Source organism: Manacus vitellinus, unplaced genomic scaffold (genome assembly GCF_001715985.3).
Source record: "Manacus vitellinus isolate BGI_N305 unplaced genomic scaffold, ASM171598v3 scaffold_3_pilon, whole genome shotgun sequence".
Classification (NCBI taxonomy): domain Eukaryota; kingdom Metazoa; phylum Chordata; class Aves; order Passeriformes; family Pipridae; genus Manacus; species Manacus vitellinus.
The window spans coordinates 20,530,389-20,645,738 of record NW_021940535.1 but is presented as its reverse complement, the minus strand read 5'-3'; the positions used below and the strand labels follow the sequence as shown (position 1 = coordinate 20,645,738).

Here is a 115,350-nt window from a genome sequence, read left to right as displayed (position 1 = left end):
GGCGCCCCGCGCCCTCCCCGGATCGTGGGTTGGGGTTTGGGGTTGTTTCGGGTGCGCCGGGTCACGCTCGAGCAGAGAACTTCCCCGTCCTACACACACCCCCGTGGAACTTCTGTTGAGGCGAGCCGGGGTTTCGGGGGAATCCCGGAGCTGGGATTCGGATGAAAATGCTTGGGGGGAAAAAAAAAAAGAGGAAAATAAAAAAGGGGGCTATCCTGCTAGCTCTAGGCCCAGATTTTAATTTTTTGGGTGTTCCCGTGCCAAGGAAGGCTTGACTTCCATGGCAGAGCGGCAGCAGCCGTGTGTGGGCAGGCTGTGCTCGGCGGAGGTGAAAGGTGGTGGGGTCAGGAGCACCGCAGAGGCGGAGAGGATCTGGTGCCACCCGTGTTCTGTGGAATGTCCACCGCCAGGATGTTCACATGGAATCGGGAGAGGCAGAGTCATGTGACTTGGGGTCGTGGATGGGAGTCTTGCCCAGTGCAAAGCTCTATTGGAACAGTTTGGAAACTTGGTGGTCAGAGAAAAGCAACCACGACCACCCTGCGCTGCCAGGTGCGAGTGTTGCTCCGTAGTGTGTGTACGTGGGTTGCCGCCTTCCTTCGGTTTTTCTCCAGAGAGGCTGGAACAGCTGCACCTCTTTGGTTTGCTGGGAAAGTGTAGGAAATCAAAATTAAACAAAGAGAAAGCTGAAGCACAAGCGAGTGTTGAATTAATGTGGCAGGGGGATGGGAAAGAGTAGTGTGAGAGCCTGGATTTATTTGTGTGCTGGAAGATTGCTGAGACTTTTTCCATTTAGGCAGTAGGTGTTCTGGATGGAGAATCAAAATTTGTCAGGTCTCAGTGGATAGACATGGATTTTTGTTGTTAATTATTTGGGAATGCTCTTGATTTATGAAGTCTGTGGCAGTAGGAGCAGCCATACTTGGCTTTTTCATTTCAATTGCAAAACGCTGGCAGTGATACTAGTCTATACTATACTAGACATACTAAAAATGTCTATGGTTCAGTTGATCTCAAGTTTTATGTGTTTTTCTTTGCATTGCTGAGATACTGGGGTGTATTTGTAAGCCTTACAATTGCTTTCTTGCCATGAGATTTGGAGAATGTGTGTCTGTGGGAAGCAGTGCATGTTGCAGTAACTGACTGGCATTTGACGTTTTAGTATTAGTGCCCGAGTGTTCATGTGGTTGGCTCAGCTGGATTTGTCTTCTGTTTTGATGGTAAAATGAAGACTTAAGAAATATTAAGTTTCCATCAAAATTAAATTTGTTTTTGTTAGCCACAGTGATAAGAGCTTCCAACCGAATGACCCTTCATGAAGGGTCACTTTGCAAACCTCAGTTGTATGTGAATGCAGACAGAGGGAAGCTCTTTTCCTTGGATATGTGAGATTTGCACTGTCCTAAAACTAGAAGAGGTTTTGTTCTCAACAGAGAGAAAAATCTGTGGTGGAGGATTGAGGCATCTTTCTGACTTCTCGTTAAAACTTGACTCTGCTAGCAAGTGTGGTGGTCAAGGTCTCTCTATGCCTTTTCTTAGGTTGTAGAAGGTCTATGGTATGTTTGAGAACAATAAATTTGCTGTTCTGCAAGTGAACTGTGCCTACATATGCTTTCTTTTGGCGTAAAATGAAGACTTCCTGCCCTGAAGCCATCGTATTATAAACTTATGCAGAGATTAAAAAAAAATAACCGTCATTCTGGAATGTGGTTGTTTATCGTAGCAATAGCAAAGGGCTGTAGAGTGAGAGACAGGAAAGCCTCCTTTCAGGGATTAAGGGAAGTAAGAAGGTTCAACAGGTCATCCAGAACAGTATTTCTGCCAGTATTCTGCCCCCAATGTGCTTTTCCTGTTGCTCAAGGTTGACTAATCTGGTGCTGCATAGTGTGAATGATGCACACAAAAAGCAAGGAAAGTGTGTGCCATCTCTGTGTCACTGTATGCCTGTGCTACTAACACAATGCTGATGTAAACATGAACAGCAGGTACTTTTCTCCTCAGAATGAGGAACACACTTCAGAGTCGGAGAAGAGATAGGACGTTCACCAAAGAACAAACTTTGAACTGTACAAAAGGAGAACTGCTTTTCCTTGTTGCTGTGAGAGAGGAGCTGATGGCAGTCTGTTGGTAATTGAGTCTTTTCTGGGAATTTTGGTTTTGTAATGTCTTATGTCATCACCATCATGAGAGGTCAAGTCCACATCAACCTGTTTCCCCCCAGCTCTTGGGCCGGGAGCTAGATCTGTTTTGCAAATTACATGGTTTTTGACAGCAAGAACATTTCAGAAGTAGGAAACAAGTTTGGTTTTCTGTGGGCAAAGGGCAAAGAAAGCACAGCGTGATTGCCAGCAACTGAAAGACAGATTAGTTTGCCTTACTGCTTAAAGAAGTTATCTTGTTTGTAATAAATGCACTTGTTTGCTTTATATAGATTAGGATAAATTAAATCATTATTACTTGGTTGCCACTAGGAGATAAGGTTTTTCCTCCGGTGTTGATTCTGCACTCACATTGTACTTTCTATATGCAGGGTTTCCAGTGCTGCCTCAGATATAAATGCACACAGGTCTAGCCTATGAAAATGCATTGGGAGATTGTAATAAATGTGTCCTGTGATTGCTCTTGTCTATGCTTCACCCACTAAATTGGTTTAAAACCTGAAGGGAGTAGGGAACTTTGGAAGCAGAATTATCATTGTCATACAAAGGGTGACAGCACTTTTTCTCTTGGGCAAATATATAATACATCTGCAGACTTCAGATTATTAATCCTTAAAATCCCGAGCTGGGTGAGTTAAGTCATACAGGTGTGTAATTTGGTCTCAGCTGAGCCTACAGTCAAAGTGTGTAACATGATTTTTAAAAATTCCTGGATTTCATCCTTTGCCTATTGTCTCTATCTGTTAGCATTGTTCGGTGAAGTTTGTGGCGGCTGGGGATGGACTTATCGCTTGGGTGTATAACTGTTGTTTCAGTACTACTTATTGTAGGAAGCAGTTGGGGTGATAAACGTGTCACCCTCTGCCTTCTCTATTGCTCCTCGGTCTGTTTTACTACTGCTGCCTGTAGTCTTGGCTGAGCATAAAGCATTCTGGTGCGGACAGCATCAAAGCCAGATCCTTGCTGCAGTGTTGTAGCGTGGCTGGTCTCAAACTGCTTGCAGGATAGAGAAAGGAGAGAGCGGAGCTGAATTGCCCATGTAGGCTGTTCTTTGCTGTTTGAACTCTCCAACTGAACTCAAATCTGCAATTCATGCTCTTTGTTAAGCATACCTTCTTATTCATAAAATAAATTGATTTAGTCTTTGGAGATTGCCTTGTAAAAGTCATCTAATGAGTAAGCTATTGCTGGGAAGCAGAGCATGGAGTTGGGGAATACGTCCCTTCAGTGGTATTTGAGAGCTTGGCACTTTCAAGTTGATTTTTTTTCTTTCTGCTGAAATTCAGTTTAGTTTACATATTCAGTGTAGGCACACACCTTACCTGGGATTGCTGGCCACAGGCAGGATTGCTACTAACTCTGGAGAAGGTGATAGGTATCAGCTCTTGGCTTGGATATCAAAGACAGCTTCGTCATTAGAAAGAAAAATGATGACTACTTCCACTGGCTTGCCTGGTATTTGTTACATGCTCCACAAAATGCCTTTGATTGCTTTTCCTTACAAAGCTAAGCTTTTCCCGATATTTAAATATTCACTTCCTTATTTGTGCTGAGTAACTCTAACCCTAATTTGTCTTCCTCAAGGCATGATACACTCGCATTCATGCCATCACCAGTGATGCTGCATCACACCACATACTGTAGTTAGCTCTCCCCATCTTCCTGTATGTAATCATCCCCTCTCAGTTTATTGTTGTGCTTTGAATTCTTTTCAGTTTATCCCAAGATGCCAAGAGCCAGCACCAAGCAGTAAATTTCAGCTTTCACATGAAACTTTGAACTACTCTTGTCTCTAATGATTCAGAATTCCTTAATAAACTTGGGGGAAGGGTTCAAGAAAATGTGAAAAAGCGTTAGTTCTTCTGTCTTTAATCAGGATGCACATGATATTGCTTAAAGTGAGTCTTTGTTTTGGGAGTTTAACAAATCTGGCCTTTTAGGATGGGGGACACAGACACTTCAGTTGATAGCAAGCTCTGGAAATAAGGTCCTCTGTTTCCAGAGATGGAGGAAGTAATCAAAAACTTCACACTTAGATAAACATTTGGTTCTAAAAAGTTTTTTATTATTTCCCCTTCATTTTAGCCTCTGGTTGTAGTCCAAGTCCTGATTGTATAAAATTAGAAGTCTGGCTTTTATGGAGGTGGACCTAGACAGCTGAGCTTTCTGTTGCCTTTAGGGCAATAGTCTGCCTTCTATTACTGGCTCTAGCTGCTTTCAGAGACCAAGTGTTGGTTTGGGTGGATGCCTGAGTCTCACCCGGTTCTGGCTACACTTTTCACACAGAATGCATCAGTTAATTCTCTTTGGACTTTTCTTAATTGTGTTTTTGTGGTTTGACCTTCTTTCTCATGGCTTTCTTCCTTTCCCCCTGTTTTTCCTCATGCAGCAATCTTGCTGTTGTCCAGCCTATTTGGAATTGAGTAATGTACTTGCAGTAGAAAAGTTTGATGAGGCTGCAGGAATAGAAATCGGTGTTCCCTCTCTCCTCTGTAAGTGTTAGAGCAGTGCTGCAGAGCCTACATGGTGCAGCGTTCCCTGGTGCAGGTATGCTGCAGTACCAGTGCCTCTGCATTCAGTCCTTCTGCACTGAAGTGAGTAAGTGATCACGGGGAACGGCTGGGTAGGACAGAAGCAAAAGGTGTGGTAGACTGATGTTGAAGAGATATTGCCATGTGGTATCTGTATGTGCTTACATAAATACACTGTGTTGGCTCAGTCTGGCTTGATAAGCACCCCAGGGGTCAGAGACAGGAGCAGTTGTTTGCTGGGGCTGGGAAGTATAGAGAGAGGAGAAAAAGTCCTGGGAGCTTTGTATGACTTAAATTAGTGCATCTGAGCAGTGACCAGCATTACTGAACTTTTGCCTCCATCACTCACCACAATCTCCTCTCTGCCCTTCATCCTTTCACTGAGTCCCCTTCAAAAATGCCTCATGACTGGTACATTGTGCCCTCTGTACCTTGGCCAGTCACTGGCATAAAATTGTTTGCAAAGAAACCCAGTTGCCCTGTGGTGGCAGGATGATTTTTGAATGCTGCTAGCATTGCCCTAACACTTGTGATGGAAGCAAAGGTAGACTTTACGGAACTCCTATGAGAAAAATCATTTGGGAGAAGGTCATTGTGTTACAGCTGGTTTCAGCTGTTGCTTCATTCACTTGAACCTCTAATGTTCCTCAAACAAGTGCTTTTAAAAGTGACACTATTGTTAAAGTGCTAAGTCTGTTAACTTCATTACCTTTATGGGCTTTTGGTATTGATTCCTGCTGTTAATATGCACGTAATCAGAGTAAAATTGCAATATTTTATTTGCAATAAATAAATATTTTATTTAGCTGCTTTCTAGGTGAGAGGATAATAGAGAATAGGCGTGGATTGTCACACGCTCCTATCTGCCTTTGTGGTGTCCCTTATGGATACAGATGGGATTTTTATGGCGTTAAATTGTTTTGTTGTTGAATTAAGGCTGCAAAAATGTGTTCCAGCACCTGGGAAAATACTGTGTAGCCTTAGGAGGCTGTATAGAAAAAGTAGGCAGCAGTTCTGGGTGCAGATTGCTTGTGTCAAGATAACCAACTGTATTACTTCTGTTTCTTGAATCCAAATAAAGGTGAAAAGTTTCAAGTTAGAACTCTGTGATATACTTTTTTGCTAAACGCCTTTCATGACTAAAAACCTTGTGGTGACTGCCAGCATGAAATGTGTGGCCACATGAACTAAACTTAGGCAATCAACTGTCACAAACTGGATTGTAAGATTTGGTGTGGGTGCCCAGTAGTCAAGATTGCAAGCATGCTGAGATCTTGAAAACAAGTGTTTCATCCATTTGTGATATGGAGATTTCCATAGCCTTAATTCCCCTGGGAAATCCCCGCCTGTTGGATGTTAGCACATTAAGACCAGAAGTGGTCCTTCCGGGTTTCTTGTGAGACACCGGCACTGTCTTGGTCCTATTAGAGCTGTTTTCAGCAGCTCCCATCCAGCTGTCATTGGCTGACACAGTGCTGTGCAGAAGCTGCGATCCTTCTGTCCTTGGGCACTGGGAGATAAAGCAGTAGGTGGTGGTACGATGAACACATGGCACAGTTTACGTTTTCTCGGGGTGGGGTGAAACGACAGGTATTGCCTGCTCTTGCTGTGTGATGTCTCTGACCATCAGGGCACCTGCTCCAGTACTCTTGTGACCCTGCAGAGAAAAACAGGGATCCACCCCGCTCTGCCATTGGCAGCTAAGTCTTGGATCTTGCCCGTGATATTAGCAGTAGGAATGTGATGAGGGCTTTAGCTCCTCCTATTAGATGGATGATGTTGTAACGTGTAAAGTTCATAATTATCTCCTATCCAACTTAAAGTCTGAATTAGGATCAAAGAAATCCAAGGACTATCTATTGCTGAGTTTTTATATAAACCTATGCTGACACTCAAGAAATTAATAAACATAAAGTGTTACATAATTCTAGTGGAAAGAAAGCAATAATAAAAACCTGAGTGTCTGGCCTTTATGCCTTTAGAAATGCAACTGGAACTGGCGTGTCTTAATTGCAGCTTGTTTTCCAGGTCATCAGTTTGACTTCTTGAGTATGTAATTATCCCAGATGGTTTGGCTTTGTGGATGTCTGACATGATCTGCATGTCTTCAAATGTTGGGTTTTTTTCCTTCAGGCTTGGCACTTTGGAAGAAATGCTGTCTGGAGTCTGAGTTGTGTAACATTAAAGTTTGAATTATGTCCAAATTTCAACTGTGTTATCAAGAAATGTCAAGTTTGCTCAGTGATAGCTATATCCAGACTTCCTGAAGTGTAATGGTGGAAGTAGGCAGATCTTTTAGTCTGTGGAAACTTCTGGAGAAATAGTGAATCTTTAGCATGCACAGACTGTTTAAGTATCTGTTTTTGTAGTGAACAGTATCAGATCTTCCAGGTACCACAGGCAGTAACTGTAAGTTTCACACGGGAGTGCGAGATGTGCCTTAATCAGCGTCTGTAAAGTTGTCTGGGGTCTCTTCCCTCTCTTCTATGGCTGAGATCTTAAGCTACTAATCACTTTTATTGTGCATTGCATTTTATTGTCTTTTTTTACACATACCTTTCCTCATCAAAGTCAATTTTTACTGTTAATGGCACTGATCCCCTAAAACGAGCTGTGGGAAGTATGAGCTGTATTTTTTCCTGCCTGTGCACCACCAGTATAAGTGGCCTTAGTAGACTCTTCTTCAAAGTTGTATTAGTGCTGGCACCTGTAAGACCTTTAAAGGTTCAGCTTTACCTTTCTGTATGAGGTGGAGTCTGAATGCACAGTTCCAAAAATTGCAATATTCCTATGACAGTTTATGGGGACAAAATAACAGTGAATAAACCCAAGACTTGTGTTTGTGGAAGGTGTCTTTTTTCTGCTTTGTTTTTTTTATGAGGGTTTTTTCCTCTGCTCCTTGCTTGTCTGCAAAGGTGAAGCTCTTGTAATTAGAGATTGTATCCCTGTTGCAGTGCCCATGATTTGTCAACCACGTGCTATTTTTAGCTAGTTGTTTAGGATAAACTTCCCATGGCTGCTGACTTAGTGTCAGTGAGTACCAGGTGGTTAGTGCATCTTCTGACAGAACCTTGCTGTGATTCTTTTTTTTAAATTCACTTCCTTTTATGAAAATGTATTTTTGTTAGTGTAACAATTCTGTTCTGAAAATATATGCTGTCCTAGGTAACAATTATCTGTCATAGTCTTTTTTTAATACATATCTAATAATTAAAGAATAGTTGGATTCTGCAAAAGACAGGCAGTTGCTGTGTCCCCCTCAACAAAACAAAACAAGAAAGAAAAAACCCAACCAAATGAAAACCTCAATAAAATATATTGACTCATAACATATTTTTAACCAGGCTCCAAAGCGATGGAGGCAGAGTGCTTTGTATGTTGGCTAATTGATTGCACAGCCTTTGATTGATGGGATGCAATTTGTTTGAGCATCAGCTGCAATTGTAAACTGTAGGACCATGGCTGAAATGATTCATGCGCAGCAGCAGGATCTTCAGACTGAATTAGAGGCTTGTATTGACTGTGGCGCTGTGCATTATTTAAAGAATTGGTTCTGTGCCATTGAGTGTCTGAAGCAATTAACTGCTTCTCTCTGCTGAACAATCACTTCCTTTTTTTGTGAGTTCCTACATATCAATGGTGACTTTTAGGATGGTTTCTTTATTTTGGAGGCAAGACAAATAAAAATCAGTCCTTTTTTTTAATTCGCATTCTTGTGATTTTTTTTCCTCTTCATATAAAGTAAAAGAGCATTGAGAATACACTGGCTTTTTAATGTCTTTATATTCTTCTAGGAAATAATGGAAGAGCTCTGGAAGGGTGTGAAAAAAATACTTACGTTTAACTTATTTTCCAACCACTCCATAAGGTTCAGCAATCTACAGGCCAGCTCGGCCTGGATGCAGTGGTATTGCTTGCTTAAAAAAAAAAAAAACAAACCCAAACCCTACTCTTACTGAGCTGAGGGCTTTAGGGTTTTCTGACCCTGAGGCTTTAGGGCTTTCTGACCTTAAGCTGAGTTGTGGTTGGTTTCAGCAACAGCCCAAAGGAATCAGTCTCTAGCTGGTAGGGAGCTGTCATTCCTCCAGTGTGGTATCAGTCCAAGCCCAGCCTGGACTCCTGCGGTGCTGTGCTGGTTGGCAGAGCCCTGGTGCAGGGGACAGCAGAGATGATGCCCCTCTGCAAAAACACCTAGGAGCCACATGACCCACAAGGTCTTGTCCAAATGTTTTTCCCAGAGATGGTTTGCTGGCACAGTGTGGGAGCTTCAGAATCTCGCTCCGTTGGTCCAGACCAGGGAAGCTTGTTGCACCCCAGTAATGAAAGCTGCTTTCCTCCAGTGACATTGCTGCCTCATTTCTTCTAAAGTTAATGAGCTCGTAGTTTTAATTAGACATAAATGGCATCTGTCATATCTGGTTTGTTTTTTAACTTTTTGTACTGCTGTAGTACTTCCAAAAATAGAGAACCAAAAGGGTAATTTACTTCTGAAGCTGGGCAGCGGGGTGGGCAAAAGTGTACCCACAACTAGTGATGTGGGTCTATCCTTGTGTTTTGGTTTTTCTCTGGAAAGGTATCCAGAAGTCCAAGTCAGTAATTCAAGACTACTTTTTATGTGGGGAGCATGAGAGTTTCAAGAGCTGTTGAAAACTGCTTCATTGAAAGATGGTGTTCAGAAATCAACACATCCGCCTCTGTTCCCTCCTTCTGTTGATTTTTAGGAGTTTCTTACCCGTTATTTTTTCAAGATAACTTGGCTAGCCCTTTCTGCAAGGGAAGATGACTTGGGAGGCAAGACAGCTGGGGTGGCTTTTGTGAAAAGTGAAGAGGTGGGTTGAGGAGTGATAGAAGGAATTGAGGGGTGAACTTGGAAGAGAGAATGAGTCAGTAATGCCATGTTACCAAAACTACTGAAAATGACATATGGCATCTCAGACACATACAGCCATGGTCCAGCTGCCTGCAGAAGGGACATGCAGGTGCCAGGAAGCAGGGGTACAAGATCCAGGCCTGTCCACAAGTCTTGCTACCACAAAGGGGTTAATTTTCCAGGGGGACTGAGAATCTTTTGGGCCTTATTTGCAGTGTATCCTGAGTGAGAGAGGTGGTGGAGTTGCAGGGAAAGAACTGAGAAATGTAGTTTTGTTTTTCAGGCTGGCAGCCTCGATGGTTTCTCCTCTGTGGTGGCATCCTGTCCTATTATGACTCTCAGGAAGATGCCTGGAAGGGTTGTAAGGGAAGCATCCAAATGGCCGTTTGTGAAATTCAAGGTAACTAATATACAGTAACACTCAGCTGCATGAAATTTGTCTAATAATGTTGCATTCAAGATGAGATTTCAGGTGACAAGAGCTATTGGGCAGCTTGATTTCTCCGGTATATATTTGTGGGAACTCAGTAACTTGACCTATATGCCAGTTTTTATTCCATAGTATTTTGAAAATGTTGAGAGAGCTGCAAGCCCCAAATATCATGGATATTCTACATGCAGGTGGGTCACTGTTTTTCTTGAGCTGCGGTGGAACATCGCACAGCTTCAAATAACTCCTCATAAGCACAAAGCTGAAGCTAGAAATGTGAATAATAAACTTCAGTACTAGGTCTGCTCATTCATATTGGATTATTTCCCACATCTTTGAGGTTCAGTTACAGGCTGGAAGCCTGAAAGAGAGGCTTGACAGAAGAGGATGCCCTTTCCATAAAAACTTCCAGATGATACTGATCACAAAACTACCTTTCATAGCCTTTTGTCACACAGCTGTACACGTGTGTCCTGTCCATTCCCTTACTCTGAAGAGAAGTCATACAATGGTAGCAGGAGAAGTTGGAGCTGTAGGTTCCTCTCACTACTGTTTGACCTGCCACCTAACATATCTGTTGAGATATTTCATTGGGCTGGGAAGGGCCAAGGGTCTGAAATCTATGTTGCTTTCAGTTCATCCTGCAGATAACACACGAATGGACCTGATTATCCCAGGGGAACAATACTTCTATCTGAAGGCAAGAAATGCAGTTGAAAGGCAAAAGTGGCTGGTTGCACTAGGAACTGCCAAAGCCTGTCTGACTGACAGCAGGACACAGAAGGAAAAAGGCAAGAACACCCTTTTGCTGGCACATGCTGTTTGCTTTATATTTCCTCATCCTTGCCCTAGTGTATGTACACAGAAATGTACTAATGGGAACATTAGCTAAAAATCTCAGGTGTTAACTCCCAGGACAGGAATTTGCAAACTTTGGCTTTTTCTTAAAATGTACTATGTATAAATCATGTGAAAACTGTGTGCTGGTGGATTCTGTAAGTACAATGAGTAAGTAGCTTCTGACTGTGGATCACTGGATGCAAAGTGTACAAGAATGTAAAACCCCCACCTTCTTCAGCTGTCTGAATATAATGACCCAGCCTCTCATACCAGTGTCTCTTGAGCTTTGAAGTTCCTCAGACCCTTTCCTTCCACATTCTAACTGGGCTGTCTTATGCACTTCAAGAACCCCTTGGCAATTAGGAAAAAGTTTGCACTTGGTTCCAAATGTGCGTACTTGTATTCAGAAACTTAAATCTGACCATGGTGAGACTGTGAAAATTAATTCACCTATCTCTTTGCTTTCACCAACAATCTCACTTTCACCCCAGTGAAAACCCCTGTTGCTTACAAGCATGGCGTTATGGTGGGTGTGAGACCTCATACCTTAACCTTGTGTAACCTCAGCACAATGACTATGCAGAAGATGGGAAAACAGCAAATTATTGTTAATGTCCTGGGCAAATGCAGGGGGTGGTGAGCACTTCATTCCCTTGAGGTGAGGAACTGCTTCTCCTCTTGGCCTTATGTGCGTCTTCACCAGGCTTTGCATCTGCTGGTTCAAACTGAATCAGAACTGAGTAAAAGATGCTACTGTAGGGTCCTACACAAAGTGGGGATCTGATGCACAGTGCCTAGAAGCATTAAAAAGTTGTATCCATAAGCTGACATACAGTAGCACATGGTATAAAGCTACTGATGTATTTGCATAGCTAAACCACGTTAATCTTATTAACAGACAATTTATTTTGTAGTTCTGGGACTCTGATGTCAAAAAAAAAAACCTTCTGAAAAATCTCAGATTGACCATTAGTCTTATCTGGATTAGTCTGCTCAGTTCTGCGTTCTCCAGTGCAGGAAACATATGGGTATACTGGAGTGAGTCCAGCAAAGGGCCACTAAGATGATTAAAGGCATATCTGGATGGGAGAGGATGAAAAAGATGGAGCCAGTCTCTTCTCAGTGAATGAACAAGAGCATAGATTTTAATACAAGCGACTCCATTGAGACATAAGCAAAAATGCTTATATTATGAGGATGAGGGAGCACTGAATGGTTACACAGAGAGGTTGTGGAATCTCCATCCTTGGCAGTGTTCTAAACCTGACTAGGCATGGCCCTGAGTAACTTGCTCTGGCTGACTGCTTCGAACAGGGGAGAAGGACTAGCTGGTCTCCAGAGGTCTCTTCCAGCTTCATCCATTCTATGATTCAAGTGTGCGTGTATATATCTATATTAAAGTAATCCTTTTGTGTTGGACAGGATGCATCTTTTACATCCAATGTTTTCTACCTACAACCCTATCTAAACAGTGCTATTGCTTGGACCTTAAACTACTTTGTGAAAACAAAAGTTATATGTAGGGAGTTTATGCTGTTTAAAAGACCCACTACAGTCAAATGTTGTGTACTTGCTTGGCATCAAATACAGTAAATTTAACTCTTCTTTTGTTTCACTTTTAGAGTTCACTGAAAACACAGAAGCCTTGAAGACTAAAATGTCTGAACTTAGACTGTACTGTAACCTCCTTGTTCAGCAAGTGCATAAAACGAAGGAAGCTAGCATTTCTGGTGTGTCAGAACCAGAGGTACAGCTCTTTTTTTGGTGCAGACCACATCTGTAAAGTCTTGAGCATTGTGAACTTTTCTGGTTAGCCAGTGTAGTATTCACTCACAGTTACTTAATGCTGCAACCTCTTTCTGCAGAGATCCTGTGGGAAATAATGTGCTCACACAACAGTTCTTGTTTAAATAGAGTAATACTCCATTGTTGCAAATAACTTGCCTAGAGTTGGGCTAGCGAGTAGTGAGATGAGATCTGGTATCTATTATGTAGACAATAACATCTCAGTAGGTGATCATGTGTATAATGGATCAAAAAAAAAGATCTTTTATAAAAAGATAACTTGCAAGAAGCGCACATTTTTCTGTCCCTGAGTCTAATATCCTGCTCAGCAAAACACAACCAAAACTATTAGAAGGTCAAGAGATGATGCAGACCTCAAAAGAAACAAAATTGGTGTAAAGAACTACCTAGTTACCCTCACTTAAGTTAAAGTTTCAAACCTTTCAAATCTTCCTGACCAAAGAAACCTCATTTAAGAAGGATCTTCTAGTGACAGCAATCTGCCCCTTGCTTTGAGAGAGAAATGTGTGAAGAGGAATGCACTTCACTTGCTAGAGAAGTTGGTGTGGAGTTCCAGGATGCCTCTCACTGGACAGATGGGTCCTCGGGTGCAGAACAGGCAAGGAAAACACCTGAAAGTTAATCATTTGTATGTCCAAACAATCTCTGCAAAGATACTTGATAAACTGTTTCTGGTGAATTAAAAGACAGTACAGAAGCATGATGTAGTTTACAAATGACTAAGAGGCACTGTTAGAACTTGCAGCTCACAGGTGTTGACCTGTAATGTAGTGTTTATCCAGCTTGTATTTCATGCATCTGGGGGAAAACCGTCTTTCCTACTGACATTTAACTGGAAAGATTTATTGCTAAAAGCCTTTCAGCATCAATAACTGCACTTCACAGAGATGAAGAGTATTGTGGTGATGTGATATTTCATTCTACCCTTTTTTCAATTGCCATAAATTTTTGTTCTTGGGATTTTTGAAATTATTATCTGCAGATCATCCTGTATCTATTTAATTTGTTTAGTTTTCATTTCTCCTGTCAGTGGTGTTTTTTGGAATGCTGTTTTTGAATGCATACAGGCTTAGTATTTCGTACACTTCTAACACCAACAAGATAAGTAACTAATAGGCATTGCTTTTAAAACACAAACATACTGAGCTTGTTGTACGAGAGGCTGACAAGTGGTAGTGCTGCGAGGGGACATAGCCCCAGTAATATGTGATGCCAGTTCTCTAAGCAGCTGACATATTGAATTTTAATTCATGTTAACTAGAAATCGTGACTGTGGCAGCTGTGGGCTTTGTAGACATTAGTTGCTCCAAACTGATCTTATGTGGTAAGTCCATTTCTTCCAATTGATTTCTTCCCACAGAATGAGATTGATATGGGAGCTCTGTTAAAATCAACCTGTGACACCTTCCTGAAGACTCTTGAAGAATGTATGCAGATTGCAAATACTGCCTTCACTTCTGAGTTACTGCATCAGACCCCACCTGGATCCCCAAATTTAGCAGTTCTCAGAACAAGCAAGGTAACGGCCAGTATCTTCTTCCCTCAGCCTTGACAGGGATGCTAAGGCATCCTTTTCTAAAGTAGCATTTCTAGAAGTAGGGACTGTGTTAGGGAATGTGATAGCTAGTAGTCTTACACTGGACATACTCTGCCATTTCTTATGGTTTTCAAGCAACGTAGGGCCATTTTTAATAAGCAGTGACTGATCTCTTAACCTTTAACGTACGTGAAAGTTATTAAACATTAACTTTCAGGGCCCGCAGTTCCAGGTGCAGGCAGTGATGTTTCAAAGTACCTTGGCTTATGGCAAGTTCATGCATTGTGGAAGCTCACAGCAATTATAACTCTGCTAAGCTACGGCAGCATCAGATCTGTGGTAATACGCCAGTGGGAGCTGATGAGCTTATCTCTTTAATGACAAGGGCACTTCCTTGAATCCTGGATCCATAAGTACAGGCACAAAACTGGAGCATCTCTGGCAAACTGGAGGTTAAGGTGTATGTAGGAAGGTAGATGCTTGACTGCATCTGAGAAATGATTACCATATCTGGTGTCTTGGCCTCATGTTTTTCTGGTTTCTCATAATTTTTTTTTTTTAAGTAAGGAAAACATTGCAAAGGAAACTCACTGCTTTGTTTCCTTTCCATGTGCTGAATGGTGTCTCACTTGACACTTCCTAGCTAGGTTCTGAAAGAAATCTTTTGATTTTCTTTCTTTTCCTTTTTCTTTTTTTCTTTGCAATATTGCAATGGTATAATAATATAGCACCTTTTTCACTCTTGTCTGTATACAGTCTCCAGGTCAGAGAATTAGTGAGGGGTTTTTTTCTGACTCCAGCTTGTGTTTGATAAAATGTGAAGTTTGAGATGCATGATACAGTCTTCTTTCTGTAAAGAATATTCTTCCTCCTCCATATCTTTCAGGTAAAGCACTCTGTCTTGTCCAGTCACACCTCAACAGAAAGGTATAATAAAAGTCTTTACTGTCAGTCTCTTTCTAATCTGTTTTTGGTAGTGTCCTTTCCTTTTTTTGCTCTGCTGTTACTAGTACTGGACGCAGGCAGAACTGTATCATTCTGAAATGCATACTTGGAAGCAGATGCAACAAAAGGGATTTGGCTCACCCACTTCATGTCTCTTCCATATCAGCCCTTTCCCTTTTATTTTTCTCAGCAATCCACTTGGTTGACTCACAGGTCAATCCCTGTCCAGCTCTCTCCCGCTTCAGTGCTCATTCCTGCATTTTAGGTTCCACTTCATAAGTTCATAAAATCCTTGATGGTGAGCAGACTATGATTTGTGGAGTAGATGGCAAGGATATATATCTTTAATTACTAATGAGGAGATATTCTATTAGTTACAGTACCTGCCTGTGATTTTCATTTTTGTAATTGTATTTTTTTGATTATGTATCTTTTTAATAAAGATCACTGTAAATATATTTGAACTCTGCAAGCTGAGACTGAGTTGCTGCAAAGAGCTGTGTGGTTCTTTTTATTATTTTAGACAAGTCCTTTTGCTCACAGCAGCCTGTGACAGCCTATAATTTCTGTCAGCTATTTTTCTCTTACTGTTATTTGCTTGTATTTACAGGAAGAAGCTTACCAAGCAATGCTTTATACACTAACTGTTATTCTTTCCCTTTCTTCAGGCAGATGGAATTGAACCCCTGTGAAAATGGCTGTGTGAAAGCAGAAATTAACCATCAAGAGCAAACGCTTATTAAAAGTCTGGAGTGTTTAAACTTGGAAACAAGTGAGGGGAGCAGTGATGTTTCTGTTGAAGATCACATAGCAGAGGATTTGGCAGGTAATTATATGCACTGTCTCTTATCCAGGATCATTACTCTGTAAGTGTGAATGAAGGGACGTGTAGGCTGCCTGTGAGAATACCAATCCCTTGCTTCCCCAGAGAGGGAATATCAGTCTGTTTCAATCTGGTATCTGCCCTCTGTGAGTCTTCTGAGCATAACTCCTGCTGCCCTTTTTGATGGTTTACTTGAGACTGAATGGGGAAGGAAATTAAAAATTCTTTTTTGGACAGGCTGAGGCCCTCCAGATGCTGATTGACCTATGAAACAATACAGCCTGGCAGAGATTGGGCTCTTCTTGCATTGTGGACAGACACATTATACCCAGAGGCTCTCCTCTGGGAATCCTGGCACCTCTGCTAGTATGTAGAGCTGTAGTGTCAGAAGGAGGACATTGAAACTTTGTGTGCCTGTCTGGGAGGGCTTGAACTTGTAGTCACTCTCGATTGCTCTGACAAATCTTTACAGGAAATTAACCCTTTTTCTGCAACTGAAAATGTACTAGGAAGCATCTTATTTTTTCCATTACCTTAGCAATAGCATGAAACTTGAATTTGTGCATGACTTCAGTAAAATACTGTTGAACTAAATCAGTAATCTGGAAAAGTCTATTTAAGTAATATGATTTCTGCTCAACCTGTTGAATGGACTGTACCATTCTTGAGCAGTAGCTTTCTCTGCCTGGCTGTTATTCCAAAACATATATATGCAGTCAGTGAATCAGCTGAAGTTTTTAAGCCCAAGTTAATGATCATACTGATTTTGCTCTTACATGAGTTCTCTTTGGAGCTTTTTCCATTTCCATGGCTGGTATCATGTAGTGTGGCAGGTCCTTGCAGAATAACATACGTGTGTTACCATTTAGCATAATACCTCAAGAAAACAGCACTAAAGCAAGGAGATCAAACTAATTCAAGTCAGATTGTTGGTGTCATTTTAGCTACTGTGATTCCTGTGCAGAAAAGAGAAAAAACTACCTCCTCTTGCGTACACACATGTGAGTTGCAGGGGTTTGCTGGCAATACAGGGTGGAGTTAGGGTGTGCAGTGCCATCTGTATGGGGTGAGCTTACCCAGCGAGCCCAAGGGCTTTTTCTCCACAGTGTCTGTATCTTGGTGCTCCTGGGCTCACCAACTCTGCTCTGTCTCAGATGCTTTTCCCTCTCTCTCCCTTTTATTAAGAGCAGTCAGTCTTTAAAAATACTCAAGCACTTAAGTCCTGTAATGAGTTTCTGTATGTCATTTAGGGCTTACAGTGTTTGAGTTTGAAATTTTGGAGGATGCCAGGCTTTTTGCATAGCACTCCTGTGGACTCACTGTGGACTTGGGCTGTTTCTCTACTCACCAGCCTGTGTGTCTTGGTGAAGGACACATCAGTGTCATCATTCAGATTCTAGTTCCTTAGGAGAGACACTTGGATTGTTAATGTCAGTGACATCTGAGGCCACTTTTATTCTGCCCTGAGGAGAATGGCTCAAGTTTCATTGCTGCTACTGGTGTGAGTGGTTCTTTTTTCATGCAGCACCAGGCTTATTCAGTGGTTCTGCAAGTGTGCTTTCAGATGTCACTTGAAGGAAGAGAGTTCCTTGCAGCTTGATCCCTTCAACCAGAAGCTCAATTCTGCTTCAGGTTTCTCTCTAAACCTCACTGACATTTGAAAATATTTCTTTCCTGGAGAGACACATTCCCTGTGAAATCTTGGATCCTAGTTGACAGTCTTCCAGCAAGATGTGCTGTAGCCATAGCTTGTATGCTGCAGATGCTGTGAATGTATTGTTTTTGCTTCTTGAATTGTTCTAGAAGTTCTCCATGAGGTCAGAAGGTCTTACCACCTATGGGATGTATAAGGAAGATTTTGTCTTCCTTCAGAAGTGCTTGTGTAGTGCTGTATGTATTTGAAACAGATGTACTTGACCCCAAAGAAGAAATAAAATAGATCACAGCAGGGAAGAGGCACATGGATCTTTTTCTGGGAAACTTTAAAGATATTCGTGGAAATGGGGGAGAACATAGCAGTCTTTGATATCATACCAGTGTCTGTCTAAGCAGCCAGTTTGCTAACTTATCAGAAGGAGCAAGCAAGTCACTGTTATTTTTTTTGCTTTTGAAAATGCACTGTACACTTTAACAATACTGGGAAAGTTACAGCCACATGAGAAGTAATCTTCCTTTCAAGGAGAGGAGTCTGCTCCCTGCTGCACCCAATCGCTTCTTCAAAGCTCTTCTCTCATAAGGCTGTCCTTGCTGAGGATATGTGGGCTCACTTGCATTGGTGCCTGGTGCTTGGTCTGTCTGATTAAAAGAAATGAGGAGGGAAATGTTTGAAATGTTGACTGAGCACCCAATAGACCTGTAGTGAGAGTCATGGTGCTGGCAGGGAAGCTTTTGAACTGAATGATGCAGATATTCAAGTGCCTTCCTTCAAATAGGAGGGCATCTTGAAGAACAGGAATAACAATATGGGTATGTAACTGGGTTTTTTGTCTGTTTTTCTTCTGTTTCCTGTAAATGTTAGGCATTAAAGAAGATGGAGAGGACAAGCTGCAAGCTGTAGAAAGCTATGCTGCCCACAAGTTGTTGCAGTCGGAAACAAATTCTTTAAGTAGATTGACTCCGTGTGAGGAAGACAGAAATGAAAATGATTCTCCAACCTTCTTCAGTGTCATGAGCAATAGGTAGAACAGATTTCGATTAAAAGGATTATTGAAACTTTAAGTCTTTAATTTACTTATTTTTAAGACTTTTCTGTCTGTAAAGATGTATTTACTGAGATTATTTAACAAGACTGCTTACAGCACAGTAATTAGAAGATGATACCTTTTGTAAAATTAACTGTACAGGATGAAGTGGGAGGTTTTTCCTTGTTTCTAATTGCAGGTCTTGCATGCACACCACAAAATGTGTATTTTCTGCGGTCAGTTACTTTAACATAGTGAAACAAAAGCTGTGTTGGTGGTTTCATGTCTGTAAATTTTACCTCTATGCAAATGACATGGACAGGAAATGTAATTTTGGCATTAGAAGTTATACAAAAGGAATTGTGAAGGTGACAATCTTTTCTGCTTGTCCTTGGCACCAGATTCAGTGATATTGAACTTCGGGAGGAGGAGGGCATACCCACAGAGGAGTTTCTGGAATCATGTTATGCAATTGTGCCTGTTCTGGGTAAGCAGCTTCTCTTCTCCTTTTGACTGCTGCCAGCTGCGAGAAAAGGTGGAGCTGTTAGTTTAGAAAATTTGTTTCTTCACTAAAGTGATATAGTAGAAACAGTATCAGCAGAGTCAATTTGATTGGTACCAGAACATGTTTCTTACTCCTTGGCTTTAAAGAGAATCCACTCTCATTCAGGTGGGACCCATGTATAAACAGCTTGGAAACCCGTGGTCTGTCTGGAACAGCAATTTCTTCCCCTCAAAAGAGCAGCATAGATACCTCACACATCCAGTACAGCTGCCAGCACACCATCAGCTGTAATCTGTTTGATTTTTCCAACAACTTCTGTCACCAGCTAGTGCAGACCCCTGCCTGCATCTAACAGTGGATGTGAGGTCCCTGTGAGCATGCACCCTTTTGAAGACTTCCAGATTGTAGGTCAGAGTGTTTTAATGCTGGTACTGACTGAGGTGGACTGGTTGTACACCAAAGAAAAATTGCGTTTGCATCATTCATTTACTATTCTCCCGCCATTTAAAGCATTGTTAAGACAGTAAATTAAATTAATTGTTTCCTAAAACATGAGGACTGGAAAAAGACACAATTTTAAAATATGGCCTTTTTTTTTCCCTAGACAAGCTGGGACCAACTGTTTTTGCTCCTGTTAAAATGGATTTTGTAGGCAACATCAAGGTAACAGCTTGTTTCTAGCACTGGTTTTTGGTTTTTAAGCAAAATATCTATTTTAGGCACTAAAGCTCAAAAATATGTGGTAGGAGTCAATAGTGGTAGGCTATTTAATATTTGATAATGTTACCATCTGTCAGATCAGAGCACTGAAATGCCCCTAATTCTGTTCTTACAGTACATGCTGTATTTAATAAATCCAGTTGTGTCCAAACTTATAAAAATACTTGATTGACTGCCAAGTAAAACATCTGTTACACCTAATGAATATGACTTTGATTCTGAGCTGAACAGGTTTGTGATGTTAGCAATACTGACTTTAAGCTGTAAAACAAATGGAGGGGAAAAAAAACCCCTTCGCTAAGCCAAGCAGGAGGAAGTTAATGCATTAAGAAGCAGTTTCTCATCAGATTGGGGCAGACCCTGCAGTCTTGGTTCTTGTTCTGGAAGTTCTTCCAGCTTCAAGAACCTTCTGCAAAGGTTTGAAATACTGGTTATGAGACAAAATGCATTCATAGTGAGACTTTTCATAGCTTTTCTTTCAAGTAAAAAAAAAAAAGAAAAAGAAAAAGATATCTTCTGAGTGTGTGATCAGGAACATTATATATAATCAGATTTGTTTAGCATCAAGTAAGAAAGGTATTTGGTTATCTTCGAGAAGGTAGCCACTGAAAGACTGAAAATAGAAGAGAGAAGAATCATATTTAAAAACTAAACATTGAATATTTATTGTGAACTGATAGACAGCTGCTCCTTTAATGTAGAAGACAAGTCTGTTTATCTGCCCCTTATATAATGTTTCTTTTGTTTTTGTGAGGAATTGTGTATAAAAACTTAGAAATAAATTGAAAACATGAGCATGCCATTGACTGCTAAGTGTAATTGAAAATTTGCAGCTTAGCAGTTGTCAGAAGGTAATCTTGCTGGTAGTTGAAGTTCAGGACAAATGGGACTTTGCTTGGAGAGCATATTGAGTTAACTCCTTTCCACCAGTGTGGAGGATGTCATGTGAACCTGAAGGATTTTGTTGGACAGAAATGGTGGGTGCCATGTAAATTTTTGACCGAGGTGCTTTATTTTGCTTGTGTTAGCCAGATGGCTGACCAGATGTGTCTGGAGTGGTGCCCTGGCCTGGCGTGCCCACCTTGGCAGCGCAGCCATGCCATGGGGAGTATGTGACATGCTTGTGAATCTGTAGTATCTCTTAGCAGGAAGGAGTCCTGGTTAATGGGTGGTATTTATAGGACAGGTCCCTGTTTGGTCTTAAAAGCCTGAAGCTTTATCCGTTGTATTTTCTCCAGAAAATAAACCAGAAATTTATTACCAACAAAGAAGAGTTTGATACCCTTCAGAAGATCGTGCTCCATGAAGTGAATGCAGGTGTAGCACAAGTTAGAAACTCTGCTACAGAGGCTCTCCTGTGGCTGAAAAGGTAATGACCTCATATCTGCATACATTATGAACTGCTAGGATGCAATGAGAGGTCTTTCATCACTGCAAGCTTGTGTACATGGAGCAAACTGATTACTTTCCACAGGCTTCATCAATCCAAACTGGCCAGGTTCAAGATTAATGTGTTGTCTGTGGTTGTATCACTGCAACTTTGCCAAAAGGCCTGAAAAAGCAATTCCAGAACACTGGGGTTTTTTCCCCATGCAAGTGAAGTTACAGTGAATGACTAATCCTTCTGGGCCTGAGCATCAGGCAGATGATTTCAAGATGCAGCAGAAATGTTTAGCAAAGTTTTTTTCCCTTGGGCTGGGAAAGAAGCTGGAGGAGGTGGCTGCATTTTTTTGTTCAGAATGAAAATGACTCCTTAATTCTGAGTTTTATTGCTCTTCTGAGTTGTATTGCAACTTTGGGGGCTTTGTTAGACTTTGGGTTACTTTGTTATAAACGTGGTTTCTTTTTATTTCATGGGTTCATCCTGACAGAGGCCTAAAGTTCTTGAAAGGGTTTTTGACAGAAGTGAAGAATGGGGAAAAGAATATCCAAACAGCTCTGAGTAAGTGCCAGTTGCTTTATTCTTCATGTACTTCTGAATTTACATACTTGGCTACTTTCCTCCTCATTTAGAACCTGTATTTTCTTTTCGTCAGTGACAAGTGATGCAAGTAGTCTCTAAGACCTAACATTTTTGAAAGCACAGGTTTTTTAAATGGTTGCCTTGGGATGGGTTACTAGATAAGTGGTCAATGTTGATTTATTAGCAGATAAAGATTCCTGTAACTGGCATACTTTTGACAGAGGAGACAGTCATGTCTTAGGGAACCAAGAGCTTTGTCTCATTCCACTTTCTCTACTAGTTTGCAGCAAGAGTGCTCCCAAATTTGTAATTACTGTTTTGTTAGTTTGTTAGTTCCATGTGAGATTGACCATCACTCTTTGAAATCACCTCTTTGCCAGTATGGCTGTGAATTACCTGCATCCATTAGAAGGGAGTTTGTAACAGAGAAGAAGGATTTTTTTCAAGTGCAGAACTTCTGACACTTACCAAGGCAGGCTAGTGCAAAGGCACAGCAAGTATAAAACAAAATATAAACCCCTCTTAGACTTGATTTGGTTATTCCTGAGTAAGGCCCTCTCTGTATGCATGAAACCTAATGTTATAATAATCCTTTAAAACAGCTTTGAAACAGCTTTTTTTAGAGCTTTTTATTTTACCTTCTTTTAAACAGCTAAGCAGTCACCCTATAGGATTAATAAAATGAACTACTGCACTGAAGTATGTAGCAGCTCTAGGAAGTGGGATTGTAAATACACTGCTACCATATGTGGGTGTTAAACACTATGGAAAGTCAAGGCATTTATTTGACCTTCTGAGTCTGAAGGCTTCGGCACTGAATTACTCCTTGAATGGCTCAGTGCCTGCAGCAGAGCCATGCTGCTGGTTTTTTCCCACTTTTTCATTCCCTTAAATATTCATTTCTAATCTCTGAGATCTCTTTGTGATGAAGACTTAAAACTGCCATACATCTATGTCTTGATTTATAATTTTTTTTCTTTAAGACAATGCTTATGGAAAGACATTACGGCAGCACCATGGTTGGGTTGTCCGGGGGGTCTTTGCGGTAAGTATTTACCCTGGTCGCTGATAGAGCTGGGGGTCTTATTCATGTGATCATATGTTGTGTAATTAATAAACTGTATTAAAATTATTAGATTCCTTTGCCAGAACCTTATTTTCAAGGTGAGGATTGTGGTTATCACTGTTTGGTCTTAGGCTTTAAGGATGGAACCTGCTTTCTGGAGATGAAACAGGCAGATCGCACTTGCATGCACACTTTTTTATTATGTGTTTTTAAGCACAGTCTTGCAGGGCTATTAAAGAAAGAAATGAAGATTTGAAGTTTCTTTTTTTAAGATTGATCTGTCTTTGAATATGAGCATTCAAGAAGGGTTAGTGCAGAATGTGTGGAGAGTTGAAGTAGAATATATTGGCTAGAGAAAATTTTTCATCCAGTCTGGCAGCTCCCCCTTGTGTTTGTCCCTGGGAAAATTATCACTGAAATTACAAAAGGAAAAAGGAAAACCTCGTCCAGGCAATAGTGACTTTGACTGGGAGAAAAAGAAATGCTGGGGAAAACTTTCTAAAAACCATTTTGAGAACTCAGTGCTGAAGTGTGTGATGCTGGATTGGGACCTTCCTTAACAAACTGTACTTTATTTAGGGTTTGCACTTAATAAATTTTTAATGTATGCTATTTATTTGTACAAAATATGATACACAGACACTTCATAAAAATCAGGCCTCTCTGAAGATGTCTTAAACTGGGGATCTACACAAAAATAATAACAAATAAAAATGAAATAGCTTCCCTCATAGTTAAAATTCTTAACATATGCACGTACACATAATTAAATTAAAGCTATGCAGTCTGAGTGCAAGGAGGGAGGTCTTAGAAGTTTTTTGTGGCTTTAGTTGTGTTTCTTTTCCTGTTCTATTTTGCAAATATAAAAGCTTTGGTTCCTCTCCCAGTTGGCTTTAAGGGCAGCTCCAACGTATGAAGATTTTGTGGCAGCTCTGTCTGTAGAGGAGTGTGATCCTCAGGAAGAAACATTTTACAAAGGAATGCAGAGGGACCTCAACATTTACTTACCAGCCATGGAAAAGCAGCTAAATATCTTGGACACTCTCTATGAAGTACATGGTTTGGAATCAGATGAGGTGGTATGACTACAGCAAGACCACATCTTAAAAATTCAGGGACTGTGTCTGTTAACAAAGATTTCTTCCATTTTGGTTTTTTTCGGACATCATTTCTGTTCATTGTATCTTTTCAGGTGGGAAGGGTGTTGTGATTGTTTTGGGGGAAGATTGTGTGATTTTTATTTTTTTTGTTATGCTTGTTTTGCATTTAGATGCAGAGGTACTGTTTCTCTTTGGGTCATAACTCTGTCTGTGATGAATGTTTCTGACTGTTTCTCTTCTACCTGTGCACTTCCTCTTCTCTTCACCTCATAAAAGTAACAGAGCAGAATTTGGCCTTTGCTCCTGTACCTTAGGAGAGACCTGCATGTGCAGCAGAGCTGTTGTGTGTTGTCAGCACAGCACCCAGGCAGGCACTGCTGGTTCTTCCTCTCCCACTCCCTGTGCCCGCTCCCTGCCATGGTGTAGGAGGGCAGGGGTAGTGAGCGTTATTGTTACCGTGGTAGCAGAAGAGAAGAGCAGCTGAACACCAGCTTCCAATGCAGTGAGTTTGTCCCTTAATTTGGGTTGAGGCTTTTTAATGCAAATACTTAAATATTTGCATTAAATAAATATTTATTAAAGTAAATAAATATTTTAATCCAAATGTTACAGACATCTTCACCACAGATGTGTGTGACTGGTTGTCTGAGCAGCCCCAGAAACCAACCTTTGAAACAAGGTGTTGTGTTCCTTGACCAGCTCCCAGTGTGTGCCATGGTTTCCCTGTCAGCTCCTGCCAGTGGACCACAAGAAATTTGCTGCCACAGACTGACAGAGCCCAGCTAATTTCAGCAGTGCTTTACATAAGCATTTGAAAATCATGTCCATCATCCTGGCTTATTAAGGTTTTGGTGGGATTTTCTGTTTTGGGTTTTAGGGGTTTTCTTAAATCAAAATCACACAAAACCAGAATATTTGCTTTTAAATTGAATACAGCTAGCAGTTCAAAAAGCAGATATCATTAGAATCCTACCTAGGCTGCCAGTATGGGCAGAAACTTCATGAAAGTGGATGTGAAATGAAGAAAGTGTAGGGAAGCTAGAATTTGTGATGGAGCTACTATTACACATTGGACCAATTACAAATCTTGACTTTTGAAATTATTTAGAAGTGACTGAAAATTAAGAAAGTAAGGTTTTCCCTTTTTCCCATTTTGCCGATATTGATAAAAATGTGCTCCTTAGCATTGCTGCTATTAAGAATAATAAAGAAGTCCTTTTAGCTAGTGATTTGGTTAAGGACTGTGGTAATGAGGTACTTAGAATTAGTAAGTCTTTGTAAATACAGAAGTCAGTGTTGCCATACTCACAGAAGTAATACTGGCTTTTGCTATGCTAAAAACCATGTTGTCAGTAAAATGAATGTATGGCAGACCTGCTGCCCTGCATTGCTCTGTGACAGGAGCCTCTCTCCACACTGAATACTTGATCTTTTCTAAAGAGCCTAGCATTGTGAGCTTTAAGAAAAGCATATGATACTTGAAGAAAAGGCCAACATCACACTTGTATAAAGAAAGATACCAAGACTCTAATTAGGCATCTTATAGAATCATACAATATGCTGAGTTGGAAGGGACCCATCAGGATCATCAAGTCCAACTCCTGGCCCTGCACAGGACACCCCAAGAATCACACCATGTGCCTGAGAGGGTTGTCCAAATGCTTCTTGAACTCAGACAGGCTTGGTGCTGTGACCACTTCCCTGGGGAGCCTGTTCCAGTGCCCAACCACCCTTTGGGTGAAAAACTTTTTCGTGATATCTAACCTAAACCTCCCCCAACTCAACTTCATGCCATTTCTTTGGGTCCTGTCACTGGTCACAAAAGTAAAGAGATCGGTGCCTGCCCCTCCACTTACCCTCGTGAGGATGCTGAAGTTCACGAAGAGGTCTCCCCCCAGTCTCCTCCAGGCTGAACACACCACGTGACCTCAGCCACTCCTCATACAGCTTCCCCTTCAGACCCTTCACCATCCTCATTGCCCTCCTTAGGACACACTCTAATAGCTCAATATCTTTCTTATATTGTGGTGCCCAAAACTGCACACTATGTTCAAGGTGAGGCTGCCCCAGTGCAGAGCAGAGTGGGACAGTCCCCTCCCTGGACCGACTGGTGATGCTGTGCCTGATGCCCCCCAGGACACAGCTGGCCCTCCTGGCTGCCAGGGCACTGCTGACTGATAGTCAACTTGCCATAGACCAGGACCCCCAGTTCCCTTTCCTCAGTGCTTCCATTCAGCCTCTCATTGCCTAGTCTGTACACACACCAGGGTTGCCCCATCCCAGGTGCATAATCCGGCATTTGCCCTTGCTAAACTTCATAGAGTTGTCATTGCCCATCTTTCTAATTTGTCAAGGTCTCTCTGCCGGTTCTCTCTGCCCTCAAGGGAATTGACAGCTCCTCCTAATTTAGTGTTGTTGGCAAACCTAGTATACCTTTGAGTCCTGTGTCCACATCATTAATGAAGATATGGAAAAGAAGTGGGCTGAGGATGGAGCCCTGTGGAGCCCCACTAGTGACCAGATGCCAGTCTGATGTTACCCCATTCACTATTACCCTCTGTGCTGGACCCATGAGCGAGTTGCTCACCCATCACGTTTACATGGTTATTTAGTTATGTGCTGGGCATTTTGTCCAGAAGGATACTGTGAGTGAGTATCAAAAGCTTTGCTAGAGTCCAAAAAGATTACATCTCCTGGCTTTCCTAGATCAGCTAGGTGGGTTACCCTGTCATAGAAGGAAGTCAGGTTCAACAAGCGGGATTTTTGCCTCATGAAATCATGCTGGCTGTGACCAATGACTGCGTTGTCCTCCAAATGTTTTTCAATACCTCCCAGAATAATCTTTTCCATAATTTTACCAGGCATTGAAGTGATGCTGACAAACCTCTAGTTTCCGGGGTCTTCCTTCTTCCCCTTCTTGAAAATCAGGAAAATGTTTGCCAGCTTCCAGTCAGCTGGGACCTTTCTGGATTTCCAAGACAGCTCAAAAATCATCAAGACTATTTAAAGAGTGTGGCTTCCTTGTTCTGTCATTTTCTCTGAGTTGTGCCTATGTGTAGTCCCTACATAATCCAAGAGGGATCAGCAGGAATCAGGTTTTAGTTTTTTGAATTCTTTTAAATTAGGTAGTACATGTTTTGAGTACAAAGTCAAAACTTTTGACCAAAGCTCTATTCAATTATTTCACTACGCCCAGTGCTAAAAATGAAGCAGAGGGCTTTTGGTATTCAGCTGTCTGCTTCTTCTAAGAATGAATACAAAGAAACCACCACTGCAGTAAAACAACCAACTCTACCCTCTGTGGTTTCCTCAAGGTTTTCAGCTGTCTGTGGGAAACTTTGCCCTAACAGTTTTTAACTTAATGCTCTGGAAAGGTAATGGAGACCACATTTCCACAAAATATCAGCTGGGTTAAGGGGAGACCAGGAAGAGATCCCTCTTCTCTAGAAATTAACTGTCAGATCATGATGAAAATTGACTTCCCTTTTTGCTCTTAAATTTTTCCAGTAGCAGGAAAGTGTATTCAGCACTTAAAATATTTGGAGGTATTTTTGAGTTTTTTGTTGGTTTGTTTTGGTTTGGTTCTTAACTATGAGGAGAACCACTAGTTTTTTAAGTGTGCTTCAGACCTGTTGTTTGTTGCAAAAAATCATGAGGCTATATTTCATAGGTAAAGAACTTAACCGCTAGCTTCAGCAATTACTAATTTCTTACTCTCTTCCATCTTCTAAGAGAGAGCTTTCTACACTGCGTATCTTCTAATCAGCGTGGCATCCTGCCTCAGAGCAGGCTTTCCCGTCTTGCCCTTCTGTGTAAAATTGGTCTTTCTGAACTCTGGAGTTGGTGCTTAAGAAAATTCTTAGGAGACCGTGGCTTCAGGAAACCCCTGTGTACTTGTTGTTAAATGGGGGACTTTCAGAGAAGGAATTGAGCAAGGTCTCCTTGCCTTCAAAACTTGCACTTCACCATGCACTGCTCTTGCAGGGCGTTAAGCACTTCAAGACTTACGAATGCTATCTTTGCAGTCAGACAACCACTGAGAAAGAAACCCATGCAGTGTGTTGCAGAGCTGAACTCCAGGTTGTACCTTCTAAGGATGCAATAGATCAGATGGCCAAGTGGAAGCAAATGCACTGCTAGACAATGCACCTTCTTTTCCTGTGGTGTCAGTTTGGCAAGCAGAGTGGATGGCTTTGGATTTTAATAATTGTAGAGAACAAGCAACTAGTTTTTGGCCTTCAGATTTAGAATTGGAGAGAAGGTCGGTGTTTCCTGTTTGATTTGTTTGGTTTGTTCATTAGTTAGAGTTGTTTTCTTTGTTGTGTTTGTTTTGGTTTTTTTTAAAGGCTGACATTTATGAACAACTGACTTGCATACTGGTAAAGATCCATATGACTTAGATAACAGCACCCTTGCTCTGTATACTTTACATGAACTGCTTTGGTTTCTTAAATTACGCTAAAGTTTTGCATCCCTTTCCTTTAGAAATGCTTTTGGCTGTTTCCTGCAATGTCTAACAGTTGCATATTCTCAGGGATTTTACTTATCCGTGGTGAAATAAGAGTAATCACAGCCTTACCATAGGGGGAGTAAGGCTGCTTTTTGTGAAGTTAGTGTAGCTGAGTGTAGAACTCTGATACAGCATATGACATGGGCAGTGTCTGTCCAGTGCACATCCTTGCTGAGACATGGTAAATCCCAAAGCAATCTGATAAAAGTGCTATCTAGTACTGAATAATGACAGCATATTTGAATAGAGGTTATGAACCCATCTTTGTTACATAGCATCATTGGCATTAGAGCAGAGCTCTCAAGTAGTTCCAAGTTCTGTTAGCAATGGGATGCTTTTATTTATTTTATTTATTTTATTGTTAATTTTTTAAAACAAACTGTGTTTTGGAGCCCCCTCTGCTATTTTAAGACACCATACTCACTTTCCTTTTGAAGTTCTGTGATGTTATAATTCTAGAATATGAACTGCATACTCAAGTGCTTTGGTGTAAACTTAAGCACATCTTGACACTGTTATACCGTGGGTCTCCCTTTAACAGATGCACTGAAAGTTAAGGGCCATATACCTTCACTTACAAGCTTTTTGTAAAGCATCATCAGGATATAGGCTACAGCTGTTTGCTTTTAAAATGTTTCATGGTTTGAAAAGGGTCACTTGGTTGACTGGATGTATAAAAAGTATGCCCAAAATATGCTCCAGTTGTTTGCAGCGTGCTTTGGCAAAGGGGTGTGAACCATTATAGAAAACAGTGTTGCATATGTCTCTATGCTGAACCTTCTAACCCTTTCCTTTCGTTATCACTTCAGCTTTTGTGAAAAGCTTTAAAGAACCTTTCAGACACCTGGAAAGATCATTAGCATGTTCCTACCCAGCTGCCTTTTCCTCAGCCTAGTATTTTCTTTCCATGCACTGTCCTCTGCCTTACTATCAGAGCTGTTGCTGTCGAAGCATCTCTCTATAAGAATGCAAAGCAGGAAGTTTTGTGAGGGATACAAATATAAACATGGAAACTCAGAGCTGAATTCTTTGGCAGGCAATGAGGCATACAGATGGAGAATGTGCTGCTTTTCTCTGAAGTTTCACCCTGAGTTGACATATTTTACCGGGAAAACCACACTACTTTAAATTTGATTTCATTAATGAAATTTAAATTGGGGCACTTCAGATTTGGAAGTTCTGCCTCATAGAAGTGAAAGCACAGGGGTTTTGGTTTTGCTGTTTTATTTTTTTTATTATTTAATTATTTTTTTTTCCTCTGGCCTGCATAGTGCAGATAACATAACAAAAAATAAACAGGGTGGGGGTGGGGATAACAGAATTCAAGCCTTGCTTGCACCTTCTGTAGCCCCTGGGTGAATGAAACCTGCAAACTACTGAATGCTCTAGGCAATATAAAATCACCCTTGTGCATAAGAGGTATCATAGCATATTTTGGCTCTGAGTAAACCCAGGCTGTAGCTGATGCTGCTCACAGCTTACATGAGGATTTAAGTACTTGCTTTGAAGTTACATGTCCATAGTATGCTTCACTTAAACACACGTTCACTTAAACACACGTGCACCATCCCACTGGCATGCAGTTTTTCAAAATGTAGTCTTTGATTGTCATTGTTAATATCCCTTCCTTGGTATAGGATTTCTCCCCCCCCACACTCCAGATGTGTTAAAGGTTTCATATTTTTGCATATGAAACATCCTTGTTTTCATTTCCTGATTTCTGTTTAACACTAAGTGTGTTAACTTTCTTTTGCTTTGCAGCATTCGAGGGGTCCAAAATTTGATTCCTTTATTTAAAGCAATTTTGAAAGTTTGAAATTTACATCTACTTGAAACTAAAAAATTAAATTGCATTCCAGAGTACAGGAATCAAACTGAAAACCAAGGCAACTTGCTTTTATGGTTTCCTGTTTTCTTTTTTCAAGCTAATTTTGGGCATACGTTTTATCAATGTCAAGCTGAGCTTACTGCAAGTCTTACTTTACTTACTAAAATGCATTATATACATACTGAAATACATTGAAAGATGAAGAGAAGGTATATTGCCTCACACTTTAAATTTACTGAATTCTAAGGGCTTGTTTATGCCCACAAAATCACCTCTCTGTATAAGCATGACACAAACTGTGTTGTCATAAGCAGTTCAGTCTGAAATACTCTGAAGTTTCCAGTCTGCATCATCTCTCAAATCATACAGCATCTGTCTCTTCTTTTGGAGCATTGTTAAGACTTTTGTCAGACTTTTATATTATTTCATTATAATAAACTTATTTTAAATAAGCATGTTTTAAAATCTTGTTTTCTCCTTGCATGGATTTTGTTTCTTTTATTACAATATAGGGCCTATGGTGCTCTTAAAGAGGACTGCATCTGTTCTGGTTACTGTGTGGACAGTCAAAAACAGTATGTTTCTGGTTCACAGAAACTACCTATAGGTATCTTTGTATGAAGAATGTTGACACACATGGAGGCTGTTCAGATTACGAGAATAAAAACTGTGTCTGGCATATGATTGTGGGTCCCTGGCCAGTGTAAATATGTGAAGATTGTAGTTACAAAACCTAACCTGGCAGTGTGACAGGAATTTCTGTTTTTATGTATTATTCGTCCTTCTTTTGCATGGTCTTGAATCTCTTCCATAGAGATTTCAAAGACTTCAGAAACTCCTGTGTGGTTGTCTTTAGATGCAGATGAAGACTAGTGTTCTTTAATGCGGGTGTAACATCTCCCTTTCTTCTCTTTTCTTTCTTTCTCTCCATATAAACAAGCGTGGACCTTACAGCAGATCTGTGATACCCAATCATGTCTCTCTAGCAAGGGCAAGTACCTCTTTTAAATGGCAACAATGAGTTGGAGGTCTGGGACCCAGCAGAGGCATTTTCTCAGCTGCAGAAGAGCAGATGAGACAAGTCCCTGCCTGTGTCTGACCAGCCCTGTGGCAGGGGAAGGATGCATGTATCCTGTTGCAGCAGCACTGCTCAGCTACAGCTGGCTGTCTCCCATGGGATACAAGAAACTTATCCCTTCTAATTGCAGTAGGCCCCAGAGCATCATCCTGCAAAGGTCGAGAGTTGCTTTTGCTTCAGCAAGGACTGAGCTCTGGCAGGAGCCTCAAACACATCATTACTGTATCTCAACTGCTGGGCTGAGCTGGCGGGTAGCTGGGCACCTCAGCGAGGAACTAATAGTTCAGGAAGCCTTCCAGGGCAGAGGTCACATTCCTCTTTTACCACTGCAGGGTTTCATTCATCTTCTCCTTCCTAAGGAAATGAGCAGGTTATCAGTCATGAGACGCTGTCAGTTCCAGCTAAATAACAACAGTTGTGTTACTGATGCATTTAGAGGTTTCTCTGAGACCTGTCTTGGCCCTATTCCATGGGCATGTGGAAATTACTTGTCATGTTCATTGCAGCTATGGCACATATCGCTTTGGTGGCTCTCCTGAAGCATCAGCTGTGCCACAATCAGAGTCCATTTCACTTTCTGGCCTGGCAGCTCCTCTGAAGCCACGCTTTTACATGTCACAGTTAGATGGTAGAGCTCTGTCCTACACAAAGTCAGCACTTCTGGTGTTGGTATCCACGCTGTCTTACACTGCAGTAGACAACTGTAGCTTTTCACACCAAAACAAAGAGGGTGTACATAGAGCCACTGAAAGAGGTAGAGTCCATCAAAACTTCCCTCACATGCAGTGTTAAAATGAACTCTTTCCTTTTCTCACTTGAGATCACAGGATGATGTTCTAGCAGGAAGACGAGGTTTTAGCTTTCCATACAGACGTGCAAGAGACAAATTGAACAAATGTCTCTTTTCACCAGAGAAGCAGTGATTTGCAACTTGCTGCAGCCATGCAGACAACTTCTTTCCATTGACATTTCTGGACTGGAAGAGGAGGAGGGATATGTTTGGGGGCCATCATGTATCACAGTGTCCAGAGACCTGCCCCTTGACTGTCAGTACTTTGACAAAACCCACAAGCTAATGCCTCAAACCCGGCTTCTACCTGTGAGCTGCAATACTGATTTGCCAACCAGCACTGTAGTGCTCTATTTTACAGCTGAAATGTGTCCATGAGCAGAGGGAGCAGGATATGTTGGCTGTGGCAAGGGGGTCTGCAGCTGTGCGGAGGGACTGTGAGCACAGTTGTTGGTGTCCTCTGCAAAATGCCTGTTCTAAACAGCCTAACACAGACCAGCAGCACTTCACAGACGTGTTCTAATAGAAATCCCATACACAAAAAGATACCTCCCAGGGAAGTGTCACCTCACTACAACTTCTGCTGATTAGGAAAAGCAAATCTGTTGCCATTACAGGATCCCAAATGAGTATCTTCCCAGGGAAAAACCCCATCTTTGACAGTTTGCCATGTTAGTTAGTAAAGGTCAGGAACTGTGAGAGTAGCTGCTAAATTCCTGTCCCTCCAGAAATCTAGATCCATGGTTCAAAATTAAAAATGCCGTGCCGAGTGTTTAGGGTTCATAGGAACATATAGGTGCTGCTGTTAAAATAGAAAGGTCAAAGAGGACACATTACATTCAATAATGATCAAAATATTCATTAATATTGGTTTCTTAGGGTTCTCCTATATGGATAAAACCTATGTTTTCTAAATTTAAGAGGAAAAGGTAATGCAAGCTCACAGCACTAAAGCTATGACCAATGCAATGAGGCAGAGTGAAACCTTTACTAGGTTGGTTTCTCTTTAGCCCATCTGAAAACCCTGCTATGCTGGGGGCAGTGTGGGGCTGGCGTGCAGCTTTGCAGCCTATGGGAAATACAGTGCTATTGAAATGCAGAATATGGGCCCATAGTTCAGTGCTACAGCAAAACATGGAGTATAGGTTTTAAACTCCAGTTTTATGTGTTTATACAAAGTTGTTCCCTGAACTGTAGCCATGACAAGAAAAGTTTTATCATGTGAGGACTGGTGGAATATGTGTCAAGCACAAGTACGAGGACTAAGAAAAGGAGTTGCAGGAGATACTGCAGTATGTCAGACACTTCTAGACATTGGTGCAACCAAACTAGGTGTCTGTCCATCTGGAATATTTCTTCCAAAATATTACCATGTGTTTTTCAATATATTGACCCAAATATATGTGTTAACAGATATTTATTCCTCTCCTTTTGTGTCTAACACAGGTTTTAGATTTGTTTCTTGTGTGTTACCCTTAAAAAAAAAAAAAACAAATCAGTCTTAGAAAGCTTCCCTGCCCTACCAGAAGCTGCACTGATGGTAGTGCAGGCTCAACCCCCAGCTTTGGGGATTAGGGTAATAGGCTTTTCCAAGTTTTGTTGTGTTCTTGCATTCCCCTAACCTTCACCTTATACCAGCCTATATTACTTTACTGGTGTTCTGGTAAAATCTCTACAAGGTCTTCCATTGTTTATCCACTTCTTTAGCGAGATGTCACCATTAGTGCAGGAGTTCTGCAGGCAGCAGGAGAAGCTGAAATTGGCGATACTCGTTTCCTTCCAGAGCTGTCAGCCAAGGAGTCACTAAGATGCTGCTTCCCTGAATGGGTCCTGGTGCCAAGCAGCAGCATTTGGCCACTTTCCAAGTGTGTATCTAACTGCTTTCAGCAAGATACACTGGTGTGTGGCCTGTGCAAAGTCCTGCAGTGATACCAAAGAGAAAACAGCTCACTATTTTCTCAAAATCAAACAGATCTGAGACTTCAGAATGCATTTTGCATCAATTTGTTTTTACCAGGGCTCCTGCTCCAGCTATGGCATTCTGCCAAAATGATTTCCAATCAGTTTAGCATCTGTTTCCAGTGTTGGTATCACCAGCTCATCTGTAGTCTTCAGAGACCCGACGTGCCTCACATAGTTTCCTTTCCTATAGGTCATAGTTTTCCACTTGCTTTCTTGCTTAGCAGCTGGTACCCAACCTCCTTCCTGCAGGCGGGAGGAAGCTGGTACCGTTCAGCCTGCGCAGCCTCTGCTGTGCTGCCTCCCCTCGCCCACCCTGCTTGCTCCCCAGCATGACATTTGAGCCGTGGTCTCAGGTATTCGACACTCACTGAGCCCGACACTCCACGTCCCACACACTGAGCAACAACCAGCTTTCAATAGGCAGCTTTTTGGGGTGTTTGCAGTGGGGTGCTATGGGTGTCTCTGTGAAACCTGTGCCCCTCTGAGCGCTAGTGTGACTGGGAGAGCTTTCTTGCCAAAAACACAGTGGGAGACCCTTGTCAAGAGAAAGAGGCCCACTCTCCTGCACAGAGCTTCATTCTGTCCCCCTGGCCCTGGTATGAGGCACTGACAGCCCTGCCTCAGCAGATGTGCCAGCCAGGCACAGGAACCTTCTTGTACATGCTTTTCCCCTTGTCAGGAACACACTGAATGTTCCAGTCACTCATTGGATCCTGCCAGGACATTTATTTTTTTCAATCCAGCTTACTGAATTCCTTTTCCCCACTAGTCTGTTAAGGATCTGTATTCTCTCACCTTTAAATTACAGTGCATTCTCAGTATATAAATAGTCATTGTTACTTATACTGCCTCATGCTTCATCAGTCACCTTGAGCAGGCTTCTCTCCCCTGGGGCTCAAACCAGCCCCTGGACAGAATCCAGGGAAAACCCCAGACTATTTCAAAGCATTTGCTTCTTATCAGCCAGCCCAAAAGTTTCTTCATAGAGCACTTTGTTTTCTTATATCAGTCTTTTACTTGTGTGGAGAGTTCATACATCCAGGCTATGCTTCTTCTGAAATAGAACTCTCTCTTGTCCAAGCTCTTCCGCTTTGGATAAAGTAATTAAATATTAATTTACATTTTCTTAACCCTATATTATTAGGCAATGTTCACAGCCTGTATGTACCTGTTATCCATACAAGGAATGGATTTATCTGTCCACATTTGTATTTTTTTCGTCCACTCACCATCTCAAATGGAGCTCTGCTTTCTGCTCTATTGATAGAGATGCCTAAAAACGCATAAAAGCAGGATATTCCTGCACAAATAGAACTTTTAAAACCAGTTATTTGTTATCACCCTTTTTATTAAAACAGAAAGAAACAACAAAATTATCTGCTGAGAGAGTCCTGGCTTAAAGAACTTTTCTTACAAAGTTTGGAGAAACCAAGGGAGGGTCTGGAAAGTCGCCTTGCTTTATAACCCTAAATAAATAGACATGTATGACCATCTTGGTAAATCACAGCTGTCAAGCATGTGTCTCTCAGCCTCAGTGACAACCTTCAGTTCAGCCACAAACGGTGAGGGTGTGGAGGAGAACTCCTTCCACTCCCAAATCCCGGTCTATACATCTGCCATGGATACAGCAGTGAAACTTGGACATGAATGTTGCAAGGAAGGAGAGAAACCTGAGCCACCTGGCATCACCCTACAGTGCTGCAGATGCCCACGGCCTTTTGGGGGGTTTTGCATGTCAAGGGAAGCTTTACCTCTCTTTACCCTGCAGCTAGAGTCCCACCATCCTCAGGGCTAAAAAATACAGGGGCAGTACTGGTAAAGAGAGGATGGGTTTCCTCTTCCAAATGGCCTAAGAGACTGCTGAGTGCAGAAGAAATAATCCCATTATTTGCATGTCCTTAGGGCTTGGTTCTTCCTTGCCTGTACCCAGTACAAACTCCATAATGTCAAGCTATTTGCCCCATGGGCCAGTCACAGCAATTCAATCCTCCCTGCCATGTGGTTACTCCCTGACAAACCTACAGGACATTGCTTATCAAATAATGTGGTAGTGTGGAGCAGAGAACAAATATTTGACATGTTTAAATTAGCATAACAGCTTGGTCTCAGACAGTTTAACACAGAGCTTGCTTACTCAAGGCAGCAACAGGTACAACTCTCCAGGCTTTATTTAGAAGCTGTAATCCTGCAGCATTTCACACTAGATAATGTCTTGCTAAAAAAGTCCTGGCACAGAGCAAGCCTCTTTGCCCCTCACTGCACCCACCAAGACCAGTGAGATGGCCAGCATTACCCTGCTGGTCCCACACCTCTGCTTTGGGGTTGCTGCTGGGTTTGACAACTAATCTCTGGCCAAATGATGGCAAAACAGTGATGTGTCCCTACGGTCACCAGATGGTTTATGATGGTTTATCAGAATGTAGTGGAGCATGAAAGCTTAAATCCATCTTTTTATTGTACTTTACAACCAGCCTCCCTGTGGGTCTTGGCCCATAATATACACATTTCAACAGACCACTTCTGGGCAATTCAGTTGCCTGAACTATTCCTTGTTTCTTGCCTCTAATCAGTCATTCTCCCCTTTAAATCTGCTAACAACTCAAAACCTAAGGAATCCTCAATATTCTCTTTCTTTGCACAGCCTGTCTTCAGAACAGTAGTGCCAGGTAGGTAAGATGTCAAACCCATCAGAAATTTATAGAAGAAATTATATTGCTATAAACTGTCAGCATTGCCAGTTTCCTCTGCATTCCATTTGCCAATCAAATAACCTTCAAGAGGAAGGCATCGGAAGGACCAAACATAACGTGCCCCAAATGTCTCCCAACTTATGCATGGTAAGTTTTGTTGGGGAACGTGGCTAATTGAAATGAGAAGGGCAGCAAACAACGGGAGCTCTTCTCTTCCAAACAAAATTAATCACTAAAATGTTTCTGGACCCCCATGATGGGATTGGGGAACAGCTGGGGTCCCCAAGGTATTCTCTGCTTGTTCCACCAACTTGGAGATGCTCTGCTTAAGAGAGCAAAGGAAAATAAATGTTACATACCTGCATCTCCAAGTCTTAAACCAGCATTCAGTAGTGGTTTGGTGGAAAATACCATTGGGTGCCGCTTCCTCCTGGAAGGGTGACAGTGAATAACTGTCAAACCCTCCTTCTCCAGCCCCTCACCTTTACCCTACACAGAGGATGCTGCAGACCCTGACAGGACTCTGACTACTCTCCAAGATGAATCTTGAAAGCTTCCTCCATACCTGGCACAAAGGTCAAAGACATCTTACCATGGGCTTGAATTTAATGCTGATGTCAGTTTGTTCACTTATTAAATGGTGACACTTTAGACTGGCTAAGAGAGGATCATCAGTTGCTGAGTTTCTAAATATACTAAACATGCTGCTGTGTGTGTAGGTTAATGTTACCTTCTCTTCCTCCTGGCTGATTTATTGTGCCATTAGCTCAGATTCCTGCTCTGTCAAGCCTCTGTGTTTGTGTTGTTGCACACCAGTCAGGCAGGCTCCCAGCTGCACCTGCAAAACAGCTCAGGGAGTGCTTTGTCCTTTTCTGTCCTTTGTCCGGCAGGAGATGCCACCAGTACTGTTAGCCCTGGGAACTGCCCAGCTGACAGCTTTTCCTGAAGAAGATGAGATGCTCTGATGCACATGTGGTGGCATGAGGCCCCTTCCCACTCTGACCACAATGGTGAGAGTGGCTCCTGCTCCATGCAGTGTCCTGCTGCACCTCTTGGGTTTGCTATCAGAGGCTTTAATGGTTTCAGCTCCTTTTCCCTCCTTTCCAAAGAAAATCCTGAGCAGTAGTCCATGCAGAGAGGGCTGCTTGTTCAGCAGTGCATGGAAAGGCAGTAGCAAAATACAGCTGTTTAAACCCTATTCTCTCTCAAGAAGATTATGCATCCAAACTGGACCCTCCATCAGATGCTCAGGAAACTGTCAGAGTGAATTAAGAGCCCTAAAAGGCCAGGGCTGTAACTCAGTGCCTTTTAAGTGCCAAGATTTTGTTGGGAGTGGAGGGAGGGAAGTAGCCACTAATGTAATTTCCAGCAAGAATACACTCCTCTAATATAATTTGGCCTGGCCACCCTTTCAAATGCAGCCTTTCCTTAGCTGGCCTGGTTCAGGGCCATCCTCTTAAATGCCCCAGTAATTACTGATGCAATGAAAACATGTGCCCAGGCTTTGCTCTGGCCTTTTCAGCCCTGGAGTGACACCAGCTTTCAGCACAGCACATTGCTGGGCATGTAACTGGAACATAAATCGGCGGAGGGGGGGGGGGGGAGGAGGGTTTGGGGGGTGTTCACTGACTATGTTCAATAAAGACACAAATGGTCCTTTGCTCAGGCTTTGTTCCTTTTTTGTCTTTTGTTAAGGTTTGGCGGTGCTCTGATGGTCTGCAAGTTGCATGGTCCCTTACCAGATTAATAAGCAACAGTTACTCTGATCCAAATTCCTGATCCAAATTTTAATTTCACCAGTTGCCTGCTTTAGTTGTCTTTTTGCCAGCACCTTATGCTGCTGGTAGCAGAGTTTGTTAGCCCATTACTCTATGCTTTCCTTGAAAGGGAATGGTTTCCAGGGAAGAGACACTTGCCCTGCCATATCCATCTCCTTAGGCAAAAACTATCAGAGGAAGAAATTGAAAGTATGTCAGAAAGTGGTCTCTCTTGCCTCACCCTTTGTGAATTAAAACATGATTTTTTCAACAGCTCTTCAAAGATCTCCTTGCAGCATTGTGCATGATACACTCGAATATCATTAAAGAATCACAGAACAGCACTGGTTTACTTCTCTTGGGTTAATTTTGGTCATCTTTATTTAATACATCTCCTGATTGTATGTGGCAGCCAAGTGTCAAAGCTGTTGAACTGTCCCCAAAAGCAGTTAGCTGGGGACTTATTGCTATTATTCCTCATAAACAGCTGGTGCTCAAGGACAGTGACTATTCTGGGGGACTCCCACTTTAAGGATAACCACCAATCCCCTCTCCCTTTGTCCAAATCAGTGGGACTGAAGTATTTGCACCATGCAATTTTTAGAAGGTAAGAACTGTGAACAAGGGGCTTTGCTGCAACATTTACAGGGCTGTAACAAGCAGAAGATGTTAGAAAAGGGATGAAGTTTGAGGCTGAAAGAGCAGCTGACGAAACCCAGAGCCTGCAGAGCAGCAAGGGCATTGCAGAGTTTTGGAGAAGCTACAAAGGTGCCATTAAAGGAAACCATAAGAAGAAAGAAAGGAGGAGATGAGGTGCATGGTCAGATTTAAGGGCAAGGATAGCATTGACAGCTACAATTTTTAATTATTTGAAGTGAAGAAAGAAATGACATGGGCATTTGGGAAGCAGAGAGGTGAGTGTCACGGAAGCCAAGCTTTTAGAAAGGACAGGCAGAAAATATACCACTCCAAAGACTCATTCATTCTCTGTCTGTCAATACACTTCCATTTTCCCTGGGGACAGGCAGCACTGCCCTTTTCTAGGATGCCCTGTTATACAAAAAAGCCTTGGTCCAACAGATTTGCAAGCTGCTACAGCAAGGCAGTACCCTCTTCCCGAAGCCTGGGTGCCAGCTGCTGCAAGTGTCTGAACCCTAAGTGCCAACATCAGCATTCCCATTGTCCATCAGCATACTGTGCTGCTGCTTTCTGATTGGCAGCTATCAACTCAGCCTCTGGTAGGAGTTACAAAGCAACCAGTACATTATCAGGTAGCAGGAGGAGATAATCCCCCAAACTACAGCCCAAAGCCTTATTAAAAACCAGTACATTACAGATTCCAATCAGAAATCAATGAAAGGGGAGCTGCTCTGCTCATGGTGTGTTGCATAGGTCAGTTTGGGGCTGAGGCAGCAGCAAGCCCAGGAGCAGGAATGCACACATCCCAGACTGTGATGCACATCAGTGTGCCTGCACAGAGCTGGATCCAACAGCAGGCAGGGAGAGGCAGCTGGCATGGAAAAGGAGGTATTGGGGTTTTTCCCTCCCCAGCATCTTATATCTATAACTAGATAATTATATTTAAAAACTGTGGTTTTAAACCCAAAATTAAGTAAGTGAAAGTAAGGAGATAGGGGAACTAAGGTAGCATGATTTATTGACATGAGCTGCTAATATACGCAGTAGGTAATTACATATGTTTAATCATATATTAAGTGCAAGCTGGATTTTTGGTATACATTAATACAGTGCATGACATAAGATCCTAATGGTTTTGTACTTGCCTAGAGTTGCATACTAATCATTAGAAAACTCTCCCACAAGCAATTTGCTGCTACACAAGGCCTTGGAACTGAAATATCCCAATTAACTTTTGAACCTGTCTTGGCACAATGTGTAAAGAAACTCAGAGAAGGAGGGAAGACAACTCGCAGCAGACCAGGGCACCACCCAGCTGAAGAATCCTCAATAATGATAAATCAGATATGTCAGAAATAAGGATGAAGGATTTCTTTTGCAGCCTTTTAAATCATATATACTTAACACCTTCCCAGGTGTCTTTATCATGCTTTATCATCTGAGGGGAATAAGGCAGTAACATAGTATGAAGCGGTTTTTTTTTGTTTCCTTACATTTTACATTGCTTTCTTTCTGTTAAGATACCAAATTGTTTGTGTTGTATTAATAAAGTCCATTTAAAATCCATGCCTTACAAATCTTCTCAGACTGACCAGACTAATAGGCCCTTTCCTGAGCATGTGCATCACAGTACGGTTTTACCTAGGCAATCACATCTCCTGTTTACATATTCTACAATCTTAGCTCTGTTACTTTAATGCCCTTTGGAGGTAGGGAGCTTTTAATTAAAAATGATTGAACTTGAAACTGAAAGGCCAGTGGGATTACCAAATTTCTCAGAGACTCCAGCCTTCTGGGGAGTAGAGATGAACTCCTTGGAGAAGGTGAGGAGTTCAGATGAAGTGTCTCCAAGCCCAGGATGGTAACACCTAGCAGATCCCTGGGGGCTGGCCAGCAATCAAGGGAACCTCTCAGCGTATGCTCCTGTGTGGCAGGATGTTGCTGGAACCCGCTGCTTCCACAAGCTCAAGAAATTAAAAGGCAGCTGTGCTAGTGCCCAGATTTTCAGAGTTTGTGGCAAGTTTCTTGCCCCAGTGGTTCCTTGACCTTTTATTAAGACCTCAGTTAAAAGAAAAAAAAAATAAAATAAAATAAAATTTTGAGCTATTGAACTGGGCTACAAATGCTGGTGGCTTGGCTTCATAGTGACACAAATAGCCCAGGTAAGTGATAGTTATGAAGAGTATACTAATTTTCTTTCTTTTTTTTACCAATGATTGGTGGTTTTCAGTATAATTTTGGAAATCCATAGCTAAAGTCTTTTAGGTAGGTGGTAAAAGTTGCATGCATTTCTTGATTACATTAATGCATTATCATTATAAAGCAACATCCACATTTACTTAACCTTTATGGAAATGCCAGTGTAAGTGCAGCTGTTGCAGTGCTTTCACTGGTACAGATAAGTCACACATTTCACAGAGTCCTGAGCAAGATTTACCACAAAGCAGAAAAGAGTGGCTTGTATGAAAATAATGCCTAGATTTAAGGCTTTTAGTCCTGAATTCTGCACATCCTTTGTTTCATTTGCTGTTATAGACACTTTTTCACGTAACATTTAATAGGCTTCCCCATGTGAAATATGCTCTTTAATACTTGCTAGTAAATAAGTATATAATTACCCTGATTTCTATCAGAGCTAATATAGTTGAGTGAACTTTCTGGAAAAACAAACAAACAAACAAACAAACAAACCAAAAAACATGTACATTGCACAGCATGAATGAGCATCCATAAACACGCTACTCCAAGATTTGATTTACAGCAATACAAAAGTGAGCACGTACACTGGGAGTATCCCAGACACAATAGTGGAAACAGCGAGTGGAGAAGGGGAGAGGACAGTGTATAACTGGTAGTTGAATGATGATGGTCAGGTGGACAAGGGGATAAAAATGAAGAGACCCTCCAGTGTAGACACCAGAGTGAAAGTAATGTGCATATGGTCATGCTGTGATTTCAGGCAGGTCACCAATGCTGTCGCAGCCCCTTGGGGTCAGGCAGTGCCCAGCCAGCTCCACACAGAGGTAAAACATACGGTAATAGGTTCCTTCTTTATCTTCCCTCCTTGTCTGATTTTATCCTGGGAGAGAACTTCTTGGCTATTTCACAGTTTATTTGTGCAGTTTGTCCTTTGTTGTGGTTTGCAGGCCTCCTGTGACTGCTTGCATTTCCATGCATGCACACGAGACAGTTACGGACAAATGTCTTCGCCTGAAGGTGAAGTTAACCAGCTTTTTTGGCTGATTTGTTGATTCTGAAATCACTTACTGAAGGGCCTCTACTCCTTTCACCCTTGAAAGGAGTATTGTTAAGCTTAATGTCGCTGAAGTCATTGGTGATACAACATTTGCAAAGTTCACATTGTAATAAAAGAGAAAGTCCCTATAAACACCACATTCAAGATATGCTTCGTGTTTATGCTGGGAAGGGTTAAAGACAAAACCTCTGAAGAGCCTATATCTGGGTTTAACAGTGCTGACTAGAGGTAATTGTTACACAATATTCCTGGTTGATGAAACTCAGTTTCCAGTAGCTTAATGTTGCTTTGTGATGGAGAGCAAGTTACCATCCACAGCTGCATAAAAGTCTTACTGGCACACACTGTTTGACATTTTTCTATTAAGACAGGATGCAGTGGTCCTATTTTTTCCCAATCTGACGATTTTTAAAAAAGAAAAATATCTCCAAATGGCCATCAGCAGCATGACGTCTATTTGTTTTCACACAGAGGTGGGTGGGGTGTTTTTTAGTCCCAGTCCTTCTCGGTTAGATGATAGTGTAGCACCTACCACCCTGCTACAAGTGGGATGCTACCCACATACGCTCCTTCATGTGAAGTATCGACACTGTGTGGAGTCAATGTAGCAATAAGAAGTGCATCGCAATTTTCCATAAGACCTAAAATAAAAGAGAATATCTCAGTTTCAAAATATGCTACAGTTCACATTATATGGTTTCTGGATGTAGCTATCTGTAGGAGTGAAGAACATCAGAACATGTCATATGCAGCAACATATGGGAATCAAAAAAGGAGGGTAATTTCTATCATGCTCCACTGTGTTCTCCTTTGTCAGCAAAATAAGAGTCCAGGAGAAACCGCGAGTGAAGGCTTAACTTCCAGTAATGTCAATTAAAAAAATAAAATCCCCATTGACAGCAGGACTTGAACATTACGTGGGAGTGGATGCAGAAGGCCTTGGTGCCCACGGGAACTGTGTAATGAAATATCTGAGGCTCTGAGATAAGTGTTTTTCCAGTTACTCCCAATAGCTTCAGCAGGTGTTACTGTGCCTGTCCTTTCACTTATTTTTCATGTACTTGAGATAATGAGAGTGACACATTCCCACCTTTGAAATAAAATAAAATAAAAAAGTAAATGGAGGGGTCCTTGCAAAGTAAGGAAAACCAGAGATTTTTGTTTCTCTACTGACTTAAACTGAACGGCAGTTCAGAGTACCCACTGAAGACCTGACCAGAGACGTTAATAAGCATTTTAATGAGTTTTTATTGCTGACATATGTCTAAGTGAATAACCCATCCACGGCACCAAGATGTGGACTAAGCAGCCTTAAAACTATGTCCTTGGATAGCCCATATTCTCAGACAAACGTAAAATATAAAGTGAAGATGTGTGAAATAGGAGGAGGAGTTTGTGGGCTGGAAAGAGTAGAAAATGGAAAAATCTGTTGCAGCAGAGTTCTTGGAGGAAAGGTTGCTTTGGGATGAAACTCCCATGTGAGTGCCATGCTCATATACTCAGCCCACTTTACTCATGATTCACAGCTTTTTCTTTAGTTTGGGAGATGATTTTCAGGCTACACACAAAAAAAAAATAAAGAACCTCAGTTGCTCTTCACAACTTGGATATATGCAAAGTGAAATTTATAAAATTTTCTCAAGCTTTTGTGGTGCTATCTTTTGCCCCAAACTTCAGACTTTTAGAAGGGAAGGTTTTTGCAGTAGAAAACAGCTCCACACGGTCTGAAGATGATATCTCTGTAAAATGTTTCAGGTTTGCAGGTCTATTCGTCTGGATTTTAGTAATCTTTTACACCGGGAGTGCTCCAACAATTACAGTGGAAGGATTAGCACAGCACTTGATTTACAAAGACATCCTGTGGTTTCTTATTCCTGTCAATTAGCACATCATTGTTCCCTGAGTGATGAGGGCTCTGTTCATAATTTAATTTGCAAATTAATTGTTTCCTGTTAGCCAGTAACAATACCTGACAGTTAAATAGAGGTACTGCTGTTTGGAGGAAAAAACCTGACCAGAGGAAGCTGCTTAAACAGAGGCAGAGAAGGCAAGTCAACAATAAGCAGATGTTTTAAATGAAGGACATTGCTAAGCAGACGCACGGCTTTGCATCTGTCGGCAGTGAGTTTCCTGCTCTTTGGAAAAGCTGACAGATGCCCAGTGGATTCAGAAGCAAAGATACCTCTAGAGCACTAATTAACGAAAAAGGCAGAGGGGGGTCCGTTGGAGCATGTGGGTTTGGGTCTTTTTTTTCTTTCACTGTGATCATCTCCTCCTCATGGTTTTTCCTATTCTTGCTATGTCATCGGTGGTCGTTAATGCAATGATGATGTGACCAAATTAGGAAATCTTGGCAAGAAATGGGCATATATATGTCTATGTGATCTTCGTTCATTTTGTACAGTAAGAAGCATATGCTTATTACTGAGAAATGAGATTTAGCCCTTAAAGTCAATGATATGCAGAAATAATTTGATAGACTCTTTCTTCTCCCCCTGCCTGTAGTGGTCCCAGTAGAACAAGGTTTAAGTGGGTGATACTACTCTGTTTTAAAGCTAGCAAAGAGAAAAAAGAAAGAAAAAACACGCAAAAACCAAACCAAAAAACCAAACACAAAGAAACCGCCAACTAACCAAACAACTAACCAAGAAAAACCCCAAATCAAAGCTAAGACCCTCTCATACATACCCAGGGAGATATGTTCTACATGTCAAATATCCAAAATCCTTCCCATCACAGTCTTCAACCCCCTCATGCCTGTAGCCATCTCCACAGTAAGCACGGCGGCATCCTAGTGAAAAACAAAGAAAGAAACACCTTCAAGGCTCTTCATATGTAAAAGGAACAGGTAAAGTAAGTGGAACTAGATTTTTAAGAGTTAAGTATTAAACAAGTCCTGTAAGGACTTTCTTAGGAGAAGCAATATTCTTCACTACAAAGAATGAGCTTTTTTTAGCCTAACTTCAATGACCAAGAGAAAGAATGAATAAATACTAAAAATAATTACTAAAGAATCACCAATTACAACAGCATTTATTTTAAAACTTATTATTGCCTTAGATAATTACTATCAAAACAAGTTAAGGGAAACATCAAACACAGTTAACATAAATGACCTGGAGGGGGTCCCAATCTCAAAAAAAAAATACTCTGAGGTCATTAAGTAGTTTGAAAATCCCGTCCCAGACCTTTCCCCAATATTGCACAATATCTATATATGTCTACTGTGAGTTCCCACCGTGAACAGAATTATGCAGACCTATTGCCTGTCTATAAAAAAAAAATGTATGTAATGTATGTAATGATCAGTAAAAATGTGGTTTTCCCTCTGTTGACTCCTACTGAATGTGAGTCAGACTTGTGACATTTTTTCATGGTGGCTGACATGTAGGCTGCACTAATTTTTGGGAGTTTTTGCCATTTTAGCAATAGGGCTTTGCTTTTGATGTCTTTGGCATATTGAGAATGACTTTATAACTTGAACAAACTCATTTAGTTAAAATGCCTTTGACATCTTCTGGGAAAATCCATCGCTATTAAGCAAAGGATTGAAAGGACACTCAGGAATAGGGAATTTATGAGAGTTAAAGTGGGTTATTTACAAATAGAAATGATTAATTATTTGCACCAAGGATGTGTTTGTTAGAAATTAATGCTTCTAAGACCGACAGCCTATTTTACAATTAAATGCACTTAACATTTGGTTAGCTTTTTTCTTTTGGTTCAGTCCCAAGAGAAGAATGATGTCAATGTGCTCATTTCCAAGTGACTTAATGATTACTCTTTGGGTCACATCAGTGTCAGAAACCTATGTATTGCAAGGCCTCAATTGCCCAGCACGTAGCACAGAGAACACAATGTGCTCTCAGACACACAATATACAATTTTGCAGGCACTAGAACTAATGAGCACTATTTTCCCACATGGTTGTTCCCCACAGTTGACTGCAAATTCTAATTGAATCATTTTCTCATATCTGGAGACTGGACAGATCCTACTCTCCCTCTCTCTGTATTGCTCTGCAGTCAGGCAAACTTAGAGGAGCTTTTATTTATATGTCTCCCCATGCCTGTTGTGACTGAACTGCATTTGAAATCTCACTCCTGTTGTCACTGAGAAGTTGGCTGGGATTCTTGAGTTATAAGGGGGAGGGTGGTGATGGACAGGTGGATGGAGAAACTCACACAGAGCATGGCTGCACACACTCCATTTTCAAAGTCAGGCTAAAAAATGGAGGGATATATAAATAAAAACCAGCATCTTTCAATGTTGGCTGATACTGTTCTGACATGTGAAGAAGCATCCCTTTGCTAGAATCAGAAGAGTACCAAACCTGCTATGTGGGGAAGGTGTAGTGCTGTGCTCTGGGGAAGGATTCAAGCCATAAGAGTAACTGAGAGGGAGAAGGTTACCACAGCTGCTTGAATGCTTATATGCTCTTTGCTATCCAAACCCAGCAAAATAGAAGGAAGATTGAGTAGACAAGAATTAAATGTTGTATAAACCTAATGGTGAAGGTAGTGGGCTAACATGTTCCCCATGCAAGTGAATAACAAGGTCCAAAGCAGTGTTTCTAGACCCAGGATCTAGTTTACTATAAGACACAGCCGGCTTCAGTGTCTATCCCAAGGGTTGTGGTGCACTGCAAAGGTATGCTACATCTTTTAGACAGAGAGCTGGCAGTCCCTGGGGAAAGTGTGTATGTAAACCAGCTGCTGAATTTGGCCCCTGAAATGCAGTGGTTTTGCTCTGACTGCAGATACCTCTGCTCAGTAAGGTACACAGTCCTCTGTGAGGATGTGTGAGAAGTACCTGTTGCCATCTCTGTCTTGTGCTGGTGTGTCCCATCCACATACATGAAAGACCTCAGTTTTCACACTGTGGCCATTGTGCCCCCCTTTCCCTGTGCCAGTGCTTGATTCACAAACCACACAAGCTCTCCTGAGTGAAATGCTTGTGTCATTTACACAGAACCCTGTAGGAACAACTAATGCACCTTCCCTTGTAGAAAGAAGCCTCTCTTGATGCACTGTAACTTACTTATACAGTCATCGGTCACAACTGCATTGCCATCGTCACACTCTTCCCCGTCCTGTACGATCCCATCTCCACAGGTACCACTGTCCTCAAAGCGGTAATCCACAGGATAGAAAGGGGTGAGCTGACCAAACAAACACACAGTGGTTACTGAATCAGACCAGGAGCAGCCTGGCTAGCAAGCAGAGTTGAAGGGCTATGGGAGGCAGATCCCACAACTGGGTTTTCGTATCCTGCTAGTTGGTGGTTCACAGAGTTTATACAGAATCTGATTCAAAGTCCAGTGGATACAGGAAGGATCCTGCTGCTGATTTCAGTGGGACTTAGCTTAGCTCCTTGAAGCAACAAGGAAATATGTGGGTTTGGTTTGCAGGGTTTATGTTCTTTGTACCCTAGTGAATTTTACCTTATTTTGTATTAAATAAAAAATTGTCTTTACTACCTTAATTCCCCAAACTCTGCCCCAGTTTGTTCACCAGTGGAACCTGGTTCAAAGAGAGGTCAGCAAAACCTGCAAGAGTGCTGAGTTAATGCCTCAGTTTTTAAGATTCCTGTGAACAAAATTCACAGAATTATGTACATTTGTGGCACTGCTGAAAAATGAGCTTTTTCTCAATTTCTTTAATTGATTTTGTATGACACCTTGAGTACAGAAGTATGTTCTGTATTTCAAAATGAAATATACACTCACGAGTTTTCTGAGACCATATTTTCACCTGGACTGGGAGCCATCCAAAGGTATCCTTGAAATACAAAGATCTCTGATCTCTTCTAAAAGCTAAGGCATTTTCAGTGTTTAATCGGTCCAATTCTTCTTGATTATTCACCACAAAAATCTGGGACACAGAAAAAGAGGTGATTGGTAACCCTCTCAAGAAGTTTTTTTGATTGTCACAGAACTGAGTTTTGTCAACTGGCATATGAATCTGCAAATAGGTAAATAATTACACAGAAAAATGGTTTGATTGTCTTCTGAAACAGGATGGTGTGAGAACTTACACCCATGGACTACCAGACCACAAGAGGCTCCTGGTAAGAAGGGATCCAAGTTTCGAAAGGAGAATGGTCTTCTTTGAGCACCCAGCTATGACTCCAGTGGCCCCAATTTCAAAATGAATATCCACAGATAAGGATCATTCAAATACCTGTGCACAGTCATTGCTGAGGAGAACTGTCAGGTGCTCAAATGGTTTGATGCTGGAACAATTGCAAAATCCATATGGGCACAAGTGCTTTTTGTGGGTTTATCTACAACTGTTTAAGACATGCTCACTACAAATTAAATGATACATGGCTCAAGACAACCTTCACTTATCTTTTGCTACTTTGTTTAGATTTAATTTGCATTAAAATGCATGTTTCTTTATAGCATATATTTTTTTCTAGAGTGAAGTCTTCAATTAAACCGAAAAAAATTAGTTCAAAATGGAAAAATCAGGACAAGCTACTCTCTACCCATTTTTTAATGTCTCATGTGAAATTGGATGTAAGAGGCATTAGAACACAGTCTCTTCCTTAGAGAAGGAAGCTGCTTCTCTTCCAAAGCAGCTTAATCAATTTAATTTTTGCAAGATTCAAACCATTTTTAAATTAAGAAAAAGCAAGAATGCTTTTGAGCAAAATGGATTTAGGGTTGAGTCTGACTCCCACCAGCATAAACAGAACTGGCTCTTTTAAAAACAAATTACTCTGAAATTTTTACATAACAGAATAATTCCATAGCTCTGGACAAAGGCCAATTTCATTAAATAAGCATTGAATAAAAATGCCTTCAGCTTGAATGAAAGAAAGCAAAGAAATAGGAAGTCAGCAAAGAAATGATTCTGTAATTGCGTTCAGGAGCTCACGGCCCAGCCCCAGAGCTTCCATTTCTCTTGAAATCAATAGCAGATCTGTGCTCTCTGAAACTCTCTATTACAGTTACTGCCCTTTGAAATTGCAAAAGGTTTAAACAACAGAATGCACCTTAGCCAGTGATGGAAAAACAGCACTGTGTTTCTCAGTCTCTGTGCTCCTCTGGCAGTGCTGGCATTGGAGGAGCTGGCGGGTGCGTAGGTGATGGCACCAAGGGTGTGCTGCAGCTGGATGCTGCTTTGGCAAACTCTGGGACGCAGGGATTGGGGCACAGAGCACCATCTCTCTGTCTTTTTCATGTTCAGCTATGGAAATCCTGACAATACCACTTGACAATAGTTTTCAAGTGGTACAAGACAGGCTTCAAAGCTGCTACGTGGGGATGTGAACAGAATAAACAATAGTGATGTTTAAGTTCCTACTCTTTACACTCGAGGAAGTAAAACAAATAGGGTGGGCAGGAGAAGAGGGAACACTGCTCTGCAAGTGCTCCACCTCCAGAGCTAGGCCTTGCCTCTTTGCCATCCCACATTCCTGAGAACAAAATAGCATTCAATCATCATCATATGAGGGCTCATAGCAGTAGCTTATGGTACTTTTATTTTAGGTAGTTACACTCTCTTTACTATCTTTTAAGATCTAGTATGAAACCGTGCCTGAAGGAGAAGGAGGGTAGTGAGACCTACAAATAATATTGTGAGCCTTATACCTTTTCCTATGAGTTCTCGCAGTGTGATGTGGTATGCACCTTTATTTCAGCAGTTTCTAATGCAACACTGCCAAGGGTGGGAGCAGATTGCAAGACTTGCAATGCAGTCGTGCAAAGACTGACTTCAATGACCCAGTTTAATGGACAGTGTTGCTAGTATGTCCCTTTCACACACTGTAACAGCTTTCTGATAACGTGAATGGAGATGTTAACTAAGCTAACTGCTGCTTATTGACATTCATAGACAACCAGACACTGCACAATTTCCACTTGCAGGAGTGGAGTGGCTGGGCTATGCTGATACACAGCAGCAAGGTAACATCTTCATTGCTGTCTAAGTGCTACAATGCACAGAATAATAAGGCAGGGCCTAGATGAAGGAAAATTACATAAATAGTATTTACAAAGCCCAGAGAAATCAGAGATTTCACTTTTCACCAATGCCTTGTTCTTTAAAGTATTTTGTCCAACTTGCTCATAAAAATGTTTTCACAGCTAGAGATGGAAATTAGCTACATAAAGTGTATGTCTACAGACAGGAGTTCAGAAATCTGATTCCCGTGGTTTGTGGAAATTCCTTTTGTTTCAAGGTAGACAGTCTATACTTTGGTAGAAAGTTCTATTGTATATGCTCACTACTTGACCCCAATATTCAATTCTGAAATCACCTTCTTTGTAGAAGAAGATATTAAAACAAACAAACTAATAAACAAGAAACTGACCAATCTTGAAATTTCGATTTAATGAAATAAAAATAAAATAAAAAAATTAATGAAGTAAAAATAGCAGATTATATATGTACAGTACTAGATGAAAGAGAGAATCCTCAGGCTTGAAAGGGATTTCTAAACATGTGCTACCTTACTGATGGTTTGAAACAGCTGCATTTCAGCACATGAATCATACAACCCTCAGACCAGTTATGAGACCAAAGTCTTTTGCACCAGCTGGATCTCAGAGGTTTTGTATACTAGAAATCACACATTTCCCACATACAGACATCTTCCATGTTAAACCCAAGATATTAGTGAGTACATGACCTCTTACAATAAAAGCACTTAAGGACCACTCACATCCCCTCCCAGAAGATCTGCTTACCGCAGGAACTTTTGGATAGCTGTGTCCAAACACAGATTCCTCATATGATGGGTTACTCATATGTTGTGGGTTTCTGCAGAGACATCTCCCTGGGGGCCCTGGAAGTCCTCTTTCCCCCTTTGGTCCTATTGCGAATTGCCCTAGGAAGCAAAGTACCAGGTTGTCTTGTTATGAAGTTAATACACAAAACACAAACACAGCCTTAATGAGAAAAGTACAGGTCAGGTGGATATATAAAATTACCAAGTTTTCATATATGCACATGCCCCACCAAATCCAGTGGGAACTGAGGGGAGGGATTACCAGAACCACTAATTCCAGTACTTCAGGAAAAATATCCCAGTTTGTACCACAGTCATTTTATTTCAGATTATCTCAGCCTTTTAAATTTTTCTACCAGTTTTAGAGAAGAAGAGAGAGAACATTTGTCAAGAATAAATGTCAACCTGTTTAAAACTACAGAAATTCAGGACCGGATGAAGGCACAGATTACAGTGTCTGTGCACCAAGTTTTGTAGAGTCAGTCTCTGTATACACCTACAACCCTTTGGACCTGTGTATTTGTACAGCCACTTGAGAAATGCTGTTACAGAGGTTTCTGTACAGGAAAACCCATCTAGAAATACAGAAGTTCTACAATTAAACATTAAAAATGTTTTTTGACTTTCAAACTTTGGCAAGGATGCACTGTTCTACAAAATTAGACTAAGAGCCAATATATTCATACTGCAGACAGTGACATCATTACATAAATGTCTTTTAGTATCAGAATTTATATTCTAGAGGAAAAAGATTAACAAGCCTGACACATAAACTTTCTGTAGGTTGAATTAAGTCTTTAAAAAGTAATCTCAAGGTCCTGGCTGCCTTCCCATCAGCATGGTGAAAACTCCCAGCTAATTTACTCAAGCAAGGATGTTTCATAGTGGGAGACATGAGATATATGAAGACTCTGAAGCTGCTCCCAGCTTTGTGGAATTACCATTTCCACACCACCACAAGAAACATCCTGTCCACTGATGAAAGCAAGGGAATGAAAAGGGAAAAAAGCAAAATGGAAGGGAACATTGAACAGATCAGCTGCGCTACAAACAGCTGTTGTACATTTGAAGCAACAGTAGTTTCCAACTGGGTTTGCTTTTCTTTTCAGATATTTGAGTGTATATCTGGGGTGAAAATATACCTGAGGGTTCACTGTCACTATACACTGTGGGTCATGGATTGTCCTTCATGCCTGTGCGTGGTCTCACAACATGCCCAGAGTTCATGTGCATGCACAGCTTTAATCTGTACTATTATCAGTTACACAGTTTTTCTCATGATTTCTACAACATGCACAATTGCAGTGAACACAGACCTCCAGCATTTAATTAAAGACAGTTTTTTCCCATTGTCCTTTTTTCCTCTTTGACTCCTATCCCTTTCTCTTCTCTTTTCTTCTTTCCTTTATGCCACTGTGACTTGGGTCTTATCTGTTTTCCTTTTACAGAGCTGCACAGGGTGAGTATGTCCTGGCTCATCAGAAATCACAATCTTTCACTGTAAGCTAGGATATCTGGAGAAGGAGCAGACCTTTTATGATGGAGATTACCTATTCTCTCCAAGGCTGCCTCCTCATTTACCAAAGTCCCACAAGAACCACATAGTCTTTAATTTTTGTTTTATTTGAAACATCAGAAGCCATAAAGTAAGCTTTAAAATAAGGTATAGATTCATTATAATGGACAAGACCTTCAGGAGAAATCCCCTCCTTGCCATTGATGGAGAAGCCAATCAAGCCCTGCAGCACTTTTTGCAGAGGGGTCTATGTGTATGTGATGTGTCAGGAGGGGCTGATGTGCCAGGGACACCCTTTAGGAGATCACCTCATCTTCTGCTTACCTAATCCTGAAGGTCCAGGAGGGCCTGGCTGGCCAACAGGACCCGGCCTTCCAGGTGGACCCATGACACCTGCAGGTCCAATGTCTCCCTTTAATCCCTAGAAGAGAGGAGACATCCATTTATTTGCTAAAGTATTAGTAGCACACAACCTCTTCCAGCATTGTCTTCCCTTTCAAGAAAGCCAAGACATTTGCCAACAGAAGCATGCAGCATGAGCACCTGGGAAGATGTGCTCTACCCTCCTACATGGAGACAGAAAGGCACACCCAGACAGGATTCCTGCTCCTAAATATGAATGGTCACAGGGATCCATTCTGTGACGAGTCAGGAATCTCCCTGATCTGAATTCAACCCTTTGATAGCACTTCTTTAAGGATGCCTTTTTATCCCTGGTAGCTCTCTAGGAATCAGTGCAGCTGAGAAAGAAAGAGGAAAATCACTAAGGAGTTGTCAGGTTGCCACAGTGACATTTCCCAGTCTCAGGATGCAGTCTTTCAGAAGCACAGTAATGACTTTGAAGCCCACACTATTTTCAGAAGTAATTTAGATGCCTGGATTCCTATATTTCCTTGACTTTCACTATGGCTATAGCTGTGTTAACGAATCATCAGGAGGCAAGCAAGGGATTGACTTTATAATGTGCAAGATAGTGTGTAGCAACACCATACCGACAAATGGTGTCCCCCTGGTACCCTTCCAAGCAGTCAAAATACTGTAAAATTACCTGTGGTAGAAGAGTTTATACACAGTTACCATGCAGTAGCTAATATTCTGTAAAATCAGCCCTGATCTGCCTCATGGGAGTTTATTTGTGCAATCATACCCTTAGGCATTTGGAAGTTTCACCATAGAACTGTTCAACACCTTCCTATTTTTTGCTCCTGAATTTAATACGGTGACATTTATTAAAAATAACTACATTTATCTTCCTGCCTATATACTCCCAAAGGCTTGGATTTCTCATTCCAGAAATGTATTACATTGCTTGAAGTTAAAATATCTGAGTTGATTTTTATGTAACAGCATACATTATTTAGCATAATAAAAATAATGTGTAATGTGTAAGCTTTCTTTTAGTGACAAAGGATATTATTTCCTTGAAGATGGTGCCATTCCAGGTTAATGTGCATTCAGAGGCATATGATGAGCAGTTGTATGTTTAATTTAAGAGTAACAAAGCATATATGGTAATATATAATATGTATATATATATCCCATGTATACGTTTGAATGTCACTTGCACCATTTCAGCAGGGGAAGGCTGATTTTGCCGTGGCCCATAAAGAACTAATTGAATATTTGCTTTGTTTAATCCTATTAGGTAAGCTCTGTGCCATCAAAATATTCCAGGATTTATGCGAATGTCAGCGATGCTGATCTCTAATTACTTCTTACATTACACAACACAGAACTAGCAGACCAGGGTTTTGTAGCCCCAAAGAAGACTGTGGGAAATCTCTTTCCCCCACACAACAGCAATTTGGCAGAGGCCAGCCAGCGCCAGTCGGATGTGTGCTGCCTGAAAATGAGTTGTTTTCTAGGTCTCCTGCTTTGGAGGAATGATTGCTTAATGCTTTCCTGCTTAGCACAGACAGATTAAATAATAATGGCAGAGGTTCATATTAAATGCTTTTGCCTTGTTTTTTTTTCAAATGTGCCCATGGCTTTCAGATAAGCTTTTCCCATTGACAATATTTATATTCCTCTCTTCTCTTTCAAAGTAACATTATCTAAAGCCCTAAGTCATTCCTCCTTATCAAGACTGAAGCCCTAAACTTGGTCCTTAGGGTGAATTCCCAAGCTACAAAGCTTTGGATGTTATGTCTCACTTAGCAGCAGTGAGGCTGTGACTTATGACTCCCACTTCCTGGACAAGTTTTAGGAAGAACCTGGCCCAGAGGCAGGGAAGAGTTGAAGAAGTCAGTGAGCTAATCAAGAAGTATCTCAAAATGGAAGTGGAAGTGACACCTTCCTAATTTAGCTGCTTTCATCTAGCCATGTCAGCGGGATCAAGAGACAGGAAATGACCCCATGTTGATGGAAACTCTCCTCTCAGCTGAACAAACAACTACAGCACTTAAACGTGGCAGCCAGACCCATAGAGCCTTAAAGTGCCACTCTCTATTTTTTTCAAAGGATTAGAAAAGAAGAAAGGAAATCGCTAGCTCACTGATTTATCCAGAGGGAAAGCTGCTTTTCATGCAGAAGATCAATGCTGAAAGGGATTTGTGTACTGAGCCTTGGGACAGGAAATGCCAGTTTGGGGACAGACTAGACTTCTTTTAGTCACACTGATAGTTTCCTTAAATTATGATACACCTTATGTCACCACTTTTTGATTAAGGCATTGTGTAATGTGACAAAATATCTAAGGTCAAGTAAGGAGTGCGCTGTGTTCAAGTTGATCTGGATGCACTGCATCTTCCCTTAGCCTCGTGCTGTGGAAAGATATTATGTGCATAGTACTTTAGCAGAACAGATGAACAGAGCTAACAAAAACAAAAAAAAAAGGCAAAACCAAAAAATTCCAGCAAAGGTCACACATCAACTTTTAAAGCATGACAAATCTAGGACAAAAAAATATTTCTTGTGGGTCATCTAGCAGACTTACACGATACTTACCTTCCTTACTTGGGAACCTGTTATTCCCTCTTTAACACCCAACTTTTATTTTTTCCCCCAACTGGCTATTCTATGACTTCAGATACTACCTTCACTACAGTGAAGAAGGTATGTACCTCTCTTTGCAGTGTTGGGCCTAACCAGACTGCAGTGTTGGCCATAATCAGACTGCAAATAAAATACTTTCAGGTAAGCTCATTGGCTCCTGTATCTGAGCAGTTGTACATTGACACCCACATCGGTGTAGCAAGGGCAGGTTCCCTTCCCTGTTGGCAGAAAGAAACAGGCTCTGCAGGTGACAATTCAGAGCACCAGGAACTGGTCATTTTTGTGCCCCCAAAGCACTGCTTAAAATAAATACAAAAGGTGAGGTGCACTCAGAGAGGCCCATTTGGTGGCTTGAACAGGTAACTATACCAATATTGTTACCTGCTTCTTGGAAAATGCTATAACGGAGGAATCAATATCCAATATACACACGATTCCTACTCTTTACAATTTGTCTGAAAGTCTGAAAATGTAGCTCTATCAGCATAATTTTGAGCTCTTTAGCCATCAAATGGGTCTGGGACCACAGCTTCATGTCGCTTAGTATTCAAAGGAAGGGTTCAAGGTCTGCTCAAATTGTATTAAATGAGTGTGTTACCAAGCCAGGACAAATAAAACATTTCCCATGCTGCGTGGCCAGGGAATAGGTAAGGTTCTAGCCCTAAGGCTCTTGTGTAGCCTGTGTTTGCGTGTGAGGTGTTTTAGAGGTTCTGTCTGCTCTCCATGTGATACAGTGCACAGTAAAAGAACGTAAACCACACAGTCATAGTCACAATCACACAGACGCCATGAGTCACAGGAAGAGGAAACACCATGGTCCTACTTGTTTGCCTCGTTTTCCAGGTCTTCCTATAGGTCCTCTGTGTCCCGGTACTCCAGACTGTCCCTTTGGGCCCATCTCTCCCTTGATGGGTATGGAGGGAAGGAAGCAAGATGTAAGTACATGATTGTACCTGCCTTATACAAGACAACAGGTGGACATTGCTCTCATTCACACAATTCCTCTAGATAATCAGATGCCTTCTTTCTTAAAAATCAAAAATGATAATACAGTATTTTAAACCAAACATAAAGTAAAAAATATCTCTTACAATTTACCCACATATCCCTGAAAAATCCTTTCATAAAGAGGAGGCCAAATGGAGAGATCAGAAACACGCTCAGATACTTGGGAAAGTCAAGGCTAGCAAAACTGTCAGATCCCTTGGTAAAATCTTGCTTTGCTGTTAAGATGTATGTGTTATAAAGACACTCAGGGAAAGGGAGGTGAATTCACTCATAACCTCCTTAGGAGCATCTGCTATCTTCTTATCTTAATTTCAGATATATCATGTGATTATGTAAAAAAATATCCTCCTTTAGGTTTTCCATAAGCCAACATCCTAATTTTGTTTGTTTTTCAAGAACAGAAAAACAATGACATAAGAACTTATCAGGGCTATCACTGCTATTTATAGTAGAGCCACTTCAATTCAGAGTATCAAGAAGGAAATATTTACTAGCTTCAAGTGAATAAAACCCAAACAATTAGAGCAGTTATGAATCTATAATCAAGTATTTGGATATGTTAAACAGGAGGAAGATTATAACAGAACAAATTATCTGGGAGAAAAAAGAGAAAAACCAACAAACAGCTAAATCTGAGTTTTCTTCTAAGCTAAAAAACCTACAGAATTTGATCAAGTCCAAGCAGTGTTGGTCATGGAGTCAAGCAAGACCTTTCCAGGAAGTCCCTGAAGTCACTAATTGACCTCGTGTTAGCATTTAACACAACTCCCCAGCACATCACACCCACTTACTTTTTGTCCCAGCATTCCGGGGAAGCCTATTTCTCCCTACGAAGTCAAAGGAGAAAAATAATGAGAAAATGTGTAATGGTCTTTGACAAAGCAGCACCTTCCTTGGAAGGAAGAAAAACAAGTGTCATGTATGGATATCAGTTAAAAAACCTCGCATTGACTCAGCACTGCAGGTGATTCAGTAGGTGGAGAATTATAAGCAAACTTTTACAATAAAGCCCTTTGTATGGTAATGCTACTCCTCTGTCTGATTCTCTGCTTTTCTGCTTCCTCTTCTGTGGCAAAAATATCCCAATCATGCTTTGGTCTACAGGCAGCCCTGTTACCTGGACAACTCTCGGAGCCTGCCTTTGGGAATGACATTTCTCCATTTGCATCAAAAGCAGCTTACTTTTCCTTTCTTAGTTACAAGAACCACCAAGACATGAATCTCTCCCCTTTCTTCCTCTCCCCGTATTATCATATCATCAGCTAAAAGCATTCTGGCAAGCTGCCAGTTCTGAACTGCACAGGCCAGGAGAAACTGAGGTTACCTCCAGGGAAATCCCCCTCTGACTCACCAACTTACCCCCTTGCCATTGGGGCTGGGGGACACATAGACATGGAGTCTGTCCCACCACCTTCACATCAGATGGGACCACTGCCTCCCCTCAGCACTCCTGCCCTCCCAGGAGGATGCTTCCATGCTCCATTCCTCCATGCCACTTCTGGTTTTTGCTGTCAGAAGTACATTGCTCTTCACATGCACATTCAGTTACAGATGACAGCGACCTGGAAAAGAAAATTACCTGGTCTCCTTTGACTCCTTTGTCACCCCTGTCACCTCTGGATCCCTGGAAAGACATAACAGGGGGACAACAGCTTCATTACTACTATTCCATTAAGAAGTAAAAAATATCTCTCAAATAACAGTGTCTTATTTGAAGTCAGTAGAATATAGTAAGGTCTTCAGAGCAAGGTATATAGCTCATTATTGATATTATAACAGAATTAAGGGCAAGGCCTGTAGAAAAAGGGATTCATTCTCCCAAGAAATTCTTTGAATACATGCTTTCCTGGACATAATACTTCCAAACTTGATTTTTTTCCTCCAGTTGGCTTCATTCCCCAGTTCAGGTCCCACAGTAATGTCTTACAGTAAAAACTGTCTCCTTGCCAAAACATGTATCCCTAACTAAACCAGATCAAAAATTAAGGATTATTATACCCATTCTACAAACAAGGAATCTGTAGTGAGGTTCACTGTACAACTCGTCCACAAGAAGACATGGTGTAAAACTCACTTCTTCAACATCCCAGCCCAAGCCACAAGACTGTGCTTCTTGTCTATACTTGTTTCCTTTAGACTTCATCAAAATTCAATCTCATTTCTACAGTTACTTTTTTTAACATAACTGTTTCCCAATATTAAATGATACATTATTTTATTGTCACACTGACCTTTTCTCCTCTAGTTCCAGGAAAACCCTAAAGGGAATGATAGATATTTTAATGCTTCTTGCTTTCGAGATCACCCAAGAAGCCGGACTTTCAAACTTTGAAGTGAAGAAAAAGAACGAAGCACAAATAATTAATTGCATCAACTTGTAAATGCAAATGAATATTTATAGCTCCTAAAATTGGCACTGAAACAGAACTGTGAAATATGAGTTAAAGGCACAACAACTCAGCCCAAAAGCTAATGTGAAAAAGCCAGGTAAAGCCAGCAGATTTGATATTGCTTTAAAATTGAAACAAGTGAAATAAAATGTAACTGAGAATAAATAAAGCATTGGATGCCACAATTAATAATCTAAAATCATTTTAGCAACAATATTCCTCTTCTGTTTTGTTTGTTTGTGTTTTATTGGTTTCTTTCCTCCATGGAATATCTTTTAGTAATACTTAAGTAATCTAATGTGATCATTAATATAAAACTGATCTTTCTCTTAAAGAAACATACAACAATTAATGGTGTTCAGTTCTTTTTTCTAGTCCTTTATTTGAATAAACTGATTACCTAATTTTTTGAAGTACCATAAAATGTTGTGGTTTAAATTTTTAAAGGCAGTGTCTATGATATAGACAATGATGTGCAGATACTGGAACATCCAGACCAAGTTGTGCTTCTATCCTACTGTCAGTACATACGTATAGTTTCAGTAGAGGGCCAAAATGATCTCCACAGTCTATGAGGTGGGTAGAAAACATTGCAGACATGATTTAATGCTGCAGATATATTTAAGAACTTCATTTTTCTAGTGTGATACAATTATGTGTGAATATGCTTTAAAAATAAGTTACAATAATTTATACCAAAACATTTTTAGGGAAAGCTAAAAACACAGCCAAGCCCAACCACACAACATAACCTTGCTTGACGCAGAGCATATCTTTTTAGCTGTATTAGAAAAGATATATATTGATAAATGTTTTCCAGCAAATTCATGAGGGAAGCAGCTGTCAGCAGAGTGTTAGAAACCAATGTCTGAAAACACAGCACTTGGTTAACAAACCTTGGAGCCCATTGGTCCTCTTGTACCTGGCAATCCCATCACACCCAATTCTCCCTTTTCACCCTAAAGGGGTCAATAAAGAGAGTTATTGATTGTGGCTCTCTGATGACACCATATTTGAATGTCTGACAGTTTAGTGGTTCAGGTTTTATGTCAAATAGTTGAGATAAGCCTGACCTTAGTGTAGATCTCTGGTAGACAGAGGTCTATATTGCAATTGTATTCTGCCTGAGTCCCCACATGTTATCTTACTCTTCTATTTACACTTTCTTGTGTGCACAACTTATGCTCCAGTTTTGCCAGATGTTATTAAAGGACATGCAAGCAAATCACCATCACCTTTTCTGCATGAAGGTGCATTGTCTCTACCCGGCACCACTTCCACTTCCACTAGGCTGCAGATAAGAAAGGTGTTTTGCTGCATGCCTTATGGCTTGGGGAAGCATAATGACTACTTTTAATGAAGTTCTGAGACATCACGTGCTGTACAGTCATTTGGAGCCAGTAAATCACAAAAAAAATTTACGACAACTTCTCTGGCTACTGTCAGCTAATTATATCTAGCATGAAATAATGGAGTAGACGGCCAGACATGCAGCAGCACTACCAGCAGAATACATTTGCCTCTCATTCTCCTTCAGCTTTCACTGTCCTAGAAATGGAGGGGATTTTCACACTGGCTGCTGCCCCTGGAGACTTGAAAGAAAACAAACTACAGAAAAGACTTGAAGAAACAAAGTAGGAGAAATAAGGACCGAACTAAGGCTGTGTCAAAGAAAGAAAAGACAAGGAAGGAGACCCAGCTGAAGAAATAGCAAATATCCACAGAGGTGGATATGTGGAAATAAAGCCAAACAGCAGCACACTGGACATTTACAGCAAGAAGAGGATGCAGCAAATGTTTATGGTGAAGATGAGTGTCAGAACTTTGAGAAGATCAGAGATGGGGAAAAAGGAAAGAGAGACACAACCAATTACACAAGCAATTGATATGAGCCCAGAGATCTGTTGGACTGTATTCAGCTGGAACCTTCATTGACAGGCAGGAAACTAAAATTTATAAAGACCAGAAAAAGTGAAGCTGTGAACTTTTCTAAAGAACAAAGGAGACCGGTATCAGACAAGACAATAAAAGCAGAAGTGAAATCAAACAGCAAGTAAGAACTGCAGCTAAAGTACAGAAAAAAGTATTTCTACTGAACATGAGGGATGCTTTTAGAAATATGATGAAAAAGCATAGTAGTAGACAGAGGAGATTAAATCAAAATTAGAAAGACTGCATAAATAAAGCTAAAGCTTATATAAGGAAAAGACTAAGTGAACAAGTTTTCTGTCTGCTTTGCTCTCTTCTTTCACTAAGACTACGAAGTTAGTTGAACCTTCCCTCTGCCCTCACTGTTCCCACTGTGGGAAATCATAACACTAAATTTGTTTGGGGGGAGACACCATTTCCCATCTCGCAGTTCATTGATTTAATTAAGTACATACTCTCTTGTTGCTTGTCTACATTCCCACATACTACAATGTGATGTTATTCATCTAAAAGAGCTGTAAAGGTTTTGACGGTCTGCTTCCAGATGCAGCTTGAATTAGAAGTCATCTACTATTATTCTTGCAGTATCAAGAGCTACTGCATCATGTTCTCTGCGGTGAGGGCATCAACCTTCATAGGGCAAAAGAAGAATCAAAGATTTAATGGAAAATGCAGCTTCAAACTAAGGACTGTGTGCAGTCCTTTTCCCTAATGCATACTGGATTGAAGAAAAGCAAGTTATCTCTAAAGTCCCACTAGAAACTCCCTAAACTGAGACTCCTGCGAAGAACTGTATACCTTGGGCATAAGATAGTACTCACTAAAGGACTGTCTTGAAGCATTTTTTATAATAAATGCAGATGAAACAGCTACTCTGCGGTAGCAAAGTGTGTCCTGTCGTTTCTTCTGCTGTTGGTTAATAAAAATAACAGGAATGAATTTTTATTTTTGAATTTTTATTTGTGACTATTCATTTGTGAATTTTCATTTGTGGGAATGAACTTCAAAGGTGTGATAATCAATCCTCATGGTTCGTAGTCTCTTTCACCTGATACCAGTCTGGTGTTTTCCCTCTGATCACACAGGCTCACAGTATACCTTCAGGCAAAAGGATCATCATAAAGAATAGTCATAAAATGATGATCAGTTTAGAAACACTGATTCATGTGATTGTGAGACATCAGTGCCTACCAATAAGTCTTTATTAGGTTGATTTTCAATTTCCCTTTGACATGTTTAATCAACATAAGGAGTGCTACAGGGGTTGGGTTGAAGGTGGAGTAACCTAATCCTAGACTGGGCATACCAGTGTAAGATATGGGACAAGCACAGAGTGTTCTTGCACTGTTACATCTTCCCAACCTCTGGCACGTAGTTGTTTAGAGACTTCCTAAGACAACTATTTTGTCTTCATGATGCCGAACGGGTTGTTCCATGTGAATTTTAGTCTTACCTTCGGTCCTACAGGTCCAGGCCATCCTATTGGTCCTGGCATCCCAGGGACACCCGGGGGACCCAGTCTACCCTTGAACGAAAAACATTGATTACAATGATTCATAAAACATCATTCCTACTCACTCTACTGCAGACAGGAGATAAAAAGACCTGCATGTAATTATATCCATGTGAATCCAATTTATGATAAGAGCAGAACCAAATCTTCAACTAACTATTCTTATTACAATTGTTCTTATTCTAAACATTCCTATATTACTAGCTATAACTGCTCTTTATTAGCTACTACATGACTAGCAATAACTGCATACATACAGTTATTTATCTGTTTTGATTACTTCCCGTAAATCACTCTTTGAATATCTCCTAAAATGCTGCAGTTTAATGCTATTCCACTGCATTACACCACTTGACAATATGATATTTGAAACATCATCATGACTTTTGGGGCCAAGAGCAAACTCCCAAGGGCCAGACAGCTTTTAGCGAGAGTTATACTGTTTTATTTCCATCCTGAGCGACTTCTCTTTTGGAACCTACCGGGTTTTGTCAGAAGAGAAAGTACCAATGTACTGTGGTTAAGGTTTGCACCTTCTTGTACATTGGTGGGTTACTTTCTCCAAGACATTACTGTTCTGAACCCTTGAATTTATATAAATAATATTCTCATTTACTGTAATTTTTTGTTTTCTGTAATCTATTTGCCAATAGATGAAAGAAAATGGCCTCTTCTGTTTATGTGTTTTATACGTATTTGAATTACTGATTGGTAGGTGGTGTATATTATTAGAAAGGTGTTAAAATCCTTGGTATATTATTAGAAGAGTACTTCTTTTCCTGGTTAATGACTACCCTCAGCATATCTCTGATTTCATTCTGCATTTCTGTCTTCTTTTAAAGTTAATTACATTAAATGGATGTACTTAGTGACTGAGATAACGTATTCTGTTTCATCACATGTAGGGGCACATATTTTTGATGATATATCACGGCTCATATGTCACCAAGTAAGCCTGGGATTGTACTCAGCATATTGCATTGTTGCCAAATCTCTGGAATTATAATCATTAATGGTTATTTCTCCTTCAGGGCTATCTGGCTGAGGCTTGTTTAGACTTTGGAAGAGTAAAAACTTTGATTTTGCTTTGGGCTTTCTTTTGATGCACCTTTTATGATAGCTCCCATACCCTGCTTCCTCTGTCTCAAGAGACATAATTGAGGTAATTTCCCTCTCTGTTTGACTAATCTCCATGCTTTTACTGAGGGAATTTGTTGAATTCAAACCAGCTGGGGCAGCTCTCCAGCCCTGCACCTGGAGTTCCCTGCCATCCACTCTGGGTACCAATCAGAGCAGCACAAACAGATTAAACTTCAACATAAGCTAATTATTTTCAGCTGTTGTCTGCACCCCTCTTTGGCAGCTATGTGTCAAGTATTCAATGGATTTCTGAGACAGCACTTTTGTTCATACCTTTCTTCCTGGCCTGCCAATCTCCCCCTGCCAGAGAAAGGAATATGTTAGTCTTGTAGCCACCACATGAAGCACAGTGGTCCATAAGTCAATGCATTGGAGTATTTATATTAAAAACAAACAAAAAACTGGGAATATCTTTGTGCTCAAGACTCAGAGGTAAAATGAGAAGAATTACTTTGTCAGAGCTCCTCGGTATTTCTTCTGTTTTCAGCCTTAAATCTATAGTCATCACCTTGTATATGTCACGTCATGGCTAGGCTTCATGAACGAAGATTTACATCACCTTGTATAACAAACCATGTAACTACATGCACAGCTCCAGGTACAAAGTTCTTTAGGCATCATTATGGAACAAATGTTTTACATATCTGAAAACATAACATATAGGCCAGTTTTAATACTTGAGCTGCCCCATACAATTCACACTACATGGGAGAGCTCTGCTTCTCACACCCTCCCAGAGGGACAGGGAGCTCAAAGGCTTTTGGATCAGCAACATTGCTGACTTGTGCACCTGAGCTGCTTTCTTACTGCATACCCTAAACAGAGGTACCTGTCATGAGAAGCCGTAAAAATATTTCAAGATCAAAAATAAACACTGAAAGATTAAGTTTTAAATTATATCTTCAAAACAATTTATAGTTTTGTATTCCATTTAAAGCAAATCCCCCCATTCATAAGACTCATTGTTCACTTAACAGACAAGGAAAAAATTTAACATCCTCCCCTCCTTCTTTGCCCCTCAAAAACTTATCAAACTCCAAAACAAAAGACACTTACTTTCTCCCCTTTTGGTCCCATTATACCAGGAATTCCTTGTGGACCCTAGGAAAAAAAGTGAATGCTATTATTAAATTGCATTAGTGAGGAGGCACTGATGGTCGTCTTCCCTCAACCCTTGACCCTATGGATGTTTCCTGGGCACAGTGTGAACCTGTAAGTCTGAAGTGCTGATTGACATGTTTGAATGTGGCCTCTAAACACCAAGTCTGTGCCACTGCTAAACAGGAGGCTGGAGAGTTGGACTGACATGGGAAGTGCAGGAGCATCTCATAGATGAAGAGGACCAAAAAGAAAAACAAGCCTGGGGCAAATGAAAGATGAGACCTTATCAGAGTCCTGAAGAATTAGCAACAACAAGGACATGGAGACACCACATCGGCTGGGAAAGGAGGTCAGCCAAAGGAATCATAAGGGAAGTAGCACAAAACATGTGGGATGGGCTCTGCAGAGTGGGATGGACACGGAGGATTGCCATCACTTCTGAATCCTTAATATATTTCTCTCTCTCAAATCAGACTGATTCTCCTTTCAGGAGACTTCTTAATCCAGGGAGACCTTGAACTCCATCTCAGGAAAAAAAAATCAGAAAAAAAGTTTTGTTTGTAGAATGCCTCAATTCACAGCCCACTTTTTATTTTTGAGTGACTAAGGAAAAAAAATCCTATGATCCTGCATCAGAGCAGCATTAGATTCACAATCATTCATTCCAGGTTTGAATCCTGGCTGCCTTATACTGTCCAAAATGTTATGTAAATTGTACATGAATAGGAGTAAAATGTACTCCAACTATTTTAGTCAGTATAGTTATTTTAGGTTTTCAGTAGCGTAAATCAGAATGCACCTTATTAGTCAGAGACAAAATTTACCTTATTTCTTTCATTAGAAGGTTACACGTGGGAGGAATTATAGTCCGAGTTATGCCACTACAAATCTAATTCTCCTTCTTATGAAAAAGTGTTAAAATTCAGCTGTTAAGATTCAACAGTATGAGCTTTTGCAACTCCTTTGAAAGCCATGCAGGCTACAGCAGAAAAGAATTCAGAAGTAGTTAGTAGATCTCTTTTTGTAATGGTAGTATTCTTTTCAGGCTGCCATTGTCACAAAAGTATTGCCCAGGGGACTGCTGGTTCTGACATTGTCCCTTTACAAGACACAGTCCTGTAATTTATAATTAAAAATTCCAAAGCCATGTTTACTCACTCTACTGTCTGCTGTTGTGATAAAATCTGCCAGCCTGCTCTATTTAAAAATGTTCTTGGAGGTATCATAGGTCATTTGGTTGAAAGATGAACATTATTTATAGCAATGGACTTTGTAGAACAATAGAATTAACATTACTGTTCTTCCAATGTAAGCCAGGGACAGTATTAAAAGATTTTTTTCTTAAAAGAAAAAGAGTCTAGTGAAGACTGAAATAACAACTGCCTCTTTCACAAGTATGGCATCTCTGGATCATGGCCAACCATACTGCAGGGCTGTTTCATAATGCAGAGGCTTTTCTCAATACAGGACTGGAGAAACAACTCCCATCTCACCACTACTCATCATTCTCATGCAAAATGAAACCGCCTCATCCTACAACTCAGCAAAGACAAAATGGTAGGACAATAAACACAAGGTTCATGAGGGGGTTGGAACTAGGTGACCTTTAAGGTCTCTTCCAACAAAAACCATTCTATGATTCTATAAAAAGAAAACTTTGTGGCTTTCACATTGCAGCTTCTAGACTACTTACAAATACCTTCTGAAATACTGACTCCTAAATAATTAAAGTTAAGCTTTTTGCCACATAATAGAACCTTTATTTTGATGTACTGTCCATACTTTTTAAATAGTGTTTGGGTGCTTGTTAACTTCTCAGGCTGCCAAAGGCTCAGTCACAGCTTTGCTGCAGCAAAGGCCCAGTGCCATCTCTGCTATTAGCTATATTGTAATAAACCGGCATCCAGGGGCCTTGAGGAACATCACTGTTCCAAAGAACCAGGTACAACACACTGATTAGGACTTCCTGTGCTCCAGGAGAAACTGGAAGTACCTCACCAGTCTCACTTTTCTTTGGAGGGAACAAACTGGAATGGAAAGGCAACTCGATGATCTTCTCCACATTACAGAGATGTCCATAACAAACTTCCCTCTAGAGGTGGTCTGTTTCCTCAGAAGAAGGTGGTCAGGTTGGATGGGAGTCTGAGCAACCTGACCTAGTTGAAGATGTCCCTGTTTGTTGTAGGGGGAGGTTGTACTAGTTGACCTTAAGAGGTTCCTTCCAACTCAAACTGTTCTGTGATTCTAAGATTTCTGAACTTCTGAAGATTTCTGGAAGTGTAAATTGCCAAAAATGAGGTGTGAGGTCAAAAAGACTCATCCAAGGCTATCCAGCAAGTCAGAGGCAGAGATGGTGCAGATCAATCTAGGAGATCACCCATCTCCTGAATCCCACCCCATTACCCTGCTGAAGCCCCTCCTTTTCTCTGGTGTTTGCTGTAGGTGTTTGCCTTCCCAGGGATGTACTCTGCTAACATTCCAGTCCATTGCATCTCTTGTGCATCCACTCCACAGGTTTTTGTCCTCAAATAAAAGGACAACAGAGTCTAAAGCAAAGAAAAACCTGATAAAGAACCTCTGAGAGAAGTGAGGATGCCTCTGGGATTTTTGATTTGTGCTACCCCCTGTGGAACTCCACAAAAATGGAGGGTGAGCTTGAAGTAGACTGGAGTATTCAAGGCAGGGATGAGAACATAGGGTAAAAAGCCTACATGATTTATGCAAAGTCATATCAAAATGAAATTAAGCAGGGTTTGGTATGTTTATTAAGTTGTAAAAAGCATTTTCAGATGTTTCACAGCTTTATAAGGACCTTGGAGCAAGTGAGAGAATAATGTGGTTTATCACGAATGCATCACTCACCTGGGGGCCAGGAGGCCCGGAAGGACAGTGTGATTCAAGCAGAGAAGAAGCTTGTATTATCTGGAGCTCATGACACAACTCTTCCATATCCACATCAAGCAGCTTCTACCAAACATAAGACATATGAGTGAACATGTAACCTGCTGGAGAAATGCATAAAAATCCAGCCACCACACGCTACAATCTCAAGAGAGTTTATTCACACTCTTAGGAAGAAGCCTAGGGTTTGTCAGAAGGTTCTCTTCATGGATGTTTGAACATTAGCTCTTCGGCATAGCATCCTGCCTCAAGCTTCCTCCTCCTCCTCCTCCTCTTCCTTCTCCTCTTCTTCCTCCTCCTCCTCCTCCTCCTTCTCCTCTCACAGAGGCACATCACAGCCAGGCTGCTGTGTGTGTCTCCAAGCCAGAGTGGGACCCTGGCCTATTCTTAGACCTGACCCTGCTCTCCCTGTCCCACTTTGCAAGTAGCAGCTCCTCTCCTAGAATAGTGTCTTTGTTCTAATAATAGATACTACACTCAGGGAGGGCATAGGCAGCATGAATTTCACTCCAGAAGACACTAACTGGCAGACATTCATTCACTGCAGATCAGAGACGATGCCGTAAATGATCGATGGATGTCTGATCTTTTGACTTCAAAATTAAGCTTTCATGAGTAAAATGCCTTATTATGTCCTGTGACAAAGGTGATCTCCCCTGGAAACACAGATGAACACTGAGCCAGAAACACTGGATTAACACAACTGATCTTCAGCTCTCACATGAAAGGCCGCTTTCCAGAAAAGCTCTGACTACAGACTCCAAAGCAAAAACTGCTCGTAGTGAATTCACGTGGCTTCCACCCTATTCATAACTACTTATTTTATTTCATGTTTTTATTGGGGAGGTGGTGTGAAGGATGATTTTATGCTCGGGTTACTCTCTGGGTTGCTTACAGGAATCTCAGGAACCCTAGTCCCAACTTCATCCTCACTGAAGGAGTACACCACATTCCTTGAGAGGTTTTGTCTCTGAGTGTACTTTCTGTGGAAATCAAGGCACAGACAGTGGAAGTGATGAGGAAAGTAGGGGCAACTAAATTTTTGATCTGGAGAGAATAGCACCCTGAGTTCAATCTTGATCTCTCTCAAGGCAATGGAGGATTTTACACTACTTTTTCTTGGGTTAGTTCTTGTTTGACATCTTACTAATCATTATTTACATAACACTAGTAATAACTGCAGTGTTTGTATATGGTAAATGGATAGTAGAATTAAGAATAGGAATTACTGAGTGGGTATAAAAATTCTTAAAAATTTGGATGAAAAATATATTGGAGTTAACAGACCCTATCAGTAAGAGTAATTGGGCAAAGTGCTATATCATGTACCCATTGTGTTCTGTATGTTGCATTTGTTAACGTATGTGTATGGATACATGTCATGTACAGCAGGTTTGTGCATAGGTGGGTAAGTGAAAACTGCATACCAGCAACTCAAACTTGTCTGTCTTCCTGCAAAATGAAATGCTGGGAATAGATTCCATAGGAGGATTTCAGGACCTTCATTTCACCCACCGGGTAAGGCACATGTGATGTAAAACAGGAAATATACAAAATCTACACCCCGAAATTGTTGGGTAGAATGGAACAGTGCCTTTCTGTCTTTACTGGATTTATTGCAGTGACATTTCCTTTAGTTCAGGATTGCCTTACTCCAAAAGTCCCCAAATAGAGTAAGGAGAATATGTTAATTTAATTAACTGCCTGAACAAACTCAGCCTTATTTAATTCCTTGATCTATTTGAGATTTACTTCAAGTCCCAGTCTGGGATGTTGAGAGGTGGTCCTAACAGAGCCATATCAACACAACCAGGAGTGTTTGCTGAGTGACACCACAAAGCAATGCTTGAGAGGATGCTTCATCTTTGTCACACATTAAAAGTCATGTAAAAGCAGAGAGAGGCTTTCAGGCCAGACTTACAGTGCTCCAGCTGTGTCTGAAGTACGGTGGTGGGAACAGGGGTGGTGGAGGAGGGCCAAGGAGGCAGCACGCTCTGCAGTTGAGCTGTTTCTTCTGTTCCAAACAAGGGAGATCTGTTCAATACAAACACTCATCTGTTGTCTTGAACAGCACAAACATTTCTCACAGAACAAGAGAAGTTTCCATTCTCAGGATTTTCCTCCATCCTGTGTGCATTGATCGCAACACCATAATCCATGCAGGGATTTAAGAAACTGGGTGGGCCCTTAAGGCTGTAAGTTCTTTCTTGTGCTGAAGGCTATGCAGAGTTTTAAGCTCTTAATGTGGTTCTGACACAGGCTGATTTTGGAAAATTTCAGATAGGCAACATTAGAAAACAAATCAAATATTTATGATTTTCTCCCCTCTCTGTTCCAAAAGTGTATTACAAATTGCTTCTTCTGGTCCCTGCAACAGCCTGTATGCTGTAACAGAGAAGAACTTGTGCTGTTGCCCACAACCTTCCCCATGAACCAAACTGCTCTAGGCATTGCTGTGATAAGTGGGAAGTGGGAAACTGTTTCACAGCATATTTGCGTACATTTCCCCTGGGACTGCAACCAGGTTGCTTTATTTCTGATTTGTGCATCATTCCTAAGAATAAACACTCTGAACCCCAGACTTAGCTGATGGTTTTGTCACTGACTGATTGGCAGGACAGGATCTCGGTTCTGTTTGACAACGTCTTTAACTCTTTCTAAGAGGTAAACTTACATCAACAGTGTAAGAAGCTGTGACCAAAGATTCACAGAGGAAGGGTATTAATATGGTGCATTTATACAGTGTAGGTTTTTTCCTGAATCTATTTACTCCTAGGGAAATACATTTCTGATCAGAGCAGGGGCCTTCTTCAAAGGTTTTGTCAAGGACAGCAAATATTTATTTATGCCTGTTGGCTTCTTCCTCTAGCTAGTGGCAGCTGGAATGGGTGTCTGTGAGCCGCAGGGTGGCAGGAAGCCAAATACAGTAGGAAGAAAAGCCTATGGTGAAGTATCTGGTATTAATAGAAAATCTCTAAATTAAGTTTCTGGGAACACAAACCTGACAAAATTGCTAGATTGTTTGCAAATCAATTGCAGGCTGGATATTAGTCACGTCCCAAGGCAAGGGAAATTTTCTAAAGGACAGAGATACTTCTAGTTTTTCAAATGTCTCAGAAAATGTACTATATCAGTTTCACCATCCCACATTAATGGGGATGGCATTTTCTCAGTCCTGATGCGCAGAAAAGAGTTGCCCAGAGGAGTGTGATTGAGCAACATTCAGGGGTAGTTCATGTCATCTGGATTTTTTTTCTCTATCAAAACACTATTTGTGATAATGTCTTTGAGAATGAGTCAATTAAAGTCTGAAGGGGTTTGTAATGAAGACTCTTTCTCAGCTTTTCCTCACAAGTTTGAAACTCAGCCAAAAACTTCAGTTTAAGAGAAAGGCAGAAGATTCGTTGAAAAAAAAAAATCATATATATTGTTTCATTTAAAGCTTTAAATACACACTGAAAATGCCAATGACCTTTAAAAAGCAGCAAAAGTTTGAGTTGCCTGTCTCCAGCTCTCACAAGGAATAAAATACGAAGATATGAAGAGTTAAGTTTTATACTGGCTTAACCTGAATTCAGTCACTCTTATGCAGCCATAATCAAGTTCTTCAATTTTTGGCACATGTACTTCCGTGGTTGTCTGAATTTCAGGATTGTATTTGAACATATTGTATTGGGACTAAATAGCATCTTATTAAAGCAATGGACAGCTTGTAATTTAACAGGGTATAAAGTGTGATTATTATTTTATTTTAGGCCACATATATAATCTTTCTTAGTACTACCTTATTGATAATCTAACTATATTTCAATAGGATTACTGTCATTCAACAAGAATAAGATTATCAAAACTAGCCTGATGTGGCTTAGTTGCTAAGAGATCACTACCAGGCACTGTAAAAAAAGGGTTCATTACTGCAGTTGTACTATTACCTAAAAAAAAAATTAAGTGCTGCTTTTTAAATATTTTTCAAAGACAAGATTAAATATAGATGTATATCTATAGTACTCATATGATATTTATCATGTCCTCATGAGTGAAGTCCAGGCCTGGGCTATAAAATATTTGGATTTTCCTTTTTTAGCAGAAAAGTCTGCAAATCTGTGGAATAGTCTTTATTGAGAAAAATGATATAGCTAATGAAGCTGGTAAAAAAACAGCCACTGATTTCAGTCCTTATAGTCTTATACCAATACTACTGTAACACAAGTTAGGTTGAAACCCAGTTTAGGTTTGCAGGTATACTGATCTCAGTGTGGAAGCAAGCAAAATCTAGTTAATAGTAATAGTAACAGATACTATTACTATAGATACTAGGTAGATACTAAATATTAATAGATACTATTATTATATACTACTATACAACTACCAGAAAGGAGGTTGTAGCAAGGTGGGCTACAATCCAGGCAACCAGCAGTAGGACAAGAGGGCACAATCTTAAGCTGTGCCAGGGGAGGTTTAGGTTGAATATTAGGAAAAAATTCTTTACAGAGACAGTAATCAGACATTGCAATGGGCTGCCCACAGAGGTGGTGGATTCGCTGTCCCTGGAGGTTTTTAAGATGAGACTGGATGTGGCACTTAGTGCTATGGTCTAGTAACCACGGTGGTGTTGGATCAAGGGTTGGACTTGATGACCTCGGAGGTCTTTTCCAACCCAGCTGATTCTATGATTTTAATAGATGCTATTATTATATACTAAGTAATTAGATTCCATTAACAGTATAGATAGAACTATATGGGACAGATATAATCTATATAATGATGTGGGTAGTTAATATTTCAGGGGCTCCATCAGTAACCATGGCTACATCCTGGAAGGTGTATTTGTCAAGCCAGTATTTAAGAGTGGCCTGGACCCAAGGACCTCCCACACTCATGTATTACAGGTAATATGGCAGCAGGGAGAGAAAACAATGAGTGATTCACAAAGTGACTACAGGTACGACTGTTATAATCTGATCTTCCAATAAGGACCACATTTCATTGGTATGGATTTTGTAAGTAACTGCAATAGCCCCAAGATGTACAACCATTATAGTATTGCCTTGATTTATATCACAAAAGGGTAACCTTGGCAGGCTTACAGACTCTCTGCAAATGCCATGCATATTTTTAGGCTCCAGGTTAGCTTTGTTTGCTAAACAACAGTTTCAAAATACTCCAATCCCCACCAGTGGAAAAAATCTCATCCCAAGAATAGGACCATCATAGTTTTCTGTGAAATATGAAGACCCTGCCTATACAGAGCATGCGTTTACATATCTCATGTGGAAACTGCTCTTTCAACAACTTCAATGTCAAGAATATGTCAACATATTCAATAAGAGAAACAAGATAAAATGAAACACTTCTAGGACATGACTAAGAGACAGTTGTTTTCAGAGAACATAAAAATTATAATAGCTTTAAAATAGAAAGTATTTACCATTTTCAGATTATTTTTATGGTCCAGACTATAAATTTAATTTAAGAAAGTGACTATATACATCTATGGGTATACTGCCAATGGTTGCTTCAGAGAACAACATATTTTAGACGAACTTTTGCAATATTTCATTTTGTTTCTGTAGACTGCTTATGACCACAGCTGGAACAACTCTTATTTGAGATGGTCCAAAGCAGAGCCAGAGAGAAGCCTTCACCCAATCTGAGTCCCCTGGAGTGGGGCTCATATGAGGTCTATCAGGCCTCCCAGAGCTGATTCTGGAGCTGACCTTTGGCCCTATGAACCCCCACAGCTGCACCGCAGGTACCAGAGAAGTCCTGCCCTGGGTTCGAGTCAGATTTACAGGATTTCATTGAAAAAAATCATCAATAAACTACAAAAATTACTTTTATCCTAAAATCACAAAGCTGTAGGCCAAATGCCAGGAGGAAAGGACAAGAAAAGAAAAGGATACTTAATATGTGTTTCCCTTCCTATTTATGACCACACTGATCCAGCAAGCCCTGACGGGAAGCCGAGCTGTTATCCAAAGGTTTCTCACCCTGACAGCAATGCTGGTGGCTTGCCCAGTTTGTGACAGGCAAGACTCTGCTAGATGGAGACCTCTGATAGCTGACACCCCATCACAGGTGCTTCTCCTACTTGGATGGCTCTTAGAATTAATAATAAACAAGCTGGGTAGACTAGTCAATTAATGAATGTGGGCTTGTCCAGCTGAAACTGAGACTTTCATCTGCTTTGTTGTTATTCATTCAGGCCCCTCTGAACCTCCTTGCAAGGACAGCAGCGTGCCATGGGCTGCAGCCACTCAGTACCATTCTGTACATCTACTGCAAGGTGACTAAGGCATTTTTCCTTTTTAAGTTAGGAAAGTTTAAGAGCTTGTTAAAAGTGTCCTTTGAAAGCCATAAAGGTCAAATCCCTTTATTTATAGAGCAGATGCAGATATTAAACTCTCCTTCAAAACCCTGAAAATATGTGTCAGCATTAACAATACATGTTTCTTTAAAGTGTGTTTTATGAAGCTTTGTGACACAAAGAGTGCCTTAAAGGCATATAAGCAGATATGGCAACACAGCTTATGTCAGGAGCTGAGTTGAACAGTCAGGTTAGCGAATAGTCTGCAAGTCTCAGTACCTTTTTGAATTTAGACCTTATAGTTGATGGTCTAAATATATCTTTCCCTATAAACCAGATTAAGTATTCCAGAGAAATATATCAAGCTTAGGTAATGGTGTCTGCTTGGAGGAGGTGGTTACCTGTGAAGTCCCCATGGGAGTTACAGGATAAGATATGGAACTGCAACTCTCTGCTTTTAGTTTCATCTTGCTTAAAATGGAGCTTCAGAGTCTTTAAGGAACAGAGTAAAATGGATCAGAAATTAAGTCAATTAACTTCAGAAAATTAAGAAATCCAGACAAAACCTTGCAAGTTTCTTTTCATAGAATCGTAGAATTCTTTAGGTTGGAAAAGACCTCTAAGGTCATCAAGTTCGACTGCTAACCTACCACAGTCAAGAAAATCTCATAAAAATTTGAAAATGCTCTACTTTTAATCCCCACAGTGACTACAGACTGTGGTAGCAGTAATGTGTATTTTACCAGCTGGTGACTCACAACAGACTCAGAAGCTGTCATAATAATAAATAAATAAATAAATAAAGTATTTAAAAATCAGTCAACATTCAAAAAGCTGGACAAAAGCCTGAATCCTGGCACACTGCCTGGACAGTGGATCTGGATATTAACCTGGCCAGAGGAGCAAGGACACTCTATCCTCCATCCCTACCTAATATTTAACCCACGTCCCTCAGCATCTCTGAGCAGCCCAGCTGGTGAGTGACAGGCGGCTGCATCTTTGCAGGTCAGCTTTAGAAAACACTGTAGACACAGCAAGACAGGAAAACAAAGGAGTCTGAGATTTTTAAGTGAAGGAAAGGCCTTTTACTTCCTGTATGCAAACATTTCAGACATGTATGTGTGCATATATAAGGACAATGTGTGTGCCAGAAAATTATATACTATTCTCTCAGACTGATTGCAGAAGGAAAATTCTGAAAGCAGATATATATATGGAGAGAAAGATTTGCTTGTGTTGGCTCTGCATTCCAGTTTCACAGAACAGTGAAAAAATCCCAGTAAAATCTGATGGGTGGACACTCCAGTGGGTTATAATACGAGTTTATAAAATAAACCCATGTGTTATATAAATTCTGATAACCACAACAGGGCTGTTCTGTGCAATTTGCTTTCTATTGCCTTCCATTTACAGAGGTCCAGAGCATTTAGACACTGCTAAACAATGTTGACAACTCTACGTGTTCCACTTCATGCATGAGAAACTGAGGCACAGAGAAGTTAAGCAAGTCCCCCAAATCTGTGGATAACTCAATTACAATACCAGAAACAAAATTCCAATCTGGTGAATAACAATATCTCATCTCAATCATTTTATGAACCAGATCATAAAACTCAGCTGCTTGTCACACAAGCAATATTAGAAATACTCCGAGTATTAAAGCCTAAGAACCTACTATGATCTGTAGAAGAGCCTGAAACCCTAAAGATTAATGCAAGATGGTTGCTGCATCAGCCCCGAAAGACTTCTACATGTCATTCACCACCACACAGTCCTCTCCCACTTTATCTGTGAGATCAGTAGCAACAAAGCTGAGAGACACCAGTGCCACTCTTCTGCAACTGAAAGATCACAATCTGTTAGTGCTGACACAGATCAAACATGTACTTGACTTTGATGTTGCTCCACCGCATGCTCAGACAGTCCCAGACAATCCCTATGAGACTGTAGGTGTTGCTGTGTGCTCAGGAAGACTTCAGAGAAAAGCCTCCAAAGTCCTCTTTGAAAGTTTATTGCCATGATCTAGATTAATTCCTCATGACTCCCTTGCTCCAACAGATTCCCCACCTAGCTGACTTTAATCTTTTGCCTTTCAGAAAAAAAAACAACCCTGTATTGACTTGGTATTGTAAAAAATCATTAACTTTGTAGTTTCAAGAAGCTAAAAAAAATAAATTGACACTTCCCTAGGTAGAAGAAATCTGAAATTGTAGCACTGCCTGCTTTAGATGAAGCATCTCCCTTAACTTGTGTGCATTCCCCAGGTGCCTGCATTTATCCATACACACTTGCTAGTTTCTGAGAAAAATGGTTAACAGCCTCTTTTTCCCTCAATGTTTCAGCCCTCCTCAGCATTCTTCTCTTCCACCTTCTCTTCCCAAGTGTCCTTTTACCCTTACAGTGGTGTGACTACAGAAAGCATGCCCCCAGTTTCCTTTCCATTAAAAGGGTGATTCCTTGGAGAGAAAGGAAGAAATAGAACATCTAGGTTGGGTCTGTTAATTCCTGTGAGGTTTTTTCTCTCTCTTTTATATCTGAACTTCCTCAAACAATTCCCCCTAGATTTGAAGGGCTTTCCCTGTTCTCTTCTACCTACTAATCTGCAGCATGAGACTGACCTCCTGGCCGTGTCCTGGTTGAGTCCTATGCTGCCTTATAGCTGAATGTGCTCCGTTTCTGCAATCGTACACCATCCTAGCACCAAGAGTTAAAGAGTGCAGGGATAAAGGATCTATCATGACAACAAACTTCCTTCTATCTAAACACAAATGATATTTTCTATAGTTCTAACTAGATTAGCAGTTTCTTTTGCTGCAATCATGCTGCTGTTGCTCCTTTACCAACGCAGCCCACCCATGGGAAGCCCCAGTGTCTGATAGGAAAAAGACTGTAAAAAACAAGGATGCTAAAATATGAAGCCAAAGAATGTTCCCTTCCTGTGCAGGGGTTTAGTAATATTGACAAAATGACAAATGACTGTTTATCCTAGAGGCAGAGGTCTACAAGCACTGTCTGACTACAAGTACATAGGGACTAAGCTGATTTTACAGGACTTTGAATTGCTTGTCAGTGGAGCTTCCATTCTTTCACTGAAAACACCTGATTTTGAATTAGTTTCCTTTGCTATGCTGGAATTCAAGCCTCCACCTTCCAGTCTGGTCACAACAAAAATCTGATGTTCACCAGGATGTCCAATACCTGTGGGCTACAAATAGTGCTATGTTCATTCATGGCAATGATACTGAATGGGCAAGCTTACTCAGGCCAGAGGGGATCTCCATGCCAGCTGCAGCATTGCTTGCAGCTGAGGTTCCCTTTTGGACTGGTTGCTGCCTGTCAGAAACTTCATAGGTTACAGAAAACCTTCAGATCAGTTACTGCTTCCTTTGCTGGAAAGACAAGCAAGCACTGCCTCAGCTCCTGAACTGACCTCTGTCCCTGGCAGCCGAACTTCTTCACCACAAGCTACCACCCAAAAAATACTGGTTTTGTTTGGTCGTGTCTCTAGAGGAGCTTCCACAGTCTCAAGCCGGGCAGCTGCCTTACTTGTAACACAAATGTTGCCCCAGAAAAAAAAAATTAACTGATCACTAGTATAGTCTCATCTTCCAGTACTTCAGGAGTCCGGGTATCAAATCTGGTTTCTCTGTTTCTGGATGCCTCTGTCCTCATCAGCTCATAAGCTGATTTTCTTGAACAAATGAATGTTTGTGATACTCACCTTAAGCAGTGTTTCACTGAACCCTTTCCCTTCATATGCATTATCATTGAACCTTTTTTGACAAGCCAAGCACCCTGTCATCCAGTAATCACATAAGCAGGACAGAAGCTTCTTTCCCCTCCTGCATAGAAGACCAGAGCTTGTTTCAACCAGCTTCCAGCTTCCTTACTAGTGGCTGTCTCCTCTTCTGATTTTTATTTACTGCTGCAAGACAAATGCCACAACCTCCTGAGCTCCCTCTGATGTCCTTTCCTTGTCCCTCACCCACAGGACCAAGTGGGCTTCCACTCAGTGGTCTACTGCTGATTTCACAGGATCTCCTGGGACTCCCTTGCTACTGTGGATTACATCAGTCTTCCCTTTGCCCTTCCCAATATGAAGGTGGATGTAGGCATGAGTCACAGACAGGCTGTGCACGAGCGTGGCTGCTCTGCTCTCACCTTACTCAGGACAGGTGTTGCAGTGTATGAGACCAGAGAAGAGTCTGTGAATCCTAAGGTAATTTCTTCCCTAAGTATCATACGAATTGTTCTGAGCAGAAAACTCAATCTGGGATTTTCACAGGTCATATCTACCAGGGGAGAATATACAGACAAAGTCAAATCAGTGTTTCTTTTAACTGTATTTATTTTAAAGATCCATTTACTTAGAGCAACATACTAGACTGTTATTTTGCTACCAGTCCAAGCCTTTCTGCAGAGGCTGCTCAGCAACTGCCTTCTTTATCAGCTTAGATGGGTACCCATTAAACAACCCTTCTTATGGCTTATCTTTCCAGCCACCCATTTGGGCTATCAAGCTCAAATTGCCAATCCCAAGGTAATTTTTTTCTCTCAAGATGAACAGAGATTCCACTGAAAGAATGTTTTGCCTCCCTTTCAGGTTTCTGTGAGTCACAAATGAGCCATAAATCTGTTAAATGCCCTGCCCCAAGACCTTTGGCTAGCCAGATTCACAGCCAGATGGCTGCCCTCTCTTATGGTCAGTGATACTTTGCATTCCTTCTCCTAATGAAGTTGTAGCCTCTGCCAGTGGCTGATTTCCATCAGGAATTTTAATCTAACCACAGCTTTCCTGCTTACTTATGTTCAGTGAGAAACCCACTGACCAATGGTAGCAGGATGCTGGGCACCTCCTGGGCCCATGTTGACTTTCAGAGCAGAGCCAGGTTTCCTTCCCTGCGCTGATATTTTTGCCCCTCACAGATTCACCTCTGATTGCTAGTCACCCTTTGGGCTGCTTGCCTTTGGAAAGTCTTCAACATTTACTTTTGGTCTTATTTTAAATTCCTTCTGCATCTTTCTTTCTCCAGCTTTGATAATTTTTTTCTGTTGTGATTTTACATAAATAAATATTTATGATTACTCTCCTTAGAAACAAAAAAACCCACCCACCTGACATATCTGCTGTCCATTTTGACATTATTTAGGGTTTCTGCAGGTTGTTCCATTAGAGGAAAAAAACCCCAAACCCTGATGATGGGGTCAGATATCCCTTTTAGAGAATGATAGCTGGGATCCCAACTCCCTCCATATCAGGAACATTTGCTTTTGTGTTCTCTCTCACCACTATTTCTCTCACAAATGTACAATACTCTCTCTCAACACCACAGCACCACAGTGGCTACCAGGGTCCCTTCCCCATATGGCCAGCCAAGGCTGTCATCCCTCACAACTCCTCTTCCCAACCCACCTTGCCCATCACCATGGCTCCAACAGTTTTGGTCCACAAGAAAACTGAACTGTTTTCTGCAGCTCTGCCACACGAGGTCTGGTTATGAATATGACACCTTCCTGACTCAAAGAAGCTAAGTCTCATGCCTAGTGACACATGATGTTCCTTTTCTTCAGGAAAATAATAGGAAAAAAGGCAAAGAAAGTGTGAGGAATATTGCTCTCGTATTACCATCCCATTGAGTTCTCTTAAATTTTTCAGCCATATTCTGTCCATGGGACTATGTATCAAAATTGATTGTGGGAGAAGATTGAATCAAGGGATGCATATGTGGCATGCAGAAAAGGCAGTTTGGGTCAGAAGCACTGAGATGCAGTTCTTTTACTTTGGCTGCTGCTGGTAATTTAAATACTGTCCCATCTCTCTGCAAAACCTCAGAAACTTTGGGTCTGGATGAGCAGAATAGCAGAGCAGGAATGAGGCAGAGAGAAGAGAGTCTTTCTACTACCTGAATTTGAAAGGTGACTTCCTTCAGGCTGGTTCTTACGAGGTGCAGACTTATTCATGTAGCCCTACTAAAAATGACGATAGAACTCATGCCTAGATTTCATCATGTGAGTGCAACAGTGCAGGAACCTCAGTAGAGCAGAGCTATGAAAAAAAGTTGTAAATGACAATACAAACACAGTAGTTTAAGAGTGGAATACGATAGGTATTTTTAGGTTACCCTGAAAAGAAACCCGGAAAAACCCTGAAAAGTTTTTGCTGCCACACGGAACCACAGCCACATGCTTAAGCATGTTGCAATATTATTCCTTGAAGCATTTTCTCCAAAAACGATGCTTCAGCAGCAGCAGACTCAACTCTTTGGAGCTGACACGACATTCAAAATACTTCCAGAAACAAGGATGCACTGTTGCTTGAGGCTGATGGGACTATAAGGTGGAGATGGCAGCAAAACAAAGGTCCAGATTATTCTTCTTTACCCTATTATTCTATAAACACTTTCCAATTCTACTGGTTATTTACCTCTGCTTTCTAATTACTGCTTTGTGACCCATAAAACTCTTTATTTGTGACCTGTTGCTATGCAAAGATGTGTGAGAAAAGAAATAAAAGTATTTTTAGCCCAGAAGTTTTCAGACATACCTGGAAAATTCCCAAATGCGTTTTCCCGACTATAGGAAAGACAAGTCATTGCTTAAAAACATCCTCACTGTTAAATGTGATTAGTTTCAGAATTTGCAAGTGCAGTGCTGAAATCCATTCTTTAAATGTGAAATTACATCCTGGTGCCAGATACAAATAATTGACTCAGCTGACAGTAAGGGAACATTTGAGAAACCACTGAAATAACTGAGAATGTAAATGGAATTAATTCACCTTCTGTACCCACTGTGAGATTTCTACCAGAAAATACAGAACTTATTGCTATTCTCTTAGAAGTTTTTTAAAATGCAGATGTAACCAAAGCACTAAATGAACTATTATGTCATTTTTCATACCACATAGCCCTGACTAACAAACACTAATGGCATACAGGTATGTAACAGCTCCCCGAAGTACATCTCTTAATCCAGTCCTGTGGTTGCAGGATTATGACTGAATCATCTGCCATCTCTTATTTTTTCCACATATTATCAAATAAACATTGAAAATACATTTGTGGCAGAAACCTCACTAAGAGCTTGTTGGGTATAAAGGTGATTTTTGGTGTCTTGACCAGAAGAGCACGGCATGGAGCTTTGCCATGGAGCAGAGCCTGGGGTGGTAATTTGCCCAAACAACTACAATGGGAACCAAATCTCCTGGTCAGGTTCACACCTTCCCTGAGCCTGAAACCAGAAGTTGTTGTTGGCCTGTGGGGATGGAGGAGGAAAGGGGCATTCATGGCTGCAGTCTCTGCCTGGGGAGCCCTGGGGTCTCTCACAAACAAGTCTCCAGGGCTGTGCTATGGAAATACTCTATTGCAAAGAGCAGAGTCTGGCATTTTCCTTTGCGTTTGTCTCTTCTACTATGGTTTCAGCAGAAATGATAAATTTTTCCTCTTCTAAGGTTCAGGTTATTCATTGAATGCTTATTTTTTAAGAGGACAGTTCAAATGTGTATGCCACAGGAGAAGGCAATGAAAACATCCAATTCTTGTTTGTCTGGGTGACATCTACAAGTGTCAGATAAATATAAAGTTCTTCAAAACAAGTTTTGAGGTCTAATGACTTACACGTTTTTGCAAAGCAACTTGGAGTATATCAGAGAACATAAATATTGATGGTTTCTGTACCTCAGCATTTACAAATCTCAACACAATGGAAAAAGCATATCCCATTGAAAAGAAATGATAACAAATGGAAATGCTTTTTAGCATCCTACAGAGCTTAGTGGAAAAAATGGTTAGTTCCGAAAGATTAAAAAAAATGGATCAAATTGTTATCAAAGTATGCACTTCTTTGAACTTTAGGCTTTTCTAGATGATATCTTACAAGATATCTGAAATAATTACAGAACTGTAATGGCTACATTATTTAATGCTCCAGGGCTTTTACCAAGGGATTACTCTTGTGGCCCTCAGAATCTTAATACTTGAATACCTTCAAATGAATGGACTGTTCAAACCATTGGGAGTGAACAGTGTAGTAATTCTGCACATTTTAAAATATTTGTTAAAAACCCTTAGAGGAGATCATGCATATGTTAGTGCTACTTAGTGCAGACACCCAGCCTCTCACAGAAGCTTCCCTCCAGATCGCCCTTTCCTCATAAATGCCTCAAATGTAAACCATCTGACTCTGAGCACACCAGAGAGGTTAGAGAACAAGAAAGGCTGTGTGCCTCTAGATTCATGTCCAAGGTTGATTTTACGTACAGACAAAATATGCACACCTTTGGTCACTGTGAAAGAAGGATCTGTAGGTACAGCTGGCCCTGACCTACAAATCTTGGTTGAAACATCTCAAATCTGACACCACAGGAATCCAGGACATTAGTTAGAAGCATCTCTATTGATAGATACAGAACAGCAGACAGAAAGTGGGAGACAGTGATTTGCCATAAATTGGTGGAAGTTCCTCAAAGCAGAGATGGAGTCAGAGCTCTCACCAGCTTTCCCCTTCCTTCACACAGAACATGACTGAAGGAAAGTCTTGCTGCTGAAACTGTAAAATCTATTAAGAGGGATTTCCAGTGCCCTGCCTCAGCTGACAACTAATTTGTTTTGTCTTTGCCTAGCAGGGATTTTCCATGCAGTGGACTCTTGTTTGCTATGTAAGTCATCTGAGTATTTGTTAGTGTCATAGCCAGAGCCAGATGATGTTTATTCTGATAACACCCAGCTGGACTCCAGCACCACTCATTGAGGTCAGGGCTTTATTTATAGAAGCAGATATACATTGAGATTTATTTTCTTTCCCTTGCTGTAATCTACCTGAACCAATCCAAAATAGAAAGAAACATGTAGACGTGCAAGTAATACACTAATTGGGCCAGATATATGAATTAGCACAGCACCACAGAAGCCAATGGAAAAAAAGCATTTTAGAGCGGCTGAGGATCTTGTCTATTATTTCTCATGGGGAAGGGAGGGGTTTAAAACTAGAAATTATAAAGCAAAAAGCAAAACCAGGCAAGCAACAAAATGTGGCAGAACAGGTCTGCAGTGCAAAACCCCTCCAGCAAGATCTGCAATTTGAAGTATTTATTTTTTTTCCTGTGTTCCCAATCACTGGAAAGTGCAAGAATCAGAGTGCAGAGTGCTCCAAGCAAGGAAAAGTAACGAGACTTAAAGCAATTTACCTGCTGAAATTGAGAAGACATTGTCAGCGTACGCAGTCTGAGATAAAGCAAAGCAGAAGAGAAGCGGCAGGTAAGATCCCCAGACAAGCAGGCTGAGAACCAACATGCTGGCTGTGCTCTGGCAGATTCCAGCTCAGAGGCGCAGGGCTGCTTTGGGGCTGGCTCTCTTGCTACCCTCACTGCCTCTCTGCCTTGCCTGCTCCCTGCCTCTTCCCTCGCTATGGGATGCGTGTGTCTGTCAGTGTGTGTACGTCTCTCTCTTTCTCTCCCCCCTCCCTCCCCGTGCCTTTAGGAAGAAGGAATGCCAACCATTTCCCATTAAATCTTCTCCTTACACTAGACACAGTTATATTTAACTCCTGTGCTGGATCAGTTGCCCCTATTGTGGACATTAGCTGCTAAAACTGGGGCATGGGGGATTCTGGTTTTGCTAACAGAAGCAAAAAGGCATTTTGGATAATAATAATGATGAGCAGGAATGGGAGAAATTAAGAACTGGACTAAAAACAGCATCCTTCAGTGCAGGCAACCAGACACCGGCATCAAGATGGATAAAATCCCTGATTGATCATCTTCTACAGGTCACTAATTGCCTTAATGAGAAAGATGAGCAGTGACCTAACATCTGCTTATCCCTGATAGCTATGAGTACTGCATTCATGTACAGAGTGCAGCTCGGGGTGAGGGATGTCACAAAGGCTTCACAAACTGATAAACACATCATTATTTTAAGATTTAAGTGAAAATGACAGTATCACTGGTAGTGCCAGAAATTGTAGGACTGCACAGAGTTTATTGATGGGGTGCAACAGGTGGAGGAAACAATACATGTGCATAATGGGGTGAGTGAAACGCTATCGGCTCTGCGGGTGGTGACAGTGAACACACTACACCGCACGGTGAGAGGAAAACAAACCTCCCACTCTCTGAAAAGCAGCAGGTGCCCTTGCTACCTGTACAAAAGTTGGGTGTTTCTGTGCCTTTTTGCAACTGACAGGGCTTTGCAAATTAATTTGCACTCTCTGAATAACTAGCAGAGAGATCCTCTGCTCTTCCTGGAATCTGACAGTGGTTTCCAGGAAAATCAGAGGTACATCCTTTACTGTGAAAAACATCATTACTCTCTCCCAGATGGAGATGGTTTTCTTTGCTCACTGTTTTTTGTTCCCCCCCAAGACAAACACAAAAATATTGTGGATTAATTACAGAATTTATTTTTTTTCTTTAGAGAAAAGTACTCATTAAGAGAGATGATGACATGTGTCCCTGGGCACTGACTCCACTGAAGAGCAAAGTGACGTATTTCCACAATTCCAGATAAACGGTCTTGGCTGTTACTTCCAAGACACTGCAAATATTGACAAAATCTTTGTAAATGTAATGGCTAGATAGGAACAATCACATCTGCCTGATATATTTTTATCCTTAAAGGACATGCTTAATATAACCATAATGCTTTTTAAAATCTCCGGTACTGCAACATCCTGCAACACTTTGGATAATAGAATTTCTTTTTGAACCTAATCAACTTTATTCCACTGCTTAGTAGTTGGCTTTTTTTGGTGAAGATAGTCGTTTGGCCTCTTTCTTCTTTGACCAAGATGACCATGGATTAAGGATGTGCCTTTATTTCTCTTGGCATTCTGCATCTCAGAGGGAAAGGAATAGCTCTTGGAAAGTTCATCATGACAAGCTCTAATCACATAAGAGACCTCTTCTTCATGATGTAGCAGTAGTTCACCAATTCGGATTTTTTTGTAGAGTTCTCAGGGCAGCAACCCAGGCCATGTCAAAGTGTTTTGTTTCCTCTAATTTTAAGGTGTTGGCCTTACTTGCTGAGACTGCTGGCAAGGCTGCTAATGGTTTCATCAGCAGAAGAGCAAAGTCCGTTGGGAATAAAAAGGACAACAGCTGTGGGATTATTGCTTTTGACTTAGTCAGGTGACAGCACATCAAACTGACACTTGCCGTGCTAACTGGCATCCATGGTGGATGACAAGGACATACACCTGGTTACACAGCTTGTTTCTGACCTCCGTGGCATTGGTGCATGTGATAGAGAGAATCCTGAGGAGAGGAAGTGTCATGTAGCAGAGTGAGTCTGGCATGAAAGACTTTGACAAACGTGTGCTTTCCAGGCCCTGAACTATCTGCCATCTGTGAACTTGCTCAGTCAGGCAGTGCATTCCTCCAGCTACTCCCATGGGCTCACAAAGCTGATGCAAGGCTTCTGGTCCCTTCAGAGAGCTCTGCACCAGGTTGTTAAGGCCAGTTCTGTGAGATGAGAGATATGTCTTTGTCTCTATCCTCCAAACAGCAATGAATAACAAAGGATTTTTTTCTTTCTTGTGTATTCTCTGCTGCTACTGGTGTAGTGAAAACACACACTAATACAACTTCATGATGCAACCACTGGGAAAGATCACATAAACATTTGGGAATAAAAATACTTAAAATATTTTGGGAAATAATCTTAAAAAAATCTTAAAATTTTAGATGAAATTATGCATTTGCTAGAAAGTGAAGTAATATATACTGCATAGCTCTTACTCTTATCTCACCTAGAATTGCTTTTCAGAATTCAGGAGTGAATGGAAATATAAATATACGATACATATATATAAACCATAGAATGGAAATACAATGGCTTTGGCAGTAATTCTATTTTAGATCACATTAGCTGAAGAAAGAAACACAGCAAACTTTTCACAATGCAGTTTCTGAGTCTTATAAGATACCCCCATGGCCTAAGTGAGAACACGAGGTTTTGAGAACTTCACTTAAAAAAATATTTTCCATGGTGAAAACCCCAGAACACCAAATCTCACCTGCAGGTTAGTGTTCAAAGATAAAGACCCCACAGTTTTATCATAGGGTATCAACTGCAGTTTATAAAGAAATCCCAATTTGGGTAGATGCCATAGCAATTAAAAATGTCAAAAGCCAACAAAAACACACGAAGGCACAGTTTACCTGCTCAAGTAGCAGGTGCTTGACCTTTTCAATCCAGACTTGAGCACTTTGAAGTGGGTGAAAGAATCTGCTGATGACCCTAACATGTAAATAGAATATATCAACCTTTCTTTACACAGGAATTAATGAATACTTGTTAAAAAGAGGGCTTCTTGCCAGCCCTATCCACTTTTGGTTGGCAGGTACTATACCAACAAAATGAATATAGTTAAAATATCGTCGAATTCTTGTATGAACAAGTTCTAGTTAGAAGGACAAAAATAATAATAGAATAGTTTGGGTCATCTAGTCCAACCCCCTGCAATAAGCTGGGACATTTCAATGAGACCAGGTTGCTCAGAGTCCCGTTCAACCTGATCTTGAATGTTTCCAGGGATTGAGTATCCACCACTTCTCTGGGCAAACTGTTCCAGTGTCTCACCATCCTCATTGTAAAAATTTCTTTCCTTGTACCTAGTCTAAATCAATCCTCTTTTAGTTTAAAACCATTGCCCCTTGTTCTATCAAAATGGTCAATATATAATTGAGACTTTCTAGTCCAAAAGTCTGAAAGCTCTTTTGCTGAGTGGGGCAATGTTAATGCAATATTACAATAACAGCTCATGTCTGCAAAGTAGTACAGAAGAATTCTGTTCATTAAATTACTGTGGAAGATGGAAAAGATTATTTGTAATTATGGTTTCCTTGTTAGATAGTTATTTAGCAATAGTTGCTTTTCACAATAAAAATACCTGTTCAATTTTGCACACCTGAATCAGTTACACCTAGAATTTGGATTTAATACTATGACAGTATAGCTAAAGTTACCTTGGAAGATGGTATTATGTGAAGTACAAAGGTAGCTGCTGAAGTAAAAAAGATAATAAGTGCAGAAAAAGAATGAATGGCTTCATAATTTCCTTGATGGTGTATTTAAATTTAATTCAAAAGCCCACATAGGAACAGACACAGTAACTGTGCAATGAAGGAAATTCAACCACACAATGAAGTTCTGTCTTACTCCACAGCTCCACTCATGCCAGTCACCCAGCTGGCTACCAGGACACAGGCAGGTGGCCAGTCAAAGGCAAGTCAGGACTAGTCAGCCTTCAGAAAGCCACCCACTGGATGACCAGGGTGAAGGAGGACATTGAAGGCAGGACACTGATGCCTTGCAACTTCCGAAAGCAACACCTTTTCGCAAATTAGCCCCTTAATAGATTTTATGCATTGCACAACAAGTAGTGGCCTCCTGGCCTCCTCTTTTCTCTATACTCTGTGTCTGCAGAAACACAAAACTGGCTGGGGAAGCCAGTGATTTTACTCCCATGAGTAATCTCCATGCATAGATTTCTTTTTCTATTGATGACTACAGGACAAAAGAGTGAAGGACACAAATAAATGTTATGGGATAATTCAAAGTGACTTCCACCAAAGCTATCAGAAGAACCCCACTGTGGCCTTATAACGTAGGAGGCCACAATGAAGTAGAACAATTTAAAACCAATAATTCAGCAGTTGAACTTTATAACAGTACTCTTCTTTGCCTTTCCCATTTCATCTCTCTTTTAGACCTCGCCTTTCAAACCACAGGTTATTTAGCATTTGCTGAGGGGTTGTATGAAGCTTTGTACAATGGCAGGGCTCCATCCACAGCTGAAATATGTCCAGATATGTAATGTGGGAGACATGCAGAAAGCCTGTGCTTCCTTTCAATGCACGCACGTGCTGTAAAAATCTATACACACAAGAATCCCCTGGACTTGCTAAATGCGTTGATCAAATGTGCAGAAAGTTTGATGGCTCCTCAAGATGCTCAGGTACTCCATGGTTATTTGGTGCATATAGAGTACACCAAACATGCTCTCATTGTGCTGGATCTCCATGCAGATCATATGATGCTTCTTGGATGAGATGCACTCATCATACATGCTCATGCATTTGCACAGACAAGAGATATGTCCAGGATTGCCAGGTTTTGGAAATCCTGGACAAACATGCAAAATATCAAAATTATTCACAGAAAAATGTCCCATAGGAAAAAGATGATCATAGAAATCCTGTGGACAATGGCCTTGACAACTGGAGTCCTGGCCAACTGAGATCTGCAGTTATTAGTGTGGGCGTAGATAAATAGTCTTCAACGTCCTACAGTGGTGAATCACAAACAAGTTACAGCTATAACCCAGTCTGTTCTTGGTATTTACATCTAGGCTAGGTAGAAACAGTGTTATTTTTTTAATCTTATTTTTACTTGGATTGTCTATGGCTGTTATTTACTTCTATTAGCAAAGGTCTGCAGAATTCCCTGCTTGCACTGGTATCACTGCAGTGCTGCTGGAGTTGCAGAACAGAGGAGTATCTGGGAGTAATTGGCTTTCACTAATTTAAGTGATTTATCATCTAGCTTGCCAAAGAGTCAAATCAACTAGACACCACAATCTTCTTTTTTATCTGTCAATATTTTTGAAGGAAAAAAAATTGACATTACTGTTTTAACGCTGACACTACTCTCAGGACTCTTCATTCCAGAAAGCTGCATACTTTCATACTGCACTGCAGCCCAGTACACCATTAAGATGCAAACAAGTATGGACCCAAACATCAGTGCACAAGTACATAGGAGAATGTCCCTTACAAAAGGCACAGCACTCTCCTGTAGAGGATCTCTATCAGATGAGTGCCACTGATTCAGGAAAAGAATGATGAGTGTAACCTCAGGTGTGCAAGTGAAATTAATGGAGTAGCTCCTGAAATGAAGTATGTGCATAGTTGCCTTGCCAAATCAGGGCCTGAAAAAGCTTCATATACCTTGTCTTCAAAATAGTATGATGCCTCATTTTCCCATCCCTGTTTACCTCTCTTCTCCTGGATACCTCTAGGCACTAAATATTTAGGGATCTCTGCCTTGCAGAATGCAAAGCCAGGAGCAGAGCTGCTGAATCCACTTGGGGAGCAGTAGTAGATAAACACTCGTGGGCTTATCCAAAGGCCTGACAAAAGAAGCAACATTAAAAAGCTGGAGATAGGCAAACAAATAGGTCACAGAAGAACAGAAGAAAGTAGCAATATGTTGCCAAATTTGCTTGCTGGTTTTATTTCTTTTTTTTAAGCAAGTGGACAGCCACAAGTGCTGACCATGACACTACAGCAAGCAGAACTCAGTGAGACTTCTTTGGCCCTGTAGCTGTTGGACAATCCACATCCACCTTTTAAAACTGCCCTGTTTTTGTAAGCTGATGACAAATTTCCTGCTGATTTCAAGACATGCTGGTTCAGGCTAGAGGTGGAGAGGCTTTGTCTTTTTACAGTGCTTCAAGTTTGGAAGGCCAGGGCACACTGTTACTGTGGCAGCCGTAGAAAATGGCTGGGCACTGCACATTGCCCAGTCATCCTGGGATGTCAGGGTTGTCATCTTCCAAACACAGGATAATTGAACCTAATCAAACCAGACAAGTGCATTTTCCCAGCACCCTTTGCAGAATCAGGGAACTGTAATTAAGGCTGCATTAGCATTTCCATTATAAAGTCCTACTTTTGAAGTTTCAATCATTTGTATTTAAGACATCCTTATCAAACAGCAATTTGGCATGATTTGGCACACAGGGATGAAAACTTTGAGAAAAAATAGATTTTACACTAAAACCAGTAATAAGATCTCACTGATTTCAACTAAATAGAATGAGGCCCAGCATTAGCTGCTTAGGTATGGTAACTTTAAATCTCTGGTAGGGCTGAAATATTACTTTTACCTAACATAATTTTTACTTATTTTCTGAGCACCTGAATGATATCCCTGTTTTTGCAGAGCAGGCACAAAGTTCATGGCCTGGCTAAGGAGGCTTTCATACCTAAATCCCAGCTGCCATGTCTCCTTGCTCTAAGAAGAATGCATTGCTTTGGCTGGAACCTGAGGTGTGCCTACAGGTCCACCAGTACTGGTATCAGCACCTCCCACCACCAAGGCTTATAAAATGCCATACATGCATATGATCTTAATGATCGTGCAAAGGAGACAGAAAACAAGGTTTTCAAACACTTGAGCAAACGTAATTTTTTTTTTAATATATATTTTTAATATGATGATTTTATTAAAGAGGGACTTGTATTCATACACTGTGAAGCTCTAGCTTGGATGACTGCCTGAGTGTATGTCGACGCTTTTTATTCATTTTCAAGTATAAAACAAGAATTTATTCATTTGCTTATCCAACGCAAATTATCTCTCCTGTGATCAGTTCCAGCATTAATTCTTACAGACTCTTTACACCATCATAATAGATTGTGTTTAATCACTGCAACATATCAAAATCCATGAGAGACAAAACAAAGAATTAAAAAAAATCAATGACAAGATCCAACATCGTTCCACATTCCTTGCAGAGTACTCTAGAGAACACAGCAACTCTGCATCTCAGCAGAGTTATATCCATTTGTGAGTTATATCCACTCTAGGGTTTTATCCCTTTGCACTTTTTTACCCTTCCTAAGGACATTACCTTTCTTGACTCAAGCATTCATAGTGCCACGTGGCTGTTCCCAATTCCCACACACGTAACAGGCAGTGGTGCCTCTGGTCAGACCGTGGTACTCTTGCTCATGTCAGATATTAGCTTCCTGTGTTAGTGTGCAGAGACGTTCCTGCCTAACAGTAACCCATGGCCTCGTGGCAGTCCCAGACCGAAGTGCAAAAACCAACAAGTGAAGCCCTTGCAACAAACTTACATGGAGGCCATGATCCCCTTCCAGCACAGCCCTCTTCTTCCTTGGTCATCCAAGTGCCTTCCACTAGTTAACTAACACTTATTGTCAATGGAATAACAGAAAACAAGGCAATCAAAACCCAATTCGAGACAGAATTTTCCCTTTTGCAAATGTAACAACGAAGAGTCTCCCAGTGCATTTAAGAACAGTGTAAATATAAGTGCTTAGTACTCCTGAATAGCAGTTGGTGTAGACCATGACAGAGGCATAGAGAAAGAATTACTTCACTTTTAAAGTCTGAGCTCTGAGTCTGATTGTCAGATGCAACAACAGATGAAAACACAGTAGATAGAACCATAGGTAGGCCAATTATCTGCTTTAAATTAATGTCTCAGTAAATTACGCTGCGATGCCTCTGCATCACAGTCAGTGTAAGATGGACATTGGATTTTTATACAGTGAGAAAATTATATGAAGAACCTTTATTGCATAATTAGCCAGCTGTAGCATGAACACTGGTGGTTGCTTTGTGATGCCAGTAAAAACAAACATTATGCTTCAGTCTAATTCTTTTCTGGTGTTGCTGCTCTGGTGAGGGATTTTTTTTAAATTTTGGTTTGGTTTGGGACATTTTTGGTGGTTTTTTGTTGTTGTTGTTTTGAGGGTGGTGGTAATGTTTTTTGTTTAAATACTTCTAGTTATAAAGATTTATAATCTATTAATCCTGAAAATCTCACTAATCTCACAGCCAGCTTTTCAACCTACAGGGATGATGGTGTCTGTGTGAAGAGCAAAGCTTCAAACAAAAATCTAAGATGTTATTTTCCAACAAGCACCGTAAGTCTCAGTTAACAAAACCAAATTCAGTAGACAGAAGTTTAGCCCTTGAGTAAGTCTGGATTTTTAATACACTACTTCTACATTTAATAGAAGCTGAAAAAGCATCTGTAAAATTAGGAAGCTAATATCAGTGCAATGAGTTTCGACACATAATGAGAGCAAGCAAGACTTTTGCATAAGAAGATGCTTTGTTTTGGTCCTTAGAGGACAAAGTCTCTAACAAGTATCATGTTGGTGGTTGGTTAAAAATGAAGCTACTATAGCTGCAAACTGTCAAAGACTTCCATGTTTCAGTCAGCATAAAACCCTCAGCTTATTCTGTTCATTCAGAACATCCAAGATTTTAATTCAAAAATGATGGGTATTACTGAGTAAAAGAAAAACTATGTAATTTTATTATCAGTGTTTCTGTACAATATGCCAGAAGGCCTGTTATACATTCATATGTGTCTTTCTCATTATACAATTAGCTCATTTTAGCATTTAAAGATTCCTCTAATAGCAGTTCTAAATCCCACTTCGTTCCAATGCCCATGTAAAATACAGTTGTACCAGTTCCACTTCCAGAAACCAGTTCAGTTTAGTTTAATGTATTGCCTTGCACCATCATCATCTTTCTCTTCTACTACAGGTTAGAACGAGTCAGCCAGGGAAATTCCTGGAAGAAAAAAACAAACCAACACAGAATAAAAACCATAGCGGACAAGGAGTAAGAGGAACAGTTAACTACCAGATGGAAAGCACAGGATATAAGGATTGCTCAAAAATGTTTCCTCTCATTTTGTCAAGAATGAAAAGAAATAACCTTAAATTCTGGAAACAGTCATGAAGAACACCATGCACTAAAAACAGCCAGTGGGGGAAAAAACCCCAAACAAGCAAGTAACAAGGAAAGCAGATGGCACAGTGTAAAAGGACCCATTCTCCCTTCTCCCAAACCTAAACACAATATTTCTGCCTTGCAACTATCTCTGCCTTCTCTGTGGTTTAAGTGATACTTCCCAAAGTTTTCAGAAACTCATCAACACGAAGCTTGCAAAAAAAGCAAAGAAAACATACAGATACCTGTTTCTTTCTGTCGGATTGCGGATCAATCATCACATTTATAAGAGAAGGTGTTTGCTTGTCAGTCACGCTTGCTTTCAGAGCATTCCGCAGTTCTTCTGGTGTTTTAACAAAGTATCCTTTACCTCCAAAGGCAGACATAATTTCTTCATAGTGTGAATTTGGCAGGAGGGAAACAGGAGGTACACTGTAACAAAATGGAAAACCTGATTAATGGCAGGGACTGCCAACAGACCAATTTAATTACTTCAGCACCAATTTTAAAGTGCAAGATGTTTGTGTTGGCCTGTTGAATTCTTCTGGGCTGGAAGAACTATGGTTCCCATATCACTTAAGCCATGTTCATAGGGTACCGTGCTCATTTTCACCTTCTGGAGACATTCCAAAGCTTTAACCAAGTTCTCTTTGTACAGAGATCTCAGCTCCAGAAGCAGAAGTTCAGTGTACACTTAGAACTCAGGTAATTTTGGAGATTATCGTGATTTTGAATGTTAGCCCACTACAAACTCTCTATTGTGTGGCCTGAACTGCTGCAGGAACCTGAGACAACTAATAGAGAATCATCTCTCTGCTGCACTGTTGTGCAAATAACAGTCCGGAATTCGGCTGGCTGCTTGCTTTTGGTAACTGGTTCTTACTTATATGAACTTAGCCCAGGACTAAATTCACTTTCTAAAAGTAATTTCAATCTGGATTACAAAGCATTAGCAATGAAGAGAATGACCATTTTGGTCACTTCTTTCGTAATTAACAGGACATACTTTGAAGATGCTTACCATGTAGCAGGATTGCCCAACTTTAACATCTCCTTCCAGGAATTTGCATCCAAACCAGTGTAAATCCCATTGTTGTTTACTATGATAATCAGGATTGGCAAACTGTACCTACAAAACGACATATTTGGAAGAATTCTGAAATACTTGCCCCTTTCTGTAAGATGTTGGAAGTGTTAATTTTCTTTAAATTAAAAAAAACAACCACTTTCACCTGAAAAATGATCTAATCATCACTGGTAGAGCACTATGTCATAACAACATAAAAAACGACCATTTGTATTTTTTGGCTTGTTTTCATGTGCTTTATGGGCACCCCATCTAAAAGCATCATCCTTGGCTTTGAGTTGAAGTGATCCTGGCAATACATGAAGAGTTTCTTCTTGAGCAAAAAAACCAGTTACCTGCAAATAGTCTCCACCTCCATCCCAGAAAATCCAAAAGCACTATCTCCTTCTATGCAGACGACTTGTTTTCCAGGTGCTCGGTCTTTGGCTACCATTGCAGCTGCTATAGCAAAACCCAGCCCCACTCCCATAGTTCCAAAAGTACCTGCATCAAGCCTAAAGGGGAGAATACAGAATTACTATCCATTTATTTCTACTCAGTCTCTTCAATTAATCCATGGTGAATTACCTTTACTTTTAATACTTTGCCATACGCTATTCAAATATTGTTTCATAAATAATTGGTATATGCAGATACCAGATGTACAGATTATTATATTCAACCAATCATTTGATAAGACAGCAAATGTTTAAAGTGATATAAATACAATGGAACTCTAATTAAAATTAAGAACTCTTGTACACTAGTTGTACTACAATAAAGACCTATCCTCATATGCTTTTAGCTTGCATAGTAACAATATTTCAAAAACATTCAATTACTGTAGAGACAGACAGACAACATATTTCTATATTTAATTCCTTGAAAATATACCTACAAGACATCTGAAAGCCATTGAATAAATACTGCTGTTCAAATTTTAGTCTTCTGTTCAACCAATTTGAAATCAAATTGAAAGCTATAATTAAGTTAGATCATTTCAGTCAGAAGCACATAATGGATACAAAAGTACATAAAGAACTAGATTATTCTAGGGTTAACTTTTCAAATTTGCTTTCAGATATGTGCAATGTAATCTGAAGAGACAACCATTAACATTACTGTGTCCTTACTTTAAATGAAGGGGAAAAAGATGCAAACTATTCCCCCAACTCTACTGGGTGGCTTTTCTTTGGCTGTTGGTTGTCTTTTGTTAGCAAAGCATTTTGGTTTACGAAGTATTTAGGTTTATTTAGGAGTTTAGTGCTACTTTTGCAAGCAGGTATAAGCTTCACAGATGAGAAATTTCACATCACCAGATAAAATTCACTTTTTCCCCCGTTCGAAAAACAGCACTTAGTTCCTACTTGTGTTAAAAGAGGCTACACACAATGATTAAAGTGACACATCCAAATATGAGTACCTACATTTTAGGCATGGAGGTTTACATGAAAGCATGTCCAATATATAATCCAATTTTCAAGTTTTCCCTATTTTGAAGTGTTTCAAAGAAAAACTCTTCATATGAATTCTTTCCAACATGAGAATTCCAATGATTGTTTTTATTTTTAATCAAAATTTACCACAGACTGAGCACAGAAATAAAAATCTAGGTCAGGGAATACAACATGATGCTACTCACTCACTTTCCACAAAAGAGTGAGCAACCAACACCATTCTGTTGCAGAGCATGCAGAGAAATGTTAAAATCTATGACAGAACATCAGTATATAGGTGGAAAACTTTCCTTAACCCCTTTCCCAACATGCTAAACTTCGATTTTTTTTATTTAGAACCTTTAAAAAGAATTACAAAAATTCTGAACCATCATACTTCTCAGCTAAACGAAAATATTTATACATAGATCTAGCCTGTTGAGTCAGCACAACACAAAAGATAGCACACCTTTGACGAGGATAGTAATTTGGAAGCATAGTCCGTCCAATGTCCATGGTATTTGCTCCCTCACTTACTAAAATGCAGTCCTTGGGTATCATTTCTCTGATGTGATGAAAGACTGTATAATAATTCATAGGCAGGGATTTCTGTAATGCTAATCCCTTAAAAATAAGACATATTAGTAACTCTTATGGATAGAATTTATAACAAGGTGCAGAACTGAGACATGCAAATAATAACAACGGAAATAAGAATGCACTCTGCTAGTTAAGGATGAAATATTTGGTTTTCCATGCACTACATCAAGGTCGCTCCTTCTGTATCTATCCTAGTGACGCAACATATTTATCAGAGGCTCAACCAGCTTAGCAACCCTTCCATGGTTTATCATTAACAGAAGCTATTACAGCTCAGTTTAACCTGAGAGGCATGTGACATTTCTCTGCACACAGGTTTGACTACTGACAACCCTAAGCGAGCTGTCATCTGCGTGCTGGGAGGTAGTTTAAAAGAGTGATCTGCTAGAACGAATTTTAGATCCCAATCTTGGAAACATGCATCTGAAGTTGCAGAATACGAGTTGCATAAAACTAGGCATATCCCAAACACCTGTGGTCTCTTGGTCTTAATAGCTACTTGTTTTTAGCATAGATTAGACTTAGACCAGCATCGCTAAACTGCACAATTACAGAAGATGTCTAAGATGCACCTTCACATAAACTAGCTCCCACTTGGAGTACTTGGATGTACCTGTAGTATCTGTCCACTGCTTAGAAGTCACTGCTCATAATGCAGCAGCTCTCGCTGTGGTCTTCTACTACTGGCTTTAAGAGCCCAATCCCAAAGTTCCATGACTTCCGCACAGTTTGAATTTATACAAAATAACAGAATATTTAACCCATAATATTTAACTTACAGTTCATAAGCCTGAGAAGAGTAAGCCTGTACCAGAATGATATAAATTTTCAAAGTCTGCGTGACATGACTGAGAAGTAATTGAGGAGGTTGGATATAGACCAGGGACAAAACTGACAATGTATCGGTACCTGTTAAAGTGGGAAATCTTCTCTTTAATACTACCTTTGATCTTTCCTCGTTGTTCTTTATTTTCACTCTTAGCCTCTTCCACCACTCTGAATTAGAAGGATATTTGAATGATCTTTTGCTGAATTCTTCTAAGAGCTGGAACAATATTGAAATATTGCAAAGATGTCTTTCAACATATTTAAAAAACAACACAAGCATCAAGAATAACGTTACCAAGAAAGATCCCAGCACAATCACTGGAGCACTAATCAGAATCTTTAGCGTATTATTTGAGAATAGACTGGAATCACAGCATGAGTATACTGCCTAAAAATGGTTTTCCTTAATCAGCTGGGTTTTTTTTTCTTTTGCTTTTAACTGGCAACTTACTTTATATGGATCAGAGGAAATTAAAGTCAAAACAGGAGGACATGGAACATTACGTTACCTGCTTAGTCACGGCGTTTATGTCACCTAATAAAATTGCAGCTGGCTTTACATTATTCCCCAGCTCTTCTGCACAAATATCAATCTATATTTCAAAAAGAAAGACCACCATTAACTCGAGGACATTAAAGAGATTTTGTTTTTTTCAGCTCAAGTAAGGAACACTGTCTAACATACATACATGTCTAATGTCCTTATACCTTGTTTTGGCTGCCTTTCCTTTAAATTACATCAGGAAATCCTTTATTCAAAGTAAAACCCTATGGTACATACCCATTTTAATAAAAGTTCATATTTATCCTTAAAATTGACTGCTTGCATCTTTCAAGCTCTTGCAGACACTACAGAACTTTATTAGAACATTAAGAAGAAGAAGGTGGTGATTTTAATGATAATTATATGAGAACTAAAAATCTAGGCTTAGGTATACCCTTAAAGTCTAAACAAAGCAGTAATTTTCTTTCTGAGAAAATTGTGTGAATGCTACTTGACAGTAAAAATTTAGCTAGCATGAAGAAACTGAAAAGTAAGTCGCAACTACCGAAGCAACTTCTCCACTTGCTTTATTGGTGATGCATGAAACCTCTGAGGTTACATGGACAGTTAACTTATGACCAGGTCACACAGACTATGAACTGACAGTACTTTAATACTAATCTTCGACAGTGAAAAAAAGATTTTCTTTACAGCCTTTAGAAAAATTTGTAAAACTAATACTTGTCAAAACAAGATGTATATTTGTAAAAATTTAGCTTAAAAATTTATGCTATTGCTCTAGAAAAGATGCAAAGTTTGGAACTTGAGATCATGTTCCAGATCAGTGTAAGCAGGCCAGCCAGCATACTGAATCAACTACTCCAATTTCATCACAGACTCTTAGGGAGATTTTAAGGACATAAACAATTTAAAGACTTGTTTTTCTAAGAGCTGGCAGATTGTCAAATATATTAATTAGTTAAATAGCCTTTCTGCCTCTTTTCTTATTAACATTTCAGAGTTACTGACCTCTTATACTATGACTGACTTGGGATCTGAAAGCAATTCTATTTCAAAAAAATTCAGATAAGAGAGCATCAAACAGTATGAGAGATTTCACAATTTCAAAGACAGTTCGCTTTCAATCATGGAAATTCCAATGCTCCAAAGACCACGAAAGTATCACGACTCTAATCCTGCATTAGTCAACTACATAGAAGTGTCTCCCCTCCTCATTACAGCAGCACCAAGCTCTTGACAGCAGGAACAATGCTGTAACCATTCTTAGAAAAAAGTAAGAATTATTAAAGAAATCATAAGTATTTCTGGAGAGTTATCATTAACTATATGCACTGTCCGTAGGGCAGTATTTGCCACATGAAATACACTACCAAAATAATTTACAATAATTGTTCTAGGCAATGCTAGGCAATGTTCAGACTTGCTTTAAGTGAAAATAATTTTCCTGCTTACCTGAATAACCTTTACATCCTGTCGAAACCTTGGTGGAAGACCAAAATGCAAAATCCAATTCAATCTTGCACCAAACAAGATGATTACATCAGCATGTTGTAATGCCCTAATAAAGGGAAATGAAAGGATTAGAAAACAAGGAATTATTATTACATTCAATAGTCTTTGCACAGTTAGAAGCAATCCTAATCACCACAGCAAACCCAGGATATACATAAAATCCTTCCAACCTCTAAGATGCTTGCTTAGCTCCAAAACCCTGTATACTTTTACCCAGCCAATCACCACACCATTCTTGAGTTTAGGAACTTAAGAAGAAAATTGATTACTATTTTCCTAATATGCTGTGTTTAGGAAAGGAATCACTGCATTAGGAGACTAACAAGATGCTGAGGTTAAAGCAAAACACTCACTACTGTGACACTGGCAACAGTGGGTACCAAAATTAAGATTTGTGGACCTCTCAGTTTAGTCACCAGTTAATTTAACTTTCAGATGGGTAGACAGCATTTCCTATACTTTTTTATTCTCCATTTTTTTTAACAGCACACTTAACAGTGATAAAGCTAAGATGCTCAGCAATGGACAATATTTTAGTCTCAGAGTATATAAATGCTCCATCTGCAAGCTGATTCTGTGCATACTCATACATAGTAGGGTTCTCACAGTCCATTCACATTAATTTTGCCAAAAGCCAAAAAAAGCTCTTACAAATGACTTTAAACATAGTCGTTCAGTGTAGTTTGAAATACCTTACTTTTCTGTACAAATAAAGTGCAATTTACTGATAGTGTATTGCAAATACCACACAGAGACAGCAGATGGCCGAACTTCAACAGCAACGTGTGCATCTCAAGCTTCTGTTTACAGTGTTAAAATAAAGAGCCAGTAGTTTGTATAGTGGCTGTTTAAAATAAACTGTTTGCCAGTTCCATTTTATGTTAGAAAACACATACTAGCTACATTCATCTATCTACTTGCCATAGCTTTCAGAGTTACAGAACATTAGCTTTAATATAAAGTATCTTCCTGGTCAGCATTCTAAAGTGATCCACCTAACATGTTGTCCCTTTCCAAGTAGGATCTTCAGTGCTCTACAATGAGGTGTAAAACGTGGTTGAAAAATTTTTTGCTGTATGCATTTTGTCTTCCCTGGCATCTGTAGACCACCAAAATTCCTAGCTGTTTCTCAGATGTTAGGATGAGAAGCCTTGCTTTATATTTACATGGATCTTGCTGCAGCTACACAATTTGGATGGTTATCAGGAACTACTCCTTTTGCCATTGGCGTAGGCAAAAAAGGCAGTCCACAAAGGTCCACCAACTTTCTGATGTTGTTTTCAGCATGTGAATAAGCAGCACCTGAATGAAACGAAAGAGACTGCTTAATACTACAGAAACCAACTGCATTCTCTTGAACTTCAATTAACCTGATTACATTATTGGCAGAAAGAGTACTGTTTCCCATTATGAAAGCTGCCTGTCATTTTTCATTCTGAAGAACTCAAAACCTAACATTCAAACCCATAGATTTGAAATGTCACATAGGTTTAAAATGTCACATATTTTTGTCAAAAGGGTTTTTATTTGTTTTTGTTTTTTTTTTTAAGACTTCAGCTGAACTATTTACTTATTTCTCTGTTAGGAGATTTTGTTTATGTAGAATGACAATGTTTAGTGGGTAAAGTTTGGTATTATGGGGCAGAGGCTTCTGCAGCAGCAACATGCAATGGCCTTTGTGTTGTCATGTCATTTCTTGCTTGCCCCCTGCATGCTCCATTGTGTGGACTGCACTATGCTCCACAGAAATCTGCCCAAAGAGGCCTACTACAAGCCTCTAATGAAAAGAGAGAAGCCAAAAGAAGGCCTTGAAAAAGGTTTGTGTTCGTGCACACATTCAGTGTGATGCTACCTTCAGTACATGGCTGCTGTATTATTGAGTAGATTCTCAGTTGTTGATGGCAACAAAACACAGATCTATGTATTTCTGAGGGACTGATTTCCACCTTTCACTTTCAAAGAACACCCTCTTCTTCATGTCTACCAAGGCAGACACAGAAAAAAAACCCCATAACCTCTCCTGATCTCCTGATTCTGTTTTCAATTTCATTACCTAATCAATTATAAGATCCATCTCATTTCAATCATTACACTCCCTAATTAAACACAGACACAGAGCATTCCCACATCTGCAGTAAAATACCCTGGGTTAAACAAGTTGGTTATTTGACTTCTGTTCCAAGCTGACCTGTATCTTCAGCACCACTGCACTGGCTAACATTCCACAAGGAGGGACAAAACAAGCGAACCAGCACAGAGAATAATTATCCTCTATTGCCAGGGGCACCTCTACTTTAGGAATTAATTACACTGGCAAAGTAGAATGGAAAGTCTGTAAAACAGCAATAACTGCAACACCTGCTGTGTTGCTTATATCCTCACACAGGTAGGGTGGCACTTTCAGTAAGACCAAATGGAAAAATGACCTTTGGTTATTCTTATTTTTGCTATATATACCAGAGCATCAGGCAGAGAATATAATTCCTGTATTCTAAGAGAATTTGTTTTGAATTTTGGAAGCAATCCCTTGGTATTTAGATTTAAAGACAATTGTTATCCAATTTTTTTCTACATAAACTTCTATTTTATCGATTGACTTTTCTCTTAAACTAGATGAAAGAGACAACAGCTATAAAACAGAACAAAAATATTCTAAAACCAGAGTAGATTTTAACATCAAATTCCAAAGAAGTTTGTGGTTTTTCTACTGGCTGCTTTGTTTGCTTGTTTGTTTTACTAGAGGTGAAAAGACGGTGAGTAACACTTCTGAGGAAAAGCAATCACTTGGTCACTGTTCTTGTCTCGGATTTGTACAGCTCAAAGTTACATCAAAGCATGCTACCTTTGCCAATGATTAGCAGAGGCTGCTTGGAAAGAGCAAGGATAGAGGCTGCTTTGGATACAGCAGAGTGTTCAGCCATGCTGATGGGAGGTGGCAAGCAGCATTCCACATACCTGAAGAAAAGCAAAACAAAAGAGGCTCTTTAAAAATTCAAAACAAGAAATGTTGAAAGATAAAACCTATTGCTTAGCATAAAATTGCAGTTGCTACACACCATGTTACAGCATTTATTAGAATAGAATTTTTTTTTTAAATACGCTTTGAGGTTTTTCTTCCTCGTTTCTTTAATCTTATAGGTAGTGTTGTTCCAGAGATTTACAGACTGACATGATTATATTACCATATTAATTCATTCTGGTTTTGCACATTTCTTTACAAACTGTAATCTGCATCACATTTACAATGGAGCATTACATTTAGAGGCTGCATTTTCTTTCTTTAGGAAAACAAAATACGAAAGTAATTTATAACTCTTATTTTCTTTTATTCAGTGACTTGAAAAATGAATGTAATCTTTACGCACTTGACAGAGCTCTTATTCACCTGAAGATTCACAAAGTCCCCAGGTATGTCAATATAGCAGGAACCTGGACGACCATATATGCTGGTTCTTACAGCCTAGGAAACAGATAATCCCAGTTTTAATCACTGTTTGACAGGATTTTAAAAATAGTTTAGGAAGGCCAGAAAACCCTTTTGTAGGTAGAGAAGGTACACAGTCTCATATTGCTGATGAATAAGGCTTCCATGGAGTGATTTATACCAAAAAATTAAAGTTTTGATAGCTATTTACATTTTCCCTTATATACCTGCTGGAGCCTTTCAGCAGATGTACATTTTAGATGTACAATTTAGAGCCTAAATTCTTTGTTTAATTTAAAATGAGATAACTGCATTATTAGCTGTTATGTTTGGAGATACAAAATTAAACATTCATGTTGAATTCTATTTAAAGCAGCACAAATAGAGTAAAACCAAGATAACCAATGCCTCAGTTTTCTATTACTTTTGATTCCAGTTCTCCTATTGCAGGTAGATGCTCTGCTGAATTTGCACTTCTGGAAACAGTATCATTGTATGCAGAATTTAGGCTGACATGGCTGAAGCGCTGCTGCTGCAGCAGTACCAAGAGACTTTGCTAATCCTCTCTGAAGCATTGAGATAAGGATGTGTTTTCTGTCAGTCTCAAAAAAACCCCAACAAAGCAACAACCAAACTCAAAATCCAAACACAACCATCTCCACTGCCTCCCCTTCCAAATCTCCTTCACATGAGAGTGGTATAACAGCTGAAGTTTATAGTACTACATTTCTAGTTACTGCACCTCTCCCTAAATTTTTATTTCATAAAAATTTTCCTGCCTGAAGCTAAGAAAAAACACTGCAGGGATCAGTAAGCATCAGATTGGATCAGAATCTATTTCTAACCTATTCCATAGCATTGTTCCTAAGAAAAATCTCCCTGGTTGTTAATTTACTCAATCAACCATCACCTCATATCTGCAGGATAAAACTGGTTAGAGTAACAACTACACAAAAATAAACTCTCAAAACTTAAACAGAAGGAGACAGTTACCTGATGTTCAGTTGCCAAGTTTGTATTTTTTCATACCTTTTCAATGACAGCAGGAATAACTTCCAGGCTGCTTGGGCGGACAGATAGTTTGTTGTACAGCCTACCAGCTTCAACCTGAATAAATGCAAACAACTATTATATCGATTTATCAAAGTGATTTGCTCATTTCCATCCGATTTCAACATGAATGAAATGAAAGAAATGCCAAATGAAAAACAACAAGGTGAAAACTTCCCCACAGAAAAATGCAGTAGCTCGCTGGTGGAAACTGTCAAAACCATACTCATTCCTCTGAGTGATTAAGTTGTTTGTTTGTTGGTTTTTTTTTTCTCTAGAAAGTGGTGTTTCTTTTTTTGGAAAGTTTATTTTGCTTTTGTCCATTTCAGAACAGACAACGGCAAATTACATGAGTATGTACAAAGACATTCCAGGCAATCTGCGGTATTCATGCACTGTCAACTTTAAACCAGTAGATGGAGCAAATCAACAGCATTTTAGGATCTGTTAGGAAATGTTGGTGTTTGAGATTGTTATTCCTACAATAATGAAGAAACAACATCAATTATTTAACTGAAACCTTTCTGTTGTATGTCTGTGTACCTGTGGGAATTCTTGGAAAGCTCCCATGGTTTCCTGGTTTCTGTCAGAAGAACCTCCGATAACGATCAAAGGCCTAGAAAAGTATATTTAAAACCAAACCAAAACAAAGAACCTTAAGCGTGCATACATTTTTTATAGCTAAGATCACATCTCTAAGTTCTCCTTACAGTCAAATCCTACTGCTCTTAGGATGCTGTGCCCACCTTCAGCATCCACAGATCTCTATAAGAACAGACAATGACCAGCACAGTGCAGGAGTGGATTCTAAATACTGGTGTGTCAGACAGTAGACTTCCTAGCAGCTTTTGGGTCACTAGCTTTAGGACAATCTGGCTATATTTAGTGACTTGCATCTATCATAAAATTTCTAAACCTAAGTAATATTGCAGGCAATTTTCATTTAAGTTTGATAACATGAGTGACAAGGTGGTTTGAGTGGAATGACATCTAATCTAAAAAGCTAAAACGTATTGATTGGTCCAAAACATTTTGTATATAAGAGGTACTTTAACATGCACAAGCACTAGAACTAAGAAGCACGCTAGGATCCAATTTTTCATAAGGATTAGGTTTTCTTTGTATACAATTTGGAACACAGCAGAAGTTAGCTGACTGTCTGAGAGCACTTCTCCCTGCATTTTGTCTTTAGTAAAAAAACCCCAAAGCCCAAAGAAATTAACAAAAATTTAACACACTTAAAAGCAGTCCTGCTCTTAAATTAGATCATGGCTATATGTGGAAGACAGTATTAGCTTACAATATGGGTTACAAATTACACATGAGTAATTTTTATTATAATTTCCACAAAATACAATAAATTATTTTCCCACAGGGAATAAAAACTGGTCTTTTATTCCATTTGTAGGTCAAACTTCTTAAAATGCTAAATGCTGAGTCAATGGAAAAAAACATGTCTTATTAATCTGCTTATGCCTTCACACTAAATTGAAATATTGGGTCAATAGCTTTCTAGGCTTTTTCTGCTGAACAGTATCTCTTCAGATACAGCCTTTCCTTTGACTGCATTTATCTATATAATGTATCAAGCTGAAACATTTACAGTGTGCTCCATGCATAATCATAAATTTAATCCCCTTTAAGATTTGGGTATATGTGTATCTAGACCCAAGCTTCATAACCAGCTCATTTCTCCACCATAAATCAAAAATCTCAGTTCTAATCCCCTGAGGTGGTGAAATGAGAACTTCAGGCTGTATCTTACCTTTGTGAAAAATTCTTATGGAAAAATACACTTGGTGTATGCTTTACACATTTTATTCTGCTTATTCCCTGCCATCAGCAAAGTGATTACAGCTATCCATCTGTAACGAATTTGTTTGTTCATTGAAACATTTAAATAAATTTTGAAATTATAAGTGAGAGGAACATGGAGGTTGTCACTGTCAAAGTAACTACTACTTCTCTATAATGAAATATAATTATGAAACTACTCAACTTTTTAGAAAGCGAACTCCAACAGCTATACCTTGAAAAGATTTAGTTCTGCTCTTAAAGTTTTACATAACTGTAACTAGAAAGAAGTTTTCCCCCCACAGAAATCATCGTACTACTGTCACAACACTATAGACATTCTGAAGAGCAGTGCTTATAAAGCAACAGTGAAGCTTAAAACAACAGTGAGGCAGGAAGAGCATTGATTTTAATGAAACTAATAAGAATAATAAATCTTACAGACTTGCAGGAGAATTTCACTAAACTAAAAAAAATTTCAACTGCAACTTCAGGTAAAGAGCTTACCAAAGTAAAACCAGGAAGAGACTGAAACAGAGAGGAATCAGAAGAATGGATCTCCAGGCTCAAGGAGGACAACTCAGACAGGGCTTTAACCACTATCCCTTAGTCTGAGTTATTTAAAGTCACTACCAGCAGAGTCAGGTTCAACATTCCGATTACTTCTGTGCAACATGAAGTAAAAAAAGCTGAGCCATTGTAGTGCATTAACAATGCCAGGTGTTGGAATCACATTACACATAGGAGATACCTATGAGGGCTAACCTTGCCTACAAATTGGTCTCATCGTGCCACTTCCTCACAGGGGATGGTACAGAGCAGGAGACTTAACACCTTGTTGCCACAAAGAGCAGATGATCTCTCTAATTTCTGCTCCCAGCTGCATAATCCACTCTTTCCCTCACTTAGGGGCTTGATGCTTGCCTGGCTGCAGAGGGAGCTATTTAGACCACTTCTCTAACATGACATTATTTACTTATTTTTGCTGGGTTAGCTTTTTGGCAGAATAATGAACTGAAACTGACTGTTGGAGCAGACAAGCACCAGAGTATCAAGAGTGCAAGCAGCAGGAGTACATGCACAGGAGAAAGGTGTGGAGATTATATTATTATATATTATTATATCCCTAGTCCTTCTCTCCAATGCACAGCACCCTTTCTTACAATGGCAATGCCAGCCAACTGTAAATGGGAAGCATTTCTGGGAATGCAATAGAATTGCCTACTAACAAAGGGGCCAAGGAAAATTAATTCCATTAGGCTAAATTCAGCGTTTGTGAATGTTTACTTCTCTCCTTTTGGCATGTGGTAGGCAAAAGGCAAGTCTAATGTGACCAATGAAAAAATCATTCAGCAAACACTGTGGTTTGGTCAGGGAAAACTGATTTTCTTACTATATTGCCAATTTTCTGTCCAACTGGGTAAGTCATTCCCTCCACCTTTTGCCAGGAGTACAGGTTTATGAAAGATCAAGTCATGTAAACAGACCTTGTCTCAGACAAAAAAAAGTTTGTGAGAAAATAGAAATATCTGCTGCAAATCCAGAAGTAAATGTGATGAACAATTCCTTTGTATAACCGAATTCACAACTGTTCAAAAGCAAGATTTGCGCACGATCTTTCTTCTTTTAATCCAAGGACACATAGTGACAGCAAAACTTTGCTCAAAAACTCGTTTTTTTAAAAAAGAATTTGAATACCAGTGGTTTTTTTTTTCCCAAAATGTCAGAGACTCAATCTGTTAGTGTTCCCATTACCTCGTCCATCACCCCCTGCTAATTTAACGTTCCAGATCCCATTGTTCCAGATCACATTGTTCTGGATCACACTCTGTTCTGTGAGCACACATGCTAGGTACTACTACAGCTTCTACTCCAAATACCTCAGTACAGCTTTTTGAACACTCTTCTGTGACAGACCAGCTCTTGTCACGTCTCAGTGAAGGCTTATAGCAGTAAATACTATCACGCTGTACGTCCTTTAATTCAATACTTAATTATTGTTCTAAATGTCTGCGTGGGAAGCACATAGGAATATTAACAATGCAGTTGTCAATTTGTTTACATGTGAAATACAGTAATTCAAAGGCAATAAGGATTTAAATTTAGAAAGAACCTTTAAGACAATCTCCACAACCAATAAAGCATTACAGGCTGAACATCAACTTCATTTTCAAACGTATGAATACAACCAGCTATGCTGATAGATTTTCTAATATATGCACAATGGGGTAGGACAAAAAAAATGAGAATTTTATCCATAAGATCACAAAAAATGAAACAAAATTACTTTTAAGGTTGACAAGTGAAGAATTCCCTTCTCACTACCCACAACAAAGGGGTGGGAGGGGGGAAGTACAATACTAAACACTGTGGAGCTCAACATCTGCAACAAATAACAATACACTATTATTGGAATTTTAAAGTGAAAATGCAGTTAAATTACCAGCAGTTAATGGTTGCATTTGCCATCCCACCAAGGGCATGTAAAAATCCTGGACCGGACACTATAAGACATACCCCTGGTCTAGATGAAAAGAAAAAGAGGGAGAGAGAAAGGAAAGTAAGCACATGGAACACCAAATAAATCATCAACAAAAATTAGTAAAATGCTGAAATATGGAATACTAAAGTTTTACTCATGTCATCACAAGTCATGAATGGCAAGGAATTTGTATGAAGAACTAAAGACAGACAGAGAAATCAGAAACCATTTAGCTGTATCAACCCAATTGGAACAGCGGTTGAACACTTGTTACGTGCCATCCCCACAGAGGTCTGCAAGGTACGCAGGTTTATCCTAACACAGCTCCTTACTTCTTCTATCACATTTACTCCATCATCTAACATTTATATGGAATTTGGTAAACCATTTACGTTTGCAGTTTTCTCAACTGCACTTCAGCAGCAGATATCAGCGACAAAGCTCACACAGGAAGAAGTGCATCTGATTCAACACAAATTTATTACAGTTTAGTTCAGGCAGAGGCACTTGTTATTCCAGGTGATGACAGAAAAAATGATAATTTTTAACTAGTGAGCATTCCTTAGCAGATTTACAGACTACTTACGTATCAGGGGGAAAAAAAATCAGCTTACTTCCAGAGGATTATTCAAAGGAAGAAAAAATACAAAACTGTGTCACACAGACAGAATAAGGAGTGACCACCTGCATCATCGGGTCTGCACTTCTGAGTGAGCAGACACCAGATGTTTAGTTTAGAAAAGGATCCATACCCAAGAAGCACAAGTCACAGGCCACTGAATGCTTCCCAACAACATTAAGAGCAGAATGCAGTACTTTGTGTCAGGAGAAGCACACAGGAGACCGGAAGGCATATGATCAGTCTCTGTATTTGTAAGATCTTTGTTAAAACAATACACCCAGATGATGAGATTGAGGTATAGCAGGCCCACCAAGTTGCAGCAAACAATGGTGGTGTGATTTCTGCCCCTCATACCAACGGTGTTAAGCTACTATTCAGATATCAAAAGGGAAAAAATTAAGAAAGTTATAAGATGGTCAACATTATATGAGTTTAAGCACCTTCTTGCTCTTGCCCTGAGTCATTGCAAGAGAAATATTGATAACTGTTACTGATATTTTAGCATTCATGCTCCGTTTTAACTGCCCTACATCTGCACACACTAAAAAGTTCCAGTTCCAAAACAGACAAACCTCTCTAGTTTCTGTTAAGTCTAACACAGTTAATATTACAGTATTAATATTTACTAAATTATATTATAAAGATTGATAAATATGGAATGTACCTGCCAGTCAAATATCCAACAGCAGATGCAGCATAACAGGCCTGTTGAAAATATTGGAGTTAATGACACAATTATTATTATGCATACATTTCATAACACCTTGTACATAACTTTCAACAAAAATACTGGAAATATGGAGGTACAGATTCTTCCCTGATTAGCAGAGCTTAAATGTAAGCAAAAGTACCCCTTTTCCCTCCCCATTGTAATGTGTGTTCATGAAGATTTATATGAAAAATCTTAACACTTCTCTCCACATTTCAGGTTCCTGTTGTTACAGAGTATTACATTAGGAATATCTGGGATTTGAAAAGGAAAAAAATCAACAAGATAGAATAAACCAATCAAACAAAAAACCCACCAAACACAAAAACAATGCATGAAACTTCTGCCTTCCACTGCATTCTGGACTAACATGGAAGAGGGATTTGCAAGAGAAAGACAACAAGCAGAAATCCAGCCATCGCTGGAATGACTCACTGTATGTCAGAAATTAAGCAAAAGGTTGAACAAACATACTGGAGAAATTAATTAGATGATTAGGGATTGTCTTTTTGAGCTGACCTGCTGAAGTACTTCTCATTCCACCTTCAGTACAACACTGTGCTTTAGCTAGTTTGACATTTTAAAGAAAAATTGTGTTTTGAATAATTTTCTCAGAAGTAACAACCACAACATGTGTTAGCACAGTTTATCAGCAGTGGGACCTATGACATTGCCAACTCTTTCCTATTCTCATGCTTTGTCTTGAATTGAGCAAGTTTAAACACTTACTGGAAAAAACCCCATTTTGCAATTTTTTGTAAACTTTTTTTTTGAAGTAAGTTCCTGGCCTTAGAGCCTGCCTCTTTCATTTTTAAATAGAGTTGAGATTTGTTTTTTAGTTATATTCAAGCATTCTTGTGATAAGAATAAGTAACACAAAAGCTCCTTCTAAAAATTTACAAAGCTACTAAATATTTTCCTAAAAAATATGAATTATTCTAGGTAACAGTTAGTCATCTCAGCTTCAATGAGTCAAAACACAGTTTCTAAGATTTTACAGAGAAGGAGAAACTGCCTTGAATATCCTCATTATCCTACAGATAAAGATCAACTGTCTGACCAAAAGCATGGAGCTTAGTACACAATAAGAAACCCTCATTTTCTTTGCAGCATTAGGATAGGGAATCGCTGAGCAAAAACATACACTGACAAGAAAAATCTCTTTGTACTTTTCATACACATCTGACATAGAGAGGAAAAATGTCACTTATGTTCAAGTGATGACATATCTGTGCAAAAGTTTGGAAATATTTGGAGTATGTCTTACAAAAAATTTTGTTAATGGAGCTCTAGGCATGGAGTTGAGTTTCTACGGCAATCATGTTTTAGAACTGAGTGGCAAAATAAAGCAGCACATAGAATTTGGATTCACAGACAATTGCCATTAAAACTTTTGCTGCTTCATTCTGCAAGGAAGCAACATGACTAAAGATATCTGTGTTTAGAGGAGATTGTAAATAATGTTGAAGGCATACTTAAAAGACTTTTATGTGTGAATAGTAGAAAGAAGAGCCATTTTACTGATGAATCTTGCACTTTCACCACTAAAATGTGAGTAATGACACTCATTATCTGTTACGGTCACAAGACAGTTGATCAGCTGAAACCAGATCCTTGTGTCCCTCAGACAAGCAAGAAGGACGTAGGCAGATAAAACACCACTGCCCACAAAACCACAATCAACATTAGGAAGAAATGTAGGAAGTCTAGATGTAAGCACTCAACTCAAAGCTTGCAACCACCCATGAGCACTGGGCTTGAACTGCAGCCAAAGCAGAGGCCTGTTCCTCCCATTAAAGTAGAAGGACACTAAGCAAAGTTTAATTAGTCTGTTTTCAAATCAAACATAAACAACATAGTGAGTAAACAATGGTTAAGCATTTCTGTACCCAGTAGCCCAGGTAAAATAGTACTGCCATTCCTAGGAGTAGGTCTGAGGCCCTCATGTTAATTGTATCTAATGTTCAGTGTTCCAGGACTGGTCTGTACGGCTTGTGATCAACTTATTATGAGAGAGAACCTGCTGTATGAACCTGAGCTTGGTACGTGGCATCTTCTGTTACCACATACAACTTAAGTCCAGGCCTTGCAAATAAGGACACAGGTTGAAAGCAGAAGTCCCAGAATAATAAATGATCTGCTAATGGCCAATAACTTGTCATTGAAAAAGTGTGACTTTGAGCTCTGGAAGACACTGTTTTGGGTAGAGCAGCAATGGCTAAGCAACAGGAAAAACCAAAACAGAACAAAAAGCCTTCAACAGATGTGCAACAGGATCAGGCATCTGTCTGGGCCTGGGAAAGTACCATCCTGCATTATACAGTCCATAGTCTAGGCATGGAGGACAAGGGGTTAGATCTGTTCAGAGACCAACACATCTTATAAAAAAAGATCTTGAATGTGTAAGGTGGACTAAACGATGCCCACTTTTGTTCCAGATGCCCTTCCTGAAGGGTTCTCAATTCCCCTGACAGCTGCACCAGCTCAAGCATATTCGTAAACTCACAATTAACTCAGGTTATGAATATCAGGAAGAGATTGCTTTGAATACGTAGTGATAATTATTATTAAAGATTAGGAACTAAACATAAGCAATGTGCATTATTAACAAGTAACAATCTAGTAAAGGGGATTTTTTTAAGTTTAAAATTCATCTGGGTTACCAGTCTTCTAAACAATCACAGCAATCTCTAATTACCCAGGACAGATACACAAAATACATGCCGCTGCGGAGTTGCAACACAACTTTCCAGTGTTCAAAGGGCATTTGGATGCAGGTCAAACGGCTCCTGGCAAACTTGTGCCATATTACAGGCCACAGGAGACTGGCTTACAGCTATTGGTAGCACTACTTATCTTTTAACTCCATGCTTTAATCTGGTCTTCTGTTCTGCAGTTTTATGGGCTTTTCACAGGATCACAGAATCATTTAGGTTGAAAAAGACCTCCAAGATCGAGTCCAATGACCAGTCACCACTTGGTCAACTAGACCACAGCACTGAGTGCCAGGTCCAATCATTTCTTGAACACCTCTAGCGATGGTGACTCCACCACCTCCCTGGGCAGCATAAGGACATAAGGATAATTTTGTCAACAACATTTGTCAGTTTTCCACAACTGATGTCAACCAATAAATACAGTGCTTCATTATTGTCTTGAGATTTTTTTCCCGTGTTTTAACTTGTTTATGGGTCCTGTGTCCTATGAGCACTACTAATTAGAATTTTAGCACTTTTACAAGGAAATGGTTTTGCTACCTCTGGCCCAGAAATGAGGCAGAAACTCGATCCTTGGAAAAAACCCTTAATTTTCCATATATCTCAGATAATAGACAGCCGCCTTCACCAATAAAGGAAGCAGTTGTATACACATTCTCCAGAGCCAGACCACACAACTAATAAACTTAGACATTTAAAACTATGATGTGTAAATATTGAGCATATCTTGAATATACTGTATATAACCTTTCACCCTCTCCTCTGTCAAGCAGTTACTCTATGTCTTCAATGAGGATAAAAAACAAACCAAAACTCACTACAAGATGTATTTTTATTCATTCTTTTCCAGTCCCAAAAGAAGACAAACCCTGACATTTTGATACTTAAACAAGTCTTCATGTAATTTTCATTCCACTAAGCAAAAGTATTTCATCTTTTACACAGTAGAATGTTTCTTGTCTGCTAGATTCTTGCACAATGACAAAAAGGGTGATAAGTAGGACAGCATCTCATTTGGCAGTGCAAAGCAGTCTTCTCTGTTTAATTACAGACATATGAGGACATTAATTTTAATTGTTTTAATAACCACAGCTAAAACTAGAATATTTGCTAAATGGCCTACAGGAATATAAAGGCTGTGTTGAATTCCCAGTCCTTCAAGGAATCAAATACACCTTTTAAACATGTTTGTATATATTTGCCTTTCTCATATGTTGCAGATTTTCCATAGAGACATGCATTCCTCTGAATTCCCACATTCCAATACAAGAATGTATGGATTAGACAGCAAAAACATACAGCTCGTGACCACTGTTAAGTGAACTACTGTTATAATACTTCATTGAGGACTGGGACAATCCACAAAAGCTACGAACTACATGGTAGAAAACAGAAAAAAGAACACTGCTGCAAAATACAGGTCCAGAATATCTGAAGGATTTTCTTGTGTTAAAGTCGTAAAATTCTAATTAATAGTATTCATAGGAGATAGGACCCATAAACAAGTTAAAACATAAGAAAAATACGGTAAGATAATAATCAAGAAATTTATTTACTGGTTGGCATCAATTATGGAAAACTGACAAATGTTGCAGAGCAACTCTGAGTAAGGAAAACTGATGGTTCATTTGCCAGCAGTCCAACAACCAGCGGCTACAGCTTGTGCAGCAACCCTTAAAAATGAGGGATAAACCTGAGCTTATTATCTTCAACCTCAGACCACCTAAGGAACTACTGAATGACTAAGGAAGTTTTTACTACTGGGGAAAAACAAACAAATCCAGAACTAGTGGCAAAACATCAAAATGGTTGCCACAACGACCCCATGGAGCACTACAGGTTGGGGACAGAGTGGCTGGAGAGTGGCCAGGCAGAAAGGGATCTGGGGGTACTGGTTAACAGCAGGCTGAACATGAGCCAGCAGTGTGTTGAGGTGGCCAAGGTGGCCAATGGCATCCTGGCCTGTATCAGGAATACTGTGGCCAGCAGGACCAGGGAAGTGATTTTGTCCCTGTATTGTATACTGGTTATGTTGCACCTCAAGCACTGTGTCCAGCTCTGGGCCCCTCAATTCAGGAAAGACATTGAGGTGCTGGAGCAGGTCCAGAGAAAGGCAACGAAGCTGCCTTTGAAGGGTCTGGAGCACAAGTCCTATGAGGAGCAGCTGAGTGAGCTGGGGGTATTCAGCCTGGAGAAGAGGAAGCTCAGGGGAGACCTCATCACTCCCTACAACTACCTGAAAGGAGGTTGTGGACACGGTGGGGGGAAATCTGTCTCTTCTCCCAGGCAACAAATGACAGGATGAGAGGGCACAGTCTTAAGCTGCACCAGGAAAGGTTTAGTTTGGACATTAGAAGAAGTTCTTTACAGAAGGAGTGATCAGACAGTGGAATGGGCTGCCCAGGGAGGTGGTGGAGTCACCATCCCTGGAGGTGTTTAAGGAAAGGCTGGATGTGGCACTTAGTGCCATGGTCTAGTTGACATGGTGGTGTTTGGTCAAAGGCTGGACACAATGATCTCAGAGATATTTTCCAACCTAATTGATTCAGTGATTCTGTGAAAATGCTGAGGAGCTTGAGTCTAATTTCTGACACCTACACAACGAAGCTGAAATATATATAACTAAGAGAGTCTAAGTATATGTTCCTGCTTGATTTTGAGCATTCAGAAGCATTATAACTTTCTATGGTTTACTGCTTGGTGAGTATTTAAAAAATTGTTAAGGGAAAAAATCATAATTATTTAAACTCTCGGGACAAGTTTATCAATTAGCAGGAAAATTTTCCTCTTTGGGCACTTAAGAACAGAACACAGACAAGGTAAAAAAGTAAAGAGGTAGGTCAGAAAGAAATTAAAATACTACCAAATAGAGAGAGAATGATAATATTGTCCTAATTTGGAAGGGAAGACATCACTAAAAGAAAATGACAGGAAAAAATTTTAAGAAATAAGAATATTGGAAAGTCTATAGAAAGCCACAGAAAAACAAAACACCTGGATGAGCATCTCAAAAAGTGGTAGATAAAAATTGACGATATATGACTTGAAGGAGATACATTTGATAATTTTTTCCTTCTGTTTCAAAATGCTCTGTTCAAATTCCTTCCCCCCCTATTTTCATCCTACATTCGCTCCCTTTTTGGAAAAAGGCATTTAAAAATGAAAGAAGCTGCAATTCCCTTAATAGGAAATGAGGGGCCACTTTAAAATGGAAGCAGGAAAAGAAGGGCACAAAGAAACACTCAACTCAATGCCCCAGTGCTCTCCATAGTCCAGAACGAGTGACTGCTTCTCTACAGGTTCTTTAAAGGAACATTCAGAGACCACATGCTTTCTAGTAAGAAAACATAAACCGGGTTTCATTCCACTGTAAAACATTTAAGGCAAGGATTGGTCCCCCTATAGATATATACTTACAGCTTGTTCATTTCTCATTCCCACATATTTTATTCCAGCTGCCTGGGCTGCAATTGCAATTTCAGTGACTGGAATACCAACAATGCCAAACATGTATTCAATATTCTATAAAGAAAAATGTTAGAAGAAATCAGATTTTTTTTCTCCCCAAAAGACAGCTTTAATAAGCACATGCCAAAGACAGACATGCTAACAACACAGGCAGTCTAAAACTAAAATGTAACAACATATATGGTCACATAGAAGTTTAGAGGTCACTGTGGAAACATACACAATGCCAGACGGTATTTCCAGCTCAGCCCTCTGTGGTTGTGAAAGCCTTGGATTTTGGAGGCCCACAGGGAGTGGGACAATGGTTCAGTGCGTCAGTCAACATATGTTCAGTGCTTTCTGCTCATCAATTCTCACTTGGGACTTCTCAGTCACTTTCCTGTTTCCGAGTAAGTCAGCTTCACCTACTCTCATGGCATCTCATGTTCTTGCACTTTCACAGAAAACAGACACCAAAAAGGCCCCAGGCGATAACTGGGGTAGTACCGTGCACAAAAAAACGCTGAGATAAAGAAGACTGTTTATTTTTATTACAGTCGAGCACCCTTTCTCTGTGTGTCACAGGCTAAAGGCAAAGTCTTCTGTCAAGGCCGGTGTCAGGTTAGCACCAGTT

At 40.1% G+C, this 115,350-nt stretch overlaps 3 protein-coding genes across 4 annotated transcripts; 1 reads left to right on the top strand and 2 right to left on the bottom strand.

Moving 5' to 3' along the window:
* The first annotated feature begins 9,848 nt into the window (after window positions 1-9,848).
* PLEKHA8 (pleckstrin homology domain containing A8) lies at window positions 9,849-37,832 on the top strand. Its single transcript, XM_025895397.2, has 13 exons — window positions 9,849-9,960; window positions 10,626-10,781; window positions 12,453-12,577; window positions 13,997-14,155; window positions 15,060-15,100; window positions 15,787-15,944; window positions 18,460-18,619; window positions 19,024-19,109; window positions 19,732-19,790; window positions 21,086-21,216; window positions 21,719-21,789; window positions 22,794-22,855; window positions 37,725-37,832. The coding sequence occupies exons 1-13, from the start codon at window positions 9,939-9,941 to the stop codon at window positions 37,797-37,799; spliced, it is 1,305 nt and encodes a 434-aa protein (XP_025751182.1). The 5' UTR covers window positions 9,849-9,938; the 3' UTR covers window positions 37,800-37,832.
* A 4,676-nt stretch (window positions 37,833-42,508) lies between these two features.
* On the bottom strand, window positions 42,509-83,384 carry COLQ (collagen like tail subunit of asymmetric acetylcholinesterase). 2 transcript variants are annotated; one of them, XM_018075688.2, is made up of 17 exons: window positions 83,209-83,384; window positions 69,639-69,751; window positions 67,679-67,783; window positions 64,772-64,816; window positions 63,989-64,015; window positions 62,516-62,587; window positions 60,030-60,092; window positions 58,975-59,001; window positions 58,323-58,367; window positions 57,535-57,570; window positions 56,559-56,639; window positions 53,066-53,162; window positions 51,185-51,324; window positions 48,240-48,359; window positions 47,527-47,647; window positions 45,175-45,277; window positions 42,509-43,127 (listed from the first exon to the last, which is right to left on the bottom strand). In XM_018075688.2, the coding sequence occupies exons 1-17, from the start codon at window positions 83,312-83,314 to the stop codon at window positions 43,058-43,060; spliced, it is 1,371 nt and encodes a 456-aa protein (XP_017931177.1). In that variant the 5' UTR covers window positions 83,315-83,384; the 3' UTR covers window positions 42,509-43,057. The 2 variants fall into 2 exon arrangements, with proteins under 2 accessions (XP_017931177.1, XP_017931178.1); XM_018075689.2 differs by having other exon boundaries at window positions 67,679-67,780.
* Window positions 83,385-90,423: 7,039 nt separating this feature from the next.
* HACL1 (2-hydroxyacyl-CoA lyase 1) lies at window positions 90,424-115,161 on the bottom strand. The gene is made up of 18 exons (XM_029961768.1): window positions 115,146-115,161; window positions 114,958-114,980; window positions 114,687-114,791; window positions 108,508-108,548; window positions 107,183-107,263; window positions 103,489-103,561; window positions 102,925-103,002; window positions 101,837-101,931; window positions 101,314-101,426; window positions 99,638-99,773; window positions 98,412-98,517; window positions 96,964-97,047; window positions 96,570-96,671; window positions 95,496-95,650; window positions 93,947-94,105; window positions 93,546-93,653; window positions 92,770-92,956; window positions 90,424-92,362 (listed from the first exon to the last, which is right to left on the bottom strand). Exons 1-18 carry the CDS (start codon window positions 115,159-115,161, stop codon window positions 92,330-92,332), a joined length of 1,695 nt encoding a protein of 564 aa, XP_029817628.1. The 3' UTR covers window positions 90,424-92,329.
* Window positions 115,162-115,350: the final 189 nt, after the last annotated feature.

What these genes read in the sequence shown, in the direction of transcription:
- PLEKHA8 (XM_025895397.2), top strand. Translation starts at nt 9,939, where the DNA reads ATGGCCGTTTGTGAAATTCAAG. An exon ending in GAATATCCAAACAGCTCTGA is followed by an intron (nt 21,790 to 22,793) that starts GTAAGTGCCAGT and finishes TTTTTCTTTAAG; the next exon opens with ACAATGCTTATGGAAAGACA. An exon ending in TTGTCCGGGGGGTCTTTGCG is followed by an intron (nt 22,856 to 37,724) that starts GTAAGTATTTAC and finishes TTTGTCCGGCAG; the next exon opens with GAGATGCCACCAGTACTGTT.
- COLQ (XM_018075688.2), bottom strand. Translation starts at nt 83,314, where the DNA reads ATGTTGGTTCTCAGCCTGCTTGTCTGGGGATCTTACCTGCCGCTTCTC. An exon ending in TTGGCAGGCCAGGAAGAAAG is followed by an intron (nt 62,588 to 63,988) that starts GTATGAACAAAA and finishes TTTTCGTTCAAG; the next exon opens with GGTAGACTGGGTCCCCCGGG. An exon ending in GCTATCCAAAAGTTCCTGCG is followed by an intron (nt 48,360 to 51,184) that starts GTAAGCAGATCT and finishes TCTGTGTCCCAG; the next exon opens with ATTTTTGTGGTGAATAATCA.
- HACL1 (XM_029961768.1), bottom strand. An exon ending in GAAATACCGTCTGGCATTGT is followed by an intron (nt 114,792 to 114,957) that starts GTATGTTTCCAC and finishes TTTTCTTTATAG; the next exon opens with AATATTGAATACATGTTTGG. An exon ending in GAGGTGGAGACTATTTGCAG is followed by an intron (nt 93,654 to 93,946) that starts GTAACTGGTTTT and finishes GTCGTTTTGTAG; the next exon opens with GTACAGTTTGCCAATCCTGA.